Here is a 144,179-nt window from a genome sequence, read left to right on the forward strand (position 1 = left end):
TCATGTTATACATTAACAATCTGGATGAAGGAACTGAGGGCACAGTTGCTAAGTTTGCAGATGATACAAAGATAGACAGAGGACAGGTGATGTTGAGGATGCCAGGAGGTTGCAGAGGACTTCATTTGTAAGGGAATCAAAACTTATTGGGAGAAGGCCGGAGAGTGGGGTTGAGAAACATCTCTGTCATTCAATGATTGATCAGAATGGCCTAATTCCACTCCCACACCTTGGTAACTTTTCTAAGTTAATTGGTCGAATGATTAGAGGGAACATAAGAAAAATCATTTTCACCTAGAAAATGGTGGTGTGTGGAACTCTCTGTGTAGTTTGGTGATTGAAGCAGAAAACCTGAACTCACTTAAGGAGAATTTGGATCTTCATCTGAAAGGCTGCAACTGACCAGCCTGTGGACCAGGTGCTGGAAGGTGGGATTAAAATGAGCTCCTAGTTTTTTTTTTCTCCTTTTTTCAGCTGGCACAAATATGATGAAGTGAGTAGCCATTTTCTATGCTTTGATTTTCTGTGATTCTATTCAATAAGATCTCATTTCTCCACATTCCTACCTATGCCTGATAACCTTTACCCTCCAATCCCTATCTTATCCATAATCTATCTACGTCTTTCTCAAAAAGATTCAAACACTCTGCTTCCACCAAATTTTGAGGAAGCAGTTTCAAAGATTGTCACCTGACAGAAGAAAATGTTTCTTCACCTCCATCTTAAATGTATGACTGCTTAGTTTTAAACTGTGACCTCTCATTTCAGATTCTCCGACAAAAGTAACATCCTTTTCACAAGCACCTTGTCGGCACCTGTCAGGATCTTGCATATTTCAATCAAGTCATCTTTTCTTCTTCTAAATTCCAGGGGATACAAGCCTCGGCTGTCCAACCTTTCTCAAAACATATCACCCATTCCATATCGAGACACAGTTTCTGAGCTGCTCCAATGCTTTTACATTCTTTCCTAAGTAAAGACCAATACTGTACACAATACTCCAGAGGTTTGGTCTAGCTTTTAGTATTAGGGATTCATTTTTAAGTTCATGTTTATTGTTGTAATAAATCTTATCTTTCTGAAATTTGTTCACTAGTACCCCAAATTATAATTTCCTTTACTTACGTTTATAAATACATAATTGGCTAAAGTAGACCAGAAAAATGATAGAAGGTAACGACTGAAAAGCAATGGCAAACATTTCAGAAGGTGTTTTAGAATACAGGAATATTACGCCAGGTCACCTAAAATCGGACATTGGGAAAACTATCAATGAATCGGAAAATATTTGCTAGAATCCATTTGTAAAGTAGCAGCGGGATGTTTACAAAATTATCTAACAATTAGGCACAGTTAACATGACAAATGTATTAGGCTTCTTTGAGAATGCAACAGCACTATGGATGTTGAGTATTTACATTTCCAAAAGCATTCATTAAGGTATCATATTGAAGATCACAACACAAGAGGAGAGCTCATGATGCTGGGATGATTTTCTAGCTTGGAGAGAAGATTAGCTAGCTAACATCAAAAGAGTTGTAAAAAATGGGTCATTTTCACATATCAAACCAGAATGAAGTGGCACAGGTGTCTATGCACGGGCATCAACTATTTACAATCAATGTTAGGCTTGGATGAAAGGACCAACTGTCCTGTAGCTAAATTTGATGGTAATATAAACATGGATAGAATACAGACGGAATGTGAAGGCATTTAGTGAATTGGCAAATGTTTAGCAGGTAGAGCGTAACGCAGAAAAATCTGCAGTAGTCCACTTTGACAAGAAAAATAGAAAAGAATATTGAAATGGTGAGATTCTCAATATTGCTGTAGTGTAACTTTGTAAAACTACAGTAGTGAATAGAGTGGGTTCTTTTCTGATTACATGTTTTTATTGAGATGTATTTCTTTGTTAAACTTTAAAAATATTTTAAAAATAGGTACTAAGCTAGTATGGAACAGTGTTTTTAGAGCAGTAAGACTGCTATTTTCTGGATCTGTAGATTGTTAAGATACAAAGATGGCCTTTAGTAGAGTGCTATGTTCTTCCTGTTGGATGTGGGAGATTAAGGAGAATTTCCATATTATTGATGATTGTGACTGCAGGAAGTGTGTTTGGCTGTGAATCCTATCAGATCACATGGATTGATTACAATGGCAGTTAGAGACAATGAGGAATTTACAGAGTGAAAGGATATAATGGATGGCAGTTGTAGGGAGGGAGATAAACTGAAGATACAGTCAGGGAGATGGGTGACCTCCAGGAAAGGTAGGAGAGGGAGGTATGTCAAAAAGGCTGGGCAGGTGATGTGCTGGAGCTGTATGATATGGGAGCTGGCTGATCTCATTGTGAACTTCAGTGATCACATCTGCAACAAATGTTGGTTGCTGGAGGAACCCTGGCTCAGATTTGATGAACTGGAATCTGAACTTACACTGTGGCACATCAGGAGTGGGAGAGTTACCTGGATGCTTTGTTTCAGGAGGCAGTCACCTGGTAAATAAAGTAATTCAAATCCAGTCAGTGATGAGGGACATCTGGGTGTGATTGCAAGTGTGAGGCAGGTAGGGGGATCCTGAGTTCAGGAACAAAGAAGCCTCAGCTCTTGACCTTGTCCAAAAGGTATGAGCTATTTGATCCCTATGTATATGAAGAAAAGGGCTGCGGGAAGGACGAGCCAGCTGACCATGGCACCATGGTGCAGGAGGCAATCTGGGGAAAGGGGGACCAAAAAGACAAGTGGTATTATAGAATTAGGGGGAGAGATAGTATCCTTTGTAAGCCGAATAGTGAATCCCGCATGGTGTCTTGGTTGCCCGGTGCCAAGGTGCAGGATATCTCTGAGTGGCTTGAAAAGATATTGGAGCGGGAGGTGATGATCCAGTTGTTATGAGACAAACAACATGGGCAAGGCTAGGAAGGAGAACCTGTTTGAGGATTATCAAGCACTAGGAACAAAATTTAAGGAAAGGTCGTCAAGGGCTATTATCTCCGGATTGCTACCTGAGCCACATGCAAATTAGCATAAGGATAAGAAAATTAGTCAAATAAACGTGGCTAAAGGAATGGTGTGCGAAAGAGGGGTTCAAGTTAATGGGATATTGGCATCAGTTTTGAAACAGGAGGGATCAATACTGATGGGATGATCTCTATCTGAACTGATCTAGAACAGGTGTTCTAGCAAAAAGGATAAATAGGGTGGTCACTAGGATTTCTAAGCAAGTGAGTTGGGAAGGGAAGGGGAAAATGACAGGAAGTATGATGGTAAATAAAACGGTAAGCAGCAGGTTAGCATGTGTGCAGGAGGGTTTAACTACAAGTCAGACTATGAAAGAAGTAACAAGGAAGGACAATGCAGGAGATATTATTAGAGATGTTGGAAATCATAAGGATATGAAAACTAGCATAAGGGCACTTTACCTGAATGCTCATAGCATTCACAACAAGATCAATGAGTTAATGGCACAAATCATCGCGAATGAATTTGATTTAGTAGCCATTACGGAGACATGGTTATGGGATGATCGCGACTGGGACTTAAATATCCAGGGGTATCAGACTATTTGGAAGGACAGACAGGAAGGTAAAGGAGGTGGTGTAGCTCTGCTGTACAGGGACGACATCAGGGCACTGCTGAGAGATGACATAGGCTTTATGGAGAACAAGGTTGAATCCATTTGGATGGAAATTAGAAATTATAAAAAGGAAAAAGTCACTGATAGCCATAAGTCTATAGGCCACCAAATAATAACATCACATTGGGGATGGGCAGTAATCAAAGAAATAACTAATTCCCATAAAAATGGTATGGCTGTTATCATGGGGGATTTTAATCTACATGTCGATTGGTCAAACCAGCTCGGTCAAGGTAGCATTGAACATATTCATTGAGCATGTCCACAATAGTTTTCTTGAACAGTATGCAGTGGAACCAATGAGGGAGGAAGCTATACTAGGTCTGGTCCAGTGCAGGAATGAGACAGGAATAATTAAGAACCTCATAGTTAGGGATCCTCTTGGAAGGTTCAATCATAGTATGGTTGAATTTAGAATACAGGTGGAAAGTGTGAAGATAAAATCCAATACCTGGGTCGTGTGCTTAAACAAGGGAGACTACAATAGGATGAGGGAGGAGTTGGATAAAGTAGATTGGAAACAAAAACGTTATGGTGGGACAGTTGACGAGCAATGAAGCACTTTCAAAACAATTTTTCAAAGTGCCCAGCAGAAGTATATTCCAGTGAAAAGGCCGGACTATAAGAAAAGGAGTAATCAGCCATGGGTGTCTAAGGAAATAAGGGAAACTATCAAATGCAAAGAGAAGGCATACAACATGGCCAAGATCAGTGGGAAACTGAAAAGTTGAGACAGCTTTAAAGGTCTACAGAAAGCCACAAAAACTAAAATAGAATATGAGAAATAAAGTAGCACAGAATATAAAGACAGATAGCATAAGTTCCTATAAATGTATAAATCGAAAAAGAGTAGCTCAAGTAAACATTGGTCCTTGAGAGAATGAGAAGGGGCATCTAGTTATGGGATATAATGAAATGGCCGAGGCATTGAACAAGTATTTTGTGTCAGTCTTCACAGTGGAGGACATGATAACATGCCAGTAATTAACAAAGAGACGAAGGTAGGCGAGGACCTCGAAACAATCATTATCACGGAAGAGATAGTGTTGGGCAAGCTAATGGAGCTGAGGATAGACAAGTGCCTGGTCCTGATGGAATGTATCCCAAGGTATTAAAAGAGATGGCGGGGGAAATAACAAGTACACCTGTAATTTTCCAAAACTTGCTGGACTTTCTTTGGGGCAGTTTCAGCAGATTGGAAAACAACAGATGTGATGCCACTGTTTAAAAAGGGCGGTAGACAGAAGGTGGGGAATTATTGACCAGTCATTAAGGAAGAAATAGCAAGGCATCTAGATAGAAATTGTCCCATTGGACAGACACAGCATAGGTTCATGAAGGGCAGGTCATGCTTTACTAATTTTTTGGAATTCTATGAAGACATTATGACCATGGTGGACAATGGGAACCGAGTAGATGTGGTGTCCCTGGATCTCCAAAAGGTGTTTGACAAGGTGCTGGGCAAAAGGTTGCTGCATAAGATAAAGATGCGGGTAAAGTATTAGCATGGTTAGGGGATTGGTTGACCAACAGAAAGCAAAGAATGGGGATAAGTGAGTGCCATTCTGGTTGGTAATCAGTAATTAATTGTGTGCCTCAGGGATCAGTATTGGGACTGCAATTATTCACAATTTACATAGATGATTTGGAGTTGGGGACCATGTGTAGTGTGTTGAAGTTTGCAGATGACACTAAGATGAGTGGCAGAGCAAAATAGAGACTTTAAGTGAGTGGGCAAAGGTCTGGCAGATGGAATACATTGTTAATAAATGTAAAGTCATCCATTTTTGTAGGAATAACAATAAAAAGGACTATTACTTAAATGGTAAAAATTTGCAACATACTGGTGTGTAGAGGGACCTGAGTATCCATGTGCATGAATGACAGAAATTTGGTCTCCAGGTACAATACATAATTAGGAAGGCAAATGGAATTTTGTCCTTCATTGCTGAAGAGATTGAGTTTAAAGCGGGGAGGCCATGTTATGCCTGTATCGGGTGCTGCTGAGGCCACAACTGGAGTACTGTATGCAGTTTTGACCTCCTTACTTGAGAAGGAATGTACTGGAACTAGAGGGTGTGCAGAGGAGGCCCACTCAGTTGATTTTGGAGTTGAGGGGGTTGGCTTTTGAGGAAACACTGAGCACACTGGGATTATGTTCATTGGAATTTAGAAGAATGAGGGGGAATCTTATAGAAACATATAAAATTATGAAGGGATGTTTCCACTGGCAGGTGAAACTAGGACAAGAGGGCATAGCCTCAAAATTAGGCGGAGCAGACTTAGGACTGAATTGAGAAATTCTTCACCCAGAGGGCTGTGAAACTATGGAATTCTCTGCACAGTGGAGTAATTGATGCTAATTCAGTCAATTTTTTTAATTATAAAGGAATTAAGAGTTATGGTGAGAGGGCAGGTAAGTAGAGCTGAGGCCACAAAAGATCAGCCATGATCCTCTTGAATAGTGGATTAGGATCGAAGGGCCAGATGGCCTACTCCTGCTCCTCGTTCTTAAGTAGTGCAAGAGTCTCCTGTGGCTATTCCCAGCTCAAAATAGTATGCTATTTTGGAAAAAGTAGGAGGTAGTGGGTTCTCAGGAGAATGTAGCACTGACAGCCGAGACTGGCTCTAATGGAACAAGTGGTACTCCAGGTTCCAAATGATCGATAGTGACAGAGAACACTCTAGTCAGAGGCACAGACAGATGTTTCTGTGGCCGACTGTGAGACATCAAACTGGTCTGTTGCCTCCCTTGGTCCAGGATTAAGGATATCTTGGAAAGGGTGCAGAATATTCTTAAAGGGGGTAGGGACCAACAGGAGGTCATTGTACACACTGAAACTAATGACATAGGAAAAGAAAAGGACAAAATTCTGAAGAGAGAATATAGGAAGTTAGGCAGGAATTTAAAACGTAGATCCACGAGGGTAGTAATATCTGGATTATTCCCAGTGCCACGAGCTAGTGAGGATTCGAATAGGAAGACAGAGCAGATGAATGTGTGGCTGAGGAGCTGGTGCAGGGGAGAAGGATTCACATTTTGGATCATTAGAATCTCTTCTGGGGTAGAGGTAACCTGTATAAGAAGGATGGATTGAACCTGATTTGGAAGGAGATTAATATACTGACAAGGAAATTTACTAGAGTTGCTCGGGAGGATTTAAACTTTTAAGCAGGGGGAAGGGGAGCAAAGGAAGATAGACTGATCTGTCTCCTCACTGGGACTGGTACAGTTTGGAAAAGGAGTAAGTCAAACAGTCAGGACAGCAGGAACGAAGCAGAGAATGATGTAGAACTGATAAACTGCATTTATTTCAATGTTAGCTGCCTAACAGATAAAGCAGATGAACTCAGGACATGGGTAGGAACATGAGATTGGGATATCAGCCATTATAGAGATGTGGCTCAAGGATGGTCAGGACAGGCATTTTAATGTTCCAGGATGTGGATGCTACAGGAAGGATAGAAAGGGGAGCAAGGGAGGAGGAGGAGTGGCGTTTTTGATTAGGAATAACATTATGGCTGTACTTAGGGAGCATAATCCTGGGAATAAGTCCAGGGAAGTTATTTGTGTGGAACTGAGAAATAACAAATGACCACCTATTGGGATTGTACTATGGACCCACAAATAGCGTGAAATTGAAAAACAAATTTGTAAGGAGATCTCAATTATCTGTAAGAATAATAGATTGGTTATGGTAGAGGATTTTAATTTTCCAAACATAGACTGGGACTGCCATAGTATTAAGTGCTTGGATGGAAAGGACGTTGTATACAAGAAAGTTTTCTGATTCAGTATGTGGATGTACCTACCTGAGAAGGTGCAAAACTTGATCAACTCTTGGGAAATAAGGCAGGGCAGGTGACTGAGGTATCAGTGGGGGAGCACTATAGCACCAGTGACCATAATTCTATTAGTTTAAAAGTAGTAATGGAAAAGGATAGAGTTATAAATTGAAGGAGAGCTAATTTTGACAGTATGAGGCAAGAACTTTCAAAAGTTCATTGGAGGGTGAACGTTTGTAGGTAAAGGGACAGCTGGAAAATGGGAAGCCTTCAAAAATGAGATGATGAGAGTACAGATGATCCTGTTAGGGTGAAGGGCAAGCTGAAAGGTGTAGGGAATGCTGGATAACTTGAAAACTTGAGGTTTTGGTCAAGAAAAAGAAGGAAGCATATATCATGTATAGATAGCAGAGATTGAGTGAGTACCTAGAAGAGTATAAAGGCAGTAAGAGTATACTGAAGATGGAAATCAGGAGGGCAAAAAGGGAACATGAGATCGCTTTGGCAAATAGGGTTAATGAGAATCCAAAGGGATTCTACAAATACGTCAAGGACAAAACAGTAACTAAGGAGAGAATAGAGCCCCTTAAAAATCAACAAGGCTACCTATGTGTGGAACCGCAGGAGATGGGGGGGGGGGCGATACTAAATGAGTATTTTGCATCAATGTTTACTGTGGAGAAGGATATGGAAGATAGAAAACATGGGGAAATAAACGGCAACACTTTGAATAATGTCCATATTACAGAGGAGGAGGTGTCATAAAAAGCATAAAGATAGAGAAAGATGTGCAGGTTAGCTGAATTGGTCATGTCAAATTGCCCGTAGAATCCAGGGGTATTAGATTAGCCATATAAAATGCAGGATCATATGGAAGGGGTATGAATCTGGATGGAATGCTCTTTGGAGAATTGGTGCAGACTTGTTGGGCCAAATAGCCTGTTTCCACGCTGTGGGGATTCTGTGACCCTAAAACTCTATGGGAAGCAAGGGAAGTGATTTCTGGGCCCCTTGCTGAGATATTTGTATCATTAATTGCCACAGGTAAAGTGCTGAAAGGCCGGAGGTTGACTAATGTGGTGACACTATTTAAGAAAGGTGGTAAGGAAAAACCAGGGAATTATAAATCAGTGAGTCTGACATCGATTGTGGACAAGTTGTTAGAGGAGTTTTGAGGGACAGAATTTACATATATTTGGAAAGACAATGTCCATTAGGGATAGTCAACATGGCTTTGTGCATGGAAAATTGTGTCTCACTAACTTGATTGAGTATTTTGAAGAAGTAATGAAGAGGATTGATGAGGTGGATGTGATCTATATGGACTTAAGTAAGGTATTCAACAAAGTTCCTCATGGTAGATTGGTTAGCTAAGTTAGATCACATGGAATAGAGAAAAACTAGCCATTTGGATACAGAACTGGCTCAAAGGTAGAAGACAAAAGGGTGGTGGTGGAGGATTGTTTTTCAGACTGGAGGCCTGAGACCAGCAGTGTGCCACAAGGATCAGTGCTGGATCCACTGCTTTTCATCATTTATGAAAATGATTTGGATATGAACATGAGTATATTAGTAATTTTGCAGATGACACCAACATTGGAGGTGTCATTGACAGCGAAGTACAATGGGACCTTCATCAGATGTGCCAAGGAGTGGCAAATGGAGTTCAATTAAGATAAATATGCAATGCTGCATTTTGGAAAGACAAATCAGGGCAGGACTTATACGCTTAATGGTAAGGTCCTGAGGAATGTTGTTGAACAAAGAGACCTTGGAGTGCAGTTTCATAATTCCTTGAAGATGCAGGTAGATAGGATATTGAAGAAGGTGTTTAGCATGCTTGCCTTTATTGGTCAGAGCATTAAGTATAGGAGTTGCATAGTTATGTTGTGGCGGTAAAGGATATTAGTTATGCTACTATTGGAATACTGCGTGCAATTCTGGTCTCCCTGCTATAGGAAGGATGTTGTGAAATATCAAAAGGGTTCAGAAAGGATTTACAGAGGATGTGGGCGGCATGGTGGCACAGTGGTTATCACTGCTGCCTCACAGCGCTAGAGACCCGCCTCAGGCAACTGACTGTGTGGAGTTTGCACGTTCTCCCCGTGTCTGCGTGGGTTTCCTCCGGGTGCTCCGGTTTCCTCCCACAGTCCAAAGATGTGCAGGTCAGGTGAATTGGCCATGTTAAATTGCCCGTAGTGTTAGGTAAGGGGTAAATGTAGGGGTATGGGTGGGTTGCGCTTCGGCGGGGCGGTGTGGACTTGTTGGGCCGAAGGACCTGTTTCCACACTGTAAATAATCTAATCTAATCTAATCTAATTTTAGCTGTAGGGAGAGGCTGAATAGACTGCAGGTATTTCCCTGGAGTGTCAGAGGCTGAGGGGTGACCTTATCGAGGTTTATAAAATCATGAGGGGCATGAATAGGGTAAACAGACAAGGTCTTGTCCCTGGGGTGGGGGAGTCCAAAACTTGAGGGCATAGGTTTAAGATGAGAGGGGAAAGATTTAAAAATGACCTAAGGGGCAACTTTTTCACACATGTATGGAATGAGCTGTCAGAATAAGTCGTGGAGGCTGTTAAAATCATAACATTTAAAAGATATCTGGATGGGTGTTAGAATAGGAAGAGTTTAGAAGGATATGGGCCAAATGCTGGCAAATAGGACTAGATTGATTTTGGATATCTGGTTGGCATGGACAAGTTGGACCAAAGTGTCTGTTTGCATGCTGTATATCTCTATGAATCTACGATTCTACAGATTGGTTGCATGAAACACACAAACCATGGTGTGCAGGTCCAGCAAATAATTAGGAAGACAAATGGAATATTGATATTTGCTATAAAGAACCATGGTTACAGAAGTGGGGAGGTTTTGCTTCAAAGTATGGACCTGTGTTAAGACTGTACTGTGTATGGTTTTCGTGTCTTTAGTTAAGGAGAGATATATTTACCTTGGAAGCAGTTCAAACAAAGTTTGCGAGGGTTCAACTGGTTGCCTATTTTGGAAAGCCTATATATGTTAGAGTTAAAAAGAATTAGAGTTAAAAATAAGATTCTAAGGAAACTTGATCGGTCAAATGCTGAGCTAATGTTTCCCTCATGGGTGTATCTGGAACTTGAGGATGTTATTTACAAATTCACGTTTCAGACGGAAGCCAGGAGGAATTTCTTCTAAGTTCATTAATATAGACCCAACAACGTCTCCTCTTCCTCAGGCAGCTGAGGAAATTTGCCAACTTTTAAAGGTGCGCCATTGAGAGCATTCTGTCCGGATCTATCACTACTTGGTATGGCAAATGTACCATTCAAGATCGGAGACCATTAGCGAGAATGGTGAACTCAGCCTGGACAATCACAAAAGCCAACCTCCCATCTATAGAATCCATCTACCAGGCCCGCTGTCAAGGAAAGGCCGCCAGCATTATCAAAGATCCATCCCACCCTGGCAATGATTTTCTACAACCTCTACCACCAGGGAGAAGGTACAGAAGCCTGAACACACACACACCAGCTGGTTTCGAAACAGTTTCTACCCTACTATTGTTAGAATACTGAATGGACACTCAAACTCTTAACATTCCCTTGTACCTGTGTTTTTGTTTTTGCCACTGTTTATCTATTATTTACTTGTCTATGCTACTTAACTATCTGATCTGCCTGTATTGCTCGCAAGACAAAGCTTTTCTCTGTGCCTCAATACACATGACAATCAATTCAACTCAATTCAATTCAATTCAATTCAGCTCTCATTCCCAGAGATGATTGGAGGCTAGGTCATTGAATATCCTCAAGAATGCATAAAATAGATTATTGTTCTACAAAGGAGTCCAGAGTTATGAGGGTGAGGAGAAAAACTGGAAATAAGGCATAAACGAATCAGCTATAATTTTGTTGAATTGCCAAGTTTGAATGGATGAATAGCCATTTTCAGCTCTGATTTTTAAAAAGTTTTTTGAGCCCTCCAGTTACGGCCGTACAAAGCCTGCTGGAGATGGGTTGCAGTTGTATATCTCACAGAGCTGCCAAAGGCATTGTATGGACAAGTATGAGTGGTTGACGAATCCCTTCAGAATATGAGTTTTGCCCTATCTCTGGTGGGTAACTATTTGCCTTCCTGTAAGGAAAAGTTTGCAAATATCAAGGAAAGCCAGAATCAGCAGATAACTTATTGGCTGCCAGCTAAGTGCTCAGAGTTGTGTACAGTGCTAGTAAGGCAAGAGGAGCACATGCACCTCTCCCAAGAGTCCTTTCTCCTCAAGTACTGCTTTGAGGTACCATCCCAAACCAAGAATAAAGAGGATTGCTAGGCTGTTCTTCTTTTCAGAGCATGCCAAAGTTGAATACACATTTCATAACCTATTTGCCAGTGACCCCAATGCTCCGGTAACCAAGGCCAAAGAGGATGCATTGCACCCATGGATTAATCTGTCGGCATACTGGAGCATTTCAGGTATGAACAACTAGAGGGCAATTACCAAGCTCACCTCAGGCACTAGGACATTGTGTTCAACAACCTGCCTCCACCTTAGCTGCAGGTGTAGGGTTGCACCACATCATAGTTTCAAAAACATAAACAAAATAGCATGTAGGTGCACGATAGTGACATGGACGTTCAAACCTTAAAATGCACTTCTTATTGTGTAATTAAAATGTCATGATCACGTTATTAATGTTGGACCATCTTGTTTTTGGTTGTAAACAGTCACTTGCATGAAAAGTTGCAATCCTCAATGGGTGAAGAAGACAGTGCATCTTGATGCCTCTTGGTGATTTTGATGACAAGAATGGAATAGTAACCTGAGTACATTGATGAATTGCTGTCATGTAGAAGTGCAGAAATTCCTTGGCTGTAAGGCCTAGCACAGTTGGCATCTCATAGGTATTCTGCCTGCTGGAGCCTGTTGAGAGAGAGGAACTCATGGGCCTCCCACACATGACTCTTCATTATATTGGTATATGGTTCCAAAGCCTGAACACCTGGTCTGTCCATCCTATTTGGATGTAAGGGTGCTTAATGTCTGTCATTGGCCTGGCCTCACCTTTGTTTTACAACAGCACACAGAGCATAACTATCATCCTCAAGATTCTTAGAGGTACATATTGAAGAGTTTTATAGGTGTGCTCCAAACAGCAGAAACAGTAACAATCACACTTAACCTTATTGTATGCTTCTCTACCTCTTCTGTTGAAAGAAATCTCTAGTTGGGGGACAAAGTTCCAACTTGTTAACCTCAGATGGTTGCCTTGCCAGTTCACCATCAGCTTTAGTCAGTCATAACAGCCTGACTAACTGAGTTATAAGGTAGCATTTAGTTGCTAAATCAATAGCTTCGGAAGCGTGCAGATTATATGCCAGCATGTTTCCCATATTGTTGCACAATAGCATGCAGACTACACAGAAAATGGCAGGCTCTGCATTCAACCACTGGGAAGTGGAAGAAGGTTAAGGCTGCAAACCATAATGAAATCTATTCCTGGAAACTTCATCACATGACTTGTCCCATGTTTCAGTCATTAGTTAACCAGTACATCCTTTTAATGTTCTGCTTTCCTCCACTAATTGGAAAGCAAAAGGATACATTATGCCATTGGATGATGATTAACTGTCAGCCAGCCAGCCAATCATTTTTTCTTCCTTCCTGTTTTCAGTATTTTTTCTGATAAAAATCAATGACAAAAACAATCTTTTTTTTAATGCCTCTATGAATTTTTCCAGAGTTACACACAGTAGTGACTTGGAGATTAATCTTGATCTTCAATTCCTGGAGACTTCAAACAAATCCTGGGGGGCTTGTCAATGTAAGGAACACACCTGTAACTGATTTGAGCTTTGCCCTTCAAAAATACCATGCAGAGCAGGGAAAACACAGTTGGGACAACTGGGAGACACAAATGATTAATCTGTCTTCTTTAAAATCAAAAGAAATTCACCAATACCAAAGAGTATGACATAATTAGGTAGTGAGGAGCTCAATTAAATCTCTAACATTAATTTTTTGTCAGAACTATTACCTTATACAACAGTTGCAGTGTTGCTTGCCCATTATTCAGTCAGTGCCCTGGGTGTCACTCTCATCTCTACTGTCTCAAGGGGCACAGCTATCAATGGTTTCTCTTTCTTTCCACACAACATTAATTCTAAACACCTCTAAGAGTCAGCTATTCCAATGTTCATCTACCTTGCACACTCTTTAAATTTTGGATCATTAGCTGTCCGTATTCTCTCTGACATTGGGACCCACAGTATAAAGTTGTTGCTGGGTGGTAGTGGGAGACAGAATGAATGAGCTAAAGAGAGAAAGCATAGTTAAAGCCATTGACGGAGGCTGTTAGAGCAAACACTGTCCAAAAAGTGAAAAGGAATCCATGGTAATGTGGGAGGAAAGTTGACAAGTGATTGATGCAAATTATATTTTACTCTTTAAACTAAGGTACCTATTAAACCAGATCAAAAATTAAACCTTTCAATTGGTCTAAGTAGTGTCTAACAATAATTCCATTAGTAAGAATATTAACATATAGCAAATCTAGAAGCATTACATTTCCAGCTGCACTTTAAAGAAGGAAAGCTTTTTTTCTAACCTAGTTGGAGGAGAAAGTGAGGTCTGCAGATGCTGGAGATCAGAGCTGGAAATGTGTTGCTGGAAAAGCACAGCAGGTCAGGCAGCATCCAGGGAACAGGAGAATCGACGTTTCGGGCATAAGCCCTTCTTCAGGAATGGGGAAAGATGGTCCAGCAGGCTAAGATAAAAGGTAGGGGGGAGGGGCGTCGGAAATGTGATAGGTGGAAAGAGGTCAAGGTGAGGGTGATAGGTCAGACTGGGGTGGGGGCGGAGAGGTCGGGAAGAAGATTGCAGGTTAGGAAGGCGGTGCTGAATTCGATGGATTTGACTGAGACAGGGTGGGGGGAGGGGAAATGAGGAAACTGGTGAAATCCGAGTTCATCCCTTGTGGTTGGAGGGTTCCTAGGCGGAAGATGAGGCGTTCTTCCTCCAACCGTCGTTTTGTTGTGGTCTGACGATGGAGGAGTCCAAAGACCTGCATATCCTTGGTGGAGTGGGAGGGGGAATTGAAATGTTGAGCTACAGGGTGGTTGGGTTGGTTGGTCCGGGTGTCCCAGAGGTGTTCTCTGAAACGCTCCGCAAGTAGCCGGCCTGTCTCCCCAATATAGAGGAGGCCACATCGGGTGCAGAGGATGCAATAGATGATGTGTGTGGAGGTGCAGGTGAATCTGTGGCGGATATGGAAGTTTCCTTTGGGGCCTTGGAGGGAGGTGAGGGGGGAGGTGTGGGCGCAAGTCTTGCACCTCCTGCGGTTGCAGGGGAAGGTGCCGGGAGTGGAGGTTGGGTTGGTGGGGGGTGTGGATCTGACGAGGGAGTCACTGAGGGAGTGGTCTTTACGGAATGCTGATAGGGGAGGGGAGGGAAATATATCCTTGGTGGTGGGGTCCGTTTGGAGGTAGCGGAAATGACGGCGGATGATGCGCTGTACGTGGAGATTGGTGGGGTGGTAGGTGAGGACCAGTGGGGTTCTGTCCTGGTGGTGGTTGGAGGGGTGGGGCTCAAGGGCAGAGGAGCGGGAAGTGGAAGAGATGCGGTGGAGGGCATCGTCGACCACGTCGGGGGGGAAATTGCGGTCCTTGAAGAAGGAGGCCATCTGGGTTGTGCGTTTTTGGAACTGGTCCTCCTGGGAGCAGATGCGGCGGAGTCGAAGGAATTGGGAGAATGGGATGGCGTTTTTACAGGGGGTAGGATGGGAGGAGGTGTAGTCCAGGTAGCTGTGGGAGTCGGTCGGTTTGTAGTAGATGTCCGTGTTGATTCGGTCGCCTGAGATAGAAATAGAAAGGTCGAGGAAGGGGAGGGAGGAATCTGAGACTGTCCAGGTGAATTTGAGGTCGGGGTGGAAGGTGTTGGTGAAGTGGATGAACTGTTCAACCTCCTCATGGGAGCACGAGGCGGCGCCGATACAGTCATCGATGTAGCGAAGGAAAATTCACCTGGAACGCCTCATCTTCCGCCTAGGAACCCTCCAACCACAAGGGATGAACTCGGATTTCACCAGTTTCCTCATTTCCCCTCCCCCCACCCTGTCTCAGTCAAATCCATCGAATTCAGCACCGCCTTCCTAACCTGCAATCTTCTTCCCGACCTCTCCGCCCCCACCCCAGTCTGACCTATCACCCTCACCTTGACCTCTTTCCACCTATCACGTTTCCGACGCCCCTCCCCCTAGTCCCTCCTCCCTACCTTTTATCTTAGCCTGCTGGACCAACTTTCCCCATTCCTGAAGAAGGGCTTATGCCCGAAACGTCGATCCTTCTAACCTAGTTGGGCAACTGTGACTTGTTGCTTGTCATTCCTGTGTTATATGAAAATTTCAATGTTTGTAATGTGCCTTGAGGAATCATATGTAGGAATTGTCTCCAACTGCTTAAGCACAAGCTCATGATTTCTGAATTGTGGCAAAGTTACAAGTCTCTGTAGATCATCAGAAAGGATCCTACACTCGAGAAGTTGGTTATCCAAGAGGCAGTGACAGTTCAGTGTAATGGATGGGTAATCAGCCAGAAAAGCAGCAAGAGTATTACAACTCACTAGATTATTGTGCTGGAAATCAAACCCCACTATTTTCAGAGCCATCACAAATTTGATGAAATCACTGAATTGCCCAAATCTGTTTTTGATTTGTTCATGCGTTGTGGATATCGCTGGCTGCTCCAGCATTTATTGTGTATACCTAATACCAGATGGCAGTTAAGATTCAACCACATTATTTTGGTGCTGGAGTCACGTACAAAATAGACTAGGCAAGGATCATAAATTTCCTTCCTTAAAGGACATTTGTTTTAATGGCAATCAACAAAAGTTACATGGTTGCCATTAGGTCCAGATTTTAATCAACTTAAGACGTCACCATCTACCTTGGTGGAATTTGAACATATATCCTCAGAACATTGGCCTTCTAGTCCAATGACACCACCATTGTCTTCATAATTCAGATTAAAATTGAGTTGTAAAATTCAGGTTAAAAGAATACACACATCAGCTTCTCATTAAGAAGAAAATAACTATTGTACTCAACATTTCTAACTGATGTCATGAAAGAAACCTAAATTGATAATATAACTCCATAACAAAATTACACATTCATAAAATTCCTTGTGTGTTTGTGTGTCTGTGTCTAGGAGAAAGTGAGGGCTGGAGATCAGAGTCGAGAGTGTGGTGCTGGAAAAGCACAGCCAATCAGGCAGCATCCAAGGTGCAGGAGAATCGACATTTCGGGCATAAATATATATATTTATATATACACACACACACAAAGACACAAAATAAGATCCAAGCACAATGTGTGGGGAAGGGAAAAGATAAGTCGGAGAAGCACTGTTCTGACACTAGATATTGCTGGGTTGTTTCCTTTTGTCTTTCTTCCAACTGCTTTTGATTCCTTACTGATGACGTGAGGTTACAGGTACATTGCTCCTCCATCTTTCATTCACTAATTGAAGAGTTATTCCGCCCTTTCCTTTCATAGAATCACTAGAGTGGGGAAGCAGGCAAATCAACCCATGAAATCCATACCCACCCTCTGTACAACATCCCAACTAGACACACAATATCCTCGCATTCCCATGGCTAATCCACTCAGCCAGCACATCTGTGGACATTATGGGCAATTTAGCGTAGCAAATCTACCTACCCTACACCTGTTTGGATTGTAGAAGGAAACCGAAACACTCAGAGAAAACCAACGCAGACACCAGGAGAATGTGGAACCTCTACACAGACAATCGCCCAAGGTTGGAATCAAACCCAGTCTCTTGAACTGTAAGGCAGCAGTGTTCCCCATTGAACCACGCCACTGCCCCTTTTGACAAGGAAATTTTCAGAGGGAGCAGTTGACAGGGAAATGATGATTAAACACTGCAACTAGGAGATGTTCATTTTGTTCCTTTTCTACATAGGAAGCAGATAAAGATTTTAGGTGCTTTCTCTTTGTAAGCAAGATATTTCTTCTACGTTGTTCAAACATAAGGTTGTTGTCACCTTTCCAGGAAGAAATGTGCTGAGGATTCTTGACCAACACAGCTATTGAAAAAAAATTCAAAAATTTCTCTGGATAAACTTATCATGGACATACACACCCACAACCATTATATGTCTTCTCCCATTGCTACGCAACATTGCAGGTACAAATCACAGTGTTACAGTGACTCATTTTTGAAACTGCCACATCTTCCACAGTCCAAAAATATAAAAGTAATCTTTGCAAGAGGCGTGACATTCATCAGTCTTTGTGGTGTGTGCTACTTGCACCCTGGTTCTCAGCATTGGAGACTGTCAGAAAATATTGACACCTTGATGGAGTACAGTCCAGACCAGACCATGGTACCAATGCACAAGGCACTGCATAAGGGGGAACACCAAACAGTAGAAACGTAGTTGCTAAGGAACATTCCATAGTTAGTTGAATAGACAGGTGTTTCTGAAACCATTTTCACATGTTATAGAGTCATAGAGATGTACAGCATGGAAACAGACCCTTCGGTGCATGACTGTCCCTGAAACTTTACAGATTCATTTCGCTCAAAAAATACACATTTGAGAAACTTCTTTAATCACTATTTCCAAAGAACAAATAAGGTTTACCATGACCTCAACAAAAATGTATTCTTTTCAGAAATGAGTGTGACCAGCTGGGCAGCTTAATCTTAGCAGTTTCTCTACAACTGTACCAAATAAAAAAGCACCTCTCCAAACAATTCACAATTTGAAGCAGCTTCAGAGATTGACAGCAAAAAAAAGCAGGCATTACCAGCCATGAGATTTCTCAGAAGCCTTCTTAAAATGAAATTTCAATAATGTTTTTTAAAGAAAGCACTCCTGGCATTTCCACAGAAATTGAAATAAGTCAATTTTCCACAATCTTTCAAAACCTAAGTCCTTGAAGCAAAATCAAATGTAAAGCATCTTTGTAACTATTTCCATTCCTGGCCCTGCTGGCTACACACCTAGGATCATCCTCAGTTCACAATTATTGATACTTGATTCTACTTCCTTCTCATTTCAGACTTCAACTAGAACTATTTAAGTTTTATGTGTGCTCAATGATTAACATGTAGGTATTTCTGTAACTGCGAAATAACAAAGAACAGTGCAGCACAGGAACAGGTCGGTTGGCCCACCTTGACTAGACCATCACATGATGCTTTTCTCAGCTAAAATCCCTTTGCCTCTACGTGGTCTGTATCTGTCTTCCCTGTCATTCATATACCTGCCAATATGTCTGTTAATGCCATTGTATCTGTCGAAGAGCAAAGAAGACAGCAGAAATAATGAGAAAAACTCTTTCTGGAGATTACTCTTTATTTTAATATAATGTAAGGTTTCTACAAATGTTCGAAGTAAATAGTTGGGCATTGGGCTCTAGCTTAAAAGGCCAAGTATTGATTATTTTTTTTCTTCTTTTGATTTGGGACAATTGCCATAGCTTTGGAAAATGGTTTGTTAATTTTGAGTTTCAGTTTGGTATTTCTGCCTTATTCTTGGCTGAAACTGAATGTGTAACACTGTTGCTCTAAGACAGGAAGAAAATAGTTCAGAATTGTTAAAAGTAGATTATCTCATGTAAGGATTTTAGTGAAAGGTCCAGATCAGGAGTGTTTGATTGAAGTACTATTTGACGCTGTGATAGTTTACGCTCAGTTGTATGAACACTGTCGGAAAAGGCTGTCAGATACTCAAGGCTAGGAGCTGAAGCCAAAGTTAAATTAAGCCCTTTTGGGCTAATTGAGAAGGGAATTCTGTCTGGTGTGAATACCTTAAATTACTATTTTTGGGATTAGTGGGAATATATTTTTAATATACAGTTCAAAATCTCTAAATTTGTGTCATATATGAATCCATTTTTTTTATTAAGCCTGCAGTATTGTATGTTTATGTTTCTGTGAAACACCAAGTTGTTGAAGCCAAATTAAAATTTTCAAGCCAGATTTCAATCTGGGATCTTGCTTGTCTGGTAATAACATCAGCTGGGATCATAACACTGCAGCTTCTAAACCTGTGCTCTTTATTTAGGAGGATAACACAGCAGCTGCATGGTAATCCCATCAGCTGCAAGGTAATCCCATCAGCTGCAAGTGCCCATCCAAGTCACATAACATCCTGAATCTGAACTATATCACCATTCATCCACTGCGTCAAAATCCTGGAGTTTCCTTTATAACTGCACTATGAATTCACCTATGCTATATGGACCGTAGTAGTTCAAGAATTCGGTTCACCTTTGCGATTCAAGGGCTATTAAAGAAGCTTTGGATACTCACATGCCAGGAAAGAATTTTAAGAACATCTGGCATTTACCTATACAGCTCACCAGTATTTTGTTTTTTCAGGCTGTAGCAATAACAGGAATAGAGTGGTAACTGGGAATTGCTGCTCACACCAGGTGTATCATTCTTAATTAGAGGTTTTGTTGGGGGCTCTCAGGGCCTGCAGTGAGATGACCTTTATCTAGGACAGGAGTAAGAGGGCAATCTCTTCAGCTGAATAGGCATAGATGCAATTGTCCAATTTCTTACTCATAAATCCATGGGTCACCTTCCAATCATTTTTGTGCCATTTGGGCTATGCATCGATATCACAACGAAGTTTGTCAAGCATCAAAGGTTGAGTTGGCATTTCAAAATGTTTTGAAGCAAACTTGTTAAAATCACAGAATTATGAAATCTCGTATATAAGATTGCAATCCCATACAGAGGTCTGATTTTTAAAATCTGACATATGAATGTTTCCTGTACTTATGAACAACTATTCTAGATTGGGAAGGTGGCACAGTGGCTTAGTGGTTAGCATTGCTGCCTCACAGTATGAGGGACCTAGGTTCGATTCAAGTCTCAGTCTGTGTAGAGTTCACACAATCTTCCCACGTCTGTGTGACTTTTCACTGGGTGCATTGGTTTCCTCCCACAGTCCAAAGATGTGCAAGTTAGGTGAATTGGGCATGCTAAAATGCCCGTACTGTTCAGGAATGTGAAGGTTAGGTGCATATTCAGTGGAAATGTGCAATAATAGGACTGGGGAATGGGCTGTTTGGGATATTCTTCAGAAGGCCGGTGTGGATTTGTTGGCCTAATGGCCTGTTTTCACCCAGTAAGGATTCTATGAAGTCTATCAACAACACATGCACCCATCAGCATGCTTTAGTGTGTTTTCATTTTCAGTTCATCAAATGGTACATCTGGGTGTTTCAGTCAGAAATATCCTGTTCTGGAGTTCCAAGTTCACTTTGGCTGAACTCTTCGAACCATCTTACAGATTTTAAAGAATGGGAGCAGGCATACATTGATGTTTGGGAAGCCACAGACCTGGGTAATGTTGAGATGAGAAAATAATAGCTGTATTTACTTCATTGCTATTTGAATTATCCTTATGCAAAAAATACTTCTTAAAGCAGGAATTAGACATTTATAACTTTGCTTTTTTAAAAAACAATTTATCTTCACCAGCACAATTTAATTAGTGCACTTGGCCATTACTTGGCTGGTTAATTAGTTATATCAGCATTTGAGGTGCAACATTAACATTTCAGGCAAAAGCCCTTCTTAAAATTTACAGACAGCTTTTAATTACTGGGTTGGAAATGTATTGCTGGAAAAGCGCAACAGGTCAGGCAGCATCCAGGGAACAGGAGAATCGACGTTTCGGGCATAAGCCCTTCTTCAGGAATGAGGAAAGTTTGTCCAGCAGGCTAAGATAAAAGGTAGGGAGGAAGGACTTGGGGGAGGGGCGTCGGAAATGTGATAGGTGGAAAGAGGTCAAGGTGAGGGTGATAGGTCAGACTGGGGTGGGGGCGGAGAGGTCGGGAAGAAGATTGCAGGTTAGGAAGGCGGTGCTGAATTCGATGGATTTGACTGAGACAGGGTGGGGGGAGGGGAAATGAGGAAACTGGTGAAATCCGAGTTCATCCCTTGTGGTTGGAGGGTTCCTAGGCGGAAGATGAGGCGTTCTTCCTCCAACCATCATTTTGTTGTGGTCTGACGATGGAGGAGTCCAAAGATCTGCATATCCTTGGTGGAGTGGGAGGGGGAATTGAAATGTTGAGCTACAGGGTGGTTGGGTTGGTTGGTCCGGGTGTCCCAGAGGTGTTCTCTGAAACGCTCCGCAAGTAGCTGGCCTGTCTCCCCAATATAGAGGAGGCCACATCGGGTGCAGAGGATGCAATAGATGATGTGTGTGGAGGTGCAGGTGAATCTGTGGCGGATATGGAAGTTTCCTTTGGGGCCTTGGAGGGAGGTGAGGGGGGAGGTGTGGGCGCAAGTTTTGCACCTCCTGCGGTTGCAGGGGAAGGTGCCGGGAGTGGAGGTTGGGTTGGTGGGGGGTGTGGATCTGACGAGGGAGTCACGGAGGGAGTGGTCTTTACGGAATGCTGATAGGGGAGGGGAGGGAAATATATCCTTGGTGGTGGGGTCCGTTTGGAGGTAGCGGAAATGACGGCGGATGATGCGCTGTACGTGGAGATTGGTGGGGTGGTAGGTGAGGACCAGTGGGGTTCTGTCCTGGTGGTGGTTGGAGGGGCGGGGCTCAAGGGCAGAGGAGCGGGAAGTGGAAGAGATGCGGTGGAGGGCATCGTCGACCACGTCGGGGGGGAAATTGCGGTCTTGAAGAAGGAGGCCATCTGGGTTGTGCGTTTTTGGAACTGGTCCTCCTGGGAGCAGATGCGGCGGAGTCGAAGGAATTGGGAGAAGGGGGCAGGATGGGAGGAGGTGTAGTCCAGGTAGCTGTGGGAGTCGGTCGGTTTGTAGTAGATGTCCGTGTTGATTCTGTCGCCTGAGATAGAAATAGAAAGGTCGAGGAAGGGGAGGGAGGAATCTGAGACTGTCCAGGTGAATTTGAGGTCGTGGTGGAAGGTGTTGAACTGTTCAACCTCCTCGTGGGAGCACGAGGCGGCGCCGATACAGTCATCGATGTAGCGGAGGAAAAGGTGGGGGGTGGGGCCAGTGTAGTTGCGGAAGATGGATTGTTCCACATATCCTACGAAGAGGCAGGCATAGCTGGGGCCCATGCGGGTGCCCATGGCTACTCCTTTCGTTTGGAGGAAGTGGGAGGATTGTAAAGAGAAATTGTTCAGGGTGAGGACCAGTTCAGTCAGTCGAAGGAGGGTGTCAGTGGAAGGGTACTGGTCGGTACGGCGGGAAAGAAAGAAGCGGAGGGCTTTGAGTCCTTCGTGATGGGGGATGGAGGTGTACAGGGACTGGATGTCCATGGTGAAAATAAGGCGTTGGGGACCGGGGAAGCGAAAATCATGGAGCAGGTGGAGGTCATGGGTGGTGTCCCGAACGTAGGTGGGGAGTTCTTGGACTAAGGGGGACAGGACGGTGTCAAGGTATGCGGAGATGAGTTCGGTGGGGCAGGAGCAGGCGGAGACAATGGGTCGGCCGGGGCAGTCAGGTTTGTGGATTTTGGGCAGGAGGTAGAAGCGGGAGGTGCGGGGTTGTGGGACTATGAGGTTGGAGGCGGTGGATGGGAGATTCCCCGAGGTGATGAGGTTATGGACGGTCTGGGAGATGATGGTTTGGTGGTGGGGGGTGGGGTCATGGTCAAGGGGGCAGTAGGAGGAGGTATCTGCGAGCTGGCGTTTGGCCTCAGCGGTGTAGAGGTCGGTGCGCCAAACTACTACTGCGCCTCCCTTGTCTGCTGGTTTGATAGTTTGGTTGGGGTTGCAACGGAGTGAGTGGAGGGCTGCGCGTTCCGAGGGTGAGAGGTTGGAGTGGGTGAGAGGGGTGGGGGAGTTCAGGTGTCGGTTAATATCGCGGCGGCAGTTGGCTATGAAGAGGTTGAGGGCAGGTAGGAGGCCAGCACGGGGTGTCCAGGTGGATGGGGTGTGTTGGAGGCGGGAGAAGGGGTCGTTAGAGGGTGGGCGAGAGTCTTGGTTAAAGAAGAAATTACTGGGTGTCAGGGGAGAGAGAAAAATGCTAATCCTGGGGTTCTATCTTGCTTCCCTTTCCTGGGGGTGCCTGTCCCAAAGCCCACCCTTCCTACCCTATCTGACTGAGCTGGGACAGAGAGACTCGATAACCTTATGCTCATCCCTGAAGTGACTTCATGTGGTGGATGTCGCGGTGTTGTCCCGATCGGTGTTTCAGCTCTCCGGTCACTTTGGTCGCTTCTGGTCGGTACGTGAAGGTTCATGGATGAGAAAATCGTTTGTTCTCTTTTGTCTCCTGAGTCTGTGATGGTTACAGTCTATGGCTCACTGCAACTGGCTGTGTCTAATCCTGTCCACTCTGGCCCAACCTCTCACTGAATCCAGCCTCCCTTAGAGATTGGGTTTCATCAATTATACTGACTGTCGGTTCCCCTTACCTTCTGCCAAATCTAGATTTAATTACTGAGCTGTTGTTCCTCCTTTTGGGATGAATGAGCCTTCTGATTATTGATGAGGTGTGAATGATGCTCCGATAAAAGTGACTCCAAAACATGCTGGTGTTCATTGTCTTTACCTGAGGTGTTTGTAGGGGTCTTCCTTTAGCTTTACAAGCTAAACCCCTATTCAGTTAGATGGCCATAGGCTTGCATATTGCCTGAAACGTCGATTTTCCTGCTTCTCAGATGCTGCCTGATCTGCTGTGCTTTTTCAGCATCCCTCTAATCTAGACTCTGATCTCCAGAATCCTCACTTTTGCCTTGCATATTGCCTAGTCTGTCTCAGCCAGAGAGCTCAGTCAATCTTAGTTCAAATGTGAGGGTTTTAGTCCAGGGTATCTGATGGGGATTTTTGCCCCGCTTTACCAAAGTACTGAATAAAATTATTTGCACAATGGTGTCTTTACTGAGCCTCTGCACTTACACACACAACACAGGTGTTGTGGGGGAGGAATAAGCAGTGCTGCTATAGAAAAAAAATTGTATGTATAAACGAGGATTTAGATTTAGAGCTGGGCAGTTTCCAATGCACTAGTAAATATAGGGTGATTTGATGACGGGATACCGGCCTCTGTGCAGTTATTTCACTTTCATGCCGAAGAAATAAAACTTTTCAACACAAATAATTCTTATTTTTTTCATTCTCTTTCAATATATTTATTTTGCCTCCAATATTTTGACTTAAATGCAATGTATATATTTTTTTGATTTGCAGTTTATCTGTTTCAATGAGAATTCTTCGAACAATTTGTTGAAGAATCCCCTGGCTGCATGGGGACAAAGTCACAGAAAATACTCTTTTGATGATCCCACAAGCAGGGGACTATTAGATATTACTGCTGAGAAGCCTGTAAAAAGCATTTGGGCTACAGTCTGAGGTGAAAGCAGGTTATTGTTCTTCCATTAATGAAAGTAAAACATGGACCATTGTCAATTAATCACTGGAGAAAAGGTAGGATATCTTCATTGATTCAGAAAGCAGTGAACAATTACGGCATTAAACCATCTTGTAAGGGCGCAATCATTGTCAAATCGTATTAAGAAAATTGTTCACAAAAGCAGAACCATGGACATTCTTGAGATTCTTGGATATTTCTCAATTTAATATGTTGAACAATAATAGCATTATCATTTTAATAATTTGAGTTATTCGTCATAATTTTAAAAGTTACTTTGGAGTCTTCAAATACCGAAACTAAACTGAACAAATGGCCATAGATCGTCAGCCATGAAGTAAACGTTATAGAGTAGCTTACATAGAAAAAAGCTGTTTGACAAGACATCTACAAAGAGAGTATTAAGCTGTTGAAGTTGCAGTCTAAAAAATTAAATTGAAATGATATTTCAGGGCAATCAAATAATGGGAGGCTAATATCACAGCACACCCCAGTTACAAACAACATTGGTGTTGAGGACTTGGAAGGTCTGTTTTGGTTCATGTCTGGATGAAGCATCACCAAAGCCATATTTGTTTACAGAAAAGTGTTAGAACAATATTGGGAAGGACTACACAACACAAAGATTGTGTTCATTCATAATTCATTAATTAGTAAGAAGGAAATCTGGAGATGTGGTAGAAATTGTGAACATTTGAGGAGGTTTGTATGACTATGACATGGTGTGGAAAACAAGTTTCAAACAAGAATATGTAAAAGTGGGGGGAGCGAAAGTTTCAAACCCAGTGTTGGTTTGATGAAGGATCAGCACTGAGCTCCTTCTTCTGAAAGTCATGATTTTTTCTAAATTAGCAACTGAGGGCAGAAGTGCCATGGTCAATAATGTTAACAGATGGCATTGAGCGAAGTGTCAGATGATGAAAATATGACCGACTCTCTGAAGAACTGCAAAAAAGCAATAGAAACTGGGGTACAAAGGTCAGTAGACCTGATTTATGCACTGTCATTTTGAGCCTAGCAAAGAGAATCAGAATAACGTTGTCAATGTTATGGTTGATGGTTTGTAGAAATTGAGTAGGTTCAAGTATCTGTGGTCAGTGGTGAAGTATAAGAATGATAATTAAACAATAGATTATCTCCATGGGAGGACATGGAAGAAGTACATTGGAGCAATATGTGATAGAAAAGTACAACTGAAACTAAAGAGAAAAATCTACAAGACAACATGAGTGGAATCTTCCTGCCTCTGAATGACATCAGCCATAGATAGAAATTTGGGGAAACTGGGTGAGATGTCAAGTGATGCCCTTTTTGATGTCAAGATCAAAGAGTCAGATTTTGCAACCAAGTCCTGGATACTGAGACAAAATTCTTATTAGTGAGTGCTGAAAGGTCTATTAATGGGATTTATCGCTCATTACTATTTAATCTCACCTCATTAACATGCATGCTCCCAATCTTCCATCTGCTGGATGGATAATAGATGCTGAGAAATCTAAACATGTACATCTGAATAAGTATCTAACAATTTCAGCCAGTTGTTTGCTCCTCCGGACCTCCATTTTGGACACCCAACACCAACATCTCGGAGCACACTACAGGAACATTACTGATCCAGCTACAGTATGGCTCTGCATCTTATTGCAATGCTGCTGCAAGGATGCTTTGCATGTACATATTGGTAACCCAACTCACAAATCCAACCAGGCTTAGTCTCAAGGCTGCTAGTTTACTCCATTAGCATACACTCATATTACACGAATCTTAATGCCATTAACATGCCTGCCTTATCTTGCCTTGGCTCACCTTGCCCGTTTGTGATTTGCAACCTCAGCCAGATCTTAAAGGCTCACAGTATATCTGTGTTACTTTGCTGTTTATGGTAGACAAGAAGTCAGGCAGCCGGTCATGATTGTCAGCACTCAACAGTCAAGGAGATAGACATATAGCAGTACAAAGCAGTGCAGTGTCAATCTTACACATACACCTGTGCCTATGCAACAAGCACACTGCATGTGTATCAATAAAATGGCCATGTCTCAAAGTCGAAGAAGAGTAATCCTCAATCAAGTTGAGGCAGGCTGCTGTCAGTCAGTCAGTCTTAGTCTTCCATTTAAGATATCTGGATCAGAGTCACTACAGCCCAATGAAGGGCCATAATTAGTCTGGCAGGTCAGCGTGGATTCACAGTGATCCAGTCAGTCATCAGCTAGGGCTGTACATCCAAGTTCCTCAGTGGGATGGGTCATGGTCAGTCTCGGGGGGGGGGGGGGGGGGGGCTGAGAGGAGAAGGGTGGTGAGGTCAGCTCATTAAAGGGAAGTGTTATCAGAGGACACTGCTAGATTGCTTGTACAGCAATCCAGATACTATTCTTGACTCTAGTTTCAAGTCCTGCCATGGTGGATGGTGGAATTTGAAATCAATTTTAAAAATCTGGAATTAAGCATCTAATGAAGGCCATGAAACTGTTGTTGATTTTGGAAAAGCCCATCTGGTTCACTATTGTCCTTTAGGGAAGAAAACTGCCATCCTTACCTGGTCTGGCCTCCATGTGACTCCAGAACCACAGCAATGTGGTTGACTCATAACTTCCCTCTGGAGTGGACAGCCAGTGAAGCCCACATCCTGTGAATGAATAAAACAAAATGTTGTTCCCTGTCAAAGCCTATTGATCGGTTGTAGATGTGTCTTCTTCCCTCACATGTTGGTTCACTAATTCCACCCATTCTGAGTATGGTCCTGATTGATTTCTTCCCCTTACACACTTTTTATGTGCTTCAATTAGAAATGACAGTGAGCAGTCCTCTGTCAGTGACTTCCACTTCATTTTGAACAGGGGCAGCATGGTGGCTTAGTGGTTAGCACTGCTGCCTCACAGCACATGGGACCTGGATTCAATTCCAGCCTCCAGCGACTGTCTGTTTGGAGTTTGCATGTTCTCTCTATGTCTGTGTTGGGGTTTCCTCTGGGTGCTTCAGTTTCCTCCCACAATCCAAAGACGTGCAGGTTACCTGCATTGGCCATGCTGAAGTGCATGTGGGAGGAAACCGGAGCACATGGAGGAAACCCACACAGACACTGTGAGAACGTGCAAACTCCATGCAGACAGTCGCCCGAGGCTCGAACCCAGGTCCCTGGTGCTGTGAGGCAGCAGTGCTAACCACTGAGCCACTGTGCCACTCCTGATGATCATGGATCATGCCCTGGGACTTTTAAATATGACACGGAGATAAGGGATGTTGGTCTTTTGGTCTGCTAAGTGGCTGTTTGGAGAATGGCGCATGGTGAGATAGGCCTAGCATTTTAAGATGGATGTCATTGGGGTGAGGTAGGTAGTTAATGAGGTAAGTTTTGTAACATACAACAAGAAATCTTGCTAGGCCTCATGGCAAGAACCTTCTAAAAGAATTGCTGCAACTGGCACTTAGCCAGAAACATGTAATATTCAATTTAAAGTAATAAATTAGTTCTGTTTAACAAGATCAAGCCTTTCTTCAGCTGAAGATTTCATGTAGGTATCCTTTCACACTGGGTATCAGTAACTTTGAATAATACCAATAAGAATGATTGATAGCAATGAATAGACTCAAGGGATACCAGATAGCTGAGGTGAATAAGACCAGGCGGCATGGTGGCTCAGTGGTTAATACTGCTGCCTCACAGCACCAGGGACCCAGGTTCGATTCCCGCCTCCGGTGACTGTCTGTGTGGAGTTTGCACATTCTCCCTCTGTCTGCGTGGGTTTCCTCCCACAGTCCAAACCTGTGCAGGTCAGGTGAATTGGCCATGCTTAATTGCCCATATTGTCAGGTTCATTAGTGAGGGGTAAATATAGGGTACTGGAATGAGTCTGGGTGGGTTACTCTTTGGAAGGTCAGTGTGGACTTGTTGGACCGAAGGACCTGTTTCCATACCGTAGGGAATCTAACCAAAAAGCATATACCATGCTGATGGTGGTTGGGATTTTATAATTTAAAATTAATGGGGTGATAAACAGGCTATTTTGACCAGGATGGTCTCAATCTCCTTCAGTGTTGTTGAAGCTTACTCATCTAAGCAGATGGGTAGTATTCCATCACACTTCTGACTTGTGCCTTGTACGACAAGCTTTGAGAAATCAGGAGGTGAGTTACTCATTGCAGTGTTCCAACCTCTGACCTGCTCTTGTAGCTACATTATCTAGAAGACTTCTCATTAATAGTAACATGTTGATACTGAGGGTTCATTGATGGTAATAACATTGAATATGAAGGAATAATGGTTATATTCTTTCTTGTTAGAGATTGCCAACACCTTTCATTTGCATTGCACAAACATGACTTGCTACTTGTCAGCCCAAACCTGATATTTTCCAGTTTTTGCTGTGTATGGACATGGTTTACTTCAGTCTCTGAAAAGTGGTAAGTGATACTGAACATTGTGCAATCATCAGCAAACATCCCTATTGTTAACCTCGTGATTGGGTGAAGGTCATTGATAAAGCAGCTGAAGATGGTGAGGCCCAAGATACTACTCTGAGGAACTCCTGCAACAATGACATACGGCTGAAATAATTGATCTCCAACAACCACATCCATCTTCCTTTGTGCTAAGTATGACTCCAACAAGCATAATGTTTGCTCCCAATTCTCACTGACTCCAGTTTTGCTCATGCTCCTCAATGCCACATTGGTGAAATGCTGCCTTGATGTCAAGATCAGTCACCCTTACGAACACTCCAAATTGCAGCTCTTTTGACCATGTTTGGATCAAATGAGACCAAGAGCCTAAGTGCCCCTGATGGAACCAAGATTTTGAGAGTGAACGAACAAGTTATTGTTAAACCTGGACAGTATACCACATTGCTGGCTAGCTGCCAATGTTCTATCTTTCCTGGATCAGCTTAGCTGGGAATGTGGCTAGATCTTGCACTCAACTCTTCAGTGCTATTGCTGGAAGGTTATTCATTGGTTTTGGGATCATTTAGCTCTGTCTATTACAAACTGTTTATCCAGCTTTGTAGTCATTTGTTGTACTTTCACCAGGTTGTTCCCTCATTTGTAGGTATGCTATTGCTGCTACTGGCTCGCCCTCCTGCACTCTTCATTGAACCTAGGTTGATCCCCTGGTAAGATCCCATGGAAAGACTTCATGGGAAGAGAGGAAGCAATAGGTAACTTTCTTTAATTTTATGTGAAGATGTTATATACTTGGACCAGATTTGTAAGCTTGATTAACATTTTTGAAGAATTCATTGCTGTCAATGCTTAAATGTTGATTTCTGTACTGCCTTAATATGCACTACTTTTCTCAATTTACTTTAATAATTTTTCTCAAGCAGTTAGTTTGAGACACAACTGGGATGAACTAATTTTTAATAAAGAGTTGACATTTAAATGAATTGAAAATATTTTGCAACACAATTGATCTTACAAACTCGTGAGCCATTTCTGTCGATGACAGACGGCAACAATGAATCTGGAACCATTCTGAGAAAACACTTGGCTTTTACAAATCATCAATCATCTTTTCTAAGTTGATCAATGTCTGTCTCCATCAGAGCACTACTAACTTTGAGCAATTTGCTTCCAAATATCTTTGAATCTACATCAGCAATCACATCTTCTCAAGAACCTATTATCTTTGAGAAGAAGGCATTTACTTTCTGCCAACAGAAAATTTTTCTAAAACTGTTTGCAAGCATTTTCCTTGTGTTTTTGCCCCTTCTTTTGTGATAGCATTAAATCAGATGAGTACAAGTCATGTTATTAAGTATTTTGCATTTAAGCTTAGTCCCACAGAAACGAAGTCCAGATTTTCAAATTCTTTTCAAACTCTTTTCAAACTATAATCCAAGGACTCAATAGAGGATTATACAGCATATTATATGTGTCTGCAAAATTTTACTCTCAAACTACAGCCAAATAGTTGTAGCTTTAAAGTTACCTGGAAACAATGCTTCTCAAATTACCGTTAAGATATAATATGGGAAAAGCCTTAAAACTTAGAAGTCGAACTCAAGTCAACACAATGGTTACCATTGACTAGAAACTAAACTGGACCACCTGTAATTATAACAAGTAGGCCAAAAACTCTCCAGCGAGTCATTTGCTTCCTGTCTTTCCAAAGCCACCATCTACTTGGCTCAAGTCAGGAGTAAGGTGGACTACTCTGCTGGATGTGTGAATTTTTAGTAACACTTGAGAAGCTTGACACGACACATAACACTTTATCCATCTCCTTCAGCATTCATTTCCTTTGTTAATGCAATGTGCCAGCAGCATGTATTTTCTGCAAGATGTTCTGGAGTAACTCAGTAAAACACCTCTGACAATACATTTCAAAGGTTGACCCTGGCCATCCAGGAAGACAAGGGCATTAGATGGACAGAAACACCATCACCTCCAAACTCCCTTCCAAACCACACAGCATTCTGACTTGTAACTTTATTGTCAAAATCCTGGAACTCACATCCCAACAGCATTGTGAATGTCCTTTATAAGGAATACAGCAGTTCAAGAATGCAACACCCTATCTTTTCTCCAGGACAGTTAGAGATGAACAATAAATGATGACCTAGCAAGCGATGCCCACATTCCATGATGAATAAAAGAAAGACAATCTCACATGGTAATTGTGTTATGTGATACATAAGAGCAGGGATGTAGCACAATATTGTGCAGCTTATTCTTTTACTAGGTGCAATATTGTTTAAAGTAGCATGCACAGAGTCATACAGTGATTGAGTCATAAAGATGCACAGCACGGAAACAGACTCTTCGGTCCAACTTGTCCATGCCAACCAGATATCCCAACCTAATCTAGTCCCGTTTGCCAGCACTGGGCCCAAATCCATCTAAATCCTTACTATTCATATACTCATCCAAGTGCTTTTTAAATATTGTAATTGTTTCAGCCTCCACCACTTCTTCTGGCAGCTCATTCCATACACGCACCACTCTCTGTGTGAAAAAGTTGCCCCTTAGGTCCTTTTCCCCTCTCACCCTAAACTATGCCCTCTAGTTCTGAACTTCTCCACCGCAGGGAAAAGACTTTGTCTATTTATCCTATCCCTGTCCCTCATGATTTTATAAACCTTTAGAAGGTTATCCCTCAGCTTCCGACACTCCAGGGAAAACAGCTCCAATTTATTTAGCCTCTCCCTGTAGCTCAAATCCTCCAATCCTTGCAACATCCTTGTAAATCATTTCTGAACCCTTCAAGTTTTGCAACATCTTTCCGATAGGAAGGAGACCAGAACTGCACGCAGTATTCCACAAGTGGCCTAACCAGTGTCCTGTACAGCCACAACATGACATCCCAACTCCTATAATCAATACTTTGTCTAATAAAGGAAAGCATACCAAATGCCTTCTTCACTATCCTATCTACATGCACAATCACTTTCAAGGAACTATGAATCTATACTTCAAGGTCTCTTTGTGCAGCAATGTTTCCCAGGACCTTTACTTTTTCCAAGATACAGCATCTCACATTTACCTAAACTAAATTCCATGTGCTCCTACTCAGCCCATTGCCCCATCTAATCAAGATCCCATTGTACTCTGAGATAACCTTCTTCACTGACCACTACACCTCCAATTTTGGTGTCATCTGCAAACTTACTAACTATACCTCCTATGTTCAAATCCAAATCATTTATATAAATGATGAAAAACAGTGGACCCAGCACCGATCCTTGTGACACACCACTGGTCACAGGCCTCTAGTCTGAAAAGCAACCATCCACCACCGCCCTCTGTCTTCTACCTTTGAGCCAGTTCTGTTCGAATGGCTAGTTCTTCCTGTATTCCATGAAATCTAACCTTGCTAACCAGTCTCCCATGGGGAACCTTGTTGATCGCCTTACTGAAGTCCATATAGATCATGTCTACCTCTCTGCCCTCACCAGTTCTCTTTGTTACTTCTTCAAAAATCTCAATCAAGTTTGTGAGATATGATTTCCCACACACAGGGCAATGCTGACTATCCCTAATCAGTCCTTGCCTTTCCCAATACATCTACATCCTGTCCCTCAAGATTCCCTTCAACAACTTGCCCATAACTGATGTCAGGCTCACTGGTCTATAGTTTCCTGGCTTTTCCTTACCACCCAGCAATCACTTCCCTAGCTTCCCACAGAGTTCTAAGGTACACCTGACCAGGTCCTGGGGATTTATCCACTTTTATGCATTTCAAGACATCCAGCACCACCTCCTCTGTAATATGGACATTTTTCAAGATGTCACCATCTGTTTCCCCACATTCTATGTCTTCCATGCCCTTCTGCACAATAAACATTGACAGAAAATCCTCATTTAATATCTCCCTCATCTCCTGTGGCTCCACACAAAGGCTGCCTTCCTGATCTTTGAGGGACCATATTCTATCCCTGCTTGGTCTTGTCCTTAATGTATGCATAAAGTCCCTTTAAATTCTCGTTAACCCTATTTGCCAAAGTTATCTCATGTCCCTTTTTATCCTTCCTGATTTCTTCTACAGTATACTCCTACTGCCTTTATACTCTTATAAAGATCATGTTTTTGTAAGTTGACACATAGTCAGTTAATTTAATTGAAAGTAAAAACACATAATTCTTGAAACACGCAACAGGTTAGGCAGCTTCTATGGAGAGAGGAACAAAGAAAGACAGAAAATAATTATGAAAGGTCCTTGATCTGAGACACTAATTCTGTTTCTCTGTCCACAGATGTTATCTAACCTGCTGACTGCTCCAGACTTTTCTGTTTTTGTTTAACATCCTCGATATTCTGCTTGAGTCCAAAACTAGGGAGCATAGGTTTAAGATTTGAGGGGAAAGAATTAAAAAGGATCTCATTGGTAACTTTCTCAGACAGAGGGTGGTGCATGTTTGGAATGAGTTGCCAGAGGAGGTGGTGGAAGCTAGTACAATTACAACATCTAAAATGCATCTGAATGGATATATGAATAGGAAGGGTTTACAGCGATATGGGCCAAATGCTGGCAAATGAGATTTGATTAATTTAGGATATCTGGTTGTTTTGGACGAGTTGAACTGAAGGGTCCGTTTCCGTGCTGTACATCTCTGTGACTCAAATTGGGAAGTTTGCACATTGGCAGATTTCTTTAAAGTTCCAGTTGCAGATTAGAAGAAACTAACGTGAAATTATTACTTTTTTCCTCATCTATATACTTTTAATGTTTTGTGATGAACTCAAAACTTCCTTTGATAATAACTAAATTAGTTCAAAATGATGAATTATTATTCCTATCATGCTGATGTATTTTTATCATCCATGAATAACGAATGCAAATGTGATTTGCTAACAATTTAATTTTGAATATAGAAATAAATTTTATTAATATTTTTGGATTCATAATCCTCAATGAAGTCAGTGATGTAGAAACAATGTATCAGTTTGCTTTTTAAACTTCTAATATTCATGCACAAATAATAAAATTATTAATCTACTTAATTCCACATCCTATTTATACTTTTTTTTATCAATAAGGTAGCAATTACAACTCTGTATTTCAGTTAATTTGTGCACTTTTTTAATGAAAATATATCATAAAGTCTGTTCGCCGAGCTGGAAGTTTTTGTTGCAAACGTTTCGTCCCCTGGCTAGGTGACATCATCAGTGCTTGGGAGCCTCCTGCGAAGCGCTTCTTTGATGTTTCCTCCGGTGTTTATAGTGGTCTGTCCCTGCTGCTTCCGGTTGTCAGTTTCAGCTGTCCGCTGTAGTGGCCGGTATATTGGGTCCAGGTCGATGTGTTTGTTGATGGAATTTGTGGATGAATGCCATGCCTCTCGGAATTCCCTGGCTGTTCTCTGTCTGGCTTGCCCTATGATAGTAGTGTTGTCCCAATCGAATTCATGTTGCCGTTATGAGTATACACCAGAACTGCAAAAAGAAGAAGAGGAACAACTATACAAGGTATTCGCCAAAAACGGATACCTGCGCAACTTCATCAACAGATGCCTAAGAGAAAGACCACGGAACGAGGACATACCACAACCAAAAGGACTAGCCACACTACCATACATCAGGAGCATCTCAGAACTGACAGCCAGACTACTGCGACCCCTAGGACTCATAACGGCACACAAACCAACAGCCACGCTCAGACAACAACTCACCAGAACGAAGGACCCGATACCCAACATGAGCAAAACTAATGTAGTGTACAAAATACCATGCAAAGACTGCACAAAACACTATATAGGACAAACCGGAAGACAGCTAACAATCCGCATACATGAACATCAACTAGCCACGAAACGACACGACCAGCTATCCTTAGTAGCCACACACGCAGACAACAAGCAACATGAATTCGACTGGGACAACACTACTATCATAGGGCAAGCCAGACAGAGAACAGCCAGGGAATTCATAGAGGCATGGCATTCATCCACAAACTCCATCAACAAACACATCGACCTGGACCCAGTATACCAACCACTACAGCGGACAGCTGAAACTGACAACCGGAAGCAGCAGGGACAGACCACTGTAAACACCGGAGGAAACATCAAAGAAGCGCTTCGCAGGAGGCTCCCAAGCACTGATGATGTCGCCTAGCCAGGGGACGAAACGTTTGCAACAAAAACTTCCAGCTCGGCGAACAGAACCACAACAACGAGCACCCGAGCTACAAATCTTCGCACAAACTTTGATCATAAAATCATTTTGTGCATTGTAATATGATCAATCAACCACAAATTATAAAATAAAGCTTTTAATTAGATTTGATTTTTAAATCCATTTTTAAAAGGTTTGCTGTTTAGTCTGTTGGATATATAAAAAACAAGGTTATATCATGGATAATAAACTGTCTCTGATATTGATACAGTTCACTGCAAAACTGAAACCAAATATATTGTTACAATAGTGGTAAATATGTTTTACCGAACTTTATCACCATTATCCAATTGATAAACCTAACTGAGACCTATCATGGACTAAATTATTTTTCTGTAAAGGAAGAAACATAGAGCAAAGTGGCTGTAGTGGTCATCCTACCACAGATTGAGACATGCTTCAGGAGATCTGTATGGAATAAATGAAGCTGTTTGCATTGAGATTACCATTTTTATCTAAAGACAACTGTTGAAATTCTGTTCAGTCCATATTCCAGACTCGAGCTCCATCCAAGCTAACTAATAGACTGATGACCCCTTCATCTTGCAGTGTGTGAAAGTATAAAATGCATGAAAATTAAACAGGAGATACAAGTTTGTTGATGCTGACTCAATTGAACAAACTTGTGTCTCCTGTTTAATTTTCATGCATTTTATACTTTCACACACTGCAAGATGAAGGGGTCACCAGACAATTAGTTAGCTTGGATGGAGCTAGAGTCTGGAATATAGATTGAACAGAATTTCAACAGTTATTTTGGAGCAGCACAGGAGAGAGAAGGAAATTACATCTGTAATCTAGAACTGGAGACACACACACTCTCTCTCACTCTGCCTTTCTCTCTCTGCCTGCTTTTCTCATTAACTTGAAAAATCATACCTGGTGAAAAGGTGCAGGAAGCCCCATGGTCAACCCTCTTGCCTCCCCACCAATTGAGGCCTACAAGTGCACCAAGTCACTCTCCCATTTAAGCTTATTACCAGTGTTTTTCGGTATGTTTAATGTTGCAATTTGATTATTATTTTTCAGGGCTAGTATGTAATAAACTAACAATTTATTTCATTCAATTAAAACTTTGTAATTTGCTCTTTCATTTTAATCTAATTCATAATGTTTTTAATTAACCTGTGAATAAAAGTGTGCTAAATGAAATATAAACATTTACTGCAACCAACAAAGAAAATCATCTGCTTATAGCAAAACAAATGTGCTTTCTAGTCAGTTTTAGATATTGATATAATCAGTATATATCAACATTCCCTGTCCCATCAGCCCAATGCCACCATCTTGTTAAACCTGAAAAATATCAGTAACACATTAAAGAAGTTAAAAACTTACATTGGATGCTAATTTCATTCCATTAAATGTGCAGTTTCAGGCAAAGATACATTTTCTTTATATAGAGTTATTGTGATATGACCTATGCAATTGTACATTTTCAAGAACTTGAGATAACCTTATATCTTCCATTTCTTTTCTTTGTAAGTCTAATACTTTTCTGTGCACAGTTTCCTAACTCTTCACTTGTGTTTGGGCTGAGGATTGACAATATTAATAGGATGTTACTTGAAATGAATACATTAGTTTGTAGAACACAATGAAATATCACAAGAGAATGATGTGTAGGTTTTTCTCATCATCTAGCATCACCGCACTAACAATTAATATGATTTGTGGCTAAAAGAAATTAAGTTTAAATATATGAAGTATGAAGAAATAAGAGTACTTAAATAAAATTTGATAGTACTATTACCATTTCTCTCATGAGTTTTGTGTGTCATATACCTGGAAGAAAGGTGAACATGCATTAGAGAAGACAATTGTAGTTTCTTCTTGTTATTAATCCACATCTATGCTGTTTGAAATCATTATGGGTGACCTTTGAAATACAGGTATGCATAGAATTCAGTTCAAAAAATAAGCACGTGTAATGTTGAAACTGGACTGCTGAATTAGAACAACACCAGTGTACAAAACATTTCAAGAAATTCACTTACTAATATTAGAAATGCTTATTGTACAATCAGTGCCATTGTCCTGATCACTTTTTTTGTAGTATTAGGTATCAGAATTATATTTTGACATTTTATCTTAGTGCTAAGTAAGGTTAAAGAAGAATTCTGGTTCGTGCAATGAAATTCAGGCAGAGATCTTTGATTACTAGCCTGTCACTGAGGTAATCCAAGTCGGAGAAGGGGTTTATTACCAGCACCAACATTTCAATGTTAATAACGTTCAGAGTGTGATCATGCACATTTATTTTTGTATGATGTAAATGGTTGTAATCACTACTGTCAAATATGCAATATAATTAAGGCATCAACCAAATAATAGGAGTACTCATTATCAGCTGGAATTTGGCACTTTACCTTCAAAATCACCTATCAGAATTTCTTCAGTTAAAATTATTGGGAGAAATCTTCTTCTCCTGGAGGTGATGAACTTAGAGATGACAAGACAGAAGAATTGTAGTGTGGTGATGTACAGAAATCCCATGGCTTTCTTGCCTCCAATGAATTAAGTTGTGGGTAGGAAGGCCCATGGTCAACCCTCTTGCCTCACCACCAGTTGAGGCCCATAAGTGGCCAGTTAAGGACCAATTTACGGTATCAACTTGCCACCATTAGCATTAGCTCAGTGACATAGCACCTGTCACCATGCAGCATGACCAACTGGTCAAACTATGGGGATTGCTTGTCATTCTCAGACCAATGTTCTCAATAAAAGACAATCAGTGCCTGATCAAGTGACTGAACACACACAAGGATTTCTACTATTGCGAATGATCTTGTTGCTCCCTTCTCCATGTGGTCTAAGAAACAGTGCCTGTACGCATCACTCATCCTGATCATGGGGGCCTCCATGATCCTGGAAGTGCTGTTCTGGCATCAACTACAAACTTCTCTGTACCTCTGTGAGCACAACCATGTTGCCAGCTCTCAATGAGCAGGACTTGCACTCCTGATTTCCTGATTCTAGGGGAAGGTCCACTGCCTAACTGGTGTGTAGTCCAGTGGGTCTTCCTTCAAAGAGAAAACATGGGTCTCTTGCTGCTTCTCCTGCTTCCACTCCTAATGTTTTAACAAAGTTGCATCCATAACGACAAAGTTCGAACTACATACCTTCCAAAATAGCTTGTTATTTGTTGTTGGTAGGAGCTGTTAAACTATTTATTTAATCTCCACCAAAAAATGGCTTCCTTTCCAAAATGACCAAACTGAACTTGAACACCCTTCATTGCCACAATAGCCTTGAAACTATTTGTTAAATTCTAAACAAATTTAGCTTAAATGATTGACAACCCCAGCCCCAGTGAAGCACTTTTGATTTCCCTGAAGCTCCGAATTCCTTTCTCACCTCAGTTAATCCCTTCATTCCTCTCCTCCACTCCATATTCACCGGGCGTCAAACCTTCAGGCACCTTGCAGCCAATCTGATAAGGCATGGACTGGACAGAAAATGCTAATCAAACTCTGTTGTCAAATTCAAGAGAACCTGAGAGAAACTATTTTTTCAGGTTTCCTGACTTGAAAACAAACCCCAGTCCGTCATTCTCCCCTTGTTTCTCACTTAATAATTAACCCAAGCAGTCCTCATATTTAATACCATTAACAAACAGGCAAAAATTTGCTCCAGTTTGTGTGTGTTTTACATGTAAATAGAGTCATAGAGATGTACAGCATGGAAACAGACCCTTCGGTCCAACCCGTCCGTGCCGACCAGATATCACAACACAATCTAGTCCCACCTGCCAGCACCTGGCCCATATCCCTCCAAACCCTTCCTATTCATATACCCATCCAAATGCCTCTTAACTGTTGCAATTGTACCAGCGTCCACCACTTCCTCTGCAGCTCATTCCATAAACATATCACCCTCTGCGTGAAAAGGTTGCCGCTTAGGTCTCTTTTATATCTTTCCCCTCTCACCCTAAACCTATGCCATCTAGTTCTGGACTCCCCGATCCCAGGGAAAAGACTTTGTCTATTTATCCTCTCCATGCCCCTAATAATTTTGTAAACCTCTATAAGGTGACCCCTCAGCCTCTGACGCTCCAAGGAAAACAGCCCAAGCCCGTTCAGCCTCTCCCTACAGCTCAAATCCTCCAACCCCGGCAACATCCTTGTAAATCTTTTCTGAATCCTTACAAGATTTCCAAAATCTTTCCAATAGGAAGGAGACCAGAATTTACTGCAATATTCCAACAGTGGCCTAACCAATTTCCTGTACAGCCGCAACATGACCTCCCAACTGCTGTACTCAATACTCTCTGACCAATAAAGGAAAGCATATCAAACACCTTCTGTACTATCCTATCTCCAGCGACTCCACTTTCAAGGACCTATGAACCTGCACTCCAAGGTCTCTTTGTTCAGCAACACTCCCTTGGACCTTACCATTAAGAGTATAAGTCCTGCTAAGATTTGCTTTCTCAAAATGCAGCACCTCGCATTTATCTGAATTAAACTCCACCTGCCACTTCTCGGCCCATTGGCCCATCTGGTCAAGATCTTGTTGTAATCTGAGGAAACCCCCTTCGCCGTCCACTACACCTCCAATTTTTGTGTCATCTGCAAACTTACTAACTGTACCTCTTATGCTCGCATCCAAATCATTTATGTAAATGACAAAAAGTAGAGGACCCAGCACCGATCCTTGTGGCACTCCACTGGTCACAGGCCTCCAGTCTGAAAAACAACCCTCCACCACCACCCTCTTTCTCCTACCTTTGAGCCAGTTCTGTATCCCAATGGCTAGTTCTCCCTGTATTCTGTGAGATCTAACCTTGCTAATCTGTCTCTCATGGGGAACCTTGTCAAATTCCTTATTGAAGTCCATATAGATCACATCTACTGCTCTGCCCTCACCAATCCTCTTTGTTACTTCTTCAAAAAACTCAATCAAGTTTGTGAGACATGATTTCCCACGCACAAAGCCATGTTAACTATACCTATACAGTCCTTGCCTTTCCAAAGGTTTCCAATTTTGTCTGGAATTCCTTTTCCTTTTCAACAATAGAGAGCACTACAGGAAATCTTCCTCTGCAGTCACTTAACTCTCATAACATACCCCATATTGTAGCATGATATTTCTCATTTTAACACTAAATATCCTTGTAAAAACTTCAATTGACATTATAATATCTTAATTTGTGATCTTTAAGACAAGGGACCAAATTAATTGGTTGTAGGACCTACCTGGATTAATTAGCATCCAAGAGTATAGGAGTTGGGAGGTAATGTTGCAGCTGTACAGGACATTGGTTGTGCCACTTTTGGAATATTGAGTGCAATTGTGGCCTCCTTCCTATGGGTAGGATATGGTGAAACTTGAAAGGGTTCAGAAAAGTTTTACAAGGATGTTGCCAGGCTTGGAGGATTTGAGCTATCGGGAGAGGTTGAATAGGCTGGGGCTGTTTTCCCTGGAGCATCGGAAGCTGAGAGGTGACCCTGTAGAGGTTTATAAAATCATGAAGGGCACAGACAGGGTAAATAGTCAAGGTCTTTTCTCTGGGTGGGGGAGTCCAGAACTAGAGGGCATAGATTTAGGAAATATATAAGAGACCTAAGGGGCAACTTTTTCACGCAGAGGGTGGTGTATGTGTGGAATGAGCTGCCAAAGGAAGTGGTGGAGCTAGTAAAACTGGAACATTTAAAAGGCATTTGGATGGGAATATGAATAGGAGGGGTTCGGAGGAATATGGGCCAGGTGCTGGCAGGTGGGACTAGATTGCGTTGGGATATCTGGTCGGCATGGGCAAGTTGGACCATAGGGTCTGTTTCCATGCTATGCATCTCTTTGACTTTATGACAGGTCTAAAAGTAGAATACATTTGCTCTTAGTAGATTCAGTGCTATTGTGCTTCCCACAATTTTCTTCAGTGAAATTTCTGGGATACCTCAAATGTGCCACTAAACAGTTTTCAACATAAGTGAAGGCAAAAGAAGTACCAACCCTCACTTTATCCCAACTTATTGTTGTTAAACTAAAGGAGAAGAAATCAGGCAAATCCTGGATCCATTCATATTACAGATAGGTTTAAGAGTGGGGGATTGCCAGGAGATGGGTATTAATTTGGGAGCTGTTGAGGTAGGCCCAGTTTGATGGACAGGTTTTAACCTGGTGGGTGTGGGGAATTTGGGAAGGGAGCTGTGAGAGGAAAGGGTCAGATACATGTAGGGGTGTAAAAAGGAGGCTAGGTCCATGAAAATTTGGTTCGAGAAGTTTGTAAGTCTGGAAGTACTGATAGTTTCATGGGGTAGTTGGATCAGTTGGAGTGGGAGTGGGAATTAGGGTGTGTGTGTGTACGTGATGCATTGGGGTTAGTGGGGTTGGGGTTTGTTGCATGTATTGGCTTCAGAAGGTCACAAAGTGTTTGAGTTGTTGTGTGGGGGCTGTCAGGTTTATGTGGGGTCAGGGATTGGGTTGAGAATTTACTCCTGTGGGTTTACTTGAAAGGGGGAGGCTGTTGTGAGTTGGGGGTTCAGTTTTATCATTAGCCAGGAGTTGGAGCAGGTTATAGTTTCTCTATCTTTTCCTAGTTAACTACTCGGATAAATCAGTTTGAACCTTGTGAAGCTTTCAACTTTAACTCAGCTGGTTACTTGTTCAGCGGATTCCAGTCACTGGATAATTGCTACATTCAACTTCCCAGACAATTAACGCAATGCCAGCAATGTCGGGACTTCCTCCTTGTCCTGATGCATAAATGCATTCTATGTTGCTACAGTGACTATCTTAGTCATTGGAAGAACTTGGTCAGTACACCAGGACAAACATAAAAGCAACCAACTGTGGTTGACTTTATATAAAGCTTCCAGAAAGAAAAATGATTTCCATAAACCAAAAGAGCAGTAATGGGTAGGAAATCTCCACTGATTGGAATCAGACATTTGATTGAAAAGAGTTAATGTGGACAGGTTTGATGGGGTGAATGGTCTATGTCTGTTCCTAATTGTGACCTTGTGTCTTGAAAGAGCGGTGATTGGTTTGGAGGGGAACACATTTTGAGAATAAGAGTCTTCCTATTTGAGATTGAGATAGGGATGTTCTTTTCTCTCTCAGATTATGCCATCTGTGATGTTCTCATCCCCAGGAACAGTGAAGACTGGGTTACTGAAAACATTAAAGGCTGAGTTCCATCAATCTGTGATGAACAAGAAAATCAAGGTTTATTGGGAACAGGCAGGAAAGGGGTTTTCAGTCACAATCACATCAACCAGGAGCATTCTGAATGGTGCTGCTGTTCTTAACCCATGTTTTGTTCTCTCATTCAACCCCTCAGCACAGTTACTAAAGTAGAGAATCCCTCATTCAGTCAGTCAGGATCATTACAATGCGACACAAAGAGACCATTCTGCCCTTGAAGAATTTACACAGGATCAGACTGTAGTCATTAAGTCCTTTGAGCACCTATTCATTCTATATTATGTTTATTATTCAGGGAACTATTGACCACTGTTAATGGTAAATTATTTTCCCCAGTATTTGTGATTTCCATATAAACTAATGCTACATTCTGAACCAAAATTAGCTCTTAATATTTATATCAATGCCATTTTTGAGTAACAATGCCACCCATCTCTCCACATTCACCTACCTTCCTGTTCTACAGTCTTGGAGATCTACAGCACTGAGAAAGACCCTTCAGCCCATCACAATTGTGCCAGTCAAAAACAATGCCTAATATTCTAATCTCATTTCCAGTACTCCAGACCATCTAAATACTTATTAAATGTTGAGAGTTCTTTTTGAATATTTTATATCCCTAAATATTCAGGACCAAACCCTTGCCATCCTGCCAAAAGAGAAAATGCTGGAAAATCTCAGCAGGTCTGGCAACATCTTTGAGCTTTGAGCTTTGATAAAGGGTCAATTAGACTCGAAACGTCAGCTCTTTTCTCTCCTTACAGATGCTGCCAGACCTGCTGAGATTTTCCAGCATTTTCTCTTTTGGTTTCAGATTCCAGTGTCTGCAGTAATTTGTTTTTGTCCTTGCCATCCTGCAGCCACCTTCTCACAGTGGCTATCAAATAATATACTTATTTATTATTTATTGGTATTTATTATTCATATTTATTAAATTAGTAAATGAAATGAAGATAATGGTAGTTGTTGTTAGTCAATGATTCTATTCCTAGGGCATCAACTGTCGAAGTTCCTTAGGGGAGAGTGTTAGGTCCAAAGGATATTCAATTGCTTCATCACTGATCTTCCTTCCAACATAAGTAACAAAGCAGGGATATTTGCTGATGACTGCACAATATTCAGCACCACTTGTAATGCCACAAATACTAAAGCAGCCCATGTCCATTTGCTAAGACATGGATAACATTCAGGCTTGGGCAGATAAGTGACACATAATATTCATTCCACACAAGACCTACAATTACCCATCTCCAACAACAGACAATCAATCTTGCCTTGAATTCAATGGCATTACGATCTTTGAATCCTCTACTGTCAACACCCGGAGGGTTATCATTGACCACAACATGAAAAAGTCTAGTCAATGTTATAATTCTGCATTCTGCAATGAGTACTCACCTGTTTTCTCTGCTGTACACCACCAAACGGCACAAATCTAAAGTGTGATTAAATATTCTGCGCTCACTTAACTGAGTGCAGTTCTACAAACACAAAATAAGCTCAACGTGATCCAAAACAAAGCAGTCAACTTTGTTGGCACCCCATTACCACCTTAAGTATTAACTCCCTCAACTAATAAAACATATTAGCACAGTGTGCACCATATGCAAGATGTAGTACAGCAAATCACTAAGGCTCTTTCTGTAGAACATTGTAAACTTGTAAAGTCTGTCATATGGATGGACAAAGGTGACAGATGCTGGGGAACACCACCACTTGCAGATTACCCTCCATTCTTACTTAGAAATTTCTCAGTATCAATGGGAAAAATCCTAGAGTTCCCTTATTTGTATTTGTACCCACACTATATGCACCAGAGTGCTTTAAGAAGTTGAAAAATGTGTGGTGCTGGAAAAACACAGCACGCCAGGCAGCATCTGAGGAGCAGGAGAATCGACATTTCAGGCATAAGCCCTTCTTCATATGCCCGAAATGTCGATTCTCCTGCTCCTCGGATACTGCCTGGCTTACTGTGTTTTTCAAGCACTACACATTTTTCAACTCTGGTACTCCAGCATCTGCAGTCCTCACTTTCTCCTGCTTTAAGAAGTTGGCTTGCCACCACCTTCTCAAGGCAAAATAAGGATCAACAACAACTATTGGTTTAGCAAATGACACCCATGCCCTGTGAAAGGTTTTTTTTAAACAATGTGTTTTTACAGATAAACCTTGAATTAGTGTTTGTAAAAGAAATACACAGGGCAGTTTATAGTTGGTGTTGAGAGTCAAAATGAAGTGAATTATCTAATTTAATCAAGCTATGTTCATGCTTGAATGAACACATTGAAAATATTGTTATGTATAGTTATAAGTATGTGGAGAATAAAATAAGGAAAGCACTGGCTAGAGATTTTCCACTGCCACATACCTTTAGTACATGGTGCTAGTGATGGAAAGACACTGTCCAATAAAGTGTGACAGAGCTGAGCTGTCAAATCAGGCCTGTCCTCATCTTGGAGTGTATAATGCTTATTGAATGTTTAATGAAGATGAGGCCTACTTGTCTTCTTTTTTTGTGGCTTGCTCCATAAAGACAAAAAGTTATATAATTCCTATAATCAATCAAAACATGCTAAGCTGTTTCTCAAGGGCATTAATGAATTAAGCTTTTGCTAAAATGCATATTAGGGCAGCTGATCAAAATCTTGACTGTGGAGGTAGGATGAAAGCACAATAGAGAGGTAATGATTTAGAGAGGTGTACAGGGACAATTCCACAGTTTTAAGCCTTAGCTGATAAAGATATGGCCACCAACATGGGGCAATTCAAAATGAGGTTGTTCAAGAATAGACAAATCTTGAGCTCACACCAATATGTATGAGGATTTCAGCAGTAGAAAAACTGAAATAAGAGCAGAATTGGGCAATGTCACAGAGGTTAAAGTAGGCAGTCATAACAATGATGCAGATGTACAATTGTAGCTTCCTTCAGTAAAATATGACATCAAAGTTATAAAGACCCTGCTTTAGTCTCTGCCAGCTTAAAAAGTAACATTATTAAGTGACTTGACACTTTCGTTAGCTCCCGTTGATAGGTCATTCTGACAGTTACTTTTGTCAGTTTGAATTTGACAGATCTGTTGACACTTCCAATAGAAATGAGTCCATTGTTTTTTTTTACCTACAGTTATGGTTACTTCAGTCAATCCCAAAGGGATCCTTACCTCCTTGAAAGGCACCCAACCTCAAGAAAGGTTGATCAAGAAAACAGATCCAGAAGAATGACATACCTTTCCAATGGGTCTGACTCCAAAAATGAATCTACAAAACTCAGGTACCAAAATCTGATCTGAATGGAGACAGCTGATGATTTAAATTGCCAGCTGCTTCTGCAATCTACATGCATGCTTAACTTGACTCGCTCCCGACAATGCGACTTCTGTAACAATAGAAAATGCTGTGTTCAGAATTTCTGTTCACTTTGATCATTTTTCCCACTGCAATAAATCTCTCCAGCATGGAAAATGTCTAAGTCCTTGCTTATGACAAGGATAAAAGATAATGGTTTAGATCTCCTGAATACTTAATTGGAGAAAACCTATGCTCAGCACTAGTGGGCTTCTGATGATTTAAAGATAGTCAACTGTTCAAAAAGGAAAAGCTAGATATTGAGTCAGCCCATCTTTGTGCCTACATCACAGTTTGCTTCCAGAAAAAGTGACTGTTGATCTTCTTAACACTGCGCTTTCATTAGTTTTGTGAAGATTTCTAACTTTCTAAAATTTCTTTTTGTCTTATTAATTTAGGCTAGAGCATTATTTGTCTTTTAGTTTAATTTTACTTGTCACTTTACACATATTTGCCTACCATGATCATTGAATTAAATTTGACCAATTTGCAATAGCATTACCAGTAAAATATTAATTCATTTTGGAGAAAGAATATCTGAACGGAACTAATGTTTCTTAGGACCAGCACAGGTATAATGGGCAGATTATTTTCGATTTGTGCTGTGTGACTTAATGTTGCAGCAAATTTCTCTGGACCACAGGTAGAAAATAAACAGAAGACAAGGAATTTATGAAATGGTAAGAGAGATATGTTCCTGCATTTAAGATGGCCTATTCTACCCTACAGTTACCCATCTATTCCTGTTCACAGTTTCTTGCAAATTAAATAAAATCATTGTTGCCTGTGCTTGGATTGGAAAATCTTCCTCTAATTGAAGATCATGCACTCAGTAGAGGTTCTAGATTAACTAGCAGAACAGTTGTGATGAGATGCTGCAAGTTTAAGGGCCACGTACGCCCTTAATATATAACATAACCATCATGCCAACCTGGGTAATGTAACAGAGTCTGTGTTAAACAGCTAAGTTACTTGAGGGTTTTGGTCATGGATGATACGAAAATATGTATTTTTTGAATTTTGTTGCTTTTTGAAGCTATGCCCTACTCATGTTCACATTCATACATGACCCCATGATCTTGATGAATAGTAAATATGCAGGAATCAATTTGTAGAATGCCACCTCAATCCACCCATAATATACTGTTGGGATGCCTTTCCTTGCTAAATTCTGTGAAGTAGGCTACCTTGTTCAAAACATACACTGAAAGGTAGAGAAGGGCTTCCCAAAAACCTCCCAAAGAACAGTAACACTGTTTCTAATGAGTGAGATGATAAAAGCAACTGTTGTTGACCCCCCCCCCCCCCCCCTTTAAAATCTATTCTGTACCTACTAATACCAACCATGTCTCAAGCAACAGTCTGATATTAAATGAATCTGCTCACAACCTTGGTGCCACATTTGACCCAAGTTGAACTTCCTACCTCATATCAGGTCATCATTAACTTTTTTTTATTTCCATAGCATTGCTCAATTCAGCCCGTCTCAGCTTGCCTGGTGCTGAAACTCTCATCCATGAGTAATTTACCTCCACTATTCTAATGCACAGATGGCTGGTCATCTACTTCAATACTCTGTAAACTTGTAGTTATTGAAGATCTGCCACATGCATCTTAGCACATACAGAGTCCCATTCTTCGATCAATCCTGTTACTTCCTGTCAAGCATTGTGTTGATTTTGAAAGTCTCACCCTTGATTTTAAATCTCTCTGTGGCCTCTTTCAGTCAACTCTGTAACCTCCTTCCCATATGAAGGCCTCGTGAGCATCCATGATTTTAATTGGACCACCATTGGTAGATGCACTATCAATTACCTAAGCCCTGAGCTTGAAATAACTTCTCTTGTTACCTCTTGACCACTTTCCTCCTTTAATAAAACTTGCCTCTTTGATCAGGCTGTAGTCATCTGGCCCACATGAAGTTCCTGTGAAACACGTATGAATGGTTTATTACATAACATGTTTGATGTAAATATAAAATGTTATTGTTCACAACAGCAGAAAGAAACCTCAATAAACATCGTGCAAATAACTAATTCACAACTCATCTGTTTTTGTTTATTATTTTTGGGTTTTTTTTGGATTGAAGTTCAACTGTAGCAAATAAGATAAATGCAATTGAAACATGTTGAAGTTTGATCTACTTAAAAGGTTAGGATGATGTTGTTTTAAGAAGCCCATGTTAGTTTAGTAGAACCAAAACAGTAGACATTCTTTAATAAAAATCCAAAGAACTGCAGATGCTGTAAATCAGAAGCAAAAACAGAAATTGCTTGAAAAACTCAGCAGGTCTGGCAGCATCTGTGGAGAGAAATCATTGTTAGCTTTTTGGGTCAAGTGTTCTGAGGAAGAGTCACTCAACACGAAACATTAACTCTGATTTCTCTCCATAAATGCTGCCAGAGCTGCTAAGCTTTTCCAACAATTTCTGTTTTTATTTATGAGTAGAGATTCTTTGTTTTGGAAGATAGAGTTAAATTAGCTTAGAATATTCAATGAACTTGGAAAGGCTGTAAGACTTATTTACATTTACTTATCTGGATGACAGAAGAAATTTAAACGAGGGATACCAAGCCCTAAAAGTTAGGCTATGGGTAGCAGCACAGGTTACATTATCATGGATTCTAGTGGTTAAAGATGCCCTCCAATGCATCTCATCCACATCCCGCACCTCCGCCCTCAGACCCCACCCTTCCAACCATAACAAAGACAGAACCCCCCTGGTGCTCACCTTCCACCCTGTCAACCTTCGCATAAACCAAATCATCCAAATGACATTTCCAAACGGACCCCACCACCAGGGATATATTTCCCTCCCCATCCCTTTCCGCCTTCCGCAAAGACCATTCCCTCTGTGACTACATGGTCAGGTCCACGCCCCCCAACAACCCACCCTCCCATCCTGGCACTTTCCCCTGCCACGGCAGGAATTGCAAAGCCTGTGCCCACACCTCCTCCCTCACCTCCATCCAAGGCCCCAAAGGAGCCTTCCACATTCATCAAAGTTTTACCTGCACATCCACCAATATCATTTATTGTATCCGTTGCTCCCGATGCGGTCTCCTCTACACAGGGGAGACTGGACGCCACCTAGCAGAGTGCTTTAGGAAACATCTCTGGGACACCCGCACCAATCAACCACACCGCTCTGTGGCCCAACATTTTAACTCCCCCTCCCACTCAGCTGAGGACATGGAGGTCCTGGGCCTCCTCCACCGCCGCTCCCTCACCATCCGACATCTGGAGGAAAAGCGCCTCATCTTCCTCCTCAGAACACTTCAACCCCAGGGCATCAATGTGGACTTAACCAGTTTCTTCATTTCCCTTTCCCCCACCTCACCCCAGTTCCAAACTTCCAGCTCAACCCTGTCCCCATAACTTGTCCTACCTGCCTATCTTCCTTTCCACCTTTTCACTCCACCCTCCTCTCTGACCTATCACCTTCATCCCCACCCCCATTCACACATTGTACTCTTTGCTACCTTCCCCCACCCTCCTCTCTGACCTATCACCTCCATCCCTACCCCCATTCACCTATTGTACTCTGTGCTACTTTCTCCCCACCTCCATCCTCCTCTCATTTATCTCTCCACCCTGCAGGCACTCTGCCTCTATTCCTGATGAAGGGCATTGGCCCGAAATGTCGATTTTCCTGCTCCTCGGATGCTGCCTGATCTGCTGTGCTTTTCCAGCACTACTCTAATCTAGAATCTGGTTTCCAGCAGTCCTTGTTTTTACCTACATTATCATGGCGATGAGTTTAAGAAGATTCTCTGGTTTCACCTTATCTGTGCTTTTTACTGGGAGATTTAATTGCAGCTTGAAGCTGGAAAAGCGCTGAAGCAGAAGTAGGGCTGTTTTTTTTATCAGACTTCAGCCATTCAGGAGAGGAGAATTCTCTGGAAGCCATTGATTACCTCAGTGCAGATGGAAGTGGGTGAAGGAAGCTCTAAGCAGTATTTGCTTGGTGCAGCTGAAAAATATTGGAGTTCGGAGAAACCCTGTGATAATGTCAATTTGGTGAAGTTAACATCCTATACATGTGAGTAGATTCTGAAGTGCAGACTCAAGAATCCAATGAAATACAGCCTCAGGGGAGAAGACTATGATACGAGGATGTGAGCAGTCACTGAGCAGTTCAAAATTGAACAACCTTTGAAGGTCAGATCTTCAAGAATGAAGAATTGAAATCCCTTCTCAGGGAGACAAATGCTTAATGAGTTTTGGTGACACATAGCGTCACTAATATCTAAAGTAGTTGCTAAGAAATTGCTCAGCGCACTTTTATTTTCTAGTCCAATTCCTCCATTGATGGTAACAAATTTTAAATTGAACCAATTTGGTTGTATGGCTAATTATATAGGTTTCAGATTGTGTGAGGTTTTGTATGAATAACAAGTCAGCCAGGTTTATTTCATCAACAAATCATAAATATTTATTACCAAATCAATCTTATTCACATAAGGACTTAAAGATTATTGACAAACAGTTTCGATTTTTAAATATACAATTATGCTTTAACAAAAACTGACATTCATGCACTCCCAAAAAGTCCAAGTAGAAATAGAAAATAAAAAAAACTTTGCAAAATATTAACAACATCGCACTTTGGGTCACCAATAACTAAAATCATGAAAACAAAGTTTGTCCCAAATAGTGTTCTGATTCCAAAAGTGTCTGCAGACACAAATTGCTGGCACTAGGATGTCTTCCTGGGAAAGTTATGGTTGGCTGAATTTTCTTTGTTTTAGATGGTGAGATAATTCCAGGGAAACATTTTTTGGAATTCTTCCAAGTGACAAAGATATTTTTTGTCATTCTTTTTTCAACTTGCACACTTTGCTGAAAGGAATTGTAAAGAAAGAAAGAGATGGGAAAATTCTCTCTCACAGAGTTTAAAAAATGCAATGGTCTTATCTCCCTAACAAACTGCATCTTGTGACTTCTCTCTCAAACTTCTCTGGACAGTATGACTTCATTGGAATTCAATACTCCTTGGAGATGCAACATTATCACTATTAAACACAGTGCCTTCCCATAGCAAAGGTCCCTTTGATTAAAAGCTCAGGTTATTGGCAGAGAGAAGAAATGAGTTGGGATGGTCAGCATAACTTTGTGTGAGGGAAATCGTGTCTCACAACTTGATTGAGTTTTTTGAAGGAATAACTAAGAAGATGGATGAGGGCAAAGTGGTAGACATTGTTTACTTGCACCTTAGTAAAGCCTTTGACAAGGTTCTGCGTGGTAGACTAATTAGTAAAGTTAGATCACATGGGATTCAGGGTGAGCTTGGCAATTGGATACAAAATTGGCTGAATAGCAGGAGACAGACAGTGGCGGTGGAGTATTGTTTTACAGACTGGAAGTCTGTGATTAGCAGTGTTCTACAGGGATCAGTTCTAGGTCCGCTTTTACTTGTCACTTATATAAATGATTTATATTATATAAAAGTAATGGTTCGTAAGTTTGTGGCTGACACCAAAATTGGTGGCATAGTAGACAGTGAAGAAGGTTATCTAAGATTACAACGAGATCTTGATCAATTGGGGCAATGGGCTGAAGAGTGACAAATGGAGTTTAATATGGATAATTGTGAGGTATTTCATTTTTATAAAACAAACAGTGCAGGACGTATACAATTAGAAGTAGGGTCTTCGGTAGTATTGTAAAACAGAGAGATCTAGAGGTTCAGGTACAAAATTCTTTGAAGTTTGCATCACATTGGGATAGGGTGGGTAAGAAAGTGTTTAGCACACTTGCATTCATTGTTCAGACCTTTGAGTATATGAGTTAGGATGTTATGTTGAGGTTGTACAACACATTGGTGAGGCCTGTTCTGGAGTACTGTGACTAGTTCTGGTCACCCTGTTATAGGAAGAATGTTATTAAGCTGGAGAGGGTTCAAAAGAGATTTACCAGGATGTTGCTGGGAAAGGAGGGTTTGAATTATAAGGAGAGGCTGGATAGGCTGGCACTTTTTTCACTGGAGTCTAGAAAGTTGAGGGATGACCTTATAGAAGTTTATAAAGGCATGAGGGGTATAGATAAGGTGAATGGCAGCTGTCTTTTCCTGGGTGTGGAGAATTTCAAAACTGAGGACATATTTTTAAGTTAAGTGGAGAAAGATTTTAAAAAGACATGAGGGGCAATTCTTTTACACAGACAGTGGTTCATGTGTGGAATGAACTTCCAGAGGAAGCAATGGATATGGGTACAGTTAAAATGTTTAAAAGACATTTAGATAAGTACATGAATAAGGAATGTTTGGTTTGATATGGGCCAAGCACAGCCAAGTGGGAATAGTTTACTTTGGGACTGTGGTCAGCATGGACTGGTTGGGCCAAAGGGTCTGTTTTCATGCTCAATGACTCTAAATATTTTCAGGAGTCCATATAATTACAAAAAATATAACACTTCTTCATGTGTGGTTTGTTTTACTTTTCTAAATTTGTAATAAATTTTAGCTTGTTCAACACATTGGGACATCCGACTTCATTCTTGTAATAGGTATCTATGATTTCAAACTTTATCTACTTAAACAAACGATAAGTTACTGGACCCTGGCTAGTGCTTAATGTAAAACTGCCAGTATTTTTCAGTGGTGAAAGAAGAACAGATACACAAAAAAAGTAACTTTAGAGCGAAAACAAAGAAAGCCAAAGCCTTCAAAAACTATGTCACAGTGTTAAAAATCACACAACACCAGGTTATAGTCCAACAGGTTTATTTGGAAACACTAGCTTTCAAAGCACTGCTCCTTCATCTGGAGAAGCGGTCCGAAAGCTAGTACTTCCAAATTAACCTGTTGGACTACAACCTGGTGTTCTGTGATTTTTAACTTTGTACTCCCCTGTCTAACACTGGCACCTCCAAATTATGTCACAGTGTGTTTTATACTTTTGAGAATAGAATGGTAGAACCACTCTGTTACATTCTTCCAGAAAGGATGGACTTACAATTGTAATTCCAAGACAGTGAGCACTAATTGGATACTGTTGTTTGAAATTATTTAAGTGAATGCACAAACATCAATGAAACTAAAGTCCTATTGCGTTTTAATGTTTATTAGAAAGAGGATACGTAAGGGTTAGTACTATGTATTAAAGGAAAGCAAAAGAAGAATTGAGTCACTGTTTCCAGAGAAGGTGGATGGAATCCAATTCTAATCAATAGATTTTCATTCATGGATTCTTAAGGGCTGTTCTAAATGCAAAACTAATATATCTTGAAGATCTCTTGAATTATGTTACATTTAAGAAAAACATGTTAACTGATAAGTTTTCTCTAAGAACCAATTAAAATAAATTTAGGTTGCTTGAACTGCATTGAAATTGGTGTGATTCAGAGGTCAAAGAAGTTGCAAATGCAACATAATATAAATAAATATGAAGGAATCCAATTTGGAAGAATAAGAGATGAGTGTATACATTTAATGTTAAGACATAATGGGTGTTTAATTGGGTAGTTCCCTTAAACTGTGAATTCCAAGAATTAAGAACAAATACAAATAGAATATCTGGGTTTCATAAATAAAAATTGTTTATGTTCAGTTGGAGCAGAATTTTCCCTGCTATGTGGCAGGCAAAGGCTGGTTAGGAAGGAAAGTACAGTACAAATGAAAAATCAGAACTTTGGTACAATTCCTTCTTCCGCTTTTTCCTAATACTTTGAAGTGTGGTGCTGATTAGTATAGAAAAAGGATTTAAGCAGTTGTTTCCAGAGTCACTTTGCCTAGTGGGACCAAGCCTGCTGAGAATGTTCTGCCCAGATACTGGCTCATTCTTCTGCTTCTACAGACTTTGGCATCATAGGCAAAGGGGAGGTAGAGTGGCCATTCATTTTTTGTGTGTCTTGAGAAATAGCTTATAGGGTTCTGTGTGTTGCTTGTCCTTACTATGGGAGCCTGCTGGCACTACCCTGTCCTGTTGAGAACCTGGGCCATTTGTCATGAGGTTGAGGTCCCTTCTCCCTCTCTTGCCTTGCCATTGATCCTGAGCACCAATGGTGAGGGTAATGGAGTGCAGGTCTGTGCGTATCTGACAGACACTGGGTGTGCTGGTCTTGCATTTCCACACTTGTCGCACAGCTGTTCATGGATGCAGCTAAGTGCATGCATGCCACAGCCAGCATGGTGTTGATGACATTGGCAGAATCCTCCATATTCAAACTATCCTGCCGACTGGCTCTGACAAACATGCTTCTATTCCTGTGCCTGTCTGAAACCTCAGAATTGAGATCTATCTGGGGTTAAAAGGTTGCCTCATCTCTTGCATTTCTCAGAGTGTCAGAGACCTGGGGCTTTTCTTCCTTAACCTGCTCTGTTGGTGATGAATTCAGAATATGGTTCCAAATGTAATGTAGATAGAATTCCCACCGAGATGAAAGTTTCAGAGCTTGTGGGGCATGTACATAAAATCTTTGCAATGCAATTTCCGAGAGTTGAGTGGCTTCCTCCTTCGATGTGAGGGTGGAGTTGGAGGTCTCTGCTATTGACTTTTTCTGGTGGAAATTCATTGTGTGTTGCTAGTGCTTGGTAAGAGAAGACAGGCAATTAGTTGTGTAAGACGGATATAAGCTTGTTGAGACTGTGTTGCTGGAAAAGCACAGCAGGTCAGGCAGAATCCGAGGAGCAGGAAAGTTGACATTTCGGGCCCTTTATCTGGCCTCACTGTCTCCAGGATAAAAGCTTGTGCAGTTTGAGAATTATTTATTACTGGTTTAAATGGTAGAGCAGGACCACACAGAATAATGAACTTTACTGGGTTGGCTTGCCATTGATGTTTGATGAGAGTGTGGTGCTGGAAAAGCACAGCTGGTCAGGCAGCATCCAAGGAGCAGAAAATCGATGTTTTGGGCAAAAGCCATTCCTGAACCATCGATTTTCCTGCTTATCAGAACTGCCTGATCTGCTGTGCTTTTTCACCACACTCTCAACTCTAATCTCCAGCATCCACAGTCCTTACTTTTGCCATGCCATTGGTGTTTCCCCATTTCTAACATGAGCAATCCCACTCTTCTCAAGCCAAATCAATTATTTTGTTTCCTCAAAAGGAGTGAGAATCCTAATGTACACCTTCTTCACTATCCTATCTCCCCACAACTCTACTTTCAGGGAGCTATGAACCTGCACTTCAAGGTCTCTTTGTTCAGCAGCACACCCTAGGACCTTACCATTAAGTGTATACGTTCTGCTAAGATTTGCTTTCTCAAAATGCAGCACCTCACATTTATCTAAATTAAACTCCATCTGCCACTTCTCAGCCCAATGGCCCTTCTGATCAAGATCCCGTTGTAATCTGAAGTAACCTTCTTCGCTGTCCACTGCATCTCCATTTTAGGTATCATCTGCAAATTTACTAACTATACCTGTTATGCTCGCATCCAAATCATTGATATAAATGACGATAAGTAGTGGATCCAACACCGATCCTTGTGCCACTCCACTGGTCACAGGCCTCCAGTCTGAAAAGCAATCCTCCACCACCACCCTCTGTCTTCTACCTTTGAGCCAGTTCTGAATTCAGATGGCTCATTCTCCCTGTATTCCATGAGACGTAACCTTGCTCACCAGTCTCCCATGGGGAACCTTGTTGAACGTCTTACTGAAGTCCATTGAAATCCACTGCTCTGCCCTCATCAATCCTCTTTGTTACTTCTTCAAAAAACTCAGTCAGGTTTGTGAAACATGATTTCCCACACACAAAGCCATGGTCAGACTATTGAGTACAGGAGTTGGGAGGTCATGTTGCAGCTATACAGTACATTGGCTCGGCCACTTTTGGAATATTGCATGCAATTCTGGTCTCTTTCTTATCGGAAGGATGTTGTGAAACTTGAAAGGGTTCGGAAAAGATTTACAAGAATGTTGCCAGGCTTGGAGAATTTGAGCCACAGGGAGAGGTTGAATAGACAGGGACTGTTTTCCCTGGAGCGTCGGAGGCTGAGGGGTGACCTTATAGAGGTTTATGAAATCATGAGAGACATGGATAGGATAAACAGACAAAGTCTCTTCCCTGGGATGGCAAGTCCAGAACTAGAGGGCGTAGGTTTAGGGTGCGAGGGGAAAGATATAAAAGAGACCTAAGGGACAATATTTTCATGCAGAGAGTGGTACATGTATGGAATGAGCTGCCAGAGAAAGAGGTGGAAGCTGGTACAATTGCAACATTTAAAAGGCATCTGGATGGATATATGAATAGGAATGGTTTGGAGAGTTATGGGCCAGATGCTGGCAGGTGGGACTCGATTGGGTTGGGATAACTGGTCGGCATGGATGGCTTGGTCTAAAGAGTCTGTTTCCATGCTGCACATCTCTGTGACTCTATGACTGCACTAATCTTGGCCCTGGTAAAAACAATGACTGCAGATGCTGGAAACCAGATTCTGGATTAGTGGTGCTGGAAGAGCACAGCAATTCAGGCAGCATCCGAGGACAGGCAAAATCGACGTTTCGGGAAAAAGCCCTTCATCAGGAATAAAGGCAGAGAGCCTGAAGCATGGAGAGATAAGCTAGAGGAGGGTGGGGGTGGGGAGAGAGTAGCATAGAGTACAATAGGTCAGTGGGGAAGGAGATGAAGGTGATAGGTCAGGGAAGAGAGGGTGGAGTGGATAGGTGGAAAAGGAGCTGGGCAGGTCGGACAAGTCCGGACAAGTCGAGTTGCTGGAGGTTAGAAACTAGAATGAGGTGGGGGAAGGGAAAATGAGGAAACTGTTGACATCAATGTGGATTTCAACAGTTTCCTCATTTCCCCTTCCCCCACCTCATCCTAGTTTCTAACCTCCAGCAACTCGACTTGTCCGGACTTGTCCGACCTGCCCAGCTCCTTTTCCACCTATCCACTCCACCCTCTCTTCCCTGACCTATCACCTTCATCTCCTTCCCCACTGACCTATTGTACTCTATGCTACTCTCTCCCCACCCCCACCCTCCTCTAGCTTATCTCTCCATGCTTCAGGCTCTCTGCCTTTATTCCTGATGAAGGGCTTTTGCCCGAAACGTCGATTTTGCCTGTCCTCGGATGCTGCCTGAATTGCTCTAATCTTGGCCCTATCAACCTAGTTGTGAGCCAGTGTTTCCTGCAATGAGAAATATGGAGTGATTAAGTGGAAGTGAGTGTATGCACAGTGAGTGGTGCATATTGAGGTATCCTCAATGAGTGAATAAGAAATGGCAGAGGACAGCAAGTATTTGTAGTTTGAGGATGAAGTGGGTGAAGGCCATTGAGTAGTCATGATGCTTTCTACAATGAGAGTTATGGTCCGTGAGTTGTGTATGCAGTGGCAGAGTCAGAGTTTGCAGCAGCGCTGTTGGCAGTGGCAAAGAGATGGTGGCACATACTCTAATGGAGCACAAAAGATTATTGAACTTTCTGAATTGCTGTGCATTATGTCAGTGTCCAGTATGACTCTCTCTGGTGGTGGTGTTTCCTTTGGTAGTCTGAAGGAATAAGGTTCAGAAAGTATGGTGCTGGAAAAGCACAGCAGGTCAGGCAGCATCTGAGGGGCAGGAGTCAACGTTTCAGGCATATACCCTTCATTGGGAATGTGGTAGGGAGTGGGGGGGGAGGTGACAAGGGGACTGAGAGATAAATGGGAGAGGGAGGGACAGGGGCAAAGGTAGCTTGGAAGGCGATAGGAACATGAAGTTTGGGGGGTGATGTTGATAGGTTGGAACGGAGGGTGAAGAGGATAGGTGGGAAGGAAGGTGGACAGATAGGACAGTTCAAGAGGCAGTGCTGAGTTGGAGAGATGCATCTGGGAAAAGGTGGGGGGAGGGGAGATGAGGAAACTGGTGAAATCGATATTGAGGCTGGAGGAGGAAAGCTTCATCTTCTGCCTTAGTACCCTCCAACCACATGTCATCAATTTCAATTTCACCAATTTCCTCACCTCCCCTTCCACCACCTTATCCCAGATCCAACCCTCCAATCAGCATTACCCTCTTGAACTGTCCTACCTGTCCACCTTCCTTCCCACCTATCCTCTCCATCCTCCGCTCCAACCTATCACCATCACCTCCACCTTCATCTACCAAGCACCTTCCAAGCTACCTTTCCCCCAGCCCCACCCCACTCTCACTTATCTCTCACCCCCCATATTCATGATGAAGGGCTTATGTCCGAAAAATTGACTCTTCTGTTCCTCAGATGCTACCAGTCCTGCTATGCTTTTCCAGTGCCACACTTTTTGACTCTGATCTCCAGCATTTGCAGTCCTCACTTTCTCCCGTGGTTCTTCACTCCAGCACCCCATCCATCAGCACTTCCAGACCCCAGTCCTCAAAATATGAATCTAATGTGCCTTTCTGGGATATATCCTTGAGGACAACTGTTTCGGACCACAGTGTGAAAGTTAATTCCTGACTCGCAGTATCTAAAGTGGTGTCTGCCTTTAAATATAGTGTCAATAGTATAAATACTAGAAGATCTCAGGAGTAATGAGCACTTCTACCTTTCCTGCCGCATAATTCCACAGGAAGAACATGGAAGACCCAGACTGTATAATTCACATAGCAAAAAGCTGAAGATTGGATCCGAATAATCATTCTGGGCCAATGGCAGACTGGACACCATTAATCACACTCAACAGACCATTTTAATTGCAAATAGGAAAACACTGATGTGAACAAGAATATGGAGTGTTGGTGACTAACATTAGGGATGATAGATTATACAAAGCCAGTCAGGAGTTTATTAGAAAGTCAGGTCTACAGGCAACAAAGATTTAAATATGAACTTCAGCAGCTGATGAGCTGAAATGGAGCAAAGTCAGGCACTGCAACAATGGTGGAAAAGGACATTCTTCACGGTGACACAAATATGTGATCAGTAACTTATCTCAGGGTCAATTATGACATCAAAGTTGCATACTTTGTTTCTGTCTCAAGCAGTTGCCAAGGGGAGGATGTATTCAGTAAGTTTGCAGATGACACCAAAATTGGAGGTGTAGTGGACAGCAACGAATGTTACCTCAGATTACAATGGGATCTTGATCAGATGGGCCAATGGGCTGAGGAGTGGCAGATGGCATTTAATTTAGATAAATGCAAGGTGCTGCATTTTGGGAAAGCAAATCTTAGCAGAACTTATACACTTAATGGTAAGGTCCTAGAGGGTGTTACTGAACAAAGAGACCTTGGAGTGCAGGTTCATAGCTCCTTGAAAGTCGAGTCGCAGGTAGATAGGATAGTGAAGAAGGTAGTTGGTATGCTTTTCTTTATTGGTGAGAGCATTGAGTATAGGAGTTGAGAGGTCATGTTGTACAGGTCATTGGTTAGGCCACCTTTGGAATATTGCATGCAAATCCTATACTCAATATCGGAAGGATGTTGTGAAACTTGAAAGGGTTCAGAAAAGATTTACAAGGATGTTGCCAGGGTTGGAGGATTTGAGACACAGGGAAAGGCTGAATAGGCTGGGACTGTTTTCCCTGGAGCGTCAAAGACTGAGGGGTGACCTCATAGAGATTTATAAAATCATGAGGGGCATGGATAGGATAAATAGACAAAGTCTTTTCCCTGGGGCGGGGGAGTCCAGGACTAGGGGGCATAGGTTTAGGGTCAGAGGGGGAAGATATAAAAGAGACCTAAGGAGCAACTGTTTCATGCAGAGAGTGGTGTGTGTATGGAATGAGTGCCAGAGGAAGAGATGGAGGCTGGTACAATTGCAACAGTTAAAAGGCATCTAGATGAGTATATGACTACGAAGGGTTAAAGGGATATGGGCCAAGGGGCGGAAAATAGGACCAAATTAAGTTGGAATATCTAGTCGGCATGGACGGGTTGGACTGAAGGGTCTGTTTTCATGCTGTACATCTGTATGACTCTATGACTGTGGAAATATAATATTCAGTAGCTGTATAAAGACAATTGATTGAACACTTTTTCAGTAATTTATAACAACCGGCATTGATCCAAATTGAAACATACAAAATTGTAAACAGAAAATTTAAAAAATCACAGCTTCTGTCTCCCATATGAATCAAATGAATATTGCCCTGAAAGAGAGTATCAGCTCTTCTTAAATTCGGATGGTTGTTCTGATTATGACCAGAGAACCAACAATTTTCATCACTGTTACATAAGTCAATGGCCCTTTTCTAAGCAGAGTTTATGACCTTACCTCAATTGTTGCAGAACATTTTAAGTAATAGACTTTCCATTAACATAAATGTTGAGTTGATTTCTGTCCCATAAAGATGGTCAGTTCAAAGATCATTTGGCTCCTGTAAGAAAGTCGTAATCAACACAGAATTGATAGCGTTCAGTTGAAAAGAACAGAAATAAAATGGATTTGAATTAAATTACAGAAATGACATCCAATTTAGGATTGATTTGAGAGGGCTATTGTTTGCAGTGTTCAAAAATGGATTTCCAGATTGGAAAATAAATGGAAAGGGCATTGATATCATTAAAAGAGCAGCTGGATGCATTTTTTCCCCAAGATTGACAAGTTAGGATGTGCCAAATGACTTTTCAGTTTGTCTTATCACCACACAAAAATTATAATGCTATATATTAATCCTTACTTTGTCACAAATTTAAATAGATTCCATATTTCAGAAATCTACTTCATCCTTTTTATCCTGGAAGACTTGATGTTGCTAGAGCACAGTGACATAATCATGGGCATCTTTTCAATGCCTCATCTAAATGATCATATTTTCCATACAGTCTGTGCTATCAACATTAGCCAGCTATTCAACTATGGAAAATTTTGTGCTGAATATGATCTCAATTCATCCACACATATACAGAAATGTCCTAACATAACTCAATGTATGGCATCAGGAACAGAAGCTGTGACTGATTTTTGCATTACTTAGTTCAAGAGTACTGATACTCAGTTTATGATTTCACTGACTATCCTAGCTGAGATCAATTGAACCAGGAATTTAAGCTTTCTGTTCTGTATAACTTCGCATCACACAGGTGTTTCACATTCAAGTAATAAACCCAGATTACAAAAGTACATTGAGTACATTTATATCATTAATAATGGATGTGAAATTAAGTTGATTTGGGTAATTTTTCTAAGGAGATTATGGAGAATTGGGGTCTGAAAGATCAATGTAATCATGGACCAGCGTAAAATACAATATTTTGGGGAGAGCAAGATTATTTGAAGATCATAGAGCATCTGGATTACTTTAGGTATGTAAAGCTTTAGGATTACTTTAAAATTGTTGCAGTAAAGCACTGGTACAAAGGTACAAGTCAAATAGCATCCTGTACTACAAATTTCAATGCACTTATGAATAAGGTCTCAGTATTTCTAGGTCACTGTATCTGAATAATGCCAACATATTTTAATACACATTTTCAAGTAGTGAGTCGAAGGAAAAGTTATTGCATCATCTTCATAAAAGGAAAATAGCATTGACTTATTTGCTGTTGGAAAAACATTAATGCATTAATTACTTGAATTCAGCTGATTGCATGCTCCTCGTTACATTCAAAGTAAAATGATCAATATATATGAACAAAATTAATCATATTAAGCAGTTTTAAAGCATTCTAATTTGGATCTATAGCTCACTGCAACCTTTTAAATAACTCAAAATGTAATAGAGGATGTATTGGGGGTAGAAACTAATTTGCTCAATTCTAAAGTGCTGCATTACTGCAGTAGAGCAATTAAAATGTGAACTGTTTTTGGATTTACTGTAATAAATGAACAAAGCACTTAGACATTGTCCAGAGCTTGTAGGCAAAATCTTTGAGACTAATAGCTTAATGGATCATGTTAAATCATGGCATTCAATATCAATAAATGGTTAAAGAAAAAAGTTTTGACATTGTTCATCAGCTCAATTCTGCACTTAAGAAAAGCATGTTGAGTTAAAGGTCTCCTCTTGTTCCACTTTTATAATTTAATTTTAATCCCACCAGTTCAGCTTCAGAAATGGCAAATGATGAGCTGAATATTTGAAAATTGTTAAGTACCTTATAATATGTGCTGCTTAATTTGAATCTCTTGGACCAGCCAAAGTAATGTCATTAATTGGTTATATAGGTTGAAAGAAGTGATAATTTTGTTCCCTTAATTATCTCCTTTAAATACGGCAACATAACTATTATGTGCAGAGCCATGTGAAGTATTCAATTAAATGAAGTGGTTACTAAGGAATGGTGAATGAACTTTATGTGATAACTGTGACTTGTAAGTAGCTTTTATTTGAATATAGGTCTTAGTCTAGTGCTAAGATCATATTTATAATAGAAAAAGAGTGTCATAATCATAGACTTTTTTTCTTGCCCAACTACATGGTAGCAGTTTTCCTGCATGATTACTGTAATTCTTTTAACGTTGAAGTTGACTCTTTTTATTTTCCTTCTGTGCTATTGTTGGCCGAGATGAATGTCTGGTATATGGTAACACCATGGCTTATTCTCTTCAGGGCTGTGTACTTTGGAGGCATCAAACTTATGAACACTGCTCTATAAATTAGATTTATATCTCTTTGGTAACTTATTTAGAGAATTAGTAAAGCAGAACATTGGAAAATTGCAAAGAGACCGATCCTCAGACATGTTTTCTTGCAAAGTAAACAAATGACCATTTACTAGCACCAGTGAGTGAGATTCCAAGTGTGTCAAATTATAGATCTAATTTAACAATCTAAATTAAATCTGAATGTATTTCCATTGCAGTTTAATGACATTGCAAATCATTTTCTGCTATATAGAAAACTGAAATTGAAGCATAAACCTTGAATCAAGCACAGCCTAATTTTCTAGAGGCAGTATGAACTTCAACAAGGCAGTACTCTCACATAACCGGTTTTAAATTATATGGGCAGAGCGTGATATTGAGGGGAGGGATGAATTCTGTCTACCTTTGAGATTAGTCACAGAAACTGTAGGAAAACAGTATTATTCTCATTTCCACATTTTTATAGCGATTTGTAGCTCTGACCAAAATTACAGTGGAGAATCACAAAAATCTCTGTGGCATGAACCCACAATTGCAAGTCCAGTGCAGTGCAAACGAGATTTACAAAGTGAAGGCCATTCAAATCTGTAAATCACCTAAAAAATTCTGCAAAAGTTCTCAAAACATTTGCATTTAATTAACTGGGAGAGGAAGTTTGTGTGTGTTTGTAAGGTGATTTGGAGTTCTAAATGATCAGTGTAAGCACACTATTTGTTAAGTGTATTTTAATAGTGTTCAATTATATACTGGTGGTGGTCATTAACAGAGGATTCATTTTCTTTTAATTCATTAATGGGATGTGGGCATTACTGACTGCATCTGCATTAATTCCCATCCCTAATTGCCCAGAAGGCGGTTAAGATTCAATCATATTGCTGGGGTTCTGGAGTCATATGCAGGCTAGACCAGGTAAGGGTGGCAGATTTCCTTCCCTAAAGAGCATTATTGAACAAAGAGGTTTTGCCTGACAATCTGCAATGGTTGCATGATCATTATTAAACTTTTATTTCCAGATTATTATTTAATTCAAATTAACCATCTGCCATAATGGGATTCAAACTCGGGTCCCCAGAATATTAGCAGGGTCTCTGGATTCATAGTCTAGTGTTAATACCACTAGACCATCACCTACCGCTCAGTTGACCCCTATAAATAGACACAAGATAAACATTGTTGAGGAGGTCTTGTGGTGCAGTGATATTGTCATTATTTCTGAAACAGGTCCAACTCTGCTCTAGCAGTGTGGAAGAATATGTGGTGAAGAAGTATTAGATTCAAAATATTAACTCTAATTCCTCTCCACAGATGCTGCCAGACCTGCTGACATTTCCCAGCAATTTCTGTTTTTGTTTCTGTTTTCCAGAATCCAGTTTTTATCTAGAGCACCACACACAGTTCAGTTCAGTCACAGTTCATCATGTGAATCAAGGATGAAGGAATTGTCTTCTGAGGGAAGGTTGAGCAGCTTGGGTTGATACCCATTGGAATTTCAAAGAATCAGAGAGGATCTCACAGAAATATTAGTTTTTGAGAAGGTTGACAGACTACATGCTGAATGTTTCTCCTCATAGAGTTATCTAGAACAAGGGAGCATAATTTCAAAATAAGGAGTCCTACATTTAAGATGAAAATCTTGAGCAGTTTCTTGATATTATATATCTTTAGCTTCCTCTCCGCAAGAGAGCTATGGAAGCTGAGTCATTTTTAAGATGAAGTGAGACAGATTCTCAATCTACAGGGAGTCAAAATTTATAGCACATTCAATGTGCCAAATGGGTCAGACATCAATCAGATCAAGCAACTCAAGACTAAGCATCTATGAGGCAGTATAGGCCATGAGCAACAGAATTGTACTCCAACATAATTTACATCCTCCCACACCCTACTATTACCATCAAGCCAATCTGGTTCAATCAAAAGTGCAGAAGAGCATCAAGGAGCATCACCAACCATACCTAAAAATACCGATGAAGCTAAGAACAGGACTACTTGTGTAGCGAATAGCATAAGCAGCAAATGATAGATCTAAGGGGTCCCAATACAAACAGATCAGATCTAAGCTCTGCAGACCTGCCATATTTGGTCATGAATGGTAGTGGATAATTAAACATCTCATTGAAGAAGAGGCTTCACAAATATCTCTGTTCTCAATGATGGGAGAGCCCAGCACATCACTATGAAAGGTAAGTCTGAAACATACACAATAATCTTCAGCCTGAAGTGACAAGTGGATGATTCATCTCAACCTCTCCAGGGGCCCCTAGGATCATAGATACCTGTCTTTAGCCAATTCAATTCACTTCATGTGATATCAAGAAGTGGTTGGAAACACTAGATACTGCAAAGTCTCTGGACCTGGACAACATTGCAGTAATAATACTGAAGACTTGTGCTCCAGAATGTGCCACGTCTCAAGCCAAGTTGTTCTCGCACAGCTATAGCATTGGCATCCACTCACAAATGTACAAAATTGCCCAGTCATGTTCGGTACACAAAAAGCAGGATAAATCCAAACCTGTCAATAACTATCACCTCAGTTACTTTCAATCATCACTAAAGTGATGGAAGGTATCACCACAGTGCTATCAAGCAAAGACCTGCTCAATAACATCCAGTTTGGGTCTGCTAGAGCCACCCAGCTCCTGACCTCATTACAGCCTTGGTTCAAACATAGACAAAATAGTTGAGGTCTAGATGTGAAATAAAGATGCCAGCTCTTAACATCAAGACTGCATTTGACTGAGTTGGCATCAAGAAGCATGAGCAAAACTAGAGTCAATAGGAATTGGTGAAAGTCTCCGATGGCACATAGGAAGATGGTTGTTGTTGTGATTGTTAGAGGTCAGTCATCTTGGCTTTAGGACAGCTCTCCAGGAGTTCCTAAGGATCGTGTCCTAGGTTCAACCATCTTCAGCTGCTGCATCAATGACCTTTCTCCCATCATTAGGTCAGAAGTAGGGATATTCACCGATGATTTCACAATGTTCAACCTTGCTCACAACTCTTTATATACTGAGGCAATCCATTACAAATGCAACCAGCCCTGGAGAATATCCAGGTTTAGGCTGACAAGTAGCAAGTAACATTTGTCCATCACCAGTAAGAGACAATATAAACACCGCCTCTTGACATTCAATGCTGTTACCGTCACTGAATTCCCCCATATCAACATCCTGGGAGTTACCTTTGACCAGAAACTCAACTGGACTTGCCACTTAGATACGTGTATGGAATGAGCTACCAGAGGAAGTGGTGGATACTGGTACAATTGCAACATTTAAAAGGTATTTGGATAGGTATATGAATAGGAAGGGTTTGGAGGGATATGGGCTGGATGCTGGCAGGTGGGACTAGATTGGGTTGGGATATCTGTTCGGCATGGACGGATGGGACTGAAGGGTCTATTTCCATGCTATATATCTGTATGATTCTATTCACATACAGTGGCTGCATGAGCTGGTCAAAAGCTAGGAATACTGCAGTGAGTAACACACCTCCTGATTCCTCAATGCCTATCCACCATCTACAAGACATAAGTCAGGAGTCTGATGGAATACTCCCCACTTGCCTGGATAAGTGCAATTCCAACAACACTCAAAAATCTTGACACCATACAGAACAAAGTTGCTCACTTAAGTGGCACCACAGCCACAAACATCCACTCCATCCACCATCAATGCTTCGTAGCAACATTGTATTATCTGCAAGATGTACTGCAGAAATTCACCAAAGATCCTTAGACAGTACCTTACAAACCTACAATCACTACCATCTGGAAAGGCAAGGCCAGCAGGTATATAGGAACACCACCACCTGCAAATTCCCCTTCAAGATACTTGGAGATATATCATCATTCTTTCACTGTCAGTGTCAAAATCCTAGAACTCCTTCCTGAAGGGCATTGTGAATCTACCTGCAGTACATGGACTGTAAGGATTTAAGATGGCAGCTCATCACCACCTTCTCAAAGGTAACTGGGTACAGGCAATAAATGCTGGCCCAGTCAGCGATGCATGTCCTCTGAGTGAACATAAGAAAAGGAACAGGCTAAAAAATTGAGTCCAAAATCAAATCAGCCATAATCTTATTGAAGATTAGAGCTGGCTCAAGATGCTTTACAACCTACATGTGTTGTTATTTTGTATGATATAATGATGTTATGGTCTGAGTCACAGAGTTTACAACTTTGAGAAATTGTCATTGAAGAAATAAAAAGATACCCACCTTCATGTAGAATGTATGCTTCCTTATGAAATTAATGTTGAAAACAAAACTCCACATTCACAAATTCCACAACAACAGTTGTAAGTAATGTTCAAATAAAAACAATCACACATTGCTAGGAACACATAGTAATTTTGGGTTGCAATTGTGAAATTGAATGATGCTATTTCATTATTTTCTTTTATACTTTCATATGGCATGAGTTTACTGGCAAGTCCAGTTTATTGGCAAACCATCCACATTGTCTTTGAGAAGGTGGTAGTGATCTGCCTTCTTGAAACACCGATTTGGGTGCACACATGATGATGTTAGGAAGATGATTCCAGGGTTTTGACACATTGACAGTGAAGGAATTGTGATATTGTCCCATGTCAGGATGATTTGTGGTTTGAAGGTGATCTTACAGGTGATGATATTCACATGTATCTGCTATCTCACACACCTGCATCACTGGTGGAAATTCATCAATACCTGAAAAGATAATGGCAGAGAAGTTGCTTTCATGGAAGAGAAGACATTTGGGTGAAAAGAAAGTGCTGTATTATTACAGCAAGTGCTATATTATTCCAACAAATGCAGTATGGGAACCGTTAAAGATGGAAATGGAATATGACAAGTATTAAGCACGGGCATGTAATAATTTTTGACGTTTCATTCCTGCTGCTGGCCATAATCTGATGTTTGTTTGAATGATGGTGACTACTGACTTTTTAATAGATGTGAGGACATTGTCACAACTCACTTGTGAAAATGTGTTGATACTTGAAAACTACTTGTCCTGGGGTTGTCAGGACATTAAAACATAAAGATTTAATCAAAGTCAAAGTCTCCTAATTCTACTTGTCTGATGGACTCAGGTTAACAGGAAACACTAACCAAGTTTCTGAATTTATTAAGAACTACTATTTATTACAAAGAAATCAATTCAAACCACTGGAAAATAAAATACAAATTAGCAATTTCTAACTTTGGTTTAATCCCTTTCCTAAACGCTTACAAACACATGTAGACAGACGCAGACAAAAAAATTGAACATAAATGTTATAGGTGAAGTGAAAATACAGAGGAAACAAAATGCAAAAGCACAGGATTTAGTGAAGTACCCTTTTTGATTCTTCCAAGTTCTTCTGATTTCTAATCTCCTTATTTCCAGATACTTCCAGATCTTTACTGGCGACACAGGACAGTTGACAAATGAATTGTTCAGTGTTTCTGTCACTCGTTAGAGAAAATTGTGGGACAGAATAGCTAGCTCTCTTCCAGATTTTTGGTTACTTCAGGTTAGAGAGCGAGAAAAAAAAGAGATGCATGCTCTTGCAGTCTAGAAGCTTCTGCCTCTGTATTGTTCATGTAATCTCAGCTGCCTGCCCAGGAGCCAATTAGAGAGTTATTGTCATGTTGCTGACTTCTCCCTCCACAACCGATCTTACCTGAAAATGAAATCAACAATCTGTCTCTGGTGAAACTTTCTCTGCTCACACTCGTACAGTACTGTGGTGTGTTCAACCTTTTCCGCTACTGCTTGAACATAATCACAACTTACGATGAGGTTCACTATTTCATTTTCATAAGTGCAGCAACTCTTTTCACGGTCCTCCATATAAAACAATGATTGATCCACTACCCAAAATAAAGAAAAAAAAGATAAATTAAATATATGGTCTTTACAACATTTATTCATGTTTCTCCTTGATTAGCAGTAGCTTCACTTCGGTCCTGTAAGAGAGAAAAAGTGTCAGTGAGTGTAGTGCTTTGGTGATATGTATGGTCCATTATGATCAATTTGTTGTCAGTGTGTGCAAGGTGTGGGATGTCAATGTGAGAATCGTACAAATGTGAAGTGCATGAGTGTGAGATAAAGCTCTGGTTGTTTGATTTGATTCCAGTAGCAGCCTCCTGGCTGCTAAAACACAGATAGATTGTTAATTTAGCCAAACAACAAAGGATGCTGGGTACATTGGTGTTATGGACCAGGCCAGACTCCTCTCAAAATATCTGAGGGAGTTAGTTAGACACTAACCTTTCTTATTTTAATGGCAGACATGAAGTGGAAATCCCAGGAGTGATGCAGCTGGTCAGACCACTGGCTTTAAGCAAACCAGAATTTATTTAAACACTATAGTTGAAACACTAACAAAACAAAACAAAATTTAGAATACCTTAACTATTTGAAAACTCAACTGACTCAATACAGCAACTTAACTAAGGAATTATGTGCCATAAACACACCCTTGGCGAAAGGAAAATACAAATACAAGTCCTTACAGGCAGGGAGATTTCAGAGAGAAAAGTCAGCCAGGGATCTTCTGCTGAAGGCTGGAACCTTTTCTGTGCAGCAGTTTCTGTGTCTGCTACTGGCAGCTTTTCTTCTAAAACTAAACTAAACTCGAAAAAACCTGAACTAGGAGAACTGGCCACTGTCCTGCCATTGTTAAACTAGGTTCTTTCTGAGACATACCTGCACCTCTGCCTTTACAACCTCTCTTAAAAACCCCAAGGACACTTGTTAAAGTGACTGCATTGTCTCAATTGGTCAAGTAAAATTCTGAAATCACAAAACCATACACCAGACACAGTGCAAACACACTGTGTTAATGACACAAGCATAAAGTAAAGAACGGCAATTACTCTGGACAGACATACTCCCAATACGTATTCTCTAAACAATGGAGGGCCCAGATAGAATGGCACTGGGTCCTGCTACACCAAGAAACTAACAATAGCAGGCTATCCAAATGATCAACAATGTTTAAATTATTAGGTGTAGCGCCCTGATTGGCCAGAACTATAGAAAGTTCCAGAAAACAATCTAAAAATATAGAAACAGAGTTCACCTGCAGGGTTCTCTTTTGGAATCTCTCGAATGCTCTCAAATTGTCTGAGACCTTCTGAGGAGATCAGTATGACAAGAGGCAGAGACTAGCTGGCTATCCAAAGAGAGAGACAGAGAAAGAAAGCAGCTTTGCAGACCCAGAGACAGAGCCAGGGAAGCAACAGCATACATCTCCAAGAGAGTTGTGAAGTATTGGTACCTTAAGAGGCCACAGAGAATATGTTTAGTATTAAAGATTATTGTAATTTTTTTTCCTCATAAAGTTGTGATTTCTTTGCATTGTTACTGGCTTATGTTCATATTGATTTGATTGCTTTGATTTTCTCGAACACCAGGACTAATTCATTCATAACATTCTGGTCGAAGTTGTCTAACTTGTTTAAGGAAGAAATAGATAACAGTCCTGATTCATGAAGACTGTTCTCAGGCAAGTGAACTTGCTTTGGGACATTGATCATTATATAAGAACAGTTGTACATTTGGTGTAATGTGGCATTTGAAGATGCACTCCCTAACCTTTACAACTTCTGATGTTGAGCCTCATCAACAGTGCATCCACAATCTTGGGCCCATAGTGATAACATTTATCTGCATTCATAATTTCTCTGATTACCTTCTCAAAAATTGTGTGAATAGCTGCACAGTCTTGTGGATAGAATGCCTCTTGTTGAACTTTGACACCAAGATCTCCAGTGCCATATCAGAGAACCCTGGAGTCCGTTTTCTGCTATGTTGTAATATCCTTATGTATTTTCCAGGTCACAATCACTTGCAATGAATTTTAGTTCAAACTGCTCCAACTAAAATGTACTTCCTTTTTGAGTTAAAAATCACACAACACTAGGTTATAGTCCAACAGGTTTATTTGGACGCACTAGCTTTCAGAGTGCCATTCCCTCATCAGGTGGTTGATGTTTGGTTTAAGTAATGGAGGAGAGCTTAAACTCATGCTTGCCTCTCAAAATTTTTCTGTCCTCATTCAAGTGTCCAGCCACTCAACAACACACATAACAAAAGCTGCACACACTGCAACTATGCAAATGAGTACATTAGTTCTTTTGGAAACACACAGGAGACTGTGGAGTAATAGGACAGATTTTCCTCATATTACACTTATGTTATAAAGGATTGTTTAGATTCACTATAAAAAGGAAAGATCAGGTGAGGTGAATTATACATGGGTAAGGGAGATTCCCCAATTTTCCATTTATTAATGGAAAGTATCACAAAATTTAATCTGTATGTAAATCTATAGTTCACAGTTCTAAATATCTTTAAATTGTTTACATTGATTTTTTAAAAATTGTCTTTGTTGTTATTGAGATTTTTTGTGAGTTTTCTTATATTTAACTTTAGCCATTTTGATTATAAACTGCATTGTTTTCTTTCCCTCCATTGTTGATCTGCTGAAGCTTTATGACCGGGTTAAATGGAATAAAATTTACAAAATAGAGAAATGAAAACCCATCCTATATATTTAATAATTTTGTGTGTAATAAACCTATTGTTCTATTTTCAAGTACAAGCTGTCTTGCTGCAATTATACTGGTATTGGTGAAGTCACAACTGGAATATTGTGTGTAGTTTTGGTCTCCTTATCTGAGGAAAGATGTTCTTGCTATTGAGGGAATGCAGCAAAGGTTTACCAAATTGATTTCTGGGATGGCAGGACTGAATATGAGGACAGTTTAAATTGGTTAGGATTGTACCCAGGAGTTTAGAAGAACGAGAGGGGTTCCCATAGAAACCTATAACATTCTAACAGGACAAAACATGTTATATGCAGGAAGGATGTTCCTAATGGTGGGGAGACCAGTATCACGGATCATAATTTCAGGGTTGAGTGGTTGAGGAATCTGGATCTATACTCAATGGGATTTAGAAGAATGAAGGGAGAATTTAATGAAACATACAGAATCCCAAGAGGCCTGGGATAAAGGAGATGTGGAGTTGATGTTTCCACTTGTAGGAGAAACCATAACCCAAGGACACAGCCTCAAAGTGAAGGCACAACTCTTCAGAACTGAGTTGATGCAGAATTTCTTCAGCCAGAGAGTGATGAATCTGTAGAAATCATTACCACATAAGGTTGTGGATGCCAAGTTATTCAGTGCATGTAAGAAATATAGATAGGTTCTTGATTAGTAAGGGAATCAAAAGTTACAAGGAGACGGCAGGAAAGTGGAGTTGAGAAACACACGAGACATTATCAAATAGTGGAGCAGACTTGATCGTCTGAATTGCCTAAATCTGCTGTTATGGTTTTAAGGATCAGAGTAAATCTTTTAGGGCTGAGGTGAGGGGAATTTTATTTTCACCCCGAGAGTGGTGAGCCTGTGGAATTCATTGCCACAGAAAGTGGTTAAGTCCAAAACATTATGTGCTTTCATGACAGAGGTAGAAAGTGCTGTTGTGGCTGAAGGGTTCCAGGGATATGGGGGCAGGGTGGAATCAGGGTATTGAGCTTAATGATCAGCCATGATCATACTGAATAATGGAGTAGGCTTGATGGTTCAAATGGCCTATTCCACTCCTAGCTTCGATGTTTCCATATTTCTTTGATATGACTGCAGGACCTGGAAATGCGTACTAGATGAGAGTGTAAAGAAAAACTCACTTGGGATAAAATTTATATTTAGTCGAGGAACAAGGCAAAACTTAGGATCAGTTAACTGAAAGGAAAAAAACAATCAGATTGGATGTCTGATGGATCGCTACTGAACAATGTTGGGAATGATAAGATGTAGATGGCAATGTATCTATGATATCAGTCATAGGTATAAAGACACTGGGAAATGATTGGAAAAATGTCCTAGAGAGCTGTGATAAATATTATGTACACTAAAATGTAACTAAAGAGCTTATTGTAAATTCTGAGAGTCAAAAAAAAAGTTATTCTTACAGAAGACAGCACACTCAGTACTGACAATTTAGTCAGATGGACCAGATTCAAAATTGAAACACAAATACCCAAAGCCCAGAGTCCATTGTAGGCAAAATACATGAGAGAAGAGTAATGAAAGCTTGAGTTCATGATAGCTGCACAATTCATGAAGATGGTAGCCAGAGCACAAGTGATGGTAGCAGCTAGGGGTCTTCAATTTCACTGTGAATTAAAGTTACAGAACAAGGTCCATGAGGACTTCACACAGACAGCACAACAGAAAAAAAAAGTCTTCAATAGAACAAAGGGACAAAAAGATGAAGTTTCTAGCAGATCAGAGGTGGGATCAGAAAATGAATGAACCAGACAGGAAAAAAAGGCAGACTTACATCCATGGAAAGTGAAATCCTGAAGATATGGACAGCACAAGTCATTAGACTGCTATTGTCAAAACAGTTGGAAAATGTGGATTGCTCCCAAATAAAATGCCTAAAATAAGATTTGTAAAAGCAACTGTAACAATGATACCAGACATCAGGTTTACATGTTAAAAGGACAGGTGCATCAAGTTTGTATATTCCTACGGAATTGGGCCTGAAGTCAATGATGTCTTCATGAATCAGGGCATAAAAGAAACTACTACCAATTTCAAATCCATCCTCAAGGTTTTGACATGTGTTTTAGCCAGAAACAGAACTTTGTAATTGAGTTACTACAGTTTAATCACAAGTCATGGAGGCAAGGGAAATCAATAGAGCAATTTCTTATTGACTCTTTCAGTTAGCAGAATGCTGTGGATACCGAGTATTAAAAGACAAAATCCACAGTGATTAGGTCATCATGACGTCCATGATCAGAAATGATCAGATTTCCTGCTGTCCGAAAAGAAATTGAGTTTTGAGCAATTGATTCACTATAGAACATAGAGCAAGATTAGGGTCCAATAAGACATTAATACCATAAGTCATAGGAGTAAAGCCATTCAGCCCATCGAGTCCACTCCATTATTTAATCATGGCTGATGGCATTTCAACTCCACTTGCCCACACTCTCCCCTTAGCCCTTAATTTCATGCAAGATCAAGAATTTATTGATCTCTGCCTTGAAGACATTTAATGTCCCGGCCTCCACTGCACTCCATGGCAATGCATTCCACAGGCTCACCACTCTCTGGCTGAAGAAATGTCTCCTCATTTCCATTCTAAATTGACACCCCTCTACTTCTAAGGCTGTTCCCACAAGTCCTAGTCTCCCCCTCCCTGACGGAAACAACTTCCCAGCATTCCTTTCTAAGCCATGCATTATCTTGTAAGTTTCTATTAGATCTCCCCTCAAACTTCTATACTCCGATGAATACATTCCTAGGATCCCCAGCCATTCATCATATATTAGGCCTAACATTCCATGGATAATCAATGTGAATCTCTGCTGGACACACTCTAGGGCCAGTATGTCCTTCTTGAGGTGTAGGGCCCAAAATTGGACACAGTATTCCAAATGGAGCCTAACTAGAGCTTTATAAAGTCTCAAACGCACAACGCTGCTTTTATATTCCATCCCTCTTGAGATAAATCACAACATTACATTCACTTTCTTAATCACAGACTCAACCTGCAAATAAACCTTCTGAGATTCCTGGGCGAGTACTCCCAGATCCCTTTGTACTTTTGCTTTATGAATTTTCTCATCATTTAGAAAATAGTCCATGCCTGTGTTCTTTTTGCCAAAGTACAAGACCTCGCATTTGCTCACGTTGAATTTCATCAACCATTTCCTAGACTACTCTCCTAAACTTTCTAAATCTTTCTACAGCCTCCGCACCTCCTCAGTACTACCTGCCTCTCCACCAAACTTCTTTTCATTGGCAAACTTTGTCAGAATGCCCGCAGTCCCTTCATCCAGATCATTAATATATAAAGTGAACAGCTGCGGCCGAACATTGAACCCTGTGGGACACCACTTGTCACTGTCTGCCATTCCAAAAAAGAACCTTTTATCCCAACTCTCTGCCTTCTTTCAGACAGCCATTTCTCAATCCATGCCAGTAGCTCACCTCGAACAACATGAGCCCTCATCCTTACTCAGCAGCTTCCCATGTGGCACCTTATTAAAGGCCTTTTGGAAGTCTAGGTAGATTACATATACAGAGTTTCCCTGTTCTAACCTACTTCTTACCTCTTCAAAGAATTTTAGCAGGTTTGTCAGGCATAAGCTCCCCTTACTAAATCCATGCTGACTTGTTCTAATCTGACCCTGCACTTCCAAGAATTTAGAAATCTCATCCTTAATGATGGATTCTAGAATTTTAACAACAACTGAGGTTATGCTAATCGCCTATAATTTTCCATCATTTGTCTTGATCCTTTCTTGAACAAGGTGATTGCAACAGCAATTTTCCAATCATCTGGGACTTTCCCTGACTCTAGTGATTTTTGATAGATCACAACCAACGGTTCCACTATTTCCTCAGCCACCTCCCTCAGGACTCTGGGATATAGTCCATTGGGGCCAGGAGATTTATCAATTTTTAGACATTTTGGATTTTCTAGCACTTTCTCTTTTGTAATGGCTACCATACTCAACTCTGCTACTGACTCTCCTTAATTGTTGGAATATTACTCATGTCTTCCACTGTGAAGACTGATGTAACGTACTTATTAAGTTCTTCAGCTATTTCCTTATCTCCCATCATTAGCCTTCCTGCATCAATTTGGAGTAGCCCAGTGTCTACTTTTGCCTCTTGTTTATTTCTTAAGTATTGAAATAAACTTTTACTTTCATTTCTAATATTATGGGTCAGCTTACCTTCATATTTGATCCTCTTCTTCCTTATCTCTCTCTTTGGTTATCCTGTGTAGACTTCCCAATCTTCTGATTTCCCAACAGCGTTGGCCACTTTATAGGCTCTCTCTTTCTCTTTGATACATTTCCTGACTTCCTTTGTCAGCCATGGCTGTCTAATCCCCCCATATAATCTTTCTTTTCTTTGGGATGAATCTCTTTGCCATGATCTCAGTCACACTCAGAAACTCCTGCTGTTGTTGTTCTACTGTCTTTCCCACTAGGCTCTGCTTCCAGTCGATTTTCAGCAGTTCCTCTCTCATGGCCCTGTAATTACCTTTATTTAATTGTACCACCATTACATCTGATTTTGCCTTCTCTCTTTAAAACTGCAGACTGAATTCTACCATGTTATGATCACTGCCTCCGAAGTGTTCCCTTACTTTAAGATCGTTTATAAAGTCTGGCTCATTACATAGCACTAAGTCCAGAATAGCTTGCTCCCTTGTGGGCTCCATCACAAGCTGTTCCGAAAAGCCATCCTGTAAGCATTCCATGTATTCCCTTTCTTTGGATCTACCAGCAGCATTATTCACCCAGTCCACCTGCATATTGAAGTCCCCCATGACCACCGTGACCTTGCCTTTCTGACCTGCCCTATCAATTTCTTAGTACAGCTTGCGCCCCTGGTCCTGACCACTGTTAGGAGGTCTGTACATAACTCCCATTATGGTTTTTTGCCATTGTGATTCCTCAACTCCACCCATATAGACTCCACATCATCTGTCTCTTTGTCATTCAGTGCCAAAGATTTAATTTCGTTCTTAACTAGCAAGGCAACCCCACCCCCTCTGCCCTCCTCCCTATGTTTTTGATAAGTTGTAGCTCTTTGGATGTTTAACTGCCAGTCCTGAACCCCCTGCAACCACATCTCTGTGATGCCTGCCATCACGGTGGCACAGTGGTTAGCACTGCTGCCTCACAGCGCCGGAGACCTGGGTTCAATTCCCGCCTCAGGCGACTGACTGTGTGGAGTTTGCACGTTCTCCTCGTGTCTGCGTGGGTTTCCTCCGGGTGCTCCGGTTTCCTCCCACAGTCCAAAGATGTGCAGGTCAGGTGAATTGGCCATGCTAAATTGCCCGTAGTGTTAGGTAAGGGGTAAATGTAGGGGTATGGGTGGGTTGCGCTTCGGTGGGTCGGTGTGGACTTGTTGGGCCGAAGGGCCTGTTTCCACACTGTAATGTAAATCTAATCTAAATCTAATCTAAATCTAATCTAAATCTAATAATCATTCATGTTGATTCACGATGCCCAATACTGGGCATTTATCTGTAGGAACCCTGAAGCACCACCAAATGCTTCAGTTGGGGAGGGTTAAAAATGGTGCAACACATTCTCATAAGCGTGCCAAATTGGCAAAAGAGTTTGAAACAAGGACAGCACCCATTAGAATGTTCACAATGCAGAGCAAGGCAGACTCACAAATACCATGACTGCCCAGCAGAGGAAGTTAAGTGCTATCTCTGTGAAAAAATAAAATACTTGAACTTTATTAGTGTTGGAAATATAACAGAAGCAGAAAATACTTAACATGGAGCTAATTCCTGAAAAAACGTTCACGAGATTTAAGATAAACATGTGCAGTGTATATTTGTAAGCTGTGAGTGCTCTTCATCTGCAATGTTTTATTCGTCTTCCTTCATTGACTGGGAATTTTCCAAATCTTGGGTATCTGAAATTAAAAAGAACAAGGATTGAGTTCTGGTGATAGAGCAGGAGAAAGCAACAAGTGCGCACACTTCCACATTCTGCAGCTAGAAGAATTTGTGGAATGAAGAAGAATTAGGATGCAAGAAAGTAGATACACTCTTCATCAATATCAATGCTCCTCTCAGAGGAATTACCTCAGAGTTTCCCTTTCTTATTTGGCAAGCACTGTCCCCTTCATGAAACATGCAAACATGTTTATCCTCCAATTCTTCCTGCCCCCTATTTAATGCATTAATTTCTCTTACAAGAAAGTGAGAAGAGTTTCATTGAGTGTCCTGCAATATGTTTGGGTGAAGGGACTGTCATGATTTAATAGCTACCTGTCTGTGCAAACTGAGTTGTGGTTATAATGTTTGTAAGATTGTGGTAAAGCATATAATTTTAAGTCTTAAACAAAAAAAAATCAACTTGTTTAGATATTATGACACATCTCTGGTACAAGTAGGACTTGAAACCAAAAAATGTTCTAGCTTAGAGGTAGAGACACTATCATGCACCTTATAACCTTTTTTGAGTGTTAGATACTGATTGCTCAAAATTGTTGTTCATTGGATGATATAATGTGTACAGAAGTTGCATCTTAATATCCACGTCCTGTAAACCAATAACTAGGAATGAATTCACTTGTGCTCCTATAAATAGGAATAGAATGAATGAATCTGTGGAGATGAAATTAGCAGGTACGTGTTTGTAAAACATATCTCTGCAGCTAAATGGTATAATGTACATAAAATTGACATCAGTTGTATCTTTCACCATTTGGGTTCTGTATAGAACATGGGATTAGGCAACAGAGATTTAAGTAGTAAGTAACTGGAACAGTTGATAAGATGTATTATGTGCTTTCATTCACGAATGCTGCTACTTTTCTAAAGTCTCCTGAACATAGGTTTAGAGAGCATGCTAGTTCTCTGCAAATGTACAATGTCACCTTTTCTTTCTATTTCATCTGCCAAGACTGTCAGGACATCATCAAAAATCATTTGTGCATGCTCTTGACCACATATTGCTCAATGTATCAGAATCTAGACTGGCTCATGAAAAATTCCCCACCACTTACTGCAAATACAATGCATTTTTCCTTTTAGAAGAGCAAGCTGCCTTTGCGTAGGGCTAGTTACTGTTGTTGTTGGGCACCCTCTTGAAGCATACCACCCAAAATACAACATGGGGAGAATTGCTTGCACATAGACATGATGTAAAAGAGCAAGCAGTGATCACCTGCAGTCCAAAATGCAAGGATCAGGTTAGACTTAATTGGATATTATTCCAATTGATTAGAGACCAATTTGTTTAAAGTAGACTAACTATGAAATGCTGGATGTTTACTAAGGAAATAATACCCAAGATTTCATGGTTTTAAACAAACAAAAGAAATTTGCATGTACATGAGCCAAAGCAAACAATCAATACTCTCAGGCCTAAATGCTGACATCCAGAATAAATGTGAGTTAAAAAATAAATTAACCAGCACACCACTGAAGGATAGTTATTACAAACTGAGCATTAAAGCACAGGTACAACCCAAATAAATCCAATAAAACCACCTCCATAATCATTGTTATCATTGTGAGTCATAAAGTCCTCCAACTTCGCTTCTTCATGAGGGATTTCAGCTTCTTTCTTCCAAGAATTTAGCCTCTGATTTCCCTTCAATAGTAACTCCATCTCAACCCAAAGGCATACTTCCTTCTGCTGTCTACAACATGTTGTCAGGCAAAAGGACTCGAGTTCAATCTCTTTTTCTGAGACAGTCTGTGTTTTCTTTTCCATTATTTAAACTTTGCTTCCAAGACAGGGCTACACACCAGTGCAGGTATAATCCCAACTCCTGGGCTGCATTGAAAAGACACCTCTTCAATTTCACTGATACATCATTTCTTCAGCTTCATTGAGTTGACACTGCTCCTTAGGGTCTCCAAGCCTCAGTTCCCCAGCCACAGCAAGAAATTACTGCTTTCTAATTTTGCTGAGTCCTATTGGCCCAGCTGCACAGTGCTATCACAGCTCCTAGCTTTGTTAAGCACCAGTTCCCAGCTATATAGCACTATCAGTTGCTGCTCACATGTACCTTATGTTGTGAGTTGGTATTTGTATCACTCCGAAACTCCCAACCCACACCTCTTTTTGATTCAAAATCCCTGGTCATCAAAACAACTTTTCACCCTGCTCATGCATGCAGGTTCACTGCTGCTTCTAATTGAGCAAAACAAAATGATTTAATCACCTTTGAGCTGGAGTGGCCTATCCTTGTCATTTGCTGTGCTTATTCTGGAGCCCAACAACATAGAAACACCATAAAGAGAAATATCCTCTGTGAGTATTCTGATTCCAATGCCCAGATATGGGAAGTTTACGGTATTCCCCTCATGACTTTTCATTATGATAGTTCTCCTTCACTTGCCTCATTTCCTTTCTTTGATAAAATAATAAGAAAAACAAAAGAGAGTGGACCTCTTTTTTATTCTTTTCCAAAAGCAAGCTAGAATAGATCTATCGTATACTGTAGAAATGAAGAATGGTTATAAATGTTATCAGTTTGTAACACACTGCCAGATTTGAATGATCTACATAACTCACTTGAAGATCATCGTCCCAGTTTCCAACATTATCTGATTTTTCTTACATATGTTACTCAAAGTTATGTCATTCAGTATGTCTTACATGGAGAGAATTTTTATAAATAATCTGCAGTTATTTTCCATTTCTTTCTAATTTATTTTCTTCCTCTTTGCTTTGCATCAATTAGCTGTGAAAGAGTTTTTCACTGTCAGTGCCATTGTTCTACTAACCTGGATCTGTTACTTCAGTTTGTGTTATATCCATGGCTGAAATATTACATTCCAGTGTGAAACAAGTAAGCCCTCTCCTCCCTATAGATTCATAACCTGACTTTTTAGTAATTATCATTTTTTTCAATTGACAAAATGTTGCAGCTCCCAAAAAACCTACACATTGCTATTGTTATGGACCAAAAGCTTGTTAACAGTTGAGAGACTCCAACTTTAAGTGAAAAGGGAATAGATTTTATACCTTATGTTTGTTTTGATGGCCCTTTGGCAGAGTGAATACTAATTCACTGCATGCATGAATGAGTGAAAAAGTCACTGTTTCATTTACATTTTTTCAACGTTTTGATTAAGCAGTGAAAAACCGACTTCTATGTAACATTGACAAGCTTGTGATACAATCTGAACAAAGCAATTTGTTTGAGATGCATCAGGCAACATTGAAGTGTAATATGTGTCTGGTTATCAGTTGTCAGTCTATGGTCTGACTTTGGTTCCACTTTTGAAAATACTGAAGTCATTCAGGCCACATTCAGCCTTGCAATTTAATATGCTTTGAGCAAAATTTAGAAAGGGGCGTGTTATATTGTCAATTCAAAAACCAAGATACATTTTATGAGCAACATTTCAGTACTCCTTAATAATGTTGCAATCACTTTCACACATGAGTTCATTGTTAATTCACAAGAGTAAATCTTCAAAGGTGAGGCAAGAACCTTTGATTTTATCCCTGGAGCATAAATGTTTAATTACAGGAATATGGCTCTTTGCCAAGCATTCCCAAACCTCAAAGGCTTTTTCCATACAATATTATGAAACTTTAAAAAAAGAAACACTAAAATGTTCACTATGCTAATTATATTCAGTTTATTTGCACATACTTTTCTCATCCTAATGGTGACATTAATAGAGCTCAAAAACCAGTGTAAAATTGTATAAACTTATTTGGACTTTTCTGAATCAGGTGAAAAAATTACCTTAGTTTCACAAAAAATGAAGAAATTGCAGCAATTTCCAGTCCCAAATACTGATGGGTTATTTTAAAGATGTGTTATTGCTAATTATTATTAATTACATTATTAAATGCATTTCTTCATGTAGAGTGGCAGGTATGTGGAATTCTCTGCCTCAGAAAGCAATTGAGACTAAAACAATAAATGTTTTCAAGAAGGAGATATATTTCTAACAGTAGACTCCTCAAGGCATTGGAGCAATACCACCAATGCTGCATGTACAAGATCCTGCAAATCACGCTAGGAAGAAAGACACACCAATACCAGCATTCTTGACCAGGCCAACATCCCCACCACTGAGGCACTGATCACCCTTGATTGGCTGCATTGGGCTGGGCACGTTATCCACATGACTGACATGAGACTCTCCAAGCAAGTGCTCTACTCCTAGCTTCGAAATGGCAAGTGAGTCCCAGGTGAACAGAGGAAATGCTTCAGTGATACCCTCAAGGCTTCATTGGCAAAGTGCAGCATTCCCACAGACACCTAGGAATCACTGGTCCAAAATTGTCAGAAGTGGAGGAGGAGCATCCAGGAAGGTGTTGAGCACCTGAGGATCTGCATTAGGAAAAAGTGGAAGCCAGATGAAAACAATGAAAGTAGTGCACCGCCATACCAATGCTCCTTCCTGAAACCACTTTTTTCACCAAGTATAACGAAGACTGCAGTAGTTGCATTGATCTGTACAGCCACATATAGACTCTCCCTTCCACTAGATTGCGAGCCAAAGATGAAAAAATCATTGTGGTCAAATTTATTTTATTGACATAATTAATATTTGTAAAATAAATACTGATAGCAATGTAATGAAAAAAGATAAAATAGGTGGAATGAAAACCTACAAGAAAAGATGAGGGCTGCAGATGCTGGAGATCAGAGTCGAAAGTATGGTGCTGGAAAAGCACAACAGGTCAGGCAGCATCCAAGAATCGCCGTTTTGGGCATAAGCCCTTCATCAGAAATGAGCTTGTGAGCCAGGTGGCTGAGAGCTAAATGGGAGGGGAGGGGGCGGCGGGGGGGGGGTGGTGCTAGGGGGAAAGATAGCTGAGAATGCGATAGGTAGATGAAGGTGGCGAAGAAAGTGATGGGTAGAGCGGATAGATGGGAAAGGTGATGGACAGGTCAAGAGGGCAGTGCCAAGTTGGAGATTTGGGACTAGGATAATGTGGGGGGAGGGGAAACAAGGAAACTGGTGAAATCCGCATTGATCCTGTGTGGTTGCAGGATCCCAAGGCCGAATATGAGGCATTCTTCCTCCAGGAGTTGAGTGGTAAGGGTTTGGCAATGGAGGAGGCCCAGGACTTGCATGTCATTGATGGAGTGGGAGGGGGTGTTGAAGTGTTCAGCCACAGGGCAATGGGATTGCTTGGTGTCGGTGTCCCAGAGATGTTCTCTGAAATGAGTTGGCGTCCTGTCTCCCCGATGTAGGGGAGACCACATCGGGTGCAACGGATACAGTAATTGACATTGGTGGAGGTAGAGGTAAATTTCTGTTGGATGTGGAAGGATCCTTTGGGGCCTTGAATGGAGGTGAGGGAGGAGGTATGGGTGTAGGTTTTGCACTTCCTGCGGTGGTAGGGGAAGGTGTTGGGAGTGGAGTGTGGGTTGGTGGGGGGCATGGATCTGATGAGGGAGTCATGGAGGGAATGGTTTCTCGGAATGCTGAGGGGGTGGGAAGCGAAATATATCCCTAGAGATGGGGTCCATTTGTAGGTGGCGAAAGTGGTGAAGGATGGTGCAGTGTATCCAGAAGTTCATGGGGTGGGGGTGAGGACTGGGGGTTTCTGTCCTGGTTGCATTGGGCGGGGTGATGTTCAAGGGTGGAGATGGGGGAAGTGGAGGAGATGCGCTGGAGGGTATCATTGGCCACGTGAAAGGGGAAATTATGTTCTTTGAAGAAGGGGGTTATTTGGCATTTTCTGTTGTGGAATTGGTCATCCCGGGAACAGAAGTGGCAGTGGTGGCAGAATTGGGAATAAGGGATGGTGATTTTACAGGAAGCAGGGTGAAAGGAGGTGTAATCCAGGTACCTGTGGGAGTCGGTGGGTTTGTAGTAGATGTCCATCGTTAGTTGGTCACCAGAGGTGGAGATGGAGAGGTCCAAGAAAGGGAGGGAAGTGTCCGAGATGGTCCAGGTAAATTTGAGGTTGGGGTGAATGTTGATGTTGATGAACTGTCCAACTTCCTCGTGGGAGCACAAGGTAGTGCCAATACAGTCATCAATGTAGCGGAGGAAAAGGTGGGGATGGTGCCAGTGTGGTTGCGGAAGATAGACTGTTCCATGAACCTGACAAAGAGGCAGGCATAGCTGGGGCCAACGTGGGTGTCAATGGCTACCCCTTTTGGTTTGGAGAAAGTGGGAGGATGGGAAGGAGAAGTTGTTAAGGCTGAGGACCAGTTCAGCTGGGCGAATGAGGATGTAAGTGGAAGGTACTGGTTGGGACGTTGTGAGAAGAAGAAACGGAGGGTTTGGGAGGCCTACGTCATGGCAGATGGATATGTACAGGGACTGGGATGTCCATGATGAAGATGAGGAATGAAAACCTACATTAATAAGAGTGAACCATTTAATATATTGATAGCAAATCTAAATACATCCCATGTCAGATGCTAAACATTTATGCCAAAACTGATGAGTTTTTTCAGTTAAAAATATTAAGAATATTTTAGCTGTCAGTTTGGAATTGTATATCCTGAACCATGTGACTAAAGCTACTGCTCTTCATATTAGTTGATTTGGATTACGACATTATCTACAACTGTCCAGTCAGTGGAGTAAAAATAGATCTTTGTAGATGATGTACGATTCTGTCCACACTTCTAAACAATCTGTTACAAGCGTCAAAGCTGCCAAATCAATTCTGCAAATACTTTCAGAAAATGCCAAAAAATCTGTAACTAAAAGAATAAGAATATTACCTGTATTGTTGGACACGTTAACCAATACTTTTAGATGAGAGAGGTCTAAAAATGAATGGATAGTGCCAGTTTTCAAGCATGACGATCACAAATGTTCGCTTTATGCTACCTGACCTTCAGATTAAATGCATTGTGCAGTCCAATGTAGAATGTGCTGCTGATGGGCTGCATGCACAGAAGGGGTTCCAGATGATTTGCAGTGAGCTCAAAACAAAGTTAGCCTGCTTCTTAAATTAAGGGGAGGCAGTCAGCTTAAAGCAGATGTCAGAACTATTTGATGATGGTGTGTTCATGTCTTATGTCTCAACTTTCTCTTCACTCTTATCCTGGGATCTGATATGAAGAACAATTTACAGATGTTATTACCATGAATCTCTTGCTTTTCATTCCTCTCGCTTCCCCTCATCCACACTTCCCTTTATGTTTCTAAATACCTGTAGTCCATACACTTGCCCAACAACCAATCAAGTGGTTGTTAATCTGCCGAGCATCCCTGAGCCCAGAAAAAAACTGATAAATTGAAGATCACTCTCTCAAACGCACACACAAACACAAATACACAGTACATCTACCATTCTGCCCCAACAGTTGAATATAGCAACATTGTAGTCACAATACACAATGAGTTCCAGTAGTGTGTTTTAAATACTACAGCATCACCATCCACAGTTTCCTTAGTTTAAAGCAATATCTTCCCCCAATTTTTAGCACACAGTCCAAAAGAATAAAATGGTCTTTACAAAAATGACTAATATTTCAGAGGCAATATTAAGCAACAGCAATCATAAAATAGGACTTACTTGAACAATATTGATGAATATAACATCTACAAATTCAGAAAATCACCTTTCTTTTCCGAATATCTATAACCACTAACAGTTTTCTATTAAATGAAAACAACCAAATAACTTGAAAACAACAATTATTTTTTCTCTGCTTTGTTCATTACCAAGGAGTTATTAGAGCTGTCTTAACACTTTTTGTGGAATTCAGTTGTTTATCAAAATATTTTGATGACAAAGTACAAACACAGTCATAATGCTTGTTAATTAATATTACATATGTATTTATTTGTTTGACTGCAATGCTGAGTTTACATTATGGCATAAATGTTAGTATATTCTTTAGGCCTGTAACAGCACTATAGATGATCTGCATTATCAATCTACACGAGATGGTCTGTGGTAAACCAAGAAGATGGCATACCATCATGATTTCAAGGGCAACAAATGGTAGCATTACATACATGACACACTCTTGATAAAAGGATAAGAATAAACATTAAACAAAAGTTCTTCTTTGTAGACCTGAAATTTTCATGGAAACAGTGGATCTAAAATTTTTAGCAGAAGGAATGAATCAAAGTAGGATTAATCTGAAATTTTTCAACAAGCAGTATGTAAACATAACTTACATACATGTTACAGATGAGCAATTATTTCCTGCAGGAACTTCTTCTAAGAATGATGAAAGTTTATATATGATATGATATTAATAGACAAACATTTCTGTGGCATTCCTCTATTCATCACTTTAGTAAGGATCCATTTATATCAGGGTTTAATGTTATAACTTTCAAAAATAGACTTTATTCATAAATTGTCTATTTGTAAACACAAGTACAAAACAGTTCTATATAGACTTTGCAGAAAATACAGTGGGATTTTGATATTCAGAGCTTGAATCCAGTTGCAACAAAAAAAGGCATTTTCTAAACGTGAAACCAAACTTTTTAAATCAGGGTTTAATACCTCAGATGTAATAGCAGACAGAAACATATCTATTTTCCCAGGAGTGGCAATCACGTTTGGACAATTGCTCTACTTACCCTACCCCAGATCTCAAGCCTTCTAATCTGAACTTTCAAATTCTACCATTTGAGAAGCATGGAATATAGCTGTCCACAAAGCCTTCCAGTGCAGCATTGGTGGCAGGGTGGGGGGTGCAAACCATATCCCCTTTCACAACACAGATCCCAAAGGCACTCTGGCAAGCTATCAGGAAAGTGGGTGATGGATTAAAGTGACAGCTAAGCAAGTAATAGAGTGACCCCAGTGGCTAAGTGTTTCTTCTACAATTACCACCAAGCCCGGGATGAACCCTAGATTAATAAAGAGTGCAGGAGAGCATTCCAGTAACTGCACCAGGCATATCTTCAAATGAGATACCAACTAGGCAAAGCTACAACACAGGATTAGATACATAATATCAAAAGAAGCAGCTGACAATTCTAAATGATTCAACAACTAATAAAATTGTGAAGTCTACTGCATCCAGTGATAAATAATGGTAGACAATTAAATAACTAACAAATTAACTAACTGAAGAATAAGCTCCACAAATATCCATATCCTCAATAATGTTGAGTGGATGTTCCATCTCCTGAAGTGCCCAATATCATGGATGTTAGTTTTCAGTCAGTTTCATTCACTCCATGTTTTCAACATGTATGACGGGGCTCTGGATACAACAAGTCTATGACGGGGCCTGGAATAACATTTCAACTGTGCAAACCTGAGATGATTTGTTTCAGTTAGTAAGGGATTGGTGACTTATATATTCAAATCTAAACATAGTTTGGATCTCAGGTATCTACTAAAAGAATAAAGTCACAAGATTTTAAACAAACAAGATAAATCTTACTGTGCACAATTAGGAAAGTAAAACAATCTACATGTAAAACACACATATAAATGTATATAAAATATGGATGTGTGCATGTATATTTTTATACATGTAAATTCACATTTACATTGAAAATTAACATGGGGATAAATATAAAAATCAGACTAAGTTTGGGAAAACAACCCTCAGGGCATATTAAATAACAGATATAGTTAAGACAGATCTCACAAATTTCTCAGCAGTCCACTGTTATGATGAAGGATCAGAATACCAAAGTGGTCAAACACCATTTTTACCTTTAGTTTTAAATGGTGTTGTTTTAAAATGAGGACTGTTACAGAAGACTGTGTATTTAAATTAGGTGACTCATTGGCAAAGTCCTGTGTGAAGCCAATCGAATGCTGCATATGTAAATTGTCCGGGAATCTTAATAAAAGATGAACCTTAACAAGAACATATCAGAAAGGGTTATTGTCATAACAAATTTAGCGTGCTTTCCGGAATTTGAACTCACAGACCAGAAAGAAGAGTGTGATTGGGTAAGGTGTCACTTCTAGTCAATTTTAGAGGAAAAATCTACAAAAGGCTCTCTTCTGTTTTCATTCCTGCTATATAGAAATGTCTGCATTCAATTCAATGCTGTTGTGTTCCTAGCAGAATTAGGAGGAACTACTTAAGAGGATTTAAACATTCTGGCCGTCAAATAGTTCAAGATTTAGCAAAGCATATTGGATTGAAATTTCACCCAAAACCAAGAAAGCACAAAATTTTATGAGGGGTGGTCAATGGCTTACAACTGGAATCAAGGATAGTTGTCATGAGATTAAATTTAGAGTAGCAGAAATTAGGATGTCTAGAAAACAAAAATTAAGGAGAGAGGAAAGATTAAGGTAAAAATTGTGGGGAAATAAGTTTGAACTGAAACAGTTCAAACTAAGGAGCAAGAGTGCTATTGTATTCCATGAAGGTATGAATGGCTCAGATTTGGAGCAAAGTTGATTTGTTCATTTATTTCCAAGTTTGTGAAGGCAGGGGTAGAAGATTTCTTTATCTCTGTTGATATGGTAGCACAGCAGTTAAAGAGGCCAGCTCAATACTGGTCTTTAGTACTGAATAATTAGCAATCAGGAAGTGCACACGAGATCTACTCAGTCTTGACTGAGGAAATGCCACTGATTATGGGGCTATTAGGTGTATATCAGTTTGTGTACGAGATGTACAAAGAAACATTCCATCCCTCAGGATATAGCCTGACCAGATATATATGAAATTTTAAAGGGTCAAGCAACTTGTTCTTGACTAGTGGATACAGAAACCTAAGACTGAATTCACTCATGAAAGATACCTTGAGGATCAAACATTCCATGCTATTCCTGATAAGACTGCACATAGATATGTTAAGATTGGGTCTACCTGCTACACTGGCTAATGATTATGAACTGATCCACAGATTCCTGTTCTCGAAGAAACCCTCTCCTAGTCACTCCAACCAACTGTAGAGGTGGGTTGGAAAGATTGACAGAAAACCAGGAAATGGGGGAAATGCTTGGAGACCCCTCAGGACAGAATCGCTGGTGCCAAGTTGAAAGGTGAGACTAATGAAGCCTGTGAGTTTTAATGCCGAAACATAGGACATGTCCAGTCCGAAACTGGAGGTTATGGAAAACTCCATTAGGATTTCTTGGGACATATATACCCTGTACAAAGAATAGAATTTAGTTAACGAGAATAACTGCTTAAGTAATGGCACTGATTGCAACTGGGAATCTCTGTAAAACCTTTCTAAAAAAGGGAGATGTAATTAAACAAATCTCTGAAATTTTTGTAGCGAAAAGAAGGAACCCACATTTTACCGAAGGGAAGGCAAATAATTTGGGAGCAATACTAAGGGATAGTTGGGCCCCCAATCCCTGCTGCTGGGAAAAAGCCTGATATTCCCACCAGAGAGTGCAGGAAGTGTGAAGGTGCAGAAAAAAGTGATTGAAGGAGGATACCTGACTGCAGTTAATTAAAGATACTGCCAGAGCACTCTGCTGTTTATGAGCAGTCTATCCAACCTTGTGCGTTCACCTCATGCATGTTAACAGCTGTAGTCCTAGGCTCCATCTATAAAACAAGCAGGTTTGGAGTTCTTAACCTACTGAAGACTTGTGCTTCTGAACTATTTGTACTCACTAGCCAAGCTGTTCCAATACAGTACAACAAAAGCCTTTGACTTTTATTTAAAGTCTTTCACCACTGATAACAAAAGCCTTTTACCTGACAATCTGGAAAACTACCCAGATGTGCCTATTCATTAAAACCAAGACATGGTCAATTTAGCTATTAATGGCTACAATCTTATCCTTCAACAATGTTATGGAAGCTGTCAGTGTTAGTATTATCAATGCAGTACTTGCTGACTGGGTGATTGTCTATTATTCAGTGCAATTTGCAATTCCTTAGCTACTAAGGCAACCTGTATCCATATGCAGAAAGAACTGGACAACATTCAAGATTGGATTATAAGTAACAACTATGTAATAAAGGTACAGGTAATGAGCAATAAAGCAACATTCGCATCCTATCAATAAATAGTTTAAAAAGTCATGTGACAAAAACTTCAATAAAACTCTAAACTAAAATTTCAAAGTAAAACACTTTGAAACAGTTATTAAGATTATTTATGTTGCTCACTTTCAGAAATCATTCTTTAAAGAATTGGGGCCATTAAATTCCTTGCTTACCACATGATTACAGGAAATTTTTACTTGATTTGGTACACTTCCCTTTCTTGATCAATCCACTGAGTATAGGAGTTGGGAGTCAAAACGTGTGATGCTGGAAAAGCACAGCAGGTCAGGCAGCTTTGGAGATGCAGGAGAGTCGACGTTTTTGGCATAAGGAATGTTGGGGGAGTTTGCCCAAGGGGGCTGAGAGATAAATGGGAGGGAGATGGGGATGGGGATGGGAATGGGGCAGGAAGGTAGATTGGAAGGCAATAGGTAAATGAAGATGGGGGGGTGATCGTGACAGGTTGGAGTGGAAGGTGGAACAGATAGATGGGAAGGAAGATGGAGAGGTAGGACAGTTCAAGAGGGTGATGCTAAGTTGGAGGGTTGCAGTGAAGGGGGAGATGAGAAAACTGATGAAATTGATATTGATTCCATGTAGTTGGAGGGTCCCAAGGTGGAAGATGAGGCGTTCCTCCTCCCGGCATCAGGTGGCTAGGATTTGGTAGTAGAGGAGCCCTGGACTTCCATGTCCTTAGCGGAGTGGGAGGTGAAGTGTTCGACCACAGGGGTGGTGGGGTTGTTGGGTGTGTGTGTCCTGGACATTTCCCTGAGCTGTTCCCCAATTGGCGTCCTGTCTCCCCAATGTAAAGGACACCACATCAGGAGTAATGGACACAGTAGACAAGGTGTTTGGATGTGCAAGAAAATCTCTGCTGGATGTGGAAGGATACTTTGGGGTCTTGGATGATGGTAAGGGGGGGGCGGATGGGCGTAGGTATTACATCTCTTGCGGTGGCAAGGGAAGGTGCTGGGAGGGGAGAGTGAGCTGGTGCAGATCGTGGACCTAACGAGGGAGTTGCAGAGGGAATGGTCTGTGTGGAATGCTGACATGGGTGTGGACAGAAATACATTTCTGTTGGTGGGATCTGACTGTAGGTGGCAGAAATGGCAGAGGATGATGCATTGTATCCAGGTATTGGTGGGGTGGTAGGTGAGGACCAGGGGTGTTCCACCCTTGTCTCCCTGGTCTCCCTGCTATTGGATGTTGTGAAACTTGAAAGGGTTCAGAAAAGATTTACAAGGATGTTGCCAGGATTGGAGTGTTTGAGCTGTGGAGAGAGGCTAAATAGGCTAGGGCTACTTTCCCTGGCACATTGGAAGCTGAGGGGTGACCTGATAAAGGTTTATAAAATCATGAGGGGCATAGATTGGGTAAATAGACAAAATAGTTTCCCTGGGATGGGAGAGTGAAAAACTAGAGTACATAGGTTTAATGTGAGAAGGGAAAGTTTTGAACGGGACCTAAGGGGCAACTTAGAAGCTAACTTTTAGAAGACGATTTTGTTTGAATACTTTGTGTATTATAACAGATGGTCAAGATGTGATGTTCAGCTGCAATGCAAGTTTACCCTGTATTTTTTAACAAGTTTAAATGTGCTTTAAAAACAGCCAGATATTGTTTATGAAGAATATGACAAGTAGATTACCTAGCAATCTGACACCATAAATGAAGGAGAATACTTTATGAGGAAAGGTTGAGTAGATTGGTCCTATACACATTGAAATTTAGAAGAACAAAGGTGATCTTATTGAAACACATATATGGGTTATTATCCTGATAGTTCTTGATAGGGCAAATGCTGCAAGGAATCTGTTTCCATTGATGATGGAACCTAGAACTAGGGGACACTCTCAAACCTACTATTATATGACCTGTGCCTTTTTATTTTATGTTTTTAAAAACTGAGGACTGAAATGAGAAAGAACTGTTTTTAAATCAATATTTGAAATTAAGTAACTTGACACCCATGGCAAGCATCATAATCAACTGTTTGCATAAGCAGTATTTGAAGTTAGAATTGAAAACAATTTGGAGTCTAGCAGGTGCATAGATGTAGCTTTAGCTGGCAACAAGTTGATTGGTCTATGGACAAGTGACCAAAAATCTAAATCTTGGTCCTTGGTTAGTATGTCAAGGCACTTCAAGTTCATATCCAAGTAGTTTAAACATAACAAGGTTTATTGCCTCTACTAACATTTCAGACAGAATTCCAGATCCCTACCACACTGTAGATTTAAAAAAAAACCTGTAGATGATTCCTTCTAAACATCCAATTGCCTCTAACACCATGTTTGCTATTTATGAATGACACAGTAAAAGGGCTACAGCCTCAATATCAAATCTATCGAGACCACCCTTCATTTTATGTGCTTTAATTTGATCTTCCCTCAAATCTCATTTGTTTCAAAGAAGACAATCAGAGCAAATGCAATCATTTCTTTAAATTAAAACTCTCTACTCTAGATGATAACTTCATATGTTTCCTATGAACCTTATACAGTGCATTCATATCTTTCCTATAGTATGATGATTAGAACTTCATGTTATACTCCAGCTGTGACCCAGCTAATGTTTTATACGGTTCCAACATCCCTTTTTTTCAATTCTCTGCTTTGAGTAATGAAGATTCGATACGCCACCTTGATCACATTATCCATCTATCTAGAATAAAATAGAAGAATTACTACAGTGTGGATAGCGACCATTCAGCCCATTGAGTCACATCACCCACAAAAAACATCCTGCCCAGATGCAGTTCCCCACCCTATCCCTGTAATCGCACATATTCACCATGGCTAATCCACCTAACCTGCAAGTTCCTGGACACTACAGCACTACGGGACAATTTAGCATGGCCAATCTACCTAACCTGCATACTTTTGGACTTTGGGGGAAAACCAGAGCACCTGGCACACTGACATGGGGAGAATGTGCAAACTCCACAGAGTCACCCAAAACTGGAATCAAACCCAGGTACCTGATGCTATGAGGCAGCAGCGCTAACCACTGAGCTACCTTACTTCAGGAATCTGTGTGCATGCATTACAAGGCCCTGTGCTTCTAAACCTGTCAGTGACTATAATTTATTACGTTTTTCCTTGTATTGTTAGCCTTTTCTAAATGCACGACCTCATATATCTCTGGATTGAACACAACATGCTACTGTTCAGCCACTTGTCTTACTATTGATAATTTCCCACAATTTACAGTTTTATTCTTTATTATCAACAGCATGCCCTACTTTCAAGTTCAAAACATTGACACATAAACAAAAAGCAAGGGATTAATTATCTGTCTGCCATGTGGGACCTTATCAAAAGCCTTGTAATCTATACAGACTACATCAAATGCAATTGCTTTATCAACCTGTTAGCTGCTCAAAAGTTCATTCATGTTAGCTAGGCGCAACTTTTCCTTCGCAAATCATTTGTTGCCTGACTTTCTCAATGAAGACTTATCCCATACCTCAGAATTTTTTTCAACAATTTTCCTGCCATCAAGTTTGGGCTGACTGGAGCATAATAACTTGGACTGCCCCTTTTTAGCTTTTAAAACAATTATACAACTTTCCACCTGTAGTCAGAGACAATTTGAAAATGCTAGTCAAAGCCTCTGTAATTTATGCACTTGCTTCTAACAACACTCTTAGGTACATTTCACAAGCCTGTGAATTTACCACTTTAAAAGATGTTAAATCCCTTTCTGCTTTCTCCCAAAACAATGTTAATTTCTTTTTTGTATTTCAGATTCCTGCTCATGGTTTCAATACCTGTATGGTTCCTGATACTGTGAAAACAGGGACAAAGAATTCACGAAGGACAATATTGATATTCTCCAGCTCCACACACAAACTTCCTTTATAGTCCCTCATAACCCACACTGTTTCTTATGCTATCCTCTATCTCATTGTGCATTTATTAAAAAAAACTTTGCAGTTTCTGTGATTTTACTTGCCATTTTTTTCCTCATGATCTCTCTTTGTTTTCCTAATTTCCTGACTGATTTCACCCTCATATTCTTTATACGCTGTGCGTTCTGTATATCTGTCAACAATATTTGTCATCACTTTTCCACATTTTCTTTAGACTCTCCTTTAACAGAATATCGCTGATGCATAAAAAGCCCTTATTAAATGCAATTGGTCTCAACTGCAAGTGAACTTTGGAAGATGAATATAGATTCAAGTGGCACTCTAATACTCAGCAAGACCTTATTTACTCTTATTGATTAGGTGCTGTTAGGATTGGCCTTTAAATAATGTGTTATCAATCATGATGGTGCACAGCTCTTCTAATGAGCAGAACTGAGAACATAGGAAATAGTACCAGTGGCAGGAAGCATGATTGCTCTGTCATCTAATAAGATCATGGCTAATTTGATTACAGCTTCAACACCACTTTGCATCTGCACCTTCTTCTCTCTGCAATGACCCCCACTCTCCATCTAACAAAAACTGCCTAGTTGATCAAAAATCTGACTCAGCCCTGAATGTATTTGATGGTGCAAATAGTTACTTTCTGAAGAAAAGAATCCTGCAGGTTAATGACTCTCAGAGAAAATATTTCTCCATATTTCAATCTTATTTAGGAGACTGAATAATCGACGTTTCGGGCAAAAGCTCTTCATCAACAAGGCCTGGTATATCGGGGTTGGAGTAAAAACATCAGAGAAGGTGCCTCAAACCGTAAAATTTACGATTAGAGTCCCTACTGTGTGAAAATAGGCCCTTTGGCCCAACAAGTCCACACCGACCCTCTGAAGAGTAACCATCCAGACCCATTCCCCAACCTCTTTTTACCCTGACTAATGCACTTAGCCTACACATCCCTGAACACTATGGGCAATTTAGCATAGCCAATTCACCTAACCTGCACATCTTTGGATTGTGGGAGGAAACCAGAGCACCCAGAGGAAACCCACGCAGACATGAGGAGAATGTACAAACTCTACACAGACAGTCACTTGAGGCTGGAATTGAACCCAGGTCCCTGGTGCTGTGAGACCACAGTGCTAAGCACTGAGGCACCATATTGCCCTAACAAGGGCTGATAAGGGAAGGAAGGGGAATATATATATATCCAGCATCCCGCTGAAGGTGTGAGAAATAGTGGCTACTGATCCTCTGGATATGGATGCTGGTGCGATGATAGGTAAGGACAAGGAAGTCCCTATTACTGTTGTGGGAGGGAAGAGAGGGAGTGAGGGCTAAAGTGCGGAAGCTGTGTTGGACTCAGATGAGGGCCTTGTCAACTCTTCACTGCGAGGGAATTCTCGGTTGAGGAAGAAGGTGCACATTTTAGAAGCCTCCTTGTTGAAGTTGGCATTATCAGAACAGATGTGATGGATAAGGAGGAACTGGCAGAATGGAATGGTGTCTTTGTAGATTTTAATCATTTTAGTTTTTCCAATAGCATTGCTACAATCATTGTCAAGATGGATGGAAACTTATTATACAGAACAAAAATGGACCATTCAGCCCAAGCCTTTGTACTTCTTATATTCCAACAAGTTCATAACGTGACAAAATAATAGTAGGAACAGAAGTTGACTGCACAACTCCTCAATGTTCCACAAAAACCTTCTCTAATCTTGATCTTACTCCACTTCCTAACTAATTACTAATTCCCTTGATTTCATAAGAGTCTAAAAATCTCAGTTTTGAATACTCAACAACTGAACATCCAAAGCCCTTTGAGATGCCAAAAACTCAGATGCTTTAAATGGAAATATTTCTCACCTAAATCCAAAATAGTCACTCACACATCCTGTAGCATGCCAACTAGACCCAGATAAGGAAAACAAACTCTCAGCATATACCCTGCCACACTTTCACGAAGTCCAATGTGTTTCAATCAAATCAGTTCCCATTGCTCTAACTTCTAAAGACATATAGGCCCAGTCTACTCAATTTCTTATCTGAGGATAATTATCCCATCCCAAGAATCTGGTGAACCTTTACTGCATGCCTTTAAAGTGTATATGTATCCTTAGGTACAGAGACGAAAACTTTATAATATAGTCCAGATGTCATCTCATAGAATTGTACAAATGTAACAAGTCTAGTTTCAGTATCTGGAGGAATACACAGCAATGTAGAAGTAAGGTCAGTTTCCTTCACCACCTTGCCAGTTTTCTTACCCTACACCTATTACTGCACACACCTCCCATCAAGGTTCATGCTCTACCACATTCACTAATGCAATGGCATCTTCCCTCACTCACTGCTACTCATCATAAACCAGACACCATTAACCCTGTGTGCATTCTGTGCTGCCTACTGACTTAGTTGGAACACCTCCCAACTACGTCAACTGCAACAGTTAAGCCACAATCTTACATCTCCCTACCATTGCCTTTCTTTCATAACAGGAGGAAAACAGCTGAAATAGGGAAACAAAAATCAAGATAGGTGATATGCTGCCCAACATTAAAATGCTCACTCCACCTGAGGTGAGGATCCTGAGTTAGATCACTCTAAGTGGCTCAAAATAATAGCTGCTGTTGCACTCAAGAGGTGAGATTTGAAGCATAGAAGTGAACTCTAAATGGATTGGAGAGTGACATAGAGACTCTTAGAGGATGGCACATGTTGGATGCCATTGTCTGGGGATGTGGATTGTGTGTGACTGGTGTCCATAAAGCCTGCATTTAGATGTTGATGCTTACTGTCCACCATGAACCTCCTTTGTAGCAAGCTTGCAATAGATGATAGAATAGATAGCTGCATATTAATGAGGCCTGATGTGCTGTTAATAAGATATTTAACAATCAATTATCCCCCATATTAAGTAACGTAATAGGTAACACCATTGCCAAGCAAGAATCTTTCCTTCATGTGCAGAATCTAGTTAAGGTAATCCAAGATGGAGAATAGGAAAAATATCTGGCTGTAACATCTGCACCGTTTTTGAGGTGTTTTAGGTGTTGGAGGTGATTTCCTAGAATTCCAGGAGCAGCAATTACTGTTTTATATACTGTTGCATTGTTTTGGAACTTTGGAGAAAAAAAAGGTCAAAACAACAGCACTTTTAAAAGGGAGAAGAACAGACAAAGGAAGCACATGGTGAGGTCGATACAGGAGAGAGAGTGAGAAAGAAACCTACATTGCTAACTGACAGAGTTAACAGTTACTTCCTTTGCTGTTTGAATTCATGTATCGCGGGACATCGGGGTGTGTCTGGGAAAATTAAAAAACAGTGAAATTCACAACTGACCTTGGAGGAACCTGTTGGTAGCAGTCACAGCACAGAGACAGATAAGTGGATGTTTAAAATAAGTCTGCAGTAGTGAGTAGAGTGGGTTCTTTCTTGATTATATGGTTTATTGAGCTTTGTCTCTTGATTAAACTTAAAATATAAACCATAAGTATTAATTTAATGTGGAGCAGTGTTTTGGAGAGGAATAAGACAGTGTTATTTTCTGGGTCCGTAGATTGCAAGAAGCACAAATGGCCCTGAGTAGAGTGCTATGCTTTTTGTGTCAGATGTGGGAGTTTAGGGAGAGTTTACGGGTTACTGAGGATTATATCTGCAATAAATGCCGTTGGTTGCGAATCCTATCAGATCGAATGGATCGATTGGAGAGGCAGTTAGAGGCAATGAGGAATTTACAAGAGCAAGGGGATGTGATGGATGGCAGCTATAGGAAGGGGGAAAGTCTCAAATATAGTCACATAGATGGGTTAACTCCAGGAAAGGTAAGAGAGGTAGGCAAGTAGTGCAGGAGTGTTCTGTGGCTATCCTCATTTCAAACAAGTATGCTGTTTTGGAAAATGTAGGGGGTGATGGATTCTCAGGGGAATGTAGCATGAACAGCCAAGTTTCTGGTATTGAGACTGGATCAAATGTAATCAGAGGTACATCGGGTTCCAAGCGATTGATTGTCTTAGGGGACTCTCTAGTCCGAGGAACAGACAGATGTTTCTGTGGCCAGCAGCGAAAACTCAGTATGGTGTGTTGCTTCTCTGGTGCCAGGATCAAGGATGTCTCAGAGAGGGTACAGAATGTTCTCAAAGGGGGAGAGGGGCCAGCAGAAGGTCATTGTCCACATTGGAACCAATGACATGAGGTGCTGGACAACTGGAGGTCGGCTAACGTGGTGCCACTGTTTAAGAAAGTTGGTAAGGACAAGTCACGGAACTACAGACCAGTGAGCCTGACATCAGTGATGGGCAAGTTGTTGGAAGGAATCCTGAGGGACAGGATGTACATGTATTTGGAAAGGCAAGGACTGATTTGGAATAGTCAGCATGGCTTTGTGTGTGGGAAATCATGTCTCACAAACTTGATTAAGTTTTTGAAGGAGAGGCTGAACAGGCCGGGGCTGTTTTCCCCGGAGCATCAGAGGCTGAGGGGTGACCTTATAGAGGTTTACAAAATTATGAGGGGCATGGATAGGATAAATAGGCAAAGTCTTTTCCCTGGGGTCAGGGAGTCCAGAACTAGAGGGCATATATTTAGGGTGAGAGGGGAAAGATATTAAAGAGACCTAAGGGATAACTTCATCACGCAGAGGGTGGTACGTGTATGGAATGAGCTGCCAGAGGATGTGATGGAGGCTGGTACAATTGCAACATTTAAGAGGCATTTGGATGGGTATATGAATAGGAAGGGTTTAGAGGGATATGGGCCGGGTGCTGGCAGGTGGGACTAGATTGGGTTGGGATATCTGGTTGGCATGGATGAGTTGGACCGAAGGGTGTGTTTCCATGCTGTACATCTCTATGACTCTGTGACTCTAAGTAACAAAGAGGATTGATGAGGGCAGAATGGTGGACGTGATCTCTGTGGACTTCAGCAAGGTTCCTCATGAGAGACTGGTTAGCAAGGTTAGATCTCATGGAACAAAGGGAGAACTAACCATTTGGATACAGAACTGCCCCAAAGGTAGAAGACCTTTGGTGGTGGTGGTGGTGATGGTGGAGGGTTGTTTTTCAGACTGGAGGCCTGTGACCAGTGGAGTGCCACAAGGATCGGTGCTGGATCCATTACTTTTCATCATTTATATAAATGATTTGGATATGAACATAAGAGGTATAGTTAATAAATTTGCAGATGACACCAAAATTGGTAGTGTAGTGGACAGCGAAGAGGGTTATTTCAGATTACAATGGGATCTTGATCAGATGGGCCAATGGGCTGAGAAGTGGCAGATGGAGATTAATTTAGATAAATATGAGGTGCTACATTTTGGGAAAGTAAATCTTAGTGGGACTTATACACTTAATGATAAGGTCCCAGGGAGTGTTGCTGAACAAAGAGACCTTGCAGTGCAGGTTCATAGCTCCTTGAAAGTGGAGTCACAGGTAAATAGGATAGTGAAGAAGGCATTTGGTATGCTTTCCTTTGTTTGTCAGAGTATTTAATACAGGAGTTGGGAGGTCATGTTGCGACTGTACAAGGAAATATTGCATGTAATTCTGGTCTCCTTCCTATAGGAAAGATGTTTGTGAAACTCGAAAGGGTTCAGAAAAGATTTACAAGGATGTTGCGAGGGCTAGAGGATTTGAGATATAGGGAAAGGTTGAATAGGCTAGGGCTGCTTTCTCTGGAGCATTGGAGGCTGAGGGCTGACCTTATAAAGGTTTACAAAATCATGAGGGGCATGGATAGAATAATAGATAAAGTCTTTTTCCTGAGATGGGGGAATTCAGAACTAAAGGGCATAGGTTTAGGGTGAGGGGGAAAGATGTAAAAGGGAGCAGTGGGTGGTGTGCGTATGGAATGAGCTGCCCGAGGAGGTTGTGCAGGCTGGTACAATTGCAATATTTAAAAGGCTTTAAAAGGATGGGTATATGAATAGGAGGGGTTTGGAGGGATATGAGCCAGGTGCTGGCAGGTGGGACTAGATTGGGTTGGGATATCTGGTCAGCATGGATGAGTTGGACCGAAGGATCTATTTCTGTGCTGTACATCTCTATGACTCTAAAGGATGCAACAAGTTGTTTCCCACGTTAAGATAGGTTTCACTCGACTCCACGTGTGATTCTGAATCATTTATCACTAAAACCTATGTCATTTAGGCCTCTATAAGATTTCATGCTTTATTATTTCTATCAAACTTAATGGACTAATATTTCCCCATTAATCCATGCACTATTTTTATCAAACATTCCCTGTAGATGCTAGTTCCATATTCTCACCACTATCTCGGTAAAGAAGTTGCTATTGAATTTCCTATTTGATTTTTTTTGGTTATGATCTTATATTCATGGTCTGTAACTTTTCCCTCCTCACAGCGGAAATATTTTCTATATGTCAATCCTATCAAACATTTTCATAGATTTAAAGGCCTGTTTGCCCACCCCTCAACTGTTTTTGGAGAAAAAAGATCCAGCTTGGTCATTTTTTCATAATAATATAATCAAGTGGTTCTGTTTTCATCCTTGTAAATCCTTTTTCTATTTCTTCCAGCATCTCTGTATCCTTCTTAAAATGTGGTGACCGAGAATGTACACATACAGATATGGACAGCGCGGAGGAAAAAATGTTATAGTTTAGAAAGGTATCAAGTGTCATCACAGTCTTGGTGTACCAAACGGCCTGTTCCTGTTCCTGTACTGTTCTTTGTAGCATTTTGAATAAGGTCTTACCAAGTTTCAATAGAAATTTAACACTACTTCTCTAATTTTCAATTCTAGTGCTCTGGGAATAAAGCCTGGTGCTTGGTTTGCTTTCTGATTTTTTTAGTGATTTGTATATTTATATTCCCAGATTTCTTTGTCTTTCTATCACATGTAGATCCAAACTTTAGAAATTATAGTCACCTGATTATCTTTGTCGGAAGTTATTTGTTCATGCTCCAAGTTTATTAATGTCTTCCTGAGTAATGTCTGCCTTTTAACAACACTTCTCAATCCACTACCATCCCCATCCCCCAACAATTTGGCACAAACTGCAAATTTGAAAGTGTTCTTGATTCCAAAGTCTATAAATTATGAACAGCAATGATCATAGCACTGAATATTTTGCCACTCTACTCTCTACTTTCCACTGTTCTGAATTATGTAGACTTAGGTGGAATAGAGCCTCTAGCTATCTGTAGATTTTTTAATAAGTGGATGCAATCCAGGTCAGAAATGTTTTAGTCTCCTTGATTAATGTTGTAAATATTCCTACTTCGTTACTTTAAATATAGTTCTGCAATTGATACAAAATTGCTTTATGAAGTACAACTGAAGTAATTTATACCTATTTAATTCAGGCCAGAGGTCTCATAGCAGTCCACCAAGTCGTATCATTCTCGGTGCTGATTACATCAGATAAATTGGCAATTATAGTTTAAAATAGTACATGCCGAAGGTTATTCACCAATGATTCCAATTCCTTATTCTCAGACTCTAATGTCACAATCAGGTTATTTAAACATGGCTGAACATTACATAAACCTTTCATTTACCGATGTACCTGTATTTTAGCTCCTGCTGAGAGAAATTACAAACTGAATCATACTGGAATTTGACAAAGTATCATATTTGTGAGTTTCATGGAGGATTTCTCTTTGTGTCCTTGCCTCAAAGATAATACATTACATATCAATGGCGCCCTGCTCATCCTATTCTCTCACTCACCATAGGTATAAGTTCTGGGATATCATGGGATCCTTGGTACTATGCCATCTTTGACTACAGCAATGCACCATGCCAAGTGTCGGCAGTCCGGATTTGCCCTTCAATGGTCATGTAGTGAGAAAACGAAAACAAACATGCAAGTGCTCATTCATACATCTATTGCTATTTAAGCATGAAGTAATATTGCTTACCTGTCTGTAGCCACATCCAACCTTACAATCCTGTTTTTTAAAGTCAGTGCTATTCTTTCTCCAATGCCAAGTACAGCCCTGTTACCATGTTTCAATGCAGGACCATTGCATACAGGAAAGCTTTCAAATATGTCAAACATTTGACTTTTATTCAGTAATGGCAAAAACCAACAAAAAAATAAACAAGCAAGTTGCATTTGCCATTCAGAACTGAAACAGACTGCTTGCCTTTCAAGCATAAAGAAATGCATAGTCAATAAATGACCACTGCATCTGGCTCGCATCTACTGGAAGTGGGTTTCAATTAAGTCATGTACGGTTTGTTGCACTTGATGCTCTAGCGCTCTATCATGTTGATGCTCCTCTTCCCCAATGTCTCATCTTTCTTCTCAGAAAATTGATTCCAGTCTCCTAGCTCAACAGCATCCATCACCTTCTACACTAGTTGTGCAGAGCACAGCATACTCTGATTATGATCGGCATGGACGGGTTGAACCAAAGGGTCTGTTTCCAAACTGTACATCTCTATGACTCTATAACTGTATTGGGCACAGCCTTTCCAGAAAGTACTGCAAGCCACTACAGACCATTCCAAGCAGTGAAATCTCATCTTTAAGAGGTCTATCATTGAAAGAACGGGCTGCATTTTGTCTACTCTCAGCCTCAGACACTGGTTTATGTAACAGAGTCATCAGCCATAGTTGCTGAAGGTAACCCTTTACTCCTAGTAACTATCCTTGCAAGGCATCTGACCCTTGAAATGAAGCAGGAATATGAGCCCTCTCGAGAATTCAGACATCATGGCAGGTCTCACAGCATCTGACAAAGTCTTCTAAGATGTTGTGCTGATTATCTCAGATGACCTGTACACTGGTAAAATGGAACTCCTTTCTATTGATGCACGCAGCTGCAGCATGATATAGCTGTCTCTCAACATGGCATCTGTACAGTCTATCATTTCCCGCAGCTATGTTCACAAAGCCTACTGTCCAGGCTGCAACACCGACTTTGTCATGGAGAAATGAAACATTTTGCATTTGTGAGTTGAACTCAGTGGTTCCTTGGAAGCAACTAATTACGTAAAAGTTCAATGCAGCTGTCACTTTGACAGCCACTGGGATAAGATGGTCACCCACTCTTTCAAGCTGCACGTCCTGCTCCAGCACCTGGATTGTTCTGTGCTGTTGTCTTGTTAGCAATGACTTAAAGGATACAGTGAAATAAGATATTGGGCTGATTTTTTTTATAATGAAGTGGTAGGTTCACTTGCCTCTAGCAAAAAAAAAGCCTCTATTCAATAATTCTGTCTGCCAGCATCTCAAACAAATAGCTCTCTATTGATGTGCCGGTGATATTCTGGGGAACATTCCAAATGCCAACAGACTGGATTTGTTCTGGATCATTTCAGAGCACATATTGGGCCTGACAGTGATTCATGGCTAATCATACTTGGTCATCATGGTTTAGACAAGCTCAGTGAAAGTGGAAAATTCCTCCTTGAGTTTTCTGCCCTGAATTAAGTCTGCAGCAACATTGCTTTCTGTTAAGGCAGATAGTTACAAGCTATCACGGCATCATATAGGATGCCATGATATAATGGACCTGACCAAGTAGTTGCGAAGGGAACAGTCTTTGTGGAAAACGGATAAGTGTGGGGAGGAAAATATATCCCTGGTGGTGGGGTCCATTTGTAGGTAAAGGAAATGTCAGTGGATGATGCAATTTATGTGGAGGTTGGTGGAGTGGAAGGTGAGGACCTGGCGTTCCTTGCTGCAGTTGGAGGGGTGGGATTCGAGGGCGGAGGTGCGGGACGTGGATGGAATGCATTGGAGAGCATCTTCAACCACGTGGGAGAGGAAATTTAAAGAAGGAGGCCATCTGGTATCTTCTGTGGTGGAACTGGTCATCCTGGAAGCAGATACAGCGGAGGCAGAGCCACACTCTCCTGGCACCTTCCCCTACCACTGCACGAATTGCAAACCCTGCGCCCACACCTCCCCCCTCACCTCCATCCAAGGCCCTAAAGCAGTCTTCCACATCCAGCAAAGTTTCACCTACACTTCCACACATGTCATTTGTTGTATCCGTTGCTCCCGATGTGGTCTCCTCTACACTGGGGAGACTGCACACCTTCTCGCAGAGTGCTTTAGAGAACATCTCCGGGACACCCGTACTAATCAACCCCGTCGCCCTGTCGCCGAACATTTCAACTCCTCCTCCCACTCTGCCGAGGACATGCAGGTCCTGGGCCTCCTGCATCGCCACTCTCTCACTACCCAATGCCTGGAGGACTTCTGCCTTGGGACCCTTCAACCCCAGGGGATCAATATTGACTTCACCCGTTTCCTCATTTCCCCTCCCCCCACCTTACACCAGTTCCAACCTTCCAGCTCAGCACCATCCTCATGACCTGTCCTACCTGCCGATCTTCCTTCCTATCTATCCACTCCACTCTCCTATCCGACCTATCACCTTTACCCCCACCTCCATCCACCTATTGCACTCTCACCTACCCTCTCCCCAGCCCCAAAGTCCTCCCATTTACCTCTCCACTCCAGAGGCTGTCAACCTCATTCCTGATGAAGGATTCTGGCCCGAAAAGTTGATTCTCCTGCTCCTCGGATGCTGCTTCACCTGCTGTGCTTTTCCAGCAACACACTTTCGACTCTGATCTCCAGCATCTGCTGACTCACTTTCTCCTATCCATAGGAGTATCCATTGTTGATTATGTGTTCCCAAAGATTAATCCCACAGAAAGGAAGGGGAGGATACAGCACCAAGTTGTGTGTGTTCATTGTAATAGGAAGTGTGTAAAAATACTGCTTTTTCCCATAAAGTCAGAGTGTGTCATTGATCTCTCTTCTGATCTGAGCTGAAGATTAAGTAAACTATTGTGTTTTAACTTCGAAGCCAGATTCAGGGACCTTTGACCCTTTCCCTATACTAACTGGTTTTTGCTTGAGTAAAAGTCTACTATGTGCCCATATCCTGTCTGTCCCCAAGTTTTTGTCTCCGATTGGGAGAATCTCACTCCTACATTGGAATACTCACCAAAAGAAGTAAACCAATGCTCTGCTGCGGTGAGCATCACTATGAATTGTACTTTGGTGAGATGAATATCTCCCAGTAACCATCTGACACTGTCCTGCAGCTTCCCTGTCATGGACAAACAGATGAAGACATTTCATCAATTGTGCTTGAGCATGCTTACCAGATAGAAAGACACCCATTAAGGATGGAATCACAGATGAATTGCCAATTCATGGAAAGCCCCATCTATTGCTGCCACTTTAAGACTTTCTCCTCTACTGGAAAGTTTACTCCATTCCATAGGTGCTGCACAATACAAAACCCATCACACGATACAAAGCAAAGGTGACAGAAGAGACTGTAACAACTCTAGGAGCACCTCACAGAACATGACTTTCATTTTCGGCAGCAGTTGGAGAGGGAGGAGCAACAGTGAGGATCAGTGGCCCGACGCGAAGGTAATTTTTTAGTATAAAAACTTACCTCGGGAGTTTCAGGTATATACTTTGGCAGCGGCTGAATCCCAATACACTACCCACCCTCCTCCTCTAACCAAAAGACAGGACTTTCGTGTGTTGCTAAGGTAAAATGTTTCAACTGATATTTCTTGTGTATCATATGATTGATTAAAAGTTTCCTATTAATTGATTAACTGAATAAGAACAGAGAAGTACTAGAAATTCTTTAACTCATAAATTTGTATAAATTAATAAAATAAGTAGAGATGGCGGACAGGTGATGTGCTGTAGCTGTATGATGTGGGAGCTGACTGATCCCATTGTGAACGGCAGTGACCACATCTGCAGAAGTGTTGGTTGCTAGAAGAACTCCAGATCAGAATTGATGATCTGGAATCTGAGCTTCAAACACTGCGGTACATCGGGATGGGGAGAGTTACCTGGATGCTTTGTTTCAGAAGGCAGTCACACCCGGTAGTTTAAGTAATTCAAATTCAGTTAGTGATCAGGAACAACAGGGTGTGACTGTAAGTGAGGCAGGTAGGGGGATTCTGAGGTCAGGAGTGGAGGAGCCTCAGCCCTGGACCTTGTCCAACAGGTATGAGATTCTTGCTCCCTGTATGGATGAGGGAAAGGGCTCTGGACAGGATGAGCCAGCTGACCACAGCACCATGGTGCAGAAGGCCATTCAAGAGGGGGGGGGGAGCAAAAGGACAAATCATTGTTATAGGGGATTCTATAATTAGGGGGACAGACAGTATCCTTTGCGAGCCAGATCAGGAGTCTAGCATGGTGTGTTGCCTGGCCGGTGCCAGGGTGAGGACACCTTTGACCAGCTTGAAAGGATATTGGAGCTGGAGGGAGAGGATGCAGTTGTTGTGGTCCACGTTGACACAAACAACATAGGCAAAGCTAGGAAGGAGGACCTCTTTGGGGAGTATCAAGCATTAGGAAGGAAATTGAAGAACAGGTCCTTGAGGGTCATAATCTCTGAATTACTGCCTGAGCCACGTGCTAATTGGCATAGGGATAAGAAAATTAGGGAAGTAAACATGTGTCTAAGAGATTGGTGTGGGAAAGAGGGATTCCATTTCATGGGAAATTGGCATCAGTTTTGGAACCGGGGCGATCTGCACCAATGAGACAGTCTCCACCTGAACCGATCTGAAACCAGTGTTCTGGCAAACAGGATAAATAGGGTGGTCACTTGGCCTTTAATCTTGTGAGTGGGGGGAAAAGGAAAGGGAAAGCGACAGGGAATATGGAGTCAAGTAGAAAGATAAGCAGCAGGTTAGCATTTGTTCAGGGTTTAAGTTCGAGGCAGGCTAGAAATGAAGCAAAAAGGAAGGATAACTTAGGACATATTACTAGAGGTGATGGAAATCATGAGGATATGAAAATTAGCATTAAGGTGCTTACCAGAATGCTCGTAGTATTTGTAACAAAGTAGATGAATTAACAGCACAAATTATCATGAATGATTATGATGTGGTAGGCATCACAGAGATATGGTTGCAGGGGATTCAGGACTGGCAGCTAAACATCCAAGGATTTACAACTTATCGAAAAGACAGGAAGGTGTGCAGAGGGGGTGGAGTTTCCTAATTAGTTAAGAATGAAATTAAATCTATGGCACTGAATGACATAGAGTTAAGTGATGTGGAGTCTGTGTGGGTGGAGTTGAGGAACCACAAAGGCAAAAAAACCATAATGGGAGTTAGGTACAGACCTCCCAGCAGTGGTCAGGACCAGGGGCACAAGATGTACCAGGAAATAGATAGGGCATGTCAGAAAAGCAAGGTCACGATGATCATGGGGGACTTCAATATGCAAATAGACTGGGTGAATAATGTTGCTGGTAGATCCAAAGAAAGGGAATTCATGGAATGCTTACAGGATGGCTTTTTGGAACAGCTTGTGATGGAGTCCACAAGGGAGCAGGCTATTCTGAACTTAGTGCCATGTAATGAGCCAGACTTTATAAAAGATCTTAAAGTAAGGGAACACTTCAGAGGCAGTGATCATAACATGGTAGAATTCAGTCTGCAGTTTGAAAGAGAGAGGACAAGATCGGATGTAATGGTGTTACATAAAGGTAATCACAAGAGCATGAGAGAGGAACTGACGAAAATCGACTGGAAGCAAAGCCCAGTGGGGAAGAGAGTAGAGCAACAATGGCGGGGGTTTCTGGGTGTAATTGAGGACACAGTACAGAGGTTCATCCCAAAGAAGGATTATCCGGGGGGAGGCTTGGGAATTAGACAGCCATGGCTGACAAAGGAAGTCAGGAAATGTATCACAGAAAAAGAGAGAGCCTATAAAGTGGCCAAGAGTATTGGGAAATCAGAAGATTGGGAAGTCTACAAAAACAAACAGAGGATAACAATGAGAGAAATAAGGAAGGAGAGGATCAAATATGAAGGTAAGCTAGCCTATAATATTAGAAATGATAGTAAAAATAAATAAATGAGAGGCAAAAGTAGACACTGGGCCGTTCCAAATTGATGCAGGAAGGCTAGTGATGGGAGATAAGGAAATAGCTGAAGAACTTAATAAATGCTTAGTGTCAGTGTTCACAGTGGAAGAAATTAGTAGTATCCCAACAATTAAGGACAGTCAAGGGGCAGAGTTGAGTATGGTAGCCATTACAAAAGAGAAAGTGCTAGAAAAGCAAAAAGGTCTAAAACTTGAAAAATTTCCTGGCCCGGATGGGCTACATCCTAGAGTTCTGAGGGAGGTGGCTGAAGAAATAGTGGAGGCGTTGATTGTAATCTTTCGAAAATCACTGGAATCAGGGAACGTCCCAGATGATTGGAAAATTGCTGTTGTAATCCCTTGTTCAAGAAAGGATCAAGACAAGAGATGGAAAATTATAGGCCGATTAGCCTAACCTCGGTTGTAGATAGAATTCTAGAATCCATCGTTAAGGATGAGATTTATAAATTCTTGGAAGTACGAGGTCAGATTAGAACTAGTCAGCATGGATTTAGTAAGGGGAGGTCGTACCTGACAAACCTGTTAGAATTCTTTGAAGAGGTAATAAGTAGGTTAGAGTAGGAAACCCTGTGAATGTTATCTACCTAGATGTCCAAAAGGGCTTTGATAATGTGCCTCACAGGAGGCTGCTGAATAAGGTGAGGTACTGGCATAGATTGAGGATTGGCTATCTGATGGAAGGCAGAGAGTTGGGATAAAAGGTTCTTTTTTGGAATGGCAGCTAGTGACGAGTGGTGTCCCACAGGGTTCAGTGTTGGGCCGCAGCAGTTCACTTTATATATTAATGATCTGGATGAACGGACTGGGGGCATTCTGGCGAAGTTCACTGACGATATGCAATTAGGTAGACAGGCAAGTAGTTCTGAGGAGGTGGGGAGGCTGCAGAAAGATTTAGACAGTTTAGGAGAGTCATCAAAGAAATGGCTGATGAAATTCAACGTGAGCAAATGCAAGGTCTTGCACTTTGGAAAAATGAATACAGGCATGGACTATTTTCTAAACGGTGAGAAAATTCATAAAACCAAAATACAAAGGGATCTGGGAGTGCTAGTCCAGGATTCTCTAAAGGTTGACTTACAGGTTGAGTCCGTGGTTAAGAAAGTAAATGTAACGTTGTCATTTATCTCAAGAGGGTTGGAATATAAAAGCAGCGATGCGCTACTGAGACTTTATAAAGCTCTGGTTAGGCCCCATTTGGAATACTGTGTCGGGTTTTGGGACACACACCTCAGGAAGGGCATACTGGCACTGGAGCGTGTCCAGCGGAAATTCACACAGATGATCCCTGGAATGTTACGTCGAACATACAATGAACGGCTGAGGATCCTGGGATTGTATTCATTAGAGTTTAGAAGGTTGACGGGAGATCTAATAGAAACTTACAAGGTAATGCATGGCTTAGAAAGGGTGGACACTAGGAATTTGTTTTCATCAGGCGAGGATACGAGGACCCATGCGCACACCCTTAGAATCAGAAGGGGTCAATTTAGAATGGAAATGAGGAGACATTTCTTCAGCCAGAGAGTGTTGGGCCTGTGGAATTCATTGGCACGGACTGCAGTGGAGACCGGGATGTTAAATGTCTTCTGGGCAGAGATTGATAAATTCTTAATGTCACAAGGAATTAAGGGATACGGGGAGAATGTGGGTAAGTGACATTGAAATGACCATCAGCCATGATTGAATGGCGGAGTGGACTTGGTGGGCCGAATGGCCTTACTTACACTCCTATGTCTTATGGGCTTACTTAAGAATCTCCATTCACTTGCATGCTAAGTCTACCTGAATGCAAAGCTGGGTTTCCATGCCAGAGTGAGTATTTCTATTGTCTAGAAGTTAAAAGACTGGGTATGAACAGTGATATTGCCATGTCTTTTGTTATGGGAAAAGGAGTATTCAAACGTAAATAAAATTAAAGATAAACATTTTCTGTAACTTAATACACTCCATCTTGGATTGGAATTTGTATCATGTAGGTCCAATATTGAAATAATATTCTGCATATGCCACCTGTAAGAGAATTTACCAAATAAAATGTATCTGCTTAGCTTATTTTTATAGATCTCACTAAGGCATTCAAACTATCAACAGAGTAGAGGTCCACAGGATTCCGGGAAAATTTTGCTGTTTTTTTTGGAATTAACTGTTTGAAGAGTGAGTTGAGATCCAGTGGTATAAATAAGACAGTTTTCGCAATCTGTCACTGTAGTGATTCTAACGAAGTCAACCAACAGGGAGCCCTGACAGATATAAACAGGAATGTCAGAGGTTCTGCTCACTCTGAGGAAGCTGGATCACTGTCAACAACTTTCCACGTGTAAATAAAAGTTGACTCTGTGATGAGATACTAGCCTCTGCAGAGTTATTTCAGTACAGATTGACAATGCTTTGGATTTCAACCCCTCTCCCCACCCAACCCATAATATTTTAAGCTGCACGGTGACCAGGAATTGAAAGTTGTATGTGAGGGTTGAGTTTTGGAAACAATCAAGAGTGACATTACAGAGAGTCAATTGGGATTAAGAGCCAGAGTGAGTATTTCGACTGTCTAGAAGTTAAAAGATTGTGGTATGAAGAGTGATGTTTCCATGTCTTTGAATTGAATTGAATTGAATTTGTTGTCCCGTGTACCAAGGCACAGGGAAAAGCTTTGACTTGAGAGCATTACAGGTAGATCACAGATTTAAGTAGCATAGATAGTAAATAATAGGTAAACAGCAGGAAAAACAAAAACACAGGTACAGGTGAATGATATGAGTTTGTGAGCCCATTCAGTATTCTCACAACAGTAGGGTAGAAACTATTACAAAATCGGATGGTGTGTGTGTTCAAGCTGCTGTACCTTCTCCCCAATGGTGGAGGTTGTAGAAAAACATTGCCAGGGTGGGATGGATCTTTGAGAATGCTGGTGGCCTTTCCTTGACAGTGGGCTTGGTAGATGGATTCTCTAGATGGGTGGTTGGCCTTTATGATTGTCCGGGCCAAGTTCACCACTCCCTGTAACTATCTCCAATCTTGAATGGTACAGTTGCCATACCAGGTAGTGATACATCCAGACAGAATGCGCTCGATGGCACACCTATAAAAGTTGGCAAGGCTATTCGCCATCATGCCCAATTTCCTCAGCTGCCTGAGGAAGAAGAGATGTTGTTGGGCTTTTGTAACCAGTGCGTCCACATGAAGAGTCCCAGAAAGCTTGTTATGGATGACCACTCCCAGGAACATGACACTCTCCACCTGAGTGCTGTTAATGTGTCAGTGGGTGCCTGAGTAACATCCAGCCGAAAGTCAATAATGAGTTCCTTGGTTTTGCTGGCATTGAGAGCTAGGTTGTTCTCAGTACACCATTTTTCCACGTCTTCTACCACCCGATTGTAGTCTGTTACGTCGCCATACGAGACTCGATCAACTATGGTGGTGTCATCAGCGAACTTGTAAATGGCATTAGTTTTGTATTTGGTGATGCAGTCATGGTATACAGTGAGTACAGTAGGGGACTGAGCACACACCCCTGGGAGGCTCCAATGTTGAGTGTTAGTAAGGATGAAATTTTGTCCCCAATCTTCACTGTTTGTGGCCTCTGGGTCAGGAAACTGAGGATACAGTTGCAGAGAGTGGGGCTTAGTCCGAGATCACTAAGTTTAGCAATTAGTCTCGAGGAGATAATAGTGTTGATGGCTGAGCTGTAGTCAATGAGTAGGATTTTTACATAGCTGTTCTTGGTGTCAAGATGTTCTAGGGAGGAGTGAAGGGCAAGCGATATGGCATCTGAATGGATCTGTTGATCTGATAGGCAAATTGGAGTGGGTCAAGAGTAGTGAGGATACTGGAATTGATTAATGCTATGACCAGCCTTTCAAAGTACTTCATGACCACCAAAGTTAGGGCCACTGGGCGGTAGTCATTGAAACATGCTGCATGAGCCTTCCTAACACAGGGATGGTGTTGGCCCTCTTGAAACAGGCAGGGACAGTGTCAAATTTCAGCTGCGGATGGCATTTACCATCAATGGAAAAGATGGCATGCTGCAGGCTGAAGATGAATAAGGTCAAAAACTCACCTCTTCAGGGTTTTTTGCTTCCAGCAATAGAGGTTTCCTACCTGTGGCGGGCATTTCACCACCATGCAATCAAGTATATCGAAATAAATGCCTTGCGGATTTGGAGTGCATGTGGGAGTAGGGTTTCTATACTGGGCCCTTGGCAGCGAAGATCACCCTTCTCTCCCGTCATTGGGACTTGCCTGAATAGTCCTGGTAGTCTAATGTACTTAGCTTAATTCTGAGGCATGCTCTCCATTTCTGCTACTGTCTAGCTGTAGTACTAGCAATGATCACAACTCCTGGAGTCATGTCCTGGACTACACAGCTTCCAATTTCCTGATTGACCAGCAGCTCTTGAGGGGCAGAAGCTAGTTCTTTAAAGGAATGGGAGACCTGACTGGAGGCAAGTAATTTAAATCCTATCAGGGCTCCCTATGAAACCGAAGATGGGTCTCTTCCAGCATTCTTATTGAAGGACAGGGCTACTGCTGCCCATGAAAGCCAATGTCCACTCAAAGGAAACCGCTCAAAAATCAGATTTTCAAGATTCAGCTAAATCTTCAGAAGGGGACAGGAGTGATAAAGTTGTGTGCTACAAGAAGGCCTGATAGGACATCTCAATTTTGGCAGTGTTTCTCACTTGAAAGAGGTGGAGTCGTGATTATACCTTCCATGGTGTCTGGGAAATACTCTTTCTGCTTCTTATTCCTCAAAGAAGAGTTTGTAATGAAAGTGAGCTCAAAGTAAACTTTTGACTAGTTGCCCAATGTCTACCCCACTCATGAGGTGCCTAATTTTTATCTAACAGGTGTTAGACCCATATCAAATACATAATACCAAAGGAAAGCTTACATCTAGATGCTTGGGGGTGGGTCCCCTCATCCCAAATTGTTTGTGGGACCAGTATCTGCACAGATTAGATACCGGCAATTCTGCTGCTTAATTGGCATGGTCTGAGTCTATTTTACACCAAAACAATTAGTCCAACAAAACCAGATTCTGCTTTTAATAAGGTATGGGAGTATGATAATTGTTTATTGGATTAGGTAACATCATTATAGTTTTCGAGGGTAATAGGGCTACTCTCTCATTTGAGAAGGTAGTGATGTAACCTCAGGGTCACCAAGTCTCAGGCAAGGTTTTGAAGGATAGTCCTTCATGATAACCTCAGCAAGTGTAGGAATTGAGCCCATGCTATTGGCATTACTCTGCAATGTCAACCAGCCATCCAGCTAACTGAGCTGTCCCAATTTGATTAATGATACTTAGTTAGGTTTCAAACATCTGCACAGTAGCTAGGGAAATTGGAATAAATTAATTTAATTAATTACTGAATTTAAAAACGTAATATCAGTAATGCTGACCACAGAATAGCCACATTATTGTAAAATACCTGTTTTATTGACTAATCCCAATCGGAAAATAAAATCTACCATCCTTATCTGGTCTATCAGTTGATCTTCAGACCTACAGCAAATTTAAACATCCTTTGAAATACGTTATCAAGTCATTCGCGTTGTAGATATTTTCTAATCAATCTGTTCAGCAATGTTATTACATTGGTCTTGAACCTGAGCATCCTGGCTCAGATGTAGGGACACTGCACCACAGGGACCCTCATGTCATTCAGTTCTATTTAAGATAGATTCATTGCCACCTTCTAAAGCTGGCCTTAACAATAATGTCACATCCTGCAGAGAAGTGTAGAATTAGTTATTGCAGCATTTGTACAATATCTTGGACATCAAAATTCAATGTGCCACAGTATAAAAGAGCTAAGTGTTAATGGACCTACAACGACTCCGAATTAAAATGAAATCTTTTGTATTGGTCTCTCTCACTGGGGTTTCACAGAATTTGTGAAGTTAAATTGAAAGAAAAAATAGGGCCTATGTTTCAAAAATCTTGAAGTTTTCTGGAAGGGAGATACAAGCTATTTGCATTCCACAATTTCTTTTTCCTGTTGCAATCAATCCCTAGTTCTTTAATATAACATTATTTGAAAATTGAAGAAATTGTATTTTATTCTGCTTAGAGTATAATAATACAATACTGAGGGCTCATATGATACTTCCTGAAACCCATTACAGTGCAAAGAAAAACTGGTTTAATGTTCTTGAGACTTAAATTATAGGTGGATTTTTCAATTAGTTATACAAGTTTCATTTCTGCTCATTTAAACTTCATATAGTTTTTCTAATTTTCCATGTAGATTTTACACCGCTTGCAGACATACCACCTGTTGCAGTTAGTTGCATTAAAATGAATACCTAATGCTGTCATTTAAGCTTCCATGCATTTTCCCAATTTTTACACCAGTTATTGTTACAGCCAATACATTTCCAACAACTAATTCCCTTCCTGCTCCTACAAAATTGATTCTACAGACCCCTAAAATATATTCATGATTCGTTCCTCACGATACAAAGATGCTGAATTGGCTTGACATATATGCTCAAAATATGTCGATTTATCTCTGCTTAGTTTCACTCTGCACCCTCCGTATACCCCAGTGCTGACCAACTGTCTAGCTAATCACGAATTAATGAAAAGCTCCTCTGATGGACCTCAAGAGAGTATAAGCTGGTAGCTTGTCCCCAAAATGGAGTTTTACTTTTAAATGCATCCTCAAACTGAAGTCAATGCATCCATGAGAAACGATATAAGCAATACATTTGTCACCATTAGTTGGAGACATGCTATAAAGATAATTGATCCAAAGATACCTTGTGAGGAATATTTTTTATTTGTTCATGGGATGTGGGTGTAGTATTAATTTCCCAGCCCTAATTATCCTTGAGGAGGTGATGAGCTGCCTTTTTAAACTGTTCCAATCCTTGGAGTTAAATACATTAACAGTGCTTTTAAGGATGGAGTTCCAATATATTTATCTAGTGACAATGAAGGAGCAATGGTATAGTACAAACTCAGAATGGTATGTAGCTTGGAGGGGAACTGACAGCTGGTGGTGTTCCCGTGCATTCCAACTTCTTCCAATGACGAACCATTATTGAGAGGCCTTGAAAGAAAGAGTGCCATATGTAAGGCAGGGTGATCATCCATACTTGTTTCTGTCTCTCAGTTGAAGTTGTGTCAGCGGAAAACCGACAACTGCAATCCACTAACCCAAGGTAGAAGACAATCTTAGAGGTCAAGGCTGCACAATAAGGATAAGAAGTTAGCATCATGCAGAATAGTAAGCCAATTGCACTTAGATCCAAAGGTCTATGGCAAGTGCACCCCAATTATTCCATCATAATGTAAAAACATTTGTTTTAGTTTTCAGTTTTACAAAATGGTGTATGTATCCATCCAGTAAATAGTGTGCTGTTTGCAAACTGATTGCAAACTTTTGGAAATAGTTTTTGGTGTAAATCACTGATGAGTGTACTATCTGAATCACAATGGTATGGTAAAAGTACAAGGACAGGAGTTTGACTTCTGCTACGAACCTCACACCACGTTGGTCACTTTAGACACACAGTGTTGATTGCCAAACCTAATCAAGAGTGAACATGTTCCTCCAAATCTTGGAGTCAATAGCATGAACACTGAGGTATGCTCACGATATACTCATTGTCTTTTGTTTAACATAAAATAAGCAGCCTGAATCAAACAACTAATGACACACAATTAAATTATTGTGTCAGATCACCCTTCATAAATGACAGCTACCAGACATTCAGATACTTTTAGCCTTAAAGAAATGAATTGTGCACCTTGAGAGGTACAATCTTCAAAAGGAAACAAATATTCATGTCTGAAGCTCTCTGCCAGAATATATTGTCACAACTATATCAAGAATATATGGGTAGGCAGCATATGAGGTGACTGGCATGTAAAATGGTCTTTTGACCAGGCATCAACAATGGAAAGTTAGTAAGGATGTGCAAAGCATCCCAGAGCCACAAGTCACAACAACGTAGAGAACTTTTGCACCCTAGCACATTCCTTCATGCTCTTGGTCTCAATTGCTGTGAATGGATAAGGCTTCAATTTGATCACAAATTATTAGGCAGAATTTTTAAAAAGACTGCAAAAGACTCCGTGGCAAGCAGTGCCATATTCAGTTTTTTGGGTATACGTGAAGAAGTATTAGACAAATGCCCACAAATCTCATTCCTGATGAAGAGCTAGTGCTCGAAACATCAATTCTTCTGCTCCTCGGATGCTGCTTGACTGGCTGTACTTTTCTAGCACCACACTCTTGACTCTGACCTCCAGCATCTGCAGCTTTCGCTTTCTCCCTGCGGGTCAAGAGCAGCCAAGGGAAAAATTCAAATTTCCAGAAGTCTACGCCATAAAATCTGGAAGATTTTTTTCAAGCTGAAATTGATTTTTAGATTTCTGTATTTATAAATTTCACAATCGCCATTACTGTATAGATTTTGATCTTCCACATACTTATTTTTACTTTGAAAAGTGGTCTTTTGAGCATGCGGGGAACTAATTAACCATTGTTCCTTTTATGGGATCAAAGTATTCAGATATTGTCACATGACCACTTGTCCTCTACTCTTCAGCTTTCAAGGCGCACTGTCCAGAATTTACTGTATTTACATTAAACTAATTCCATACATTGACAGAATAAATTTTTGAGAAGAAATTATTTACATACATTTGTAACAAGCAAAAATAAAACCTGCCAAAGAAACTCAGCAGGTCAGGCAGCATCTACGGGGAGAAAACAGAGTCAATGTCCCCTCTCAGTCTCATCTGTTCTAAGGAAAACAACTGCAGCCTGTACAATCTGTCTTCATAACTGAAACTCTCCAGCTCAGGCAACATTCTGTGAAATCTCCTCTGCACCCTCTCCAGTGCTATCACATTCCTCGCAGAATATGGATTCCAGAACTGCACATAATACTCTAGCTCTGGCCTAACCAATGGTTTATAAAATTCCAGCATACCGTCCCTGCTGTTAAACTCTATGCTTTGACTAATGAAGGCAAGCATACCACATGCCTTCTTAGCCATTTTAACCACCTGTCCTGAAACCTTAAAGGACTGGCGTACATGCACACCCAGGTCCCTCTGATCCTCGGTGCTTCCCAAGGTCCTACCATTCATCATGTATTCCTTCACCTTGTTTGTCCTGCCTAAGTGCATCACCTCACATTTAAACCAATTGAATTCCATTTATCACTGATCAGCCCATCTGAACAATCTATCTACACAATTTTATAATCTAAGGCTATCTTCACTATCTACCACCCCACTAATTTTTACATTGTCTGTGAACTTACTGATCAACTCTCACACATTCAAATCTAAATCATTTATATGAAGCATAAATAGCAAAGGCCCCAACACTGACCCCTATGGGATCCCACTAAACATAGACATTATATCTGAAAAATATCCTCAGCCATCAATCACCCTCTGCTTCCCTCTGCTTGTGTATCCAATTTGTCAAATTTCATTGGATCCCATGGGCTCTTACATTTGCTATCAATCTCCCATGTGGCACCTTAACAAAAGCCTTGCTGAAATCCAAGTAAACTACAACGAAAGCATTGCCCTCATCTACACACCTGGTCACCTCTTCAAAAAATTCAATGAAGTTGATCAGATACGACCTCCCCTTGTTAAAACCATACTGATCTTTCTTGATTAATGCCTGCCTCTTCAGATTAATTATGTCCCTCACATCTTTGTTTGTTTCAGATCTTTTCTTTTGTTTTACTATGTACATCTCTATTTCTTATAAATAATCTTCCTCTTTCCATTCGAGAGAGACAAATATTTATGTATAGCTTGAGGGGCATTACTCCACAAGTCTAGGAAATATTCGGAGCTAGGGCCTCACTGAATTACCACAGTTAGTGCAGGGATTGAACTCATATTTTTGACTTTAATCCACACTTCATCTATTGAAATGTGCTAACTGTCCTCAACACAAGATAACACAAATATTATTTCACCATGTTATTCTGGTCAATAAAATTCAGAAGGTGTTTTTAGGAAATGACAAACAGAAAGATTTTTTTTTCAATTCTAAAACTGGTTCAGCTGTTCTCCTGAATCTTGCACTCATTGGTAGAAAGTGAAGTTCTTTAAGGTATACCAAGCAATATTGAATATAGTACTGGCTTAGAACTATATCACTCAGTCTTCACTGCCTGAATCAAAGCCTTATAATTTAGGGCTGCACAGTGGCTCAGTGGTTAGCACTGCAGCCTCACAGCACCACAGGTTCCAGGTTTGATCCCAGTCTTGGGTGACTGTCTGTGTGGAGTTTGCACATTCTCCCCATGTCTGTGTGGGTTTGCTCCGATTTCCTCCCACAGTCCAAAGATGTGCAGGTCAGGTGAATTGGCTATGCTAAATTGCCCGTAATGTTAGGCGCAATAGTCAAAGGGAAATGAGTGTGGGTGGGTTACTCTTCAGAGGGTTGATGTGGACTGGTTGGGCCGAAGGGCCTGTTTCCACCCTGTAGGTAATCTAATCTAATTCCTTTACTGCCATCCCAATGGATTTACCTGGGGAATGCAGTGATCCATGAAAATGACTGACCACCACCAACTCAACGGCAATTAGGAATAGGCAACAAATGCTGGCCTTGCCACTAGTGCCAATCAATGGGTACTCAGCAAACATCATGCCTTTAAAATTCAAGACAAGATAGATAAATTATCTCACTGGTAATAGTCATTGCATGATGTTTGTCCTCCCTGAATGTTACTTGCCATTTCTCAGCCAAGCCGGGATGTTAACTATGCAGATTTTGTTACGTATTAGCCTGCACAGAGGAGATCTGAATGATACTGAGCATTTTGCAATCATCAGCAATGTTCCCATTTCTGACCTTCATGAAAGCACAGTGATTCATGAAGCAGCTGAAAGTACTATGCCAGGATTTTACCCTGAGGCTGTCCTGGGATTGAACTGATTGGTCTCCAACACCCTGAACTGGCTCTTTTGTGCTAGGTACGACTTCGACCAATGGAATCTTTTCCCCTGATTCCTGTAAAATGATATAGGTAATAAGCGGGATGAGGTTCTACAAGCAAAATTTAATGAGTTAGGAGCCAAGTTAAAAGTAGGACTTCAGAGGCAGTAGTCTCAGGATTGCTATTCGTGCCACGTGTTAGAGGAGAAATGGAAGAATAGGCAGGATGAATGAGTAGCTTGAGAGATGGTGCAAGAGGGAGAAGTTCAGATTTTAGGGACATTGGGACCAGTTCTGGGGGAGGTGGGACTATTACAAATTTAACAGTCTACACCTGGACAGTAAGGAGGTAGTAACTAAAACCTGAGGAAATGAAAAAGTTAATTGATGAGGGAAATGCTGCAAATGTCATCTACATGGACTTCAGTAAGGCATTTGATAAAATTCCTTATGGTAGGCTGATGCAGAAAGTGAAGTCACATGGGGTCCAGGATGTAACTAGCTAGATGGATAGAGAACTGGCTGGTAAACAGGAGACAGTAGTAGAAGGGAGTTTCTCAAAATGGAGAACTGTGACCTGTGGTGTTCTACAGGGATCCATGCTGGGACCACTGTAGTTTGTGATATCCATAAATGATCTGGAGGAAGGTATAGATGATTTGATTAGTAAGTTTGCAGATGACACTAAGATTGGTGGAACATCAGATAGTGAAGAAGACTGTCAGAGAATGGAGCAGAATATAGATAGATTGGAGAGTTGGCTGGAGAAATGGCAGATGGAGTTCAATCCAGGCAAATGCGAGGTAATGCATTTTGGAAATTTAGTTCTAGAGTGAACTATACAGTAAATGGAAACTCCCTGGGGAAAATTGATATACAGAGAGATCTAGGTGCTCAGGTCCATTGTACCCTGAAGATGGCAATGCAGGTCGATAGAGTGGTCAAGAAGGCAAAGAGCATGCTTTTCTTCATCAGACGGGGTATTGAGTACAAGAGTTGGCAGATCATGTTACAGTTGTATAGGAATTTGGTTCACCTTTTGGAATACTGTGTGCAGTTCTGATTGCCACATTACCAAAAGGATGTGCATGCTTTGGAGAGGGTGCAGAGGAGGCTCACCAGGATGTTGCCTGGTATGGAGGGCGCAACATGTGAAGAGAGGTTGAGTAGATTAGGATTATTTTCATTAGAAAGATGGAGATTGAAGGGGGACCTGATTGAGGTCTACAAAATCACGAGAGGTATAGATAGCACGGATAGCAAGAAGCTTTTTCCCAGAGTGGGGGACTTAATTACCAGGGGTCATGAGTTCAAGTTGAGAGGGGAAAAGTTTAAGGGAGATATATGTGGAAAGGTCTTTACACAGAGGATGGTAGGTACCTGGATTGCATTGCCAGTGGAGATTGTTTAAGATGTATCTAGACAGATACATGAATGGGCAGGGAGAAGAGGAATACAGATCCTTGGAAAATAAGTGACAGGTTTCGATAGAGGATCTGGATCGGCACAGGTTTGGAGGGCCGAAAGGCCTGTTCCTGTGTTGTAATTTTCTTTGTTCTTTGTTCTTTATATATTAATGTATCATAGAATTTTTTCAGCATGGGAAAAAAGCTATTCATTCCATCGTGTCAGTGCTTGTCAATTAGCATATATTTGTTCTGATTTTATTTTCCAACATTTGGCCTGTAGCTTTGTATGGTATGGAATTTCAAGTGCACATCTAAATATGACTTGAAAGTCTTGGATATTTGATGTGAATTTCAGATACCCAATAGCTTTTGGGTGAAAAGCTACTTCCTTGAATCCTCTTGAAACTTTCTGTTCCTTGCCTTAAGGCTGTGGCCCCTGGCTATTGACCCCACAACTAAGATGAAAAGTTTCCCCTATCTATGCTCCTTATAACTCTGTATATATCTATGCTGTCTCTCCTCATCTTTTGTGTGCTGAGTCTATCTTGCACTGCTCCAGCCCAGCAACATCTTGGTAGATTAACTCTCCAGAATGGCATCCTTCCTATAATGTGGTGACTAGAACTACACACAGTACTCCAGCTGTGACCTAACCAACATGTGCGTACAGCTCCATCTTAACCTCCTTGTTCTTGTATTCAATGCTGTGATTAATATAACATCCCATGTGCATTCTTGACCAACTTATCTACCTGTCCTGCTATCTTCAAGAATGTATGGACATGCACACCAAGGTCCTTCTGATCCTCTGTACTTCCAAGGATTCTACCATACAATGTGTAAACTCTTGCCTTGTTAGTCCTCCCAAAATGCTTCAGTTTTAACTTTTCATCATTAAATTCTATTTACCACAGTTCAGCCCATCTATCTCATCCTGTCGTCTAAAGTTTTCCTTATCACTATTTACCAAACCAACTTTCATGTAATCTGCAAACTTCCTGAGCAGTTTATACCTTCTAAGTTCATGACCAGATCAACTTCTTTAGCTGAAGAATAGCTACTAAGTGTGTCTGTAAGGAGCTATGTAATAATGCTATTCGATCACATGAAATGGCAATCTGTATCTGTGGGGCTCAAGAGATGTCCATTTTTAATCATCTCTTGTATGGAGTTATGTTCAATAAAGCCTGTTAAGAGTCACTCACTGGAGTATATACTTGATCTTGCTACATGGTGGAAATGGTGAGCAGACTCATGGAAACAGAGATAAGCAACATGGATCAACAGACGTTAAACACAGTAGCATGCTACATATGACAAGATCAGCTTTGCTATCAAGCAACAAAAATGGGAGATAAACGTCCTGAAGAGCAACACAACAGCAAGATAATGCTGCAAGAAAAGGAGTTCAAGGCTGCAGAGGAAAAAGCCTGTGCAATACTGAAAACGTGTAGAAAAAGCCCACAGCTGGGAATGGGGTGGGTTGCAGAAAATAGGTTTGCCACATTGAGTAATTAGTTATATAGACCAGCATTCTTGAAGATTAGGATGAAAAGAGCTCCATAAGTGGCAATGCAGAAAGAAAGGGATTGCATTTGACACCAGTAGTGAACCCAGCTGGTAGGAGTTCTATCCAGTGAGCATTAGAGGGCAAATGAATAGTAGGTGCAAAAAACCCTCATCTTACTTTCCAATATTTTTGACTGAAGTTGGAGTCTGAAATACAGAAAGGACAACAAAAGAAAGGAAAGATTATAGAAAGGATTACTGTATCTTTTTAAAGGATTTTGACTCTTCTTGTAAGTGTTAATATTCAAGCAGTGGAGGACATGTATTTACAGATGAGCTGGAAACAAGGAATGTGTACCAAATGAGATTTGACCAGCAACAAGTAGCTGATTGACAATTAATCACTGTTCTATAGACCAATGACAAAGGCCTTTTGTCTGCCAACAACTATGATTGGCTCTCAAGTAGCTGAACAGGTCTGTGTTAGAATGTTTGGTCAGAAGCCATTGAACCTCTTAAAAGAAAGGTGCTGTTTTCAGGTTGCTGAAAATTTTCCACCCTGAAGAAAGTCAGTTTATTTCCCCTCATCGGTCACTGTAAGCTTTAGTTTTTATCCAGTAAGACAGAGACTTAAAGCGTGAGTCTGTCTCTATTTGCCTCCTGCAAGTGTGAAGGTATATGTAGAATGAGAAGCAGCAGAACTTAACAAGTCAACAGGATCATCTCAGCAAACCTCATGGACAGAGTTAATTGAACGTGTGTGTGGTTTTGTGTGTGTGCGTATGTGTGTGTGTCTGTGTCTGAGAGAGAGAGAAGATAAGATGATAGAGCTCCATCAGCAGCAAAGAAAATTTGGAAAACAAGCAAGAATTCTTGAGGGATATAGCAGACACACTGCAGGATTTCAGCTTCTCTATATATGAGACATATTCTGGTATGCAGATGTCATGATTCAGGCAAGAAAGCTAATCTTGTATTGGAAGTCAGAGTAAAAAATTACATGTTAATAGTTAGATACGGTACAATGAAAAAAAGTGGAGAGAGGTGTATATTACATGACTCCGTCCAAGAACCCTATCATCTATATGTCCTTGCTTACTATGATCTGCCTGTACTGCTCACAAACAAAGCTTTTCATTAAGTACACATGACAATAAATAAATTAAATCAAATCACACATTCATTCTGAAGTCTCCAAATTCCGTCATGGAAGAAAGCATTAAAAGCAGTTCGGCTATGTTGTGATGTAGAGATGTACCTTGTAAATTCTTGAAGCATTAAGAGATGTGGACTATGATTTAGGTAAGTAAATTACATAATCAGTTTATTGTGGGCCATCTACAATAATTTCACCAATTGATCAAAATTTTATATTTAGCTTTCACTTTTTTTCTGTGGACTAACAATGAGTAAGCAGGTTAAAACTGACATTTAGTGACATAACTGAATTGCTTTATAACACCTGTTATTTTTGTCTTAATGTTTTCTTTTTTTTTCTTTATTGCCTGTTATGATTTTTAGATTAATAAACCCAATCTACATTATTTTGTAGGTCTCTCAATGGTTCAATGTGTATACACACACAAACACCTTTGTGGCATGATACTAAACCACACATGAAACAGGGGATCTAGCATTGTTCCTTCATTTTAACAAATTAGTTGATTAGGTATTACTTCTTAAATTATAAAGGGGAAGTATTAAACAGGGTTTTCATTCCTGATTGCTGTCTAGCACCCCCTGCTGGAAAGAGCAGTTGTGTGATCACTGGATAAGGAGCAGAATAGTCCAGTTGGTATCTGGGCTACATATAAATAACTTTTATTTGTATGTGGTAGTGAAAAACTGACAGAACCATCCCCTGAATGAATCATCCCCTTCAGAAGAGGACAGGTGAAAATTAAAAAATGGTTAATAATGTTATTAAGATACTCAAAAGTCAGGAAACATCCTCCACTGTTACGTAATTCATTTTCGCACTGCAAATAAGTTTATTATTCAATCAAAAAGTAGTCAGGATCAATCAAGCTGCCTTTTTATTATTTATTAGCCACCAGTGTAAAGTCAAAAGATCAAAAATTGGGCAGTTTCAATATGGACTGGTGTCCACTCTGCCAGATCACCACTCAATTGTTAAAGACTAAAATATACCATGTATGGTGAGAGGAAGAGCCCAATACAATCTCATCTAAGCTAAGTAGTATTTACAATCAAGAATTTCTTTTCCATTTTCTATCAATATTTTAGACTTTTTTCTCGAACAAATAAAACTGAAAAAATAAAAGATTCAAACTAACAAAGACAATAAAAAGGACTGAATGTCATAATTATGAACATCAAATGACCACACAATTTACTGATTCTTATCCATCTGTTGAATATTCTACTAAGGGACTGTAAAATTGGTACAAGCAATTTCAGCAGACTGGTCTGATTTATTTCTTGGGACCATTTTGATTTTACTGTTTAATTTACTCAGTAAAAACAAACCATGGTGTGAAGGTTTTACATCTACCTAGTACCCATTAACTATATTGAAGAAATCATTAACAGTTTTTGATACAAAATGATGATATTGAGGATACCTGCTGTTGCCTAATATATAAGAAATTAGGGACTCTGTGCCTTTTTAATGAGATTTCTTTACTTCTCAGCAGTGTACAGTAACTATTAGCATTTTGAAAACTCTAATTTATTCATTAGCAAAATCTATTATGAAATCTTCACACTGAAAAGGAAAAATCTATTGTTGATAAATCTAGTTACCTATGTGTTAAACCAGCAGCAGGTGGCATGCTGATGCCATTATCCAATGTCAAAACACTGCTAATGATTTAAAATGATCTTTTCTTCCCCCTCTGAGTGTATATTATTAAGAAATAACAGTGCCTCAATTTCTTCAGGTCTCATCAGAGAATTGAGCATGATGCCAGTGAGACCTGATCTATTTCCAGTTTATGCAGAACAGAAGTTAGTCTGCTCATCTGCCACTAACCCCCACACCACTGCTTTTCCTCAAGGGTCCCAACCTTCAATGGAAAGCATGTAAAGAAATTGCTGAAGCATGTCTAAAGGCTGGAGAAGTCCATTTCAAGACTGTGTGATGTCCTATTGAATGGCATCAACGTTCAATCATAGTGTGAGATCGTAAATATGAACAGAACAGGAAAACACTCAAGCTAGAATTATACATCTCCAGATTTGTTGAAAACACAAACTGTTGCTGAATAGTGTACATTGGCATATACACTGGCCTCCGATATGTATTGTACCTTTGATAGGCTGGTGGATAACATTCATAGAGGCTTTAAAAGGCAGGGCAGGTCTTCTTGAGTCTATTGTCCAGCAGATCATTGGGAATTAGGTTGCTAATTCTGGTTGAAAGCATTTTGAAATTTTGATCTTGTGACATTCTAAGCATGGGATGAAGGGAACAGGGGAAAGAAGAAACCAAGAGTGGGAAAGATGATAAATCAAAGATAAGGGGAAGGAAAGATTGGGGAAGAGGGAATGTGATTCTCAGAAAGGTAAACCAAAGATGACAGCAGCTTGAAATCCAATTCTAACTAATCAATGAAATTGACCAAGTAACTAATAATAAAGTGGTAACATTTCATTTCCTGCCCATAATCAGCAAGCATACAGTAAGTTAAAGAAGGCCTATGCTTTGGTAATAATGAGTGTGGCCCAAAATGAGCTGAGAGTGAACACTCTTGATATCAATGTAGCATCTAATAAAGTTCCATAAAGGAGCCCCTTGCAAAGTTCAGACCAATGGGAATCTTGAGAAGGGGAGGGAAAACAGAAGAGAGAAAACTCACCTACATCTGGAGTCACATCGAGCACAAAGATAAAAGGTTGTTGGAGGTCAAAAATTACAATTACAGGATTTTACTGAGGATCTTCCTCAGCATAATACCTTCCATTCACACATGCCCTCCTTTATTAATGATCCTTCCCTCCATCATAATGTCAGAAGTGGGATGTTTGTTGATGATACAACAATGTTCAGAACCACTCATGACTCCTCAGATATTGACACCATCAATATCTGTATGTAGATCTGAGCAACATTCAGGCTTGCGCTGATAAGTGGTAAATACAGCAAACTTTTTATTAACCAGCACTTATAGGACAAGGAGTGTTTCATTTGATTAAATATTCCGGATAATCAAGAGGTCCACATAACCAATGTAAAACCATATACTAAGCAATAAAAACATAATGCAGGAGGTATACATATCACTGTTATACTTTATTTATAGCATAAATCACTGAAATAATAATGCAACTTTGGCTTAAATAAAACTTAGCGACAGAGAGCCTTCTCACTCACACCCTCAATTGATTACTCAAACATCACAGTAGATCATGGTATTTGAGGAGAAATAGACTTGAAATTGAATCAACTGTTGATATTTTGTGGGGCCATTCAATTGAACAACAAGCATATTTTCACTGAAGTAAATAGATTGGAAACTGTAATAATTGGACAACAACACAATAAAGTTTGTGATATTTTAGTTATATATTTTTTGCCTGTTATCGAGAGTGCTGAGTCATAAGATTTCTGTTAAAACAAAGTTTGCTGTAACATTCATGCCGAATAATTGCCAGGCAAAGACCATTTCCAGCAAGAGAGAAAATAACATCGTTCCTTGATATTCGGTGGTATCCTTGCTGCGGCCCCCAACATCTTGACAGTTATATTGAACAGAAATTCCTAACTTCGCACTCTATCATCATAGGTTCAAATACCTGGAGCCCCCTTTCTAACAGCACTATGGATGTAACCGAACCAGATGGACTGCAGCAGTAAAAGTAAATGGCTGACAAATCTGCCCCAACCAGAGATCCCACATTCTTTGAAACAATACTTTAAAAATTGGAAGAAGACCTGAAATTATTTCTGAGTTGAAGATGTGAGAAAATGCAAGCATAACTGTTTTAGGATGTAATAAATATACTAATTTATTAATGTTACGATGATTTTAGTAGAAGTTTATTTTTGCTCACTTTTGTGTAGTAAACAACCTAGTCCAGTCTTCATTTACTATTGTCCATTGTTAATTACCTTTGGGAAGGCAGCAATCAACTTCCTACAATGGCCGTCTGATTGTTGTAGAAATTTTTAATCAGCCTGTGATGGCACACCTCTGAAGTAGGTGGTATTTGAACCCAGGTCTCCTTGCTTAGAGGTAGAGACGTTACACCAGCGCCCATTCAAGTGGGCTGGAAATTACATAGATAATTTAATTGATCTGGTCAGATGCATTATATCACATCTTTGGCACAAGTGCAACTTGAACATCGGTCTTCTGATCCAGAGTTTGGGACACACCACAAGAGAAGCAGCCTGGTTGTTGTATGTAAGACCAAAGTGACAGTAAGTTCTTGGTTTTTTAATGGATTGAGGATAAAGAAACAGGAATATGTTTCAAAGTTAGGATGGTGTGACTTGAAGAGGAACTTGCAGCTTGTGGTGCTCCCATGTGTTTACTGCCTTTGTTCTTTCAGTTAACTGTTTTAATTGAAGTTAAGTACTTGGATGAAGGGCAATCATTTGATGCTTAGTTCAGCGCATATGAAGTGACACTTATTGATGCAAGAGTTTATTGGAATTAGGAGATATATTAAATGCATCCCAAGAAAAGACCAGCATTTGAATCTTCCATCACCAACTCACTATGGTGTATATAGATCTATGTGAATTCATGATTTTGAATGGCATGGTTGAAGAAACCTTGGTGGGTTATTATAGTACATTTATAGATGGCAGTGAGGGTGCATCAGTGAAGCAAGGAATGAAAATTTAAGATGGTGGTCATCTTCAATCCTTTCAGGCCCATTATTGGCCATTGCCTCAGTCATGGATGCTCCAATGCTGGTGATCACCATCTTCTCCACCAAGGCATAGACAAGCTGTTGTTCCTGCTGTTGTCTTTGCTTATACATTATGTGCTAATGGTCATTGTGCTATATTTTGGGGTAAAATAACAAAGTATACATAGGGTGTGAGGCTTTCAACAGTGTTAAGTGTGTAAGTTAAGATAAGAGGATGATATGAGTCCTAAATGATGGAAAAGATGTAGTGTGGTACACTAGGCAGTACATGAAAATAATGATACAGTAAGTGAAATAAAATTTGAAGATGTACTCACTGATGTTGACCACAGATGTAAGAGGAATATGTTTATTTTGGCACTATCATGTTTTCAAGTCTGTTGTTGAATTTGACCTATATGGTTATCACTTTCCACTGTTTTTGCAACAGTTTAATTTGAGAGCCATTTTTTGCCAAGTGCAGATGGAGGACACCTCATTCTTTATCTCCTGCATTATTGTCTCTAATCCTTTACTGAAGAAACATTGTCATTTTATGCCTTTTCTGTACATTTCCATGGCCCTTTCATGTCCATGGGTAAGAACCCTTGTGTACCGATGATGTTTTGAGCCTTTAATTCTAAAACAACATTTTAAAAGTGGACTGTTAGAGACAATGCCCGCACTTATAAAAGAAATCCAAATGGGGCCAATGGGATAAAATAAAATTTAAAGCCATCAAAAAACTTCAGGCAGATTAGACTATGATCAATTATGACTACAAAAATATCAAATGGTTGATACCTTTACCCTTGCTCAATAGCAAACCACACTCTGCAGGATATGTCCCAAACTCTAAACTTCTCATATTTTCTTCCTTTGAATTATAAGGGTTAAAAAGGCAACTTTAACTACACTGGGGTCCAGTGGGACTGAACATTCTTATGTATATCAGCCTGGTGTTGGATGACTACGAAGATCATTGTCAAAAATCTATTCCCTTGTCTCTCTTTGTTGCAGGTAAAGAAACTTTTGACTTAGTGCTGTAAACCAGTTAAAAAGGAAATTGGACAACAAAGGACTCTCTCTTACTCCCAGTACCAGAATTCACTCATAATCAAAAGGCATGAGAACTATAGAATCTTAACCTATCTGTTAAACTCGAGATCATGAAGTTGATTGTTCACCTAGCAATGACCATGCTAATAGTAAGCTCCACTAGGACAGCCACAACATTTAACTATCTGTTCTTTTGAACAATACAGAAACTGATCTGTATATTTTTGTTTATAATCTTTTATGTTTTTGGAATTGTCTTTTATTTCTAATTTCTGAGTGTGTGTTTTGTGGTAGTATTTTTTCTCATATGCAGTAATTAATAAACTCAATCTTTTTGTTAACTCAAGAAAGCCTGAGTAAATTGGCTCACTTTTAAAAAGTTCACTTTTTGTCCAAAATGAAAGTATTCACAAGGGAAGGGATCCTTTTTTTTAAACAACTGAGATGGTGGATGAAGAAAGAAGGGAAGCTGAGTCAGCAAGTTTGTCTCTCCTTCCATGGAAGTTTAACAGTTTGGGGCATTCCAGTTGGAACCATAACAAACCTCTGCTGGGGTGTGGGTGGAATTTCTGCAATGAATTCCAGCATGTGCTCCAGTCAAAATGGAATCCCACTTTAAGAGTGCAGGATAGCTTCAAGTTGAGTGAGCCTTCAAGATTTTATGTCTCCCTGCTCAGGACTGCAGCTGCTCAATAGTGTCCTTATACTTTTTATAAATTTCACAAATGCACAAAAATGGAAGTGCAGAAGGAGGCCACTCAGCTCACCATGGCTACAGTGGCTCTCATGAGCATCATGACTTTTTGGCTTTCTCCTATACTTGGTGGTGGGGTCTTTTTGGAGGTGGCAGAAATGTCGGCGGATGATTTGGTTTATGCGAAGGTTTGTAGCATGGAAGGTGAGCACCAGGGGCGTTCTATCCTTGTTATGGTTGGAGGGGTGGGGTCTGAGGGTGGAGGTGCGGGATGTGGAGGAGATGCGTTGAAGGGCATCTTTAACCACGTGGGAAGGGAAATTGCGGTCTCTAAAGAAGGAGGCCATCTGGTGTGTTCTATGGTGGAATTGGGAATACGTGCATATCAAAATAAAGAGAAAGTGAATGAAGATGAAGTACAATTGAATGCTGTCAAATCAATAAGTAAATTTTAGAAGCTGTTACCATTGGATCAGAAATGTCCTAAGTTACTCATGACTAGAAAATGAATTAATTATGTTTGCTACTGATACACATGTAAAATTCAATTCATACTCATTTTTTTAAATTTACAATTTATTTCCCAGCCATTAGAATGTACACAGTGACTTGTGGCCTTTAACTGAAACACCATAGTTAAAAATACTTTAGATTTAATAGACTATTTCCTTTTTTATAAAATCAAATAGTATTTCTTGTGCAGAAGCGTCACCATCAATAGTATCAACAACATTTCTTGTGTTTTCAGCCATTAACAAGTTATATTCACAACTGTCTTTCCTGCTTAAATGCATTTTGACATGTCCACAACCTATCAAGCTATCCTCAAGTGATAATGTGCATGAACAGTTGCTATACGAGGCAGCAATTTAATCCAACAGCTTTTAGCTACTTGCTGTGGTGTGACTACATGAGTAACAACCCATTGAGTGAGATTTTGAGTGTTACCAGAGATATAAACCTAAAAATGATGCCAAGTCAAATCATGAGAGTGACAGCATATTAAAGAACATACACTATGTAGCCAGTATATAGATGAGTTTTCTTGCTTGGTTTGCTTTTTAATATTACTGTACAATGAATTCTGAGTTCATTTCCTTTTTGCATAAATTAATTTAATAAAATTGACATAGTAATAAAAGGGTTAATGTTTTCTAAAATCAGATTTGATATTGTTACCTAGGAAACTCCCAGCCAGAATCTCATTGGCAGTATTCTTCAGTAATCCTAGGCATTAGGTTGGTTATGGAAAAGGACAAAGAGTGAGCTGGAGTAAGAATAATAAATCAATGAGTGCCAAATTGAATGGCATGAGAATGAGCCTGGCCCAGAAAATTTGGAATTAAAGATTAGCTGTAGAAGAACTGTTATAACTGAGGTTTGGAAGAGTGCACTGTTTCTTTTCCTAGTCTGACTCCTGCATTGGCCATAGCAGATTTTACACTTATTCCGGCAATGTGACCAAATGAGTGTTAAGATGTGTCCAATTCAGGGTTAATAAAATGTCAGCAAGGTTTATTTAGAGTCATAGAGGCATAGAGATATACAGCACAGAAACAGATTCTTCGGTCCAACTCGTCCATGCTGACCAGATATCCCAACCAGACTTTTAATTCATTCAGAAAAGGGGATGTATATGTTTTTAAATAAGTCAAACATAATAAGGTTTCCTCTCTTAACATGCTCTTCCCATGATATGTCTCACTCTCATTTTAATTATAGTGTGATCTTCGCTGAAGACAAGCTCAAAGTCTTCAAGATGTTCCTTACTCATATTCTCTGCCTCCACAGATAGGTTGCCACTTTGACCATAATATCACTGACTTGTTGCTTAATTTATCCTTGCTTCTAACACAAAAAAAAATTTTCTTGGTGTATCCTCGCCACACATTTTCCTGATCTGTTTGCTTTTCTTTCCTGAACTTCTTTTTGTAATTCACCTTTATGCTTATTGTACTATTTTTGATTTTCTGCAGTATTTTGCTTGCTTTGCCGGATATTATTTTCCTTGCGATTTTGAAATTGGATCCTTATTTCAGCTGCTCAGTAGAGCAAGGTGTAGGGTTTGTTGTTCCACGCGTTTGATTGATCAGATCATGTTCAGCCTAAATTTCCTTACTCACCTTTCTGCCAGTGTCCTCTTGGACTGTCACAGGTTTCTGTTATCGTTGCTATTTCCAGCCCACTTGCTTATCAGCCAAGCACGTTTGAACTCCTCTTATAGAACATTTACTCTTATTTTAACCTTTTTTCCCACAATTATGCTAAAATATGCATCACCTATCACAAAGAAAATGCTCTCCTACTAATACTCATTTGAGCTGTTCCATCTCAGTCTCCGAAATCTAAATGTGGAATTTCCAAATGCTGGCAGGTGCACCATTGGGCCGTGACAGATGAACCCCTGGATTCAGCACTGTCTTCTTGACCTGCAATCTTCTTCCCGACCACTCTGTCCCCACCCCCTCTCCGGTCTATCACCCTCACCCTCACCTCCTTCCACCTATCATATTCCCAGCGCCCCTCCCCCAAATCCCTTCCCCCCTACCTTTTATGTCAGCCCGCTTGGCACACCAGCCTCATTCCTGAAGAAGGGCTTATGCCCGAAACGTCGATTCTCCTGCTCCTCGGATGCTAGCTGGCCTGCTGTGTTTTTCCAGCACCACATTTTTCAACTCTGGTCTCCAGCATCTGCAGTCCTCACTTTCTCCTGGTTAATACTGTTGTACATTTAAAGTCTGAAGTAGAGTATTCATGCAATTTCACTGATTATGTACAAATCATGTAAGGGCTCATAATATATTACTGTTTTTGTATTCTTGATTTTTTTTCAACTTACCGGGTAATTACTCAGCAACAAATAACTGGTTTATTACCGAATCAAACCTACTCAAAACAAAGATAAAAAAAAAATTATTGGCAAACTGTTTGGATTATGCAAATATATCTCTACTCTCCAAAGAAACTACCACACATGCTTATATCTGAGAAACAAAAAAAAATGAAAAGCTTGCATTAATTTGGAGTGTTTTGGCCAAGTAATGGTTAAGGTCATGAAAAGATATGTCATATATAATCCAAAATGATGTTTGTTTCCGAATGTAATCTACACACACAAGCTGCTGTCACTGACTCTTCCTAGAACAGTCCTGTTTGGCTGAATTCCCTCTGTTCAGGTGGTGTGCATTGCAAGTAAGTACTTTTCAGGAACACTCCTTGAATGGGAAAGATGACATCTGGGTGGGTTTTCAACTTGCATATTTTGCGGAGAGGCGTTGCCAAGGAAAAGAGAGGAAGCAATGGCTGTTGATTCTCATACAGGACAAATTCCCTTTCAGAGTTCAAGAATGCAGTAATCTCACCCCTCTCACAAAACTGAGCCATCTCTCTGAAAGTTGTCTAGACTGTGTGACTCCATCTGGGTCCCTGAACCTGGTAGATGCAACATTGTTGTCATTGTACCTTTTCAATGCCTTTTCCTTCTCAAAGTGTCCTTTGTTTAAAAGTTCAGAATATATTTTGGGCCATATTTTAAAAATAATATTTATGTTACATCTCTTCATAACAGAAACAATAGACTGCCATTTCAGAAGAAATGGTTCCAACAGTCAACATATATTCCCATAAATGGGGCATATAACAAATATAGCCAGAGATCCCTGGTTGAGCAAAAAGTGATAAAGAGTAAGATGAAGAAGGAAAAGTGTAAGTATGACAGGTGTGAGGTTGATAATACAAATGGGAACCAGTTTGAAGAATTGAATATCCTTTAATGGGCTAAGGTCATGTTTAACTGTGATGCAAAGACTTTGGTTACATTAAAAGTTAATTAGCAATGCTACCTCCTGACTTAATTTCTAGCCTCCTTTGAATGTTGTCGGAAAAGCTTTAAAAAAGTGATCTATTCAGCAGGTCGCCAGGAATTCAAATGTTTTCTTCCTGCAGGGATTGAAGGCTTGAAATTAAATAAAAAGATACGTAGCTGGTGACCGAAAATAAAGAACAGTGGTGGATAGTTATTTATTTGAAGCAGTAGGATGTATAGCGTGGACTCTCAAGAGGTTGCTATTAGGAACTGCATTATGGATCTAGACTTGGATATTGGATATAAATTTCAAAATTGAAACATGACACAAAATTCTAAAGAATGGTGAACTTTGAAAAGCATACTGGTAGAATTCAGGAGTGCATTGACATTCTGGTTGAATGGGTAGACATGTGACATGAAATTGAATGTAGAGAAGTGTAAAATGATACAGTTTATATCAGAAGACTGAGCAATGGCAATATAAAGGATACAATTTGAAATATAAGGTAAGAGGAGATGAACCTGTGGATATATGTGAACAAATCTGTGAACATGCCTTGGCAAGTTAGAAAACAGCATCAACTGAAACATTCTGGGAGCTACCTTTTAGGAAGGGTGAGAAGGAATCAGAGAGGGTGTAGAAAAGATAAAAACAAAGCTACCTGGCTGAGAAAATGTACATGGACCAATAGATTGGTTAGGTTTTGACTGTTCTTCGACAAAAAGAGAATAGATAAAGGAGTTCAAAATTATAAAGGGTCCAGTTAGAACACAGAAAAATTGTTCCCATTGACAGAAAGCTCAGAATTAGATGACACTGATTAAAGTTAATTGGCAAAAAAAGTCCAAACTGTGATACATGGGAAAACCATTTCACACTGCAAGTGATTAGGGTCTGGAATGCATTGTCTGAGAATATGGTAGTGGTAGATTTAACTGTGGCTTTCAAAAAGGAATTTTTCTTTGTTCATAGATTTTGAGAATCACAAGACCAGAATTTATTGCCCATACAAAACTGCTGCTGGATTATGGTGGTAAGCTCGTATCTTGAACCACTCCAGTCCATGTTAGTACACTTACAATAGTGTTAGGAAAGGAGGTCAACATTATTAACCTAGTGAAAGAATGGGGATAAAGTTCCAATTCAGGTTAATGTATAGATTAGAGGAGAACCTACAAATGTTAGTGTTGCTATACATCTTATTCCCTTATCTTTCTCAGTGCTAGATAGCGTGGGTTTGAAAGGTGCTGTTGAAGGAGCCTGAGTGACTTGATACAATGCATCTTGTAAAAGCTTAAACTGCTGCCACACTGTGACTGACGTGGAGGTGATGAAAGTAAATCATTGTGCATATTTTGGCTGCGGGTCAGCATGGACTGCTTCAAATTTGAGGAGCTTTAAATGTAACCGAATATTAGCAAACATCAGCAAACATTCCTACTTCTGATGTTATAATGGAGGGATGACCATTGATGAAGTATTGGAAGCTGGCTGGACATGATACTATCTGAGAAACATCTGCAGCAATGTCCTCGGGCTGAGGTGGTTGGACTCCAACAACTATTTTCTTTTGTACTGGATACAATTTAAACCAGTAGAGCTTTACTGTAATTCTCATTGTCTTAAACTTAACTAAGGCTCCTTGATACCTCATTCAGTCAAATGCTGCTTTTATATCAAAGGAAGTCACTCTCACCTCACCTCTTGACTTCAGCTCTACTTTCCATGCTTCCAATAGGTATGGAGCTGAGAAGTCCTGACAAAAACTGTTTGATAGTACTATAGACAATAACCTCCATCTGCAGTCCTCACTTTCTCCTAGTTGCTGAAAACCTTACTGCGAAGCCTTTTCCAAGGATGCCCACCTTGAAAGCAATCTCCTCCCTCCCTCCACATATTCCTGATGAAGGGCTTATGCCTGAAACATTGACTCTTCCACTCCTCAGACGCTGCCTGACCTGCAGTGTTTTACCAGCACCACACTTTTCAACAATAACCTCCATCACTTTGGTTCTGATTAAAAGTAGACTGACTGTGTGATAATTGGCTAGATTTGATTTATCCTACTTCCTATGGACAGGTAATAAGCAAGCAATTTTCCACATTGTTGAATTAATGCAAGTTTTTGTAGATGCACTGGTACAGCTTGGTTAGGTACAAGGCTAGTTCTGGAGTACAGTTGGTCAGCGCTACACCGAATTGACATTATGATCCATGATATTCTGAGCTGTACCATAATTGAGAATGTGCAAGTTCATGAAGCATAATCTATTAACTTGCTGCAGCATCCATGACTAGATGTGACAGGACTGCAGAGCTCTGATCTGATCTGTTAGTTATGAGATCACTAAACCAGGCCTGCAGCATGCTTTGCTATTATTTAGCATGTTTGTACTCCTGGGTTGTAGCTCCACTAGATTGATATCTCATGCCTTAGTATTTCTCATTCAGCTGTTGTATCTGTCCTGTATTCTTCATCAAAGCAGGGCTGGTACAATGACTTGATTGTAATAGTCGAAAAATCATGAAGTTACAGATAATGCTGCTGTACAGTTTCGACGCTGCTGGCTCACAACACGCCAAGGATATCCATGTCCAAGCTGTTAGACATTATCTGAATCTATCCTATTTAGCATGGTGTTAGTGCCATACAACATAATGGACATCATCTTCAGTGGGAAGATTGAACTTCACAAGGACTGTGAAATGGTCTGGGTAAAACTAATAAAAAAGATGCATTTCTAACAAATTGACCAAGGGCAAGGTCAAAAGATTCATTCCCTCAATTTTTTTCTATTGCCACAGGCCCTGTCTCATGGCTAATGAAGCAATGTCCTTCAGGACTGGGCCATCTCATTCAGTGATGACTCCAGCAAGTTACTCTTAATGATAAAGGTTGAAATAGACCATGTAGAGTACATTCTGCACACTACCTTCAATACTTCTTCAAAGCACTTACAAACATGAAAATTGCTGATTGAACACATGAAGGAGGGCAGTATAGCAATTTCCTTGCCCATGTTTAACTCAATGGTATGAAATCTGGATTCAATGTTGTGAAATTCTAGGGCTACCACCTCTGATAATATCCTGCTCAGTGGTGCAGGACATATTCAAAGATAGTGATGGAAGAATCTGGGATATTAGCAGATAGGTTTGATTCTGTTGGCATGAAAATCTAAAGCTATGCTAGGCTCATTTGTGGAATATATTTTCTAATTTTAACACATCTCCAGTGAGTGGACTTTGCAGAGTCATTTGGACTGGGTGAGCCTTTGTTGTGTTCAAAACCTTAGCCAAGTTTAATGTTGAATAGCTTGTTTGCCTTGATTTTTAAGTGCCCATTAAAAATTGTTTTTGTATGAACTTTGCCTCCTTTGATGGAAAGTAATAAATTCAAAAAATGACAGTTTTTTCAATAAACACATGTAACTTTGTGCTGATGCTTTTACGATTATCCAGCTGTAAGATTGAGTACTCATTTCTTTGCAAGGAACGGGGTGTCTGAATAAAGATTTTGATGAGATAAGAATTCCTTAGCATCCAGATAAAAATAGAGATAATTTGCAACTCTTTGAACCACAATGTTTATTCTGCACTTCAGTTTTGTAAAACTGTAGAAAGCATTTATGAAAGAGATATCCTACGTAAACAATTGTTTTCATTTTCAAAGTCTCATAGTCTTATCAAAGTTGACAGTTGATTAGTCCCATTTAGAGTGCTGTGCATTAAAACTGGATAATTGAGTAACAGTTAAAGCTTGAATCAAGCTTTTATATTTGTATAAATTGTACATCATCAGTAGAGCAAGTTATTTGTTATAGCCAGTTTTAGTCTGAATCTAGCATTTACACAGGCTCTGCTTTGAAATATTTTAGTGGCAATTTGTAGTACTCAAGCAGTAAATTGTGTTAAATGATTTTAAGTAGTAAATTGTTTTGCATGTGTAAATCATGAAATTTGTTATAAGTAGTTGCACTGCAGTATTCGTCATTTCCCTATTTAAGAGAACGAAAAAATTGACAGATTGGAATTGTGGAACTGCATCAAATATGTGATCAACTAATGCCAGCTTTTTTTTATTATATGTTTGAGTATAGATTTCATAGAGTATGTCTTTAGATTGTGCTTGTCAGGTAACTTACTGTATTAGTTTGCTATTTGGTCTTGTTGTATTGGAACCAACATGGCATCGCAGTCTGTCAGTTGAGTGGTGGTAATAATGCACCATGCAAACATCATAGTGGTACCCAAGTAAGTAATGGACCTAGGATCAGGTCTGGGGAAGAGGATGTGATTTGATTAGACTGAGGGTCAGGGCAGTGATTAATGATGTGAAAATTATGGAGTTGAATGGGGAGTTGGATCAGCGTTCAGGAGAGGAGGTTGTTTGTTGTAGGGAAGACACCATGGGTCAGGAACAGATGAGATTAAGACATGTAAATGGCATGATTTGTAATTATAATGTGAAACTAAGAGGAGGAAGATTACCCTTTCCTGTTCGACATTCACAAAAGGTACTGGCTTGTTTTGCGGGTGAACCCTTGGATTGTTTTGATTAAGTGCAGCTGACAATAGTGTGGGCTGCTGTGAAAATAGAAGCATAGAAAAATAGGAGGAGGGATAGGCCATTCAGCCCTTCAGGCCAGGTCCCCCATTCAATATGATGCCCCCATAGTGAGTATTCTGCTCCCACTTTCCCCCTTGTGCCTTTTCATCCTTTTTAGCCCGAAGGACTATATCTAACTCCTTCTTGAAAACATTCATTGTTTTGGCCTCATTTGTTTTGTGTACAACTGAATTCCATCGGCTCACCACTCTCTGGGTGAAGAAATTTCTCCTCACTACAGTCATCAATGACCTAATTTGTTTCCCTTAGACTGTGATCCCTTGTTATGAATTTGCAGTCATCGGGCACTCCTTCTTGCATTTACCCAGTCTCGTACTGTTAGGAGTTTATAGGTTTCTCATAGAAACCCCCTCATTCTAAACTCCAGTGATCATACTCCAAAATGGACCAGTACTTTTTCATATGTTGGTCCTGACATCCCAGGAATCAGTCTGATTTTGTTATCCTTTTGTATAACACACTCTCCATGGCCAGAAAATCCTTCCTCTGATAAGGAAACCAACACTGCACTCAAAACTCTAGGTGTGGTCTTATCAAAACCCTATATATTTACAGCAATAAATCCCTGTTCCAGTGTTTAAATCATCTCACTATGAAGGCTAACATAGCATTTGCCTTTTTCACTACCTCCTGCACTTCCAAGCTGACTTTCAGCAATTGGCATATTGGTGTTGTTACACCTCCACCTTTCACAATCTATTACCGTTCAGACAATAATCTATCTTCCTGTTTTTGTTGCCAAAGTGGATATCCTCACATTTATCCATACTATACTTTATCATTTATGCATTTGCCCACTCACTCAATTTGTCCAAATCACATTGAAACATCTTTGCATTCTTCCTCACAGCTCACCCTTCCACCCAGTTATTTTGTCATCTGCAAACTTGGAAATATTACATTTAGTTCCCCCACCTAACTCATCAATATATTAGTGATCAAGCACTGAACAAATTAATCTTCTAAATTCCAGTGATCATACTCCTAAATGAATCAGTACTTTTTCATATGTCACTCCTGATATCCCAGGAATCATTCTGATTTTGTTATACTTTTGTTAACCTCTTTCCATAGCCAGAATATCCTTCCTCAGATAAGGAAGCAGACATAAAACAGGCATTAGACCATTACACTTACAAAGGACCAACTTCTGTTTCTAGCATGATCAAAGCACACAGTTTGTTTAAAATTTCCTAACATGACTTAGTATGCTGTTCTGAACCCAACAAATGAGTGCTGTGTGACGTAATCGTAGAAGAATCATAGAATAGTTGCAACACAAAAAGGCACTTTTATTCTTGTTGTATTTGTGCCAGGTCACTAGAAACCTAATTCTGCTAATCCCACATCTTAGCTTTTCCCTATAACCCTGCATTTTTCTCCTCTTCAAAAAATGCAATCTAGCCAAATACTGGCCCATCAGTTAACTCTCAATCATCAGAAAAGTAAAGAAATTTATGATAACTTTCAAGTATCATTAACTCAGTAATAACTTGCTCACCAATGCACTGTTTGAATTTCATCACAGACTTCAGATTTCAGCATGAACAACATATAGCTACATTTCAAAGGTGAGGTGAGAATGGGTCCCTTGGCATCAAGACCTTTGATCCTGGAGCAATAGCAAAATTGTGCCATCAAGGGGCAATAGCAAAATTGAAGTCAATAGGAATAAAGTATTCATCCTGTGTTGCTTTATCAATGATCTTTCTTGGATGATAAGGTTTGAAATTGGGATGTTCACTGATTACAAAACAGTGCTCAGTACCATTTGTGATTCCTCAGATACTGAAGCAGTCCACACCCAGATGCCCAAAATCTGCATAATATTCAGATTAACTGATAAGTGACAAGTAGTATTCACACGGTTGAGTGTAGGTAATGATAATCTCCAAAAACAACTATTCTAATTGTCCATCTTTCAATCCAATTACATTAACATCAAGCTATTTATAATGTCAATATTCTGAGAGTTACAATTAATGAAAAAATCAGTTAGATAAGTCATATAAATTATGTGGTTCCAACAGCAATTCCAGAGAACAGGAATTTTGTGGGAATAAGTTTATCTCCTCTCTCCCTATCCGTTGTGTGCAAGAACACTTTTACACTTTCTTGATCTGTACAGCTTCAGTAGCACTCTGAAATTTGACAGCATTCAAGGTAAGTCAGCCAGCTTGATCAATCAGTCATGCACCACCTGAAGAATGTACTTCCTCCATAACCAGTGCAGAGTAGAATTATTTACCATCTACAAACTGCAGAGCAGCAATTTACCAAGGCTTCTTCCAAACTCAAAACCTCTATCATCCAGAAAAACAAGGTCAGCAGACACCTGAACACCTGCGCACTATCTGACCTGGAAATATATTGCTGTTACTTCACTGTGTTGGATGAAAATCCTGAATCACTCTCCCTAATATAACTGATGGTGTATCTGCTCTGTATGAAATTTTAAAAAAGCATTTTGTGGGATATGGAAATTGTTGGCTAGGCCAGAATTTATTACGCATCACTAATCTCCCAAAAGTCAGTTAAGTGTCAACCATTTTGTTGCAGGTTTAGAATTGCATGTAGGCCAGACTAGGCAAGGATGACAGATTTCGTTTGCTAAAGAATTCCAGTAACCAGATTTTTTTTTTAGACAGTAATTACATGATGACCATTAAGGTAGCTTTGAATTTCAGATTTTATTAATGGAATTCAAACAAATGCTGTTGGAATCTGAACCCAAGTCCTCAGAACATTAGGCTGGGATTTTGGATTATGAGACTAGTGACATGACCACTACAACATGACATCCCCACTAATATCAGTGTTCAAAAAGGCAGCTCACCACTACATTCTCTGGGGAAATTTGGAATGAGCAATAGGTTTGTCAGCTGCTCATGTCCGTTGAACCATTCTAAACAAAAACAAAAAGAATCTGCAGCCCTGCAGTTGTCACATTTATCCTTGCCTGTTGCTTTAACAGTAATTGTGGCCCTGAATGTTTGAGCCTCAAGACATTCCAGGCAGGAGGAAACATTAGCAACATCAATCAAGCAACTTTGCCTGCCTGAATTAAGGCAAATATACTCATAAACACAGGCTTTTTTTTTTAGCTTTCCAATGGACACCATCGGATAGGAAGATTCAAACTGACCAGAATCTTAGGGTCTGTATCTGCACAGTCAAAGGTTTTGTCAATCTATCACCAAAACTTTAACTATAGGTCAACAGGAAATGCTTCCTCTCATTGTGTGCTAACCTTCAGTATGACAATTTACAACACATCCTGCATGTCTCTCCCCCAAGTATCCTGAGAACTAGCATGATATCTTAATCCTGCCCACAGCTTAAAGAACTTCATTCTAAGCATTCATTGATATATTATTTATTATTGTCTCCAATCCTAAGAATCAGTCACAGTGTTCATAGAACAGACAACATACTTCTGATTGTCTGCATTGCCTTAATGTCAAATGCTTGTCAGGTTACAGGAGGTTAAAGGTGGATCCTTTAAAAATATCTGAAATGCAGACACTCCCTAAGAAGCCATCTAATGGATTGGATAATTGACTGTTTTGGAGGCATTGAAGTCCTCCACCTGAAATGAATTTTGGGACCTGCTTCACTGTGTTTTCTACAAAACCTTTCAAAAGTGGGCAGTGCTGATTTAGGAGAAAAGGCAAAGTCATCAGGAGTCTATCTTAATCTTTTCTGAACTGAGGATCTGGAGTCAATGATGAACTGTCCAAGGCTATTTTTGTCTAATTGTGTATATTTATTAAAATGTGGCCAGAGGATTTCTGCCAATTACTTCTCTTCCCTGCTCCACAATAACACCTCAGCTAGCTCTGAAGATCTATCCATTGTCCATCCTATTCCTCATCTACATGTGACCTAGATGACATGACCCTGATGCATTAAATCAACTTCTCTATGCATATCAAGTCATCCGATGTTATCACTCTACTACTTCTTGTCACTCTGCTCCTTTCTCCATGCTGTCCATCATCTAAGCAACAATGAATGTGCAATCACCTCCAATATCAGGTTTTTGTATCTCTCCAGTACAATGAATTTAGAGTCTTTGGTTTGTTACAATGGATTTTGCACAGCAATTTCCCATTATTCATCTGGTTCATTGCTATTAGTTAATGATTGCCAGTTGCAACAGATAGTGAATTTTGCAAATGAAGCTTGCATAATCTATTCTAATGTGAACTCTTACCAGCAGAATGAACATTTTAATGTTGTGAAAGACAGCTTTGAACAGCTGCTTCAACCTTTATTCCACAATCATTTAAAGTGAATTTCCAAATATTTGAACTGACATTACAGAGATCAAGAAAATTCTACTCATCTAGAATCAAAGCTTTGCTATTTTCTGGCTTATGACTTTTACTGACATATTAACCCTATTTTAAAAAAATGCCAATGTCTCCTCTGCAATAGTGAGCAAAGGAGCATATGAACATATTGATTAATTAATCTGGTACAAGCTGAAAATGTGTTGCTGGAAAAATGCAGCAGGTCAGGCAGCATCCAAGGAGCAGGAGAATCAACGTTTCGGGCATGAACTCTTCTTCAGGAATCCTAACTAATCTGGTAATATTGCATACATCCAAACTCATTAACAGTCAGTCAGTGAAATAAAGCTTAGGTCATAACATGAACATGGATTCAAAGGAAACATGACAAACCATCTTTACATCACCCTAGTTTGTTAATGCATAAGCCCAATTCACATGTACAGGCATTGGCACTGGCTGACACTCAAAGTTTGTATGTAATACAAGAGTTTAAATTCTAGTAAATATGTATCTGTTCCAAGATAATTATATCATTGACAGGTGCAATGTCCAGAATTGAAAGTTATAATTCAGACAATACCTGGCCAAGGCAGTATATAACTAAAGCATCACTCCTTGTTTTTGATTTTAAACATTTGGAGATAAATAGCAACATGCCTTTCATCTCTTTGATTGCTTTGTGTACCTTTTCCCTAACCATTGGTGACTTGCATACATGAGTATATTTACAACGAGGTGAGAAGGAAGAATTAGTTTCTCTCTTTTTAGTCCCTCTTGATAAATGACAACAAACCTTTTTTTAAAAGTACATAGCTGTCATGCATCAATTAAGACACAATTAACAAGGTTAAAATGAAGGAGCCAAATGTTCAGGTTTCCTTTAATGAAAGGAAAAGAAACAGTGTTGAGTGCTAATCCCAAATAATAGTAGACATGACATCAAACACAGGTAAAAACATTTAAAATGAGAAAGTATTTCACATGCATAGAAAAACTAGATTAAATGTTTCTTTTTAAGAAAGATCCTTAGAGTCTTGAAAATGTTAAATTTTATAGCTGAGACCTATTGTTTAATTGTTGATTCATATTTTGCAGCAGGTGAGAAATTTGTAGTGCTTGACTTCTTGGTGAATGAATATCATGGCAAGTTGCTTGATTACCAGGTGCTGATTCAAAGTTAAGAGAGAGTTCTAGCTTCATGTTTTTGTTAATTCATTTCTCTTCTACTCTACTAAGCTACTGACGTTAGGTTAATTTTCATGTTTTTGAGTATAGATCTGTTGTCTTTTCAACAGAAATATTGCACCATTAATCTTTATCTCCCAATATGCAAACTTAACACACAAATGTGATTGACAAAGTTGCAAATATTTTGATGTTCACTTCACTGATTGATTTCACTACCTTTGGATGAAATGATGATTTCAGCAAAGTTAGAATTTGTATACTCACACTGCTTTCACAAGACTTGCTTAGATCACTCTTTGCCCTTTTCAAAGTTTTAAAGTTTCAATCCATGAAGTTCTTGATTTTAATGATTAGGTGCTGCAATTTGAATATTGATAGTCCTTGTTTACTAATTCTGTAACAGTGCGTAAATCTCCTTGATCCTCCACATCTCCTAATCCTACATGATAAGGGAAATACTTAGATTTAACGTTTTGAATCGTTTAAGACTGTTCGGCTGAAATGCCCTTTCTCACCCAATGTTATCTTGTCTTCTATGCAATAAGTGCTTCATTCATTATGTCACCATGCCATACGCCAGTGCAATCTTTATCAAATATTACCAATGTATTCTTCTATTAATACAAACTAGACAATAAAATACAAGACAAACTTCTGCAAATGCTGAAATCTATAAAGGTAAAGGAAGCACTCTGTCAATCAAGCAGAAGCTATGAGAAAAAAAGAAGTTAGGGTTAACAAAGTGTCAGAAAATAAATAACATGGTGGCAAGACAGATAACAAATTAGGTGCACAGAACTACTTGTGCCCAGGCTCTACATTTGCAGTTTATAGCTGCAATTGTTGCAGTTAACATACAGCATTTGAGTATTACCTTTAGATGTATGAATTTATATTGTGAACTTTTTAATTAGGAGAAATAAATACAAATGTAAAAAAAGCCTTGTCATGTTAACGGTAAACATCGAGTATTGATCGTCAATGTCCATGACCTGTTTTTAATACCTGAGACTGAAAATTCACCAAAAACAATGTTGCAAAAGAAAAACTATTGACCTAAAATGGCTGCTAAGATAAACTGATAAACAATGGCAGCACACATGGAACATAAAAAACTGGTTACATTGAGATTGCCATTTTAATCAAGAGGTGTGCAAAATCCATGTAGTACCAAGTAATTCCCATCTTAGTCTTGCATATTTGCCTGATAACTTCAAATTTTGGTAAAGAAAGTTTTAACTTTTAAAAGGAGCTAGACTTGGATTAAAAAAAAAACTGTTTTAGTCATTTGATTTGAGCAATGGAGCGGAGAGAAAGCAACATGGACAGATAACAGCAAGAATGCTGAAATATCTTGCCTCCCTCTCTCAATTTCATTTACAATCACAAAGTCTAACACTAATGGAGAACAACTTGAAAAAAGTCTTGATTTCTTGGTGAATTGTGTCTGTATCTGTACCCTCATCACCCCTGAGGAAACAGGACAACCAATAAATGATCGGGTCTCAGGGTTCATTCTTGCAACTCAATTTTTTTTAAATTAAACTGCAATGGCCTGTACCTTGCTACCTATGTAAATCTCCCTCCTTTTTCTTTTTATGGTGTGATGTGTGTAAGTGTTTAATATTTGTTTTATTATGGTTCTCAGATTTAAAAGATAATAGAATTCCACTCTCACTCAAGAAAGTCTCCGAATTGACACCCCATCATTTTGATCAATGTTTAATTGAAATGTGATACCTATGTGCCATAAAGAGAAATAAGAATATTTCTTGTAATGGACTGAGAGGGGTTTAAAAGTAATGGAACTGATAATTTCTTCTCATCTGGCTGTAACAATATAAAAAAGTAGGGATAGAAATGAAAGTTTATGTTAATACTATTGCATTACAAGGGAACCACATTATTTGCTTGTAATATTGGCATAAATCTCTACATCTTTCTGGGGCCTTTACAATCTTGCAATAAAATTAATGAACTATATATAGCCTCATTATAGCTCAAACTTGCTGTGATACTATATAATTATGCAAGTGAATATTCAGAACAATCTTTGAAAGTAATGATTTTTTTTCAAATGATAGCTAATAAACACAGCTTTAGCTATTACTATTTAGAATTCATACATGAATCAATTACTTCATCATGTTGGTAATCTACTTCCTTATGAATCACACAAGAAATTTGAGCAGACAGACTGCTCCATTGACAATAAGCCTAAATTCACCTGGTGGTAGGATGAAACTAACAAAGCACGAAAGTTTCAAGTTTGACGTTGTGTCGCTGCTGAATTAATTCATTGATAGTAGGCAGTCAAGTGTAAATGACACAAGCTTCTTCTATGTGCCAAAGAAGAAATGAGACAACTTTCCAAAGCCCAATCAGTATCCAATGGCAACTGCACACTTTT

The 144,179-nt window shown here is 40.3% G+C and overlaps 1 long non-coding RNA gene across 1 annotated transcript; it reads left to right on the forward strand.

Annotated features, from left to right (window-relative positions):
- The first annotated feature begins 29,783 nt into the window (after window positions 1-29,783).
- LOC148148320 (uncharacterized) lies at window positions 29,784-92,603 on the forward strand. The gene is made up of 4 exons (XR_015759034.1): window positions 29,784-29,894; window positions 45,625-45,771; window positions 87,567-87,705; window positions 92,419-92,603. It is a non-coding gene; the product is annotated as an uncharacterized LOC148148320 (long non-coding RNA).
- Window positions 92,604-144,179: the final 51,576 nt, after the last annotated feature.

This window comes from Chiloscyllium plagiosum, unplaced genomic scaffold (assembly GCF_037043375.1).
Source record: "Chiloscyllium plagiosum isolate Xiang-an unplaced genomic scaffold, Cpla_swu_hap1 HiC_scaffold_13, whole genome shotgun sequence".
Lineage (NCBI taxonomy): Eukaryota > Metazoa > Chordata > Chondrichthyes > Orectolobiformes > Hemiscylliidae > Chiloscyllium > Chiloscyllium plagiosum.